This window comes from Centrocercus urophasianus, unplaced genomic scaffold (assembly GCF_019232065.1).
Source record: "Centrocercus urophasianus isolate 14NV4802_14NV808 unplaced genomic scaffold, USGS_Curo_1.0 seq_13, whole genome shotgun sequence".
Lineage (NCBI taxonomy): Eukaryota > Metazoa > Chordata > Aves > Galliformes > Phasianidae > Centrocercus > Centrocercus urophasianus.
This window is the reverse complement of record NW_024884475.1, coordinates 11,963,750-12,107,928: the sequence shown is the minus strand read 5'-3', so window position 1 is coordinate 12,107,928 and position 144,179 is coordinate 11,963,750. Positions and strand designations below refer to the sequence as shown.

Below are 144,179 nucleotides of genomic sequence, written 5' to 3'. Positions count from 1 at the left end.
ACTTACTGCAAGTTGCATAAATCAAAAAGTTAATATTACATGCAATGATACTGTGCGAATACAGCCCAATTTTTAGTTTCAGTTAAGGTTGTCATATTTGTTTTGCAGTAGCTTTTAGCATTCTTTGGATGCAAGGGATGCGGAATAGATAGAAAACTACCACTGCTATCTCATTCATCTGTTGGTTGTGAACGTGGTGTCTAGGGTTGCTAAGTAAGCTTTAATTTTAGGAATTAAAGAATTTGCTGACACAGCATTCTCCTGGGAATTTACATTTTTGTGTGAACTAGAACAGATGCCCTAGATTCCTGCTATTGCTGCTGTAGTTCTTATTCTGAACAATCAAGTGGCTGAAAAGTAAACTTTGTGTGTGAAAAGGCCATGGAAGTATTCTGGCTCAGCAGGCTAAGTAATAGGGATATTCACAGGGCTTATTTACTCCTTAAAGGGTGGTGCATGGAAAGAGCAACACTGCAGAGGTAAAAACAACTTCACTGTTAATTAGTGATTTGTATTCTGGATGATCTTGAATGCTTATAAATAAGATTGTTACTTTCTAAGTAACTTGTAATTCTTCTCAAATAGATTTGTTGTTTATAAATGTTAAAATGAAAAATTGCTCATGAATAATTATTTTTTGTGTCCCTTTCACAGGGTCATAGTAAATCAATTCAGTGTCTTACGGTGCATAAAAATGGTGGAAAGTCCTATATTTATTCTGGCAGTAACGATGGTCATATTAATATCCTTTGAATGATAAAGCCATACTTGTTCTGGTCTGAAAGTCTGAGAGAATGTATTAGGAAGGGATGAAAAAAAAAGTTTGCCAAAAACCAAGAATTATCTTTATTGAACACAAGTCAACACTTTATGTCTGTTGAAGAAATTTAACTGTCCTGTTTTAATGTTTTCTTTAAACTTTCCTGCTAAATACATGTACATCTTCATTTCCAGTTATCACTGAGGATGTAGGAATAAGTAAATATATGTGTAAAGTTAGAGTTTAATTTATGTTTGATTATACATGCTAAATATGTATTGCTGCTGCTTGCTGTTACATCTATTTGTTATCTATATTTTTAACATGCGCTGGAAGAAATCTGTGAGGTTTCTTAGATATTCAGGACAAGGAAGATAAATTCTTGTTGAGCCCTTCGACCCAGTAACAAATATTTGTCTAGAGTTGTTTTTCCTACCTGTACTATTTTTTTTTTTCCTTTATGTTCTCTCTCTATTTGGCATTCCAAATGCCACCAGGCTTTCTCACTGATCAAGAACTCTTAAGACTCAGTTTCAGTCCTCTTGATTTATAAACCAAAATATTGGAAATACAGATTGATTCCTGAGGGGCATTGATTATGGATGAGACTGTGATGTGTTTAGCTAAAATACTGTTCAACATTCTGAAGCTGATAAATAAAACTGCAGACCTTCATCCTGCATTCCATGATGCATTAAAATGGCAGGAGTCAAAAAACAAAGGACTTGTCAGCCAATCTCCATACGAAACTGGCTTTAATGGATGTTCAGACTGGTGTTAGCGTCCCTCATGAGGGGAAAGCCAATCCTGCAGGACTTCTAATTCTTTTGGGAAGTATTTTGTATTCTCAGACCTAATCCTAGTTGTTCCAGTGTTACTGTTGTAGCAGGTCATCTAGCTCATTACAAAACATCAGAATTTCAGTTAACTGTGAGGATAAGAGGCTTCTTAAAACACAAGTGCAGAGTTGCCAGTGTGTGGAGTCAGTCTCCATTGTTGGAGATGCTCAAAACCAAATTAAAGGGGCAATCTGCTGAGTAAGGATTTCAACTAAATCTCCAGAGGTTCCATCCAACCTCAGTTAGTCTGGTTATGTAAAACTTTTTAAATTCAGATATGGTTCTATATCTGAGTGCAGTGGCATCTTCAAATGTTCCTTAATTCTGCTGTGTACATTATTGGGATTCTGACACTGGAGAGAATGATGGCTTTTCTGGGAAAGGCCATACAAACCAGGTTTCTAGAATGGCAGTGGATGAAATGGATCAGCTTGTCACCTGCAGTATGGATGACACTGTGCGTTATACCAACCTTAGCAAGAGAGACTACAGGTTAGTTAAACTGTTGCCTTTTATTATATTATTACAGCCTTTTATTTTATAGCAAGTTTTGTTGATTTAAGTGGTAAATAATGTTATGCTACAACTTGATCAGGTTGAAGTTACCATGGAAACTGTAGAAATGATTGCTGTATCAACCTTGCTTTTTTCTGTGACAAAGAGAAATGCCTTATAGACGTTTCTCACTTTGTCTCATGCCTTCCACAGGTTAGATGGATATCGGTCATGTATCAGGTAGCTTAGTTGAATTGGTGGAAACGGTGTCAGTTTCTTTCTAGTTCATTAATACACAGGAATGTTGTTAATAAACATCTGGTTATTAGGAGGAGTGGAACACAACTGTTTCTTCATTAAGAGCTGTAGTTGAAGCAAAAAAAACAACAACCAAACTTCTTCAAAAACCTATTAAGATGGCCTAGTTAAATCTGAAATCTAGACTCTAAAGCAGCTGCACTGACTTCCATTTAGAAGGCTGGCTACCTGATAGAGATACTGATGTTCTAAACAGTAAACAGAAAGAAATGTTGTAAATAAATTAAAAAAAAAAAAAAAAAGTTATGCATGTCCTTGAGGATCATTAGTAGATGATTACTTAAATAATTTTTTAAATAGTAAGTGTGAAATACTTTTTTTTTTTTTTTTTTTTTTTTTTTTTTTGTGTGTGTGTGTGTTTCTGCTTCTCCACCTTACCGCGCCTTCCTGTAGTGGCCAGGATGCTGTGAAAATGGACGTTCAACCAAAATGCTTAGCTGTGGGTCCTGGTGGCTATACTGTAGTTTTATGCATTGGACAAGTAAGTATTAATAATATTAGTATTAATATTCTGCTAAATTCTGTTGATATGTGACAGAGGGGCAGTCTGACAGAGTGGTGCCTGACATGCAAGTGTGCATGAAACAAAGATGGGTCATTGAATTCTTCTCTGTGGAAAAATGGCACCCATTGACATTTGTTGATGCTTGCTGAATGCTGATGGAGACCAAACAGTGGATTGTGAGTGCAGTGATGCACATGGTGGGTGGTGCATTTCAGTAGTGGTGACAGCAGTGTGAAAGACAAGCTACGTTCTGGACCACCGTACAGATTTTGACAAGAGCAGCATGCAGGCTATTTTTCTTTGATGGTGAAAATGCGTAGTTGGTGGTGACTGTATTGAAAAATAGTATTCCATAGCTGAGAACTTGCTCTATCAAATAGTGTTATTGTGCTGTTTGTATCTGCTGCAGTTTCCTTGGAAATAAATAGGCATTACTTTTGCAGTAATTTGTGTAGAGCTGCATTGCACTATTAGCTTGCTGCTAATTTGATCCTACATCCCCTCCTTTAATAGTGAACCAGACAGGCAGTAAGTATTGCTAAAAATACTGCTCTTTCCATGTTTCTTTTGTATTCTGACCAAATGAGGTAAAGCTGAACGCAGGAGAGCATGCCCTGTGCTCCCTAATGTAGAGCACTCCAGTACAGCAGATTAGTCATCATGCATAGGCATATTTTACTTTTTTTTTTTTTTAAAGGAGATATTCCCTCAGGATTAGGAGTTCCCTTAGGATCAGGGCATAGTAAGCTTCTGAGCAGTCAGAGCGGATCTGATGACTAAGCAGCATGACTTAGTCATAGTTGTGTATTAGGCTCTTGGAAGAAGGAACTGAGCTTCTGGTTTTCCATTTGCAGATTGTCTTGATGAAAGATAAGAAAAAATGTTTTGCAATTGATGACCTTGGCTATGAGCCAGAAGCTGTGGCTGTTCACCCTGGAGGAGGTTCAGTAGCAGTGGGAGGAACGGTAAGGTCGTGCTTCTTAAAGCTGTACTTTGAACATTTGCACTAGTAACAGAAGCACTTAACAATAGTATGTCTGATCTATTGAGAAGATAACCTATAAGTAATTGGTATTCTTGGGCTTTCGTTCTCCTGGTTCTCCCACCATTGTGACCAATGTCTTTTTCATATTTTTCTCTCCAGTTCACTGTCGTTGTTTTCACCCAGTGTAAACTTAGACAAATCTTCATTGCTGACTTAGTGGAGTGTTGCCAGTACAAATGACAGGTTCTTTAGACTGTTTCTCAGTAGTTCTCAATGTAAGCAGTACCAGAGGGAGCTGATGAAAATGTTCCAGAAGCTCAGCAAGCCTTCCTGTTTCTACTGTACAGTGATTTTTTTTTTTTTTTTTTTTTTTTTTTTTTTGTAATTCCCCTGTTACTTTTATCTTACAGGATGGGAATGTCCGTTTGTATTCAATCCAAGGAACCTCTTTGAAAAGTGATGATAAGACTTTGGAAGCTAAAGGTCCTGTTACTGACCTGGCATATTCTCACGATGGTGCCTTTCTTGCAGTTTGTGATGCAAACAAAGTTGTCACTGTCTTTAGTGTCCCTGATGGCTATGCGGTAAGAAATATTGCATCAGGTTTTTTTATTTGTTTATAGAAACTGACTGGCATCTCACGTATAAATCTATGTGGCTGATGGGCTTTAATTGCTAAATAATTTGTGTATTTGTTCCTTTGACTGTTTTCATGGCATCTTGGGGTAGCTTTCTACCGTAGCTTATATTAAGCCTCCAGGCTGTAAGAATAGGTGAAGGAAATGTAGAGCCTAGATTGACTACCAGAAAAATTCTCAAATTCTAATATCAGACATTTAGGTAAATGGGGTGAGGAAGAGGATCGGGTTTCCACAGGATAGAGTAATTAGGTATGCAGTATTACAAAATATACAGGTACCTTATTTGGATCAGCTGAATCAATAGCATGAGGTTTTTTTTAAAAGAAAAGTAATTAAACAAATTATATGCTTGTCAATAAGAGAATGTGTGCATTTTTGTAAAATAGAGATGAATGCAGGCTCGGTTTGATAAGATTTCAGTAGTGTATGATAAAAATGAATGAAGTAAATACAGCAGACTTGGCAATATAATATTGCTGTCTGTAGCAAACAGGTCTCTGATAAGGACTAAGCAATTAAAAGGGATACTACAGTAAAGCAGGGAACCTTGTCTCATTCTTCAATCTACTGTCCTTTAACCAAAATCCAAGTACGGGCCAACTTCTGCTTTTCGTCTGAGCAGCCAGTATGTGAATCAGCCTTTAAAGTCTTAAGCTTTTACTGAAACTGTACAGTAGAAAAAAGTTTCGTATTCTAAATAAAAATGAAAAGAATTACAAAAATGAAAAGAGCTTTTGAAAAATGTGAAGTTACTTTAAAGCTGTTTAAACAAGAAGTGACTTGCTGTATGTGCACTTTGCAGATCTGCATGTAATAGAGTCTTTGCATTGTCTAAGAACTGCATTTTATTCACCTGATTAAAGTTTAAATAGATGGCATAAAATGAAGTCAGTACTTGATTTAGGACATCCATTTATACCTTCAATACACATTAAAATTATCATTGCTTTGTGATTCTGTGCATTAAAAGCTGGTAGATTTCTGAAATGGCTTAAACTAATAACACTATCATTAATTACTTTTAAACAGGAACATAATGTTTTTTATGGACATCATGCAAAAGTTGTTTGTATTGCCTGGTCACCAGACAATGAACACTTTGCTTCTGGAGGCATGGATATGATGGTATATGTTTGGACTGTAAGTGATCCTGAGACCAGAGTCAAGATACCAGGTATGTTTGCTTCCGAATTTTTCTGAAAGTTGCCAGTCTGTCTTACAATCTGATTCCGTGCTTCTTTTCTAAAACTAAGACTGGAAGCAGGCATGTTGCTGTATATGTTCCAAACTAACTTAGCTTTCACGTTAATCTCTTTTATCTAGCTAAAACAGGCAGCTATAAGTTGTTCTGTTACGTTCTATTGTGTAGTCACTTATAAAATGCAGTTCTAGTATTGAATGTGGATGAAAATCATTTTCAGAATAGTGCTGAAATTTTGCCAACCTCACCTTCCTAACTATTTTCTTATGTTTTGCACTGCCATACAGATGCTCACAGACTACATCATGTAAGTGGCTTGGCGTGGTTGGATGAACATACTCTGGTAACAACATCCCATGATGCTTCTGTCAAAGAATGGTCTATTTCCTACAATTGAAATAAGCTGTTTCTTTGGAAGGACCTAATCAGGGACTAGAACTACTGCAGCGGAACATAGCATTTCTCTTAAAGAATCTGTATTGGCCTCTGGGTCTGCTATCATATCCTCATATCTTTACAGGGTGTTCATATCTGTAATTAAATGTACTTTGAAAGCTTTAGCCAGTAACAGTTTGCACATGAAAAGCACTTAAATTATGTCTGGAGCTTAACCTTTGTGCTGAACATTCCAGGGGCAACAGCCTAGCAAGTTGGTGTGAAAGATTCAAACTCAATCACTTGTTCTTTTCTAACCAAGAAACATGAGACTGTACAGCATGAGAGTAATACTTCTCATTTTTTCTAATTACAGAACATTTCTGTACTAACGGTCATAGTAAGAATATTTAGTTGTGATCTGAAACCAATCAAGCTGTGTGCAGCTACTGTATATTGCTTCTCTGTACTGCACCAAACTGTTGCCTCAGATTTTTCCTCCAGATAACAAAATGGGGTACATACATAATAAACTTTTTATGTATTTCATGTCAAAGCTTTTTGATTTATTTTAGGATGGAAGTGTGGGGTTTTGGTGTACTTACTGTTGTGGGTATAATGTTTACGAATAACTGTTGTGGCAATTTCTTGCTTCAGAAACACGTGTTACTTTCATGGATTAAGAATGTCTGGTCATTTCAATGTCAGAAAAAAACAATTGTTTCAAATATTAAAGATATTTTCTGTTTGAAGGAGGAGAAGCATGTTATTGTTTTAAAAATGCAGTACTTCTACCCTCTTTTGAAAGTACAGGAATTAAACTAAGTAAAACATTGTTGCGACTTGAAGTGCTTTTTGAGGAGATAGCGTTTGCTGAGTAAGGTCCTGCATCTGCATGTACAGAAGTTGCATGTAAGCCATTATCTAATACGCATTCAGATCATGCTCTTGTGTTCTTAATCTACACTCTACAACACGTTTAAGTGATTTGAAAAAGTCCAGCCAGGTTGGAGGAGGATACTGGTGCAAAGCAGTAGGAAAACTTGTTGCCATCTCTGATGGCCAAAAGTTGGTGATGGCGTCCAGAAAACCTTGAAAGACTTGGATGGAGTTTTTTTTGTTGCTTTTATTTTAAACAAAAATCTTTTTTCTGCTTAAGTCTTCATCATCACCACCCCTCCAGTCGTGTTTGGTTTTTTATTAAGCTTTCCTTTCTGTATGGATTAGTGTTGTTTTTCTTACCAATCATATTTCTAATGACACTAATTATACAGCAAATAAAACACTTTTGCTGCTGCTTATACTGTGGACCATTGCTCAATTGCTTAAAAAAAATTGACTTTCAAAAATGTTGTAATGAAACAACTTTCAAAAGGAACTGATTTAAAATCCAAACAATTCCTGTCAAACTGTGTTGTTCTTCTATTGCTTATTGTGCTGTTCCTTGTGTGCTTCATGCGTTGTTCGCCAAATCTCATCTGGAAGCATTGCTACTGAATCTGCGCAGTGGATTCCGTCAGTTATTCAATCCCTGTCACACAGGTAATGTTGAAAGCAAAGAGTTATGTAGGTGTTTATGGACAAACTACAGATTTCAGTGCCAATTTGTTTTGTTTTTGTAAGGAATAATTCTGCTAGTGAAATGGTTGTGGGGTGTTTAGGGTGGTTCTTTGGGGTTTTCTGTGGGGATTTTTTTCTTGAGGGGAATGAGAGTTTCCTCAAGTCCCCTGTCACTTCAGTTACGTTCTCTTCTGTACGTGAGAAACTGTACACAATGTCTGCAAAATGGTGTGTAGGATGTGGTGTTTTCTGATTTCTGAAAGACTTTGTAGTCATAAATTGTATTACTGCCCATGCTGAACACCTGTTAAACTTGAAACCCTGTGTTACGATTCATGTTTGGATGCCTGCCCTAAGGGGGTGGTTGCTTGTGCTTCAGCTTCCATTGGATTTGCTTGTTGGCACATGATTTCAGTTTCTAAATCCTTACAGGCTAACATGGTCTTCGTAGTTGGAAGCAAATCTGACTACAACTGCTTCTGCTAGACCAAATGTCAGAGCACAGGCTCTTTTTTGGCCTAGATTAGGTTAGGTCACAAATGTTGGATTACTTCTGTTTGTCCCAAACTGAACAACTAATGCCTCAATTTAAACGTAGAGGTCAAGAAACAGTGATGGGGTGTGAGCATCCAGCTACAGCATGACATGCTTTCTAATTTCAATTCCACACGTGTATATGTGTGCACAAAAAGTTGAGGTTTATTTAACTGAGCTTTCCACTGCTAACTTGTCAGGTATGTCTTTTTTTTTTTCCTGTTAATTTTTGTTGTCACAATAAAGAGAACACTGATTATTTGGTTGTATAAAGCAAATTAACTTTTCTTCCAAAGAAAGTGCTGACCTCCATTTCTGAAATAGTTCAGTGGAAATAAAGCCTTCACTGTCATCTTGACTATATGATGTATGCGTAGTAACTGAAACTGTTAGCTTGAATGGACAAATTGTTTTTTCAGCTGCATGTTTTCTTTTTCCCCATTCTTGTTCTTTGAGGGTCCCATTCTGCCTTTGTTGGCTGGTGGCAGGCTGCTCTGGAGGCAAACTGTCAGCTCCTTGATCACTGCTGCAAGAAACATGAGAATAGTGTGGATTGGATTGTCATGAGGTTCTGCTTTCTATGAGCCCTGAGTTATTTCTTTAGACAGTAGTGCACAGATGGTAATGACCTCAAAAGGAAATACGTGAGATATTTACATCTTACTTGACAAGTATCAAACTAGGAATGCAATGAGAAGAAGGGGGAGAGGAGGGAAGGGAGAACAAAACAAACACCATAGGTGTTACTATATTAACATACTTTTGTGTTTTTATGCTAGTTCAAGCCCTGACCAAAACATCTTTCCTTGAGCCCATGGGGGAGTGAAGGTTTCTGTTTGTCCTTTAAACTGCAGCTGACGATTACCTGAAAGCAGTTTTCACTTTGCTGTGATTGTCAGCTTGCCTGCTTTACTGTGAAAATGCAGGTTAATTAGGCCAGAGATAGATTTAGAGAGTTAAATGTGACCAGTAATTCCTCACGAGGCTGTATTGTGTGGATTCCCCTTCCCACTTTTAACTTTGTGATTTAATCCCATTTGCCTGTTCCATTTCTGTTTCTCTGGTACAGAACATTGGCCTTCCAAGAAGCTGATCTATACTCAGCCAGAAACTAACAGCAGCTGTTCTGTGGAGTATCAGCAAATCCCAAATGACATCTTCAGTTGGTAATGGGTAAATAGGGAGGTAAAGGACATTGCAAATAATTGGGACATGGAAGTGTTTGCAGAAAGTTGGGCACATTGTGATAAAAATTGAGTATAGACTTGCATTAGATGGTGTGTCTGATCATCTCCTAAATGCTTTTGGTTTTGAATGTTAAAACCTATTCTCAGAGTGAGGGTAACTGTCTGAAAATCTTAAGTGAAGCCATGGGGTCCTTCAGCCTGGAACTGAATTTTTGAAGCTCTGTTCCTAAGCAGAAAATCTAAGAATTTTTCCTACTTCATGTCAGTACATCACTGCAGATACTGCTTCAGAGTTGCTGCACAAACGTGGATTTGCTGATTGAATCTTTTCCCAGTGATCAACTTAGCCATGGCTATCTCTGCTATGAGAGTGCTGTGGAGGAGGAGGTCCCTTCCTTATGCCCAGGAGCTTAAATGGCTGGAGTGAGAATGAGCGCCAGGTTCTTGATTATTCGGGAAATGCTCACGCTAAAAGAGCAAAGCTCCTTGGAGAGGCTTGAACATTAAGCTAATCAGTGGAAGAATAAACGGTGTGTATCTTGCATGCCATTGGAAGCTCACTTGAAATTTGTGCTGACAGGAATTAAATCAGTTACACTTATTAATAGAAATATTCATGAAAATGGCACTGAAGGTCCTCTTTGTTCCTCCATCTTGCACATAAAGTGGGGCAGTAAGCGGTGCTAGATCAGGTCAAGTGTGTGCTGGTTTGGTTTTGTTTCCCTAGCCAAAGCATAAAAAAACTTACAAGGATGGAGTTCATGTGATCTCCTTGAGTTATCTGCTCTAGTTAAGCTTTTCCTGATCCTCAACCTGAAACTCCCAAGTTGTACTACGTGCTTACTGTCTACTGCTATATTTTCTGCTGTTAGCAGGAGGAGGCTATGTTGCTTCAGTATTGCCCTCTGGAATACTTTGTTACCTGCTGACAAAATCAGTTGGATTTTGAGTTGTTTGCTACTCCCTGACCCCAGTGATCCATTCTTCCAGCTCACACTTCCCTCTTTTTAAGTGAAACTGCAGAGAGAGGAGGTGTCTGAATGGGAATGTACTGCATTTACATCCTGATGGTAAACTGTGCAGTAGTCAAGTGTGATTTGCCCATGGCAAGTCTGTGTAGACTATTTTTTTGTTTTGTAAATATTTAGGATTGAATTTTAATAGAATGCTCTTCCTGGGAGGGCAGTGGTTACAAACTAGCCACTAGTTCTCTGGATCTTCCTTCTAAGTAGCAGCAGTTTGGTGGGTACGGCAGCCTTTTTCCAATTATCTGGGCCTTCCCAGGGAAACATGTTTTGGTGGTTTTGTTTGGCTTTTCCTTCCATGAATGATAAATAACCCCCTAATTTCATCAGCCAACTGCCTCAGCATCAGTGAGTCACATCACATAGAATCACAGAATTGTAGGGGTTGGAAGGAACCTCCAGAGATCATCGAGTCCAACCCTATGGACTTGAGGATTTTGTTTTGATTTCCCCTAACAAAAGATAAAAGTTGTAAAGTATGGCTTATCCTTGATACCAAAAGGAATTTCCTCATGGATACCCAGAAATACTTATCATTCCAGATTGCCTGGTCTGCGTGATTTACAGCAAGTCTGTTCCACATGAACAGTTGAGTCATCTGTATTTAGCAACCCCTGAAAACGTGGCTTATCAACCTTGTTCAGGCTGAGTTATCGGAAGATCTGACTACCTGAGAGCTGCTCAATGTGTCAGCTGGAGCTCAGTGCTCAACTGTGGATTTGCTGTACTTCATAAATCTTGTGCAGCATTATATGGGGATGGGATAGGTGTCCTCAGAGTGACAGTACTTAGAAGCACTCATAGTGCCAATTTCAACGGGAGTCTGTGCTATGATTCACGTGTTCACAAGACAGAAGTGATTTTGGGGTTGGTATAGTGAACCTTTGTTTCCTGTACCTTGGTGTTTATATGCAGCCTGTTGCCTCTGTGTGGCTCAGACAGCAGTGAATTGGCTTAGTGTGCAGTGCTTCCTCTGAAGGTCTCGCACACAGCACACTGAGCTGCCAGGGGGCAGCGTTGGGTTGCTGCTGCTCTGCAAAGCTCTCAGCATCAGTCAGTGATGGCAGTGGTGACAGCACCGGGGTGTTACCTGAAAGCGGTTTTAGGATGGGGAAGTGGTGTGGAGCGGTAGCTGCCCGCAAGTGGGCTGGTGTAAGGTACTAAGAGAGTCGTTCTACAGATTTCCCAACAGCATTTATATGGAGGGAAACTTTCTGCTGAGGATTCTTTATAATCTTCATAGAAAATCTGCTTCTAAGAGGTTAAAAACATCTTCAGTGCACTCAGCAGAGTAAGCCATGCTTCAGCTTGCAACCACAGATATATCTGCATCATAGAAAAGGGTAAAATCAAAGCATCAAGGTAAGGAAGGGGTTAAGGTACACATCATCTGATCATACATGTACTTGTCACTTTTTAGATTTGCACATAAAGCCAAAAATTATAAGAAAAATAAAACTGATGAAAACGATGATCATAAATGCTGAATAAAAATGCTGTTAGTAGTTACATCTGTGCAAGTAGCTATTGTGTTCTAAGAGGTGTGACTTAGTCTTCAGAGGTGCCCTGTTGCAAAAGGGAATTAGATTTATTATTATTTAAAGTGATAGAGGGTCAAATAATTTCTTGATAGTTAACTTTGGCAATGTGGTGTGTGTACTCTGTGAACTGCTAGAGTTAATCCTGGTAGCACCCAGGGCAGAGGCTCTTGCTGTGTCAGTCCTCTCCCAGGAGTGACGTGCCAGAAGGATAGGTGCAGTGACTGCCTAGGACATGGCTCCAGCACCAGGTGGCAGAGCAGCACTTGCAATTGCGTTTCCTATTTCTGCTTTTCCACTTGTTTTCAGCTGATCATGATATCCCAACTGAAACTTTGCAGTTGCTTCTGCTTTGAAAATTTACTTATTCTCATGTGTGATTTCAGTCATCAATAAGGACAGTTCACACCTCTGGATAAAACGTAGCATTCCTGTTACGTTTGTGTGCACTGCACCCAGCTTTCTGCTGTCGCCATTCACTTGTACAGAGCTATCAGTGGGCAGAGTACCATAGAAGCTGTCATTATGCCTCAATGGGAACAGTTCTCTTTGACAAGGAGGCAGTAGTGTTCCATGTAACATAGGTATGTCAGCAAAGAAGGTCCTTTCTGTTAGGAGTTCTGGAGAACGATACAAAAACTCCTAAAGAGGCTGTAACTAAGGCAGGCAAAACCTGTTTAAGAGATGAAAAAGGTAGATAGTAACAGACATATGAACTTGTAAGTTATACTATATTTATATGGTATTTACTTGTTTAATGGCAAGTCTGTTGCAATATTGTCTTATGAAGGCAGAGAAAGCGATGCCAGATCAAATTAGAATCAAAGAGAAGGTGAGGCAGTGTGGGAGAGAGGAGTGCTGGGAGAAGCAAACGAGGGAGATGGTGGGAGGAGTTGGATGCGTTGGAGCTTTAGCGCTTATAACTGTAAGGACTGAGCAGTACTAAGAGAGCCGGTGACATCAATTAAGAGGAAGCTGTAAGCAGTGATGCTTCCTACAGTCACTTTGATACTGAGACAAAATATCAGCCAGTAAGGCTGTTTATCAGGGGACATCATTGTCTGTGACTTACCAACGCAATCAGTTATTGTCTGCAGAACTTAATTTATTAATGTCTAAATTATAGAATCAGTGAGACTGGAAGTAAAAATCTACGGTATGAAACAAGGCAGAGAAATCAATTGTACAAGGAACTGGAGCTTCCTTCTCTTTCCATAGAGAGCTACTGACTTTACCTTGATAACTGTGAATGGACAGAAAATGTCACAGCTGGACTGTGTAGCAGTCAATGACCAGCTGAGCCAACGAAGATATGAGTCTGATATGAAAGAAAGGTCTTTCAAGGTGGATAGATTACAGTCCTGGGCACAGCAAAATGGGTGTGATTTGGTTCTGTGGGCAGCCTGCTGCAGGTGTGACTGGCTCGGTTGTGCTGCAGAGCAGTAGTGATGGGATGTGCCCATAGGACAGGGATGTGCCACAAGCAGCTTGCTCCGAGGGCATTAACCCAGAAAAGAATCCCTGAACTGACTCAGGTCTCATGGCAGCACAGCTGTCTCCAGGCTACTTGAAGAAGCAAATACACTAGAAAAACTGTGGAGCACAACGTTCCTGCCCACGTGGGAGGTGTCTAACAAAATTGAGGTTTGCACTATGCTTGTCAAATGTTGAACTACCATTCAACCACTCTTATTTTCTTTCTCACTGATGGTCAGAACCACCAAAGAGGAAGCATTTCCATACAGTAGACTCTGAAGGTAATTTGGTTGCTTCACCCACTTACATGCAGCATTTCTGACAGGGAAGTAGAGAGAGGCTGATAGGCGTTGATGATTCCAGCCATTATCTCACCATCTTACTAGAACAGTTTATTGTGCTCTAAGAATAATAGATCTACAGGGCATCTCTAGCTGGAGGTCACCTCTCAGAATTGTAGTCTTTGATAAGACTCTTCTTATGTCTTATCAAGGGCCCTTCACGCTAGAGCTTATGACTCTGGGAAATCTCTTGTTTGTTCATCTCTGAAAGTGTTCAGGAGGACCTCTGTAGAAATTCCAGGGTGCCTAAAAGGAAATGAGACCATGGTCTACAATGGATATGAAGAAACTCAGTTAAGTTATTGCCAAGGTGAAGTTCAAGAAAGCAAATATAGCTGTTTGATTTGTGGGTCTAGTGTGAATGAGGCTCAGTGTCATGGAGGTTGGCTGGACAGGGGGAGAGAACTTGGATGTGCCCTGTCAACCCCATGGCACCTTGGGATGTGATGAAAGTGTGCAAATGGGCTGGGAGTTTCTCCAGGAGTACTGGCAACTGCAGAGTGTTCACCTGGGGGCAAATCAATTATAGAGTAATTAAAGTTGAAAAAGATCTTTAAAATCATCTAGTCCAAAGATCACATACCCTCCCCTTTGCCATTAGTGATCTTTTAAGGAAGAAGCTTGTTTACAGTTTCAAGTCACATTCCTGTCAGTCAGCTGTGATTGGAGTACAGGTTTGTATGATCTGAACATCTGTTACCTAATGCTTCTGCTTTTACAGAAAAAAGAACGATAACCTGGGGGGGCCTGTATCAACAACAAGCGTCAGTTCCCACTACCTTGAAGGTCTTGAGATTTTTTTCACTAAATTTTTCTTAGCAGTAGTCCTCTCACAGAGATAGGCATCATGGCTTATCCATAATGAACAAGCAGATGAAAAATAATAATTAGCAGTAATTAGTAAGTAGCAGTAACCCTGCAGTTCAGCTAGACTTGGCAAATGAGCCTACTGCTGACCCAGATTCTGCAATCTGCAGTGGCATCTTCAGGTCCTTCCCAGCCATGCAGCCATGCTCTGGCTTCCTCAGGATGTTCTTAGAATTTGTTTTGATCAGGTTTCTATTGCCAACATTATTGCCAACAAACCTACTACCTTTTTCTGGGCCCAGCCACATCTTGACTTTTCATTAGTGCATCTTTGTAGATGATCATTCTCCAGACTGAAAAATCAGTCCTCTGCTTCTTAAGTATTCTTACCAGATAGGTGCCTGTTTTATCTCTCATTCAGAACAGCTGGATGTCTACATGGCTGCTTTCATTATTTATGCTCTACCAGGAGCATTGAAATGCTACCTGACTTTGGAAATTTGCTTAATTTAAGCAGCTTAGGTCATTGTATCTCTTTCTTGTTCCTTGAAGTAGCATCTGAACAGCTTGACCAAAGGCCAAATGGCCTGACTTCTATAAGGTAGAGGATGAACAGCACGGATTATTGATCTCTATTCCAAAGATCAAGAACTGCTGCTACAGTTGTAAAAAGAGTGGCTTTTGAGTGATTATTTACAGAATGGTGAGTTTGTTTTCCCAGGTATCTTTCAGTTCAAGCTACTCTATCATCTTGACATTAAATGAATGTAAATATTAACCTCTGGAACACCTGCATCGTACAGTAAGCAACAATGCTGCAATACTTGGGTTTAGGATATCACATTCCAATTGTTCACCAAAATGAATAAGCTCTGCAAGTATTGTTAACTTTGTGGATATTTTTAAGGGAAAAAAATGGACATTTGGGCAATGGGAAGTGAAGTGTTAAGGGTAACATCTAAGAGTATTTTTTAAATGGTGCCAGATTCTGATAAGTATAATAGATACTCTTCTTGGATGAATATGCCTATTTGGTTTGGCACCAGGTTATAAAGTTCGTATTAAATTGTTACACTTTAGATTATTAGATTATGACAGGAGCACAAGAAATGGCATGTGAATACTTCCAGGAGAAATTAATATATGTCACAATTGTCCTAATTCAGCTCATTGTGGTTTAATTTCTCCATAGAAACTAGCCTACTAAGGGGATAAACTAAGTTAAATGTTGATTACTCTTTCAGGCAGATGCCAGTAGGATGAAGTTGTTGGATTCTCCAGGCAACTTTACTGGTTTGTACACTGTAACAGAACTTGGTTTTAAATCTGAATTCTGTACCTAAATATTTAATTCCTCTGTTTTTTATGGATTTTTCCATTATTGATTAATACATAATTTACTAAATATCCAAGCTTTTCATGACCAGCAGGATGCATTATACATTATACATTACTAAAAGTGTGTAGAACTGGTTAGTACTATTATTCATCCATTTAACTTCTTGTTTTGCTTTATTGTCTGGCTCATTCCTTATGATTACTTGCCCTTCCATAAGGAAAAGGACCCCCAGGAAGTGTCAGCTACCACATTATAAGTATTTTTAGGAGTTTCCTTTTAGATACATGTTGACAATGCACCCAGCTCCCATACGCAGCACAAAGGATCTGACTTCTTGTGGTGCAAGAGGAACCTAGAGGTATTCAACACCAATATATTTTTATGCTGACTCATATAAACTTGTCCCAGGAGCACAGCAGGGCTGGTACTCTGCCGGTGTTATGCTTTGCCAAAACTGTGTTCTGTGTAGTACATGTGGCCACTCATCAAATGCATCTGATAATTTCCTTATGATTTAGTCAGATTTATCATATTGTGAAAGATTATTTTCTTTGAGTGACGTAAGTGGAACAATTTCCTCTTTCCTACTCAACATAATCACATGATTTTCCTGTCTCTTTTGCAATCCATCATGTTATACCTAAGGTTAACTTCTACATCATATATGGCAGTAGATGTTATGAGAAAACTGTACTTGATTTTATACTATTATTACCATATCCGTCACAGTGCTGTCTTACCATTTCTTAGAAAAGAAGTACTATGGTTTCTTTTCTTAGGCAAAAGGATTTTTCTGTCATTCATTACTGAAAAAATGGTATGCTGTCATGCTAAAATAATTGCTACAGGAATAATTCAGGCCACAATTCTGTGGGCTATAGCTTGCTTCAAACTGATCTCTAGTGAGGCCGCTCCCTGGGTGGCATATCTCACTGAAGTTAAGGTCAAAGGAACTACTAGGTCATCAAATTTAGCCTGATTAATATCAAAGGCATTTAAATTTCACTCAGTAAATTCTTACTAGTTACAGATTAAGTTTTCAGGTCATGAAACTACACCGTTTGGTGCTTAACAGAGACTGACCCCACCCTCTAACCCCAGCAGAAGTGCTGTTTCTTGCTCTCACCAGGTCCAACAAACCTTGAAGTCAAAGCCTGTATGGCTGCATGCATACTGCTAAGTAAAGGAGGCCCAACTGCACACTACAAGACAAAAACAGGGCCAAGCAGAACAGATTGGACAGGGCTACACCGGGTAGTGTTTAGATTTGCACCTCTCTTGAGCATCGATTTCTGGGCTTTGAAGACAAAATGTTGAGTTGAAAGTGAGGTAACGTGAGTGCTGTGTTGCAACCCATCGGGGACACAGTTTGATTGCATGACATGACCTGGGTGTGCTGCATGCCGTTGCTGAGGGGGCAAAGTTTGCTTGGATAAAGTTGAAGAGGTCATGGAAGGTGGAGGAAGCAAACCTGGCACTCTTTTATCCACAGTGCCTACTGGGAGTGCTCCTTACAGCCTGCTGCCTCCCTGACTAGGCCCTTCTTGCCTCATATGGGCTAACTGGCACAGACCAACGTCATGCCACAGACTGACAATCACTGTGGTATTCTAGGTTGCAGCTTATCCCTGTATTATTTAGCAGCATTGTAACTGCTTCAAGCAGCAGTTCTGATTTAGGGAGAATATTATTCTAACTCATGTTACACACCAGAGTGTAAATAGGACCAAGAACCCCAGATCATTATAAAGGCAGGCATGTTTCTTCATGCTGGACTCACAAACCAATGAAGTAAAGGAACTGGCTGGATAAAGAATGTCTCGGGATGCCAGAAAAAACCAATTTTGATCAAGTTATACTGACATTAAAAAATAAAGATATAAAAGTATGAAGATATAATCATTGAACAAGTGAAAATGTGAAGGTAGCATTTTGTTTATCTGTTTCTTCTCAGGTCCTTTTCACTGTGGGTGTGCCACAGCCATTAGAATTGCTTGGCTTTTTTTTTTTTTTTTTTTTTCCACACTTTTTTTTTTTAAGTTCATGTCTACCATGTAACACAAAGTTACATTACAAGGTGCAGTGGTTTTGTAACAGGATACTTTGTTACTTCAGCAATCCAAACAAATTTTAAATAGCATACTTGTCAAAGCCTGACTTTTGTAACTTCATGATCATCTCTTTGGAAGAGCCAGTCTGATTTGTTCGAGTGTCTTGGAGTATGGACCAGTCTTGAGAATCTGGTTTCATGTTAGAATCCAAACAGAATATTTGTCTATGTTAAGATTGTTAGTATTTAAATTATGTTCATGAAAATATATTTCATACTTTTATGTGGGTAAGCAATTTTGGAAATAGGGGCTAAATCTGAAATGGTCTAGATTAGTCTTCCTGAATTTCACAGTTCCTTGGAACACAAACTGTGAACTACCTTTTGAGACTGGTGATACAGTCTGCCATACTGTTTACTCTATTTGTGTGTGTGTGTGTGTGTGTGTGTGTGTGTGATAAAGGATGTGCTTGGCCAATGTTCTTGTATTCTCTTAGTTATATTCAGCTCCAGTTTGATTCATGTCAGCATGAAACTTGTGTAACCAAATCAAAGTTATGAACTAGCAACAAGTGAATAGACATTAATCTTTACACAACTAACTAGGGTGCTGCCTCTGATCACAGTTATTCATTAAAAAATGAGGGATTTTTCCCTGGGAAAAATATGGTACTATAAATTTCAGCCTTCCTAGTCTTTTCATGTACTCAAGGATTTTGTTTCAGTTCACTTTGCCCATGATTTCTCACCACAATCCTTGAATACCAGAAAAGAAGAAGCAGGGTGTCTCTTCCCCTCTGTAGCTCAGTTACTAGTCAGGGCATTTCACTGGTACCTGTTGCTCCACTCACTTCAGAAGGAATGAGCCTGTCCTCATCATAATTCCAGGTATCTTGTACGTTAATGCATTTCTAAATAGCTATTTGGAGTCTTCCTGTCAATATTACGAATGCTGTGCAGCCCTTGAGACAAAATGTCATCAAAAGATAACAAGAAATAATATCAAAAAATGAGTCCGCAAGGCAAACCAGACTCCTTGTGGAGTCCTGTGCATGCTGTTTGTTTTTCACTTGTTTCAAAGGTATACAGTTGGAGTACAATTTTAAGTTTAATGAGCAGGAACAGAAATTCAAAAAACAGAAAGCTGTGGCATCTTTATGCAACCACTGCATGGCAATGTTAAGACAAGAACTGAGACAAAAGATTTGGTGCAGTGTTAAATCAGGTTATGGGTTGGAAAGGCTTGTTTGTTTTCCACTCAGAGATATGCTGCATGTAGGTCAAGAGAGCACTTCTTACACTTCACACATCTCAATGTCAGTATCATGACTCTCAGCTGTAAGGTCCTCCTAACAACAATAGCTAGTTAAATAAAAGATATAACAGTAAGATCTACAATTTTAAGAACTTGAACTTCTTTATTAGTATACAATAATTATGATTCTTGCATGTTTTTGAGTATATCAATATAACATTTGTTGCCATGATCAGTCTAGGGCTTTTCAGTAAGTTGCATGACAAGATGCACAGGTTTGGAAGAAGCTACTTTATTACTTCTGCAATCAAATCACATCCATTATTGCACTTCGGTTCAAAAATTAGCTTTTCTTTAATCTAGATAAAACTAAGGAATATCTATTTCACTTCCTGTTTTCCTTTTATAAGAAAAATTAGCTCACAGCAGAACAAATTTTTTAACCTTTTGAAATAGCCACTGTATGCACCAAGCACACCAATCTACTTAAAAGAGAAATCACTGTAGCATGACTCAGAAGCATGACAGTTGGGCCCACATAAATTCTTTGTTGTTAGGAAACTCTCATTAAATATAATGAGTTTTATAAGTTCACTTGAGGTAAAACACAGAGTTATGAATGTTCCAGCTATTTTGGAGTCTGTGTGTAACAGAAGAAGAATGCTGCACTCCTCGTATCTTACAGCAAATCTGCCCAGAGTGATGCAGTGTCAAACATAGGTGATTGAACTTTAATAATAATAATAATAATAATAATAATAATAAAAGAAAAAGGAGGATAGCTGTTCTGGATCAGTTCTTCTCCAAAGGTGGAGAAGCAGGCCCATAGGCTGCCTGGCATGCTTTGGCCATATAGAAGTACCCAAGGGGCCATTAGTGCAATACAGGTCATGTAACTATTTTGTCCTGTCATGTCCTCTCTCATAGAGATTGCACTGGGATACTCCACAAGAAACTGTTCTAAAAGTTAAACTTGAAATTTAAGAATGAAAAAAGTCCTTCATTTAGAAAAAAGTACATAGTAATTAACAACAGACAGAAAGCCAAGCTGAACATTCAAACTTGCAAAAGTGAAGAGAATATTTCCTTGTGGAGCTCAGTTTTAGGCCACTTCACAAAGAGAAGAGAAAGGAAGCCCTACCATATGGTATTTGATGTGAGGATAGAATTATTCTTTAATAATGATTCAAAAAGGTTTTCACTGGAAGACTGTGCATGTGAGTGACGTGGTTTAGTGGGCATGGTGGTGATGGGCAGATGGTTGCACTAGATGATCTCAGTGATCTTTTCCAACCTTAATGATTTCGTGATTCAATATATGACACATTGAATTAATGTATTCCTAGCTTCACTACCCATTTTTCTAGCCAGCAGCACTAAGTTTTGAGGTCTTGTGATTGAATCTGGCCAGGCAATACTGTGGAAATTGCCAACCAGCATTATTGCTCCTCTGCTTGAGTGGTTTGTCTGTCAAAGCTGCCATCAAACAGAAGAGATGTTCCTCAATTGGTGCTTTTGGAGAGAAAATGCTGCACTTGATGTGGAATATGGACAGCCCTATATTAACATGTTCATATACTATTCTTTGTGTTCTTTTAACATTGTTTCTAATATTTCAAAGGTAATTTTCATTTAATGTGAATTAGGACATAGCGACTCATGAAAACAACCGTAAGTGAACTGATTAAAATTTCACCTTGCTGTGCAGCAAGATTTGAACACTGCGCAAGGTTTTCATTTCATGTTCACACACAGCCAAATCAGATTTTAAGCTTTAGCCTAATTTTTTTTTTTTTTTTTAATTTTAATTCTGTGTTCTCCTTAATCCAAAAATATTTAGCCTTACAGGATGACTTGTAGTGAATTTAATCCTGTGATGTGATGTGATAATTAGCTGGTAAGAAAAGCCTTAATCAGACCAAATTAAATGATCATATCTAGCTTATTTTACTTCTGTACTTTATGGTATTTATGTGATTTTTTAAGATATTCTGAAAATGAAAAAAATAGAGGAATCCATATTGAAAGTTCAGGGCACTGCAAATTTCATTAAGTTGATTGGAATTGTATCTGAACCCTAAGGAACATACATCTGAGCTAGTAAGGGGAAGAAAAACAAATGTAGGTGGGAAGCCACCTGCCACCTCTGCCTCTGGTAAGCTTGTGAAATGTACACTCAGCTGTCATAGCCATTTCAGCAAATTTCACTGCCCTAGTGCTAAAATCTCTTTTCTATATCAGAGAGATCAGTCACAACAGAGATAAATCAATATAGTGGTTACTGCTCGTTTTACAGATTCTGCGTTCGTTCGTTGCCTCTGGCTTTTACAGAAAACTTCTGTGTATGTCTTTTTCCTCTACTTTTGGAAAAAAAAATATAACCTGTTACAGTCTCTCTTGATTATTCTGGCCATTTATAAAGGAGTTTTTCAAATGCGGTTTTTCCTTTACTGTTGGTTCTGTCCCACAAAGGGAAGGTAGCATCACAGGGTGCTGCTGGGATGTGCAGGTTAAAAATTTAATCATTAACCAGAAGATTCACAAATAAAAAATGCATTTAATCATTCCTGGTTTCAGCAGGTAATTTTCAAATCCACTATTACATTCTGAAGCTAATGACAAAGAAAACATCTTAGATGACCATTTATAGAATGTAACAATACCAGTTATGTTGATATTGCACTGCTATGAATGGGGTTGATATCCACATCGTTTACAATAACTTAGGTCAATACAAGGAAAGGTATTGCTACCCTCTGACTGTCAAAGATAAAGATGGAATTGTCCAAGAAAAAGAGATGCAATCTATTATGTTTGATGTTTTTTACCCCCAGCATACAGCATTGAAGCTCCTCTTCTTGAGGTCTCATTTCAAAATTATTTAGAGCATTTTTCTTCAAATGACCATTCCAACTTAAATAGATAATGCCTCCTATTTATCTCTATGGAAACTGCAACAGATATGAAGAGCACAATAACACTGATTGGTAGAGCATATTCTCAGCTACAAAACACTATTTTTCAGCATAGTCACCACAATTAGCTGTACGTTTTCACCATTTTCACCAGCACTAAACAAGGATCTGCATGCTGCACTCATAAAAAATCTGCACTAGCATCACTGTCGCTGTTGTCACAGCTGAAACGTACCACCCACTGCCTCACTGTGCTCACATCCACTGTTTGCTCTCTATAGTTGTTCTGCAAGCATCAGTGAATGTCAATGGGTGCATTTTTTCCACGTGGAGGAGTTCAGTGACACACCTTTTCTTCATGTGCCTCTTCCATGTCAGACAAGGTTTTGTCAGACTGCCTCTCTGCTGCCATCTGTCACACAGCAACAAAATGTAGTGGAATATTGGGAAGGTTCAGTCTCTACTGTCATATCACCAACTCCCACTTCTGACTTCATGGACCAACATAATAAAATAGGAGGCATTACTTTCGGAGCAGCACTTGACAAAGGAAAAATTAACCCCGTTAAAAATGTCTTCTTGGGATGCTAAAAAAAAAAAAAGGATTACAGTACAAAAATGAAGAAAATGAGGAAAACCTTATCAGCACTCTTAGCAGTGTTTACTATTTTCATTGAAATGTGCTTTATTTTACATAAATTGCTCTTAATTCTACATAAATTTGAGGAGATACTTTAAGAAGCAAAAGCAAAAACTAAAAAGAAAAAAAAAAGAGTACTTAAAAATGAAACACAACCAACAAGCACACACCTTTCTGCATTAACTAAAACAATAACTACTTGGGTATTTAAAAAAGGAAAATCAAAATGGACCAGGTGAGAAGCCATGTAAACCAGTTCTTCACGTTATTATATATTATCTAAACTGTCTTGTTTTGTCTTGTTCTTATCAATGGTTAGTCTTCATCACACCTCCTTTATCAGGAGGAGTTTGCATTTCCTACTCACAGTTTATCTTTTGTAGTAAGTGTATAGAAAGGAGGATAAACACATATTGCCAACAATTCAGGAACCATTAACTAATAAAAAATGGTCTGGATTTGTAGATCAAAGCTGGTCTTGAACGTCATCAGGATATACAGCTGCAGGAAACTCAGGAATGTTCAAGGTAGAGAAATCATTTTCCCCAGGCAATTTTTTCCCTGAAGCTAATGTGTAAATCCTGTAAAAAGGAGTGGCTGCTTCTCATTTCTTTACATTTGTATTTTCTCTTTGTATCATTTGCTGAGTGTAAGAGGAAAGAAATTCAAGAAGTGGCAGTGGGAAAGTAGCAGAGATGAGGTCAGAGCTGAGTCATGCTCTACCTGTTCACCTTGGGTCTGTTACTGTTCCATGTGTCTCCAAAAAACAGTGCCACATAACTTGAAACACGACATCTTATAAATTCATTAATGTCTTATCTGCTTAGTGGGATTCATCAAAATACTCTAATGGTTTGCCTTTACAGTGGAAATGAAGCCATTTCTGAAAATAAATTGTTATGGACTGAACAAAATTAGCAGAGCAATATGATGGCAGCACTCTGCCTTGCCTCCAGAAGGCAAACGGCAGCACTGTCATGGAGCATTCTCTGGGATACAGGCAACCAGAAGGGCAGTTTCTTCTCACAGAAGAAAAGCAGGAGACAAAAAGGCATATTAATGGCAATTTCAGGAGAAAATCCTGTGGTTAAGGCTTATTCAGTGCTTTAATATCTTAACGTGTTTGTTTGTTTGTTTGTTTCCCGACAGTTTTGAAGTAAAGCATTCCTGATGCTATCATTCTGAGTAATGGATTCAGCAGCTGAAACAGAGGATGAGGAGTTTTCTTATTTTTACAGATACACTTTTTCACACCCTGATCCTATGTTAGTCTGTTAGGTATGCACCTGTGGGCCTTTTGCTGGCTGCAGCATTTCTGAATGTGCTTTTTAAATGTGGATGGAGAGAGAGTGAAAGAAAGTGTTCTTCCTCGGTCATCTATTGTGCAGCTTATTGCCATGTGTGTTCACACTTGTGAGCATGCATGTGCATGTACACTCTTCTCATTGGAACACTGAAACCTTTTAAACGCTCAACACGTAGCAATGATAATATTTCTTTCACTATGTAGTGAAGCTTCTGCCCTAGAAAATGTGGCTACTCTTGTCTTTTACAAGAAGTTATTCAACTACTAAGCTCTTGATTTTACACATTCAAGTCGGAGTGGGAGAGCTTAGATCAAGTTATATACTTTGCATAGAACTGAAGTATCGTGTTTCTGAATCTGATTTGAAAAGACTGTGATCTGTGATGATGGCAGATCCTAGAACAGCGGGTCTGAATCCAGTGAAGGGATGAAATGGCTTCTCCGGTTGGAGCTCTTGGCAGCTCCCACAGCCCTAGTCTGCGGCTGAGGACTGATTGTACTCACAAAGAGTCAGAGGAAAAGAACAGGAGCTCTCAGGGAAGAAAATTCCTAAGATTTTCCTAAAAGATAAAATATGGAGTTAGTTAAAGTCTCCCATAGATTGTGGGATGGCGCTGTTCCATAAACAGCCTGATTTACAGCAATGTCTGTTTGCTTTTCTCCATTTATATTCCCACACACTGTGGTCTCTTCCAAACACAGGACCCATACCAGTCACATTCAAGAGTGCTTCCTCAGTCATAGAGGGGCAGCGCTCCTGCTGTAGGAAAAGAAAGAGGTATTAACAATTGCACTGGGACAAATGAAGCCTCTGAATTGTCAGGAAATGACATAAATCAGAAAATACATTATTTTAACCCTCGAAAGATGTCTTGGAGCAATAGAATATTTCTAAGATGGTGTTAGAAGAGAAAGGAGTACAGCATGCACAGGGTGATTTTGGCAGGAAAAATTAAAAAAAATAACTGGGCGGTCTTGATCCTGAGCCAGACAAAAGTTCAGAGGAGGAACAGAGCTGCACTTAGAGCAGCCTGACAAAACTTGGCTTTGCTGGGCCTCAGGGAAGGAATCAGAGGTGAAGGATGTATTGCAAAGAAGGGCACTGCACTTTGTAAATAGAATGGTTTCTAAATGTCCCTTGCTTTCTTGTTGCTGTCCTGACAACAAAAACAAATAGAATATTAAAAGAAATAAATAAAGAAAGGGAGAAAGGAAGAAAGGAAGACTACCTCTCTTCATCCATTTATTTGTATCAATCATCTGTAAACCAGAGATCACTGGAAATCAGGAGGTTCAGACTTTAATGGGGACTGTGTCAGGATGAAGGATCAAGAAGCCTTGCCTCCCAAGTGGCTGCTGCAGGTAACTTGATAATAAAGACATTAACAGCTTTAAAGGCTTAAAGCTCCCTGAGATGGTTGTGTCTTCTCATAGCCTGTCATGGAGTATTCTGCATGGGAGTTCATCCAGACTGTTGAATTGGGACCCTGCAGATCTGATCTACCAGTAAGATCCTTGAATTATTTTCAGCCACTTAGGCAAAAGTTCCTCTGTATCATAATGATGGACAGATTAGCTAACTCCACTCCTAAATTCTTTTTGTTGTTGTTCTGATCTTCTTGGAAAAGAGCAAACTTGAAGTAGCAAGCAGAAAATCATAAGCCTCAGTAAATTGCAAGTTTGCAAATGGAAACTGAAGATTTACATAATACATATATTAAAATGCCTTATGTAAGGCAATATCATACTGAATTATGTATTTTAATATTGAATTTAATTTTAATACTTGATTGCAGTTATATATTAATATATCTACTGCATATTGTTTTCATATACAAAATGTACCAATGTAATAAGCAATAGAAGATAATGCACCTAAAGACTCTGACATGAGAAAAGCTGTACCAAGCTTTCATATATTGCAGGCTGCCCCATAAACAATCTTTTCAAAACCTGATAAAATTTCAGTGAAAAGGAATGAGATACTTCATTCGTCAGCATTTTGCAGAACCCAAATGGAAAGTATAATATCCACTATTGAACACATTCTCATTGATAATCATGGCCTAAAACCAGATGGTGTATGTTTTGAAACTGCTCAGATTTCACTATTATGATTTGAAAACAGCAGTTCTAAGATGTTCTCCACAGACAGCAAGTAAGATGTGGCTCCAAATGGATCGTGTTTCACTTGAATGATTATTTTAATTTTGAAGTCATTTGTTCCCGACAATAAGTTTTAAAAAATCTCCTGGTGTTCACAGAGTCCACTTGGAAATATGCTTGAAAGTCCCTGATTAATGTGACTGATTGGTATGTATCTACAGGTAATTTTACTGTTCAAATTTGTCATTCAGCAAATGCAGCATTTCATAAGACATTATGATCTAAGACATATTTTAACCGTTAGTACAAGGTCAAGGATAGTGGTAAGCTGATTCTCTCTATTGTAGAATTGAAAAGGAGTACTTGATTTTATAATTGTAGGCTCTATTGTAGTATTATATATATATATAAAATGAGGACTGGCACGATCAGCATTAAATAGTGCTTCTCTGAACATTTCAGTATTTTACTGCTCAAGCCTTTGATACAGATGAAGTGAGGAAGAAAGTTTTCCTTCCTTGTTATTGCATATCAGTAGATGTTATCCGTAGATATTTCTTCCAAACTTCTTTCACATTCATCTTGCAATAAAGAGTTAAAGGTCAGCATAGATTCCCTTGGGTCCTTGGCCTTCCATATATGTTGGCTGTTAGGACAAGTGAGTGCACTACTAACACTGCCAGCTTCAAGGTCAGCATATATAAGGTCAGCATATAAGTTTTAGAAAACTGTAGGTGTTGCCAGCCTGCTAACCACATTAACATGGTTTTATATTTTCTCAGCCAAATCAGGGAAAATGCACAATTATCCATAATAAAATGATCAGCAATAAAGAACAGTAGCTTTTCCAGTAAACGTTTCCTTATGCCTTTACAAATGCCAAGTCTGACTAAGTAATCCAGATCACAGTAGGAGGTGAATACCATGACCAAAGTGCTTACAAAGTGCCCTAATTTTCAGTGAATCACTTTTACAAATAGAGCAAAAGCAGCCATTATTACCTCCCAAATGTGGCTGATGAATAGCAAATCTCCATCTACAAACAAGAAACTGAAATAAAAAAAAAAAAGAACAACCACAATTTGATATGGAAGCAGCCTGCATCACCTCAAAATAGGACTGAAGGTGTTGTTGGAATCTTACAGATGTGTTCTGCCATCATCTTCAGTTTTCTTACTCCTTTCCAGAAGGGAAAATTCAGAAGTCTCAAGATCCTCTGCGTGCTTTGTGAGAAAGGATGGTACACTGGAAGAAGATTTCTCCCTGGGGCAGAAAAGAGCCCTTTTGTCTGGACAAGACCCTAGGCAACTTTCTCCTTGAACAGAGGAGATCAGGAGACCTCTCGGGGTCCCTTCCAACCTCAGCCATTTTGTGATATTGTGATTCTATGATTCATGGATTAAAGCAGAGGTGCACCTCTTTGAAAGGGAAACAAAGGAAGAAAATATCCACTGGCCACAGAAAAAGAAAAGAAAGAAAATGTCATAAGATTCCGAGGAAGAATGTCAAGGACTTCTCTAGAAGCTCAGATCTGTGCAGGCAGGAATGCTTCATGCCTTCCACTGAACCTCCAAAAATATAATTTTCAGATGAACCGAGATAAAGCCAGTACATAAACCAGAGGAAGAGGATTTGAAAAAAGCCCAAATGTGGACTCAGAATCTTTGGGTTAATTCAGTTACTTTTAAAAAGTTAATGCTGTTCTGTTACAGTGCCAGCTGCCTCTCCTCCCAAAATAAATATGCTGGAGTGGTGTTTATTGTGGCCTGTATGTCCGATTGGATCAGTAAGTTATTTCTTCATCTGAGAATTACATTTTTACCTTCTGTCTTTTCTAACATTTTGTTTCCTCATATTGCATTTCACATCTATTTCTTCAAGATATTCTGATTTTGAATTTGTAGCTAAATAGATTTTCTTTATCTGCACAAAAGAGACTCTTTAAGGCAGTCACACAATAGAGGTCAGGACTTGACAAGCCCTCACAACTTTTAAAAATCAGATGATCTCCAGTTATGTCTTTTGTATGACATGCTGGTGGATATAAAAATTGTGAAATTAACAATATCTTTGCCTCAGTTTCCTCATCTTTAAACAAAGATTGATTATAAAGGTAAAACTATTAATGTACTTCAATGATGTTTAAACCAAGTGTCTAATATTCTCTCAACCTGAATATTTTTTTTATTTAAGCAATACTTGAATATATACACAAGGTTCATTTCTATAAGTGGGAAAAATCTCCCCCACATTTCTGTGTTCTTCCACACAAATTCAAATATTCTGTGGTTTTACCTGTCTGCAAGCTGCTTTCTATAGACCAAACTGCTGAGATACCAGAAACCTCAACTACTGTGCAGCATGGAGCAGAAATGATCATTTGCATCTGATGGTAAGGGAGAGCTGGGCAGCAATGTGTAAGAAAGGAGGGGACTTCAGTGGATGAGGGCTCTTTCTGAGCACATGTGGTATGTGGGTGCACAACTGCAGAGAAGGGAGGAAAGGGTGATGTGTTAAATGTAGTTGGACAGGAAAGGAAAAAAGCTAAAACAGGAGTAGGAGTAAAAAAGAAATAAATACTGCTAATAGTAAGCCATATGATTGCAATGGAAGAAATCAGAAAAAGGTTAATCCTGTGATGGCAGAAGACCTTGATAATTAGGGGGCAAGCCTGCCTGTGTAATACTAAGGGGGCAAGCCTGCCTGTGTAACAATAAGGGGGCAAGCCTGCCTGTGTAACAGTAAGGTGGCAAGCCTGCCTGTGTGACAATCAGGGGGCAAGACTGTGTAATAATCAGGGGGCAAGCCTGCCTGTGTAACAATAAGGGGGCAAGCCTGCCTGCATAACAATAAGGGGGCAAGCATGTGTAACAGTAAGGGGGCAAGCCTGCCTGTGTAACAATAAGGGGGCAAGCCTGTCTGTCTAACAGTAAGGTGGCAAGCCTTTCTAACAATGAGGGGCAAACCTGCCCGTGTAACAAGAAGGGGGCCATTCTTTGAACTTCTCCATTTCTTCAGCTTCATAGCCTAAATAATTTCTAATGTGAAAACAATCTGAATTATTATCCGACCGTGGCTTCTAGGCCATTGTCTAAACTCTAATCTTAAGCCATGTTCAGACTGCAGCAATAGCTGGCTTTATCTGCTGTACAGCCAAGGAACAAAATGATGTGGAAGTAAAATATTCCTGATGGTCACGAGTCTGCATTACATTTATAATTTGGCAGAGTTCTCAAATACATCTTTGTCTTTCAGTTCCCTACATTCTAAAGGATTTACTAGTTTAGACCTATCAATTAACTCTAGAATAATTTTGTTTGTTGTCTGGAATTAATCACTCTAACTGCTAACTACTACAAACTAGTACTATGTTTTTGGAATTGTTAAAAGAGTTCCTGAATTTTCACTTACATGTAGCTTAAAAATTTAAAGAAATATGACTCATAGCACATCATAAGCACATCAAGTACGAAAATGGAAAATAAAATATGATGGAGAATATTTTGTGGAGAAATGATCTGGGGAAAGATAACAAATTAACTGTTCTTTGTAGATGTGGGAAGGGCCCACCACAGTGCTTTAGTTAAAAGTCCAACATTTCAAAATCCAATGCTGGATGAAGAGCTGCTTGAAATATTTTGTGACTAATAATGCGTTTTCTCAATTCACTTCCAGATTTAACCAGAAATTGTGAAGATTTGTATGCATATATTCCTCTTCCCAAATCCTGCTTAGATATTCAGACTGGATTTAAAATAGAAACTTATCAGCATGGCAGTGTTTTCAGTGGATCTATTAGTTTAACTGCTTTTGTAGTCTTTATACGCAGGAAGTGATCTAAAATGAAGTATGACAACTATAAAGTTCTTTGATTGGAATAATTCATTTCCTTAAGGGGATTTGCATAACTTATGTTACCAAACCTTGCCTGTTATCAAAATCATGAAATTGTAATTGTAAGCAAACATATGAATGCAGAGATTCAAAAAATACCTACAGTATTGAAACAGTGAAATAATTTTGATTGGAGGTGATCTTTGGAGCTCTCCTAGGCCATCTTCCTGCACTAACAATATGAGGCTAACTCTAGCCTTAACTTAGGTCACTCAGAAACCAGAAATTCTCCAGATGCCTCTTCCAGATTTTCCAGCTGTTGTGAATACTATTTTTTGTCATATTTACAATCAAGACTTCCCCCTCTGCATTTGGTGACCATTGCCTCTGAGAGGAGTTCAGATATGTCCTCTCTAGAACTCCCACCTTGCCATCAAGTGGAAGACGTAATTCATTTCACCCCTAGGGCTCCTGTTTTTCCACTAAAGAAGCTTGGAGATCCCTTAGGAACCCCCATAACAGGTTCACAACCCTCATCTGACCTCCCACCCATTTGCACATCTCTCTGAGATACCAGGAGACGCAAAGCTTGACACAACACTGCAGAAGTGCCATTGTAAACATCACCCATTATCACTTCTCTGGACTTGCAGCCAGTGTGCCATTAGTCTTTCTCCTGTAATCACATTTTAAGACCAGTGCATAAGAATATAGAAATCACTTTGAATATTAAAGAATTAACTAACAAATTATTGAAACTATCTCAAAGTTATACTTTTTCTCTGAGAATCCGGTTTAGGAATGTCTCTAAATTGTGAGAGTGTAAAGGTCTGTACTCTTTCCTCAGAGTAGTTTCATCCCTGTCAATAAACTAATGTTTAAATGTAAAATGAAAGTACTTCTGGAAGAATTCAGGGTTATCTCATCATATTTCTACAGAAATCACTGCATTTTTTCTTATGTTTATTTTGTTATTTTTTTGCTTTATTTTAAATCTGAGAATTTTAGAAATACTGAATAAGATGAAAATTTTTCTGTTGGCTTTATTTTAAATTGAATATATTTCATATTCTATTCTAAATTATTTTCATCAGCTTTATCCACAGGAAAAAAAAAAAAAAAAAAAGAGGAAATTAGTCTGTTTCATACCCACCAGGTATGAAACTTCTTCTCAGACTGAGGTTGAGTCCCTCCCTTTCAGGAACACCTGAGGGAATGCAGCTGAACTGCTTTGCTTAATTAGTCAGTATATCTGAATTTAGGATGGAGTAGCATGCTTAGGACAAGCAGTATAAAAGAGAGTTGGCATTGCTTAAACGGAAAGACGGACTTAATGGAAGATTGTGTAGGGGAATGAGTGAATAGGTAAGTATCAGCCTAAATCAAGGACACAGTAGGTAGAAGACTATATTTAATATTGTAGGTATTTTTTGAATCTCTGTATTTATATGTTTGCTTACAAGGTGAGGAATTGAACTGAGGCATACTGACTTAATCTGTTAAAGGTATACGTAGATGATTATTCTGTGCTCTTTTTCAGTCTCATAAGCATACAGCATGCTGGCATGGGTTGTGATCTATGTAGAGCTCAGATGACCAGACTTCTTCCATTCTGACTTATACTTTTTCCTTAGAATGGTTAAACTATCTCTACATATACATATGTTTGTTTTATAGTTCAGGCAAAGATTTAATGCATGTGATTCTTTTAAAACATATCTACTACAGTTGTCATGAATTACAACGGATTCTAGGATTTTTTTTTTTATTATTTGTGTGTTTAAGTAGACATATCTTAGTATCCAGTACTCAAATTCATCAGGATATGCTTTCTAGATTGGAAAAGAAGCATAGCTAAGAAACTATAAACACTTTAAAAGCTTATACATATAATATACACTACAGCTAGGAAATATTTATCATCCTTGATGTACCAACACTCCATTAAATTCTTCCTTATAGAGAATAAGTCTACACGACTGAACTGCATGTATACTTGAGTGTATACTAAAGCTTATACACTTTCTTTCATTATTTCAGTAGGTGAAACATCCAGGTTTTAGTCCCTGGATTAAAAACTCAAGCTATTCCTCAGAGAAGCCTTTCAGGTACAGGAGATATCAACACTGTCTCTTGTGGTCAAAGATTAACTGAATGCTTATATACTGTCTTCACCTGCAGCCTGCATCCTCCTAGCCTTTGTCTAACCTCAGTTTAACTTATTCAGGGTGGATTTAACAACTTGTTAAACTTAGCTTGTTATATTATCATAGTCAGTGTTTTGTCAGTGTTCACAGGAAAGATTTCCCTAAGATGTATTGTAGTGCCATCTATACATAGTCTATTTTTTCTTGACTGTGCATACTTCTATGGGGACTGCAGGAGCACAGCGCTGAGACTCCTGCACCAGTGTGGAAGGTGAGGTCTCAGGCTTGGCCTCTGTGCTGTCCCTTTCCCCCACTTGCAGCTCTACGGCCACTAAACTGATGTGCACTGATGTGGCTGAATCTACCTCATGTCCCTGAGCCTGTTTGGAGAACTCTCTGCCCTTATCTCCTATAAATCCAGCTCCAGGCTGGTGAAATGATCACTTGGCGACTGCAGGTTAGTGGGATTATATGAGGTTTATTTGGCCTGTTAGATTTAATTTACTGCAGGGTTTAGATGGAATTGGAGTATTCAAAACTGATCTTATGAAAGCAGAGCCTCTTTCATGTTTCAGAATAGCCCTTCAGCATAGTGGCTCAGAGTGTCCCACAGGATGAGGTTTAATTGTGTCTTGTGACTAAGTGGGACTTGTTCTCCCATTTGTTGTTCTCATCTTATGTTCTTGACTCAAATTGTCTTGCACTCCCTACCAAGAAACTACTTATCTTCTGGATAGAGAAGCAGAATTCTAATCCTGGGGTTTGTTGGCAGTACTACGTAAATATTTAATATCAATTATAATGGTTCTTTGGGGGAAAAGGGTGTATAATGTGTAAGACTTACTGGCACTGCTATTACTGTGCCCTGGACCCAAGCCAAAAGATAGGGTAGATGTTAGAGGAAGCACACTTAGACCCTTGCAACACTAATGTGAATACAGCATGTTCCCTATCAGTACCTCTTCAAGTAGTGTGTTGTCATTTTGTTTGGATTTCACCACTTCAGTGGAAGTTGTCAGTCTTTGGTCAAATCCAAGACTGAGCTGCAGGAAGGTGATTTGAAAGCAACTTGGAAGAGCCAACTGGATTCAGAAGTCAAATTTGATTTTTAATTTATTACCATCCACGTGACTGAAGCTATAAAATGCAAGATTACTTAGGTGAGCTTATTCTTCAGGTACTCAGCTTGTTTCTCCTGAAGAGCTCTCTGCAAGGTAAGGTCAAATTAAAAAAATTAAATAAATAAAATAAGAAGACAACTATGGAACAGGATATACATAGATAACAAAATTAAAAATATACATATATATTTTTATCAGTGTTTTAATGTCTGTCATGGGAAATTCTTCTATATTTACTAGCCCAAAGACCTTCTAAGACAAGTGCTGTTGTCTTTCTGAGGCTTTAATTGAAGTACAATTAATCTATTGACAGGAAAACTAATAAGCAAAGAAAATAAATGCATACTTTTTCTAAAGAATGATGTTTTTTTCTCTCATGTAATATACTACATTTAAGTAGTTAATATTAAGCCAGCTTAGGTGCTGTAAATTTCTCATTGCCTGCTGACTATGTTGTTTCTTAGTTAGCACTCAGCTCCTTCCGCTTCTTAGAAATTCAGTGCTAAAGGTTCATCCTCATGTGAGAGTTAAGTGGAAGTGCTGGAGAGAGGAAGACATTTCTTGAGGAACCAAGATGCATTTTATAGGGTATTTGGCTACTGTGCTTGAGGCCTTAGCATCTTTCAGCCAGTGGAGAAAGTTAGCACACATTCCCCACCTCCATCAGCAGTGCACTGACTGAAAGCTGACTTGCAGGCAGGGGTTGCTGTCTTTCCTGATCTCATCCTTTCTGCTGACTGGGAGGAAAGGAAGAGGCTCTTCATGTTTTCATTGCTTTCCTTGTGTGTCAGCGCAGCAGAAAGTGCTCAGCAACCACTCATCTGCTTACTGGTTCACCAAATGCTTGTTTTTAAGGGAAATCTGATTCTGAGAGAAAGCTATGCATGTAATACACCTTTTATCTTCAAAAGGCATTGTTCTGAAACCACTAAGCTTCTCAGAGACAGAAGAATCTAATGCTTTTTTAATTGCTGCAAACATAGATTAATCATATGCTAATTTGATAGGTGGTTCTGTTGCAAATTTCTTCTGTCTCCATGTAGAGCAAAATACTTTTTTTTTTTTTTTTTTTTTTTAAAAAAAAAGTCAGAGGAAGTGTCAAGTCTTTGGTATAAAATCTGAGACTTCATCTTGTTGTTTGGAATAAGCCTCCTAACCTTTATACAAAGAAATAATCTTACAAAAATAAAATCTGAAGAGGAGCCAGTACGGTGATTCCTTAACGTATGTAGTAATGTGTATAGAAATGCAACGCATGAACAACTCCTGTATCCTTTCTCTATTGTACTTAACAGTGATTTGTGTAAGTTAATGAGAATCTCTCCACTGGATCTTGTGGGGTATGGTTTAAGTCAAAATACATTCTTAAAGCTGAAAGATGTTTTCTCAACTGGGAGGCAGGGTTGAAAGTCTTGGTACAATGTAGCCCTGGCAAAGTAATTAAGACATGTCTTACAGAATTAGGCCCTGTGACTGAGTATATTTTATTGTACACATGATGAGACATTTCTTAGCCAATAGGCCCAGTTCTGTATTGCATATTCTACATACGTTGAGGCTAGAAGATGGCTTTCATAGAAGAAAGATTTTCTTGTAGATTTAAGCTGTTCTCCTTTTAGTTTAGTTTAAAAAAAAAAAAAAAAAAATCTACTGAAGAGTATTGAAGGCTTAAGGATCTGATCTTGTATTTCTTCTTATTTGCTATCTTTGAGTCCCACGATAGAAGAAAAACAAAGCTGCATAAAAGAGCCTTTTACCTATGTGTAAAGCAGGCAATGATCATTAACTGCTTGAAGTCTGCCAAGATCACAAAAACAAACCCATCTTCTCAATAAATTTTGTTAATTTGCAGTAAATTTTCATTTCAAGATTTTTAAGATGAACAGTACCCCTAGGCTATAAAATGCCTTACTTCTGCAAGGGCCCTTTGTCTTCAGAGGTAGGATGTAGTAACTGACTACTCCAGAAGAGACAGTAAGCTTGCCTATGGACTTATTTTCAACTTCTTCTGTATTTGTTTCTACATACCTGTTCATCTCCAGTGTTTTGGAGTTCTGCATAACAGCTTAATTCCCAAAATGTTTCACTTGGAATATGTAGAAATTCCATGTGCACTCAGTCATGAAGTGTAAAGAGAAGTTAGGCAGGTGAAGCCCCTTAATTTAGCAGTGAATACTTTTCCTTTCACGTTGCTAGACTCTCATAATAAGTGTAGTTATGTATAATGAAAAAAGTATGTGTAAAAATGTGTTTAAAATCCAAATATCTGCATTAGTCTTAACACCTGAGATGGTTGTTGCCTGCCTTGTTCTGTACCACTGAAGCGGGGACATCCAGCTTCTGCATGCAGCTCTGCTTGCTTCTTCATTAACAAGACCTGGTGCTTTCCAGCTACCTAGTCCAGATAGTGTTAGTTCTCTCTGTAACACCTATGTGAAGGCGATCTCATTCCTTATTCACCCCTTCCTTCTCTCCCTGAATTGAAGAACAATATTGGTCCTCAGGCTATGGATAACTTGTTCCATGTTGCCTGGCAGTGGAGGAGGAGAGAAGAAAAGGAAGAAGGTGGCTGTAAGGAGAAAACCAAAGAACTGGAAAATCTGCTGCTCAGTACTGATGATCTGGGTTGGTTTGTCTGACTTTTTTTTTTTTTTTTTTTTTTTTTTTTCTTCTCCCCAAAATCAAACCCCCACAAGCAGTGCTATGCAGAAGTACAAGATGGATGCTCCCATCCAATGCCAGAGGATTATACCTCAGGGGTGTGTGTTTCCCAGTGAGTCCTTGGAGGTTGATATCACTTCATAGTTTATAAAACTGTAAATCAAATTGCTGAATATAAATATTCAGTCCCTCCCTATTGTAAAAACAATGATAGATTTGAAATAGAAGTGAACTCCCTATTTCTGATTCCAGGCTGTATTTCACACTACTTGAAAAGAATGTATCATTACTGCTGGCTTTTAACTCAAACTGAGTTGGCCCATGAACAGGAGAGGAAAGTAACAAATCAGCAATGAATCATTTTGTCCCTTGTAGAGGGATCTTACCAAGGGGCACTGGTCCTTCTCATAGCTTTGTGTTAATAGCCAGGAGCTGTTCCTCATTCCTAACCCCAGTGCTAAAGTGTATGTGCCAATGAATCTTTTGACTCATCCTTGACTTTTACTGAGAATAAACTTTTCAAACAAACAATGCATACAATGAGAAGGAGGAAAAGTCGTAAAGATCTGTTTAGCTAGGGAGTAGTCAAATCCCCTTGCTATAATTGCAGACAGACTTTCAGTTGCACCATGGAGTATGAGGAAAAAGACATTTATTATTTAAATCCTGCTGCTTAATTTACAACTTGCCAAGGTAGAGGATTTGAGCTTTTTGTGGTCATAAAACTATTTTGTGTCACTAATTAAATTTTAAATGGAAACATAAATAGGAAATATGGGGTAACATCTGGATTTTTCAGCTGACAAAATCTTCATTCTATAATAGAAAGCTGCTGCAGTATAAACTTCAGCACATAGCAAGATGTTTTGCAGAAGAACAAAGAAGTAATCTATTGGAACTCCTGAGTAAATGAAGCAGATATAGTGAGATCATAATACAGAACATGTATTGCCAGAGTTTGGTATCAACTTTTACACTTAACAAAGGTTTTTGAGTAATCTCAGACTGTTACAGATATGGAGTGGTTCTATTTCATGCAAAAACACCTAACAGTAACCTTGAGGAGGAGAATAAACTATAGTTAAAAACATTTTGTCAGCTGAGCTGTTGGTGTTTCAAAGTAATTCCTGTAAATGTGAAAGAACAAGTAGAGAAAAAAATGTAAAAGGAAGTAACAGTCAGATTCCTCCCTCCTTAGCTACTGGAAGAAGAGGTGAAGCAGTATGTGATTAATAGCTGTAAGGTTTTTTCTCAATCTCTGTAGTTACTTGAAGCTGTTGCATTATGCTTTTCACTGCCCACATCTGCAGAGTCCCTACTATAATCACCAAGAATCTTTTAGGAATGACCTGTATTGCTAAGCAAGATAGCATCAGTTTAGAAATGGTAATGAATTAAGATGTGTTTGCATGTTTAGTATATAAATGCAGAGTTTTGTCTAAGTTTTTGCATGCAGCCAGCTGTGACAGAGAAGTGTTGATATGGGGAATAGCACCATATTTTATCTGCTGTCCTAGAAATCCACTGTCAGCCAAGAACTTGCATAATACAGACAAATCTTGATTTGGGCAGAGAGGGCTGTGGCTCATGTGGGACTGTGCGCAAGTGTGAGTCAGAACGAAGATGCGTATGTAAATGTGCTGCAATCTAACCTCATAACTGAGAGATTATCTTGTCCCTGCATCTCTTATCCCACAGAGGATCTTAAGCTTTAATCAATCATTGTAGGTCAGGATAGAGGTCACTTGATGAGGTTTGAATGCTGTAGAGTCTGATGTGATTAATAGTGTTTGGCATTAGTGTTTCCTGTTCTAGATTTTGGGGTGAAGTGTAAGCACAGGCGATGTCTCTAAAAAAAGAAATGTGAAGAATGGCACACTGTGTTCTTCACTACAACTAGGGCAGTATTACTTATACACAAAAAGGAGTTGAAGAATTAAAACTAGTTAAAGCTATGAGCAAAATCAAGTCTGCAACAATAGCATACTGTGGGATGTTGCACCTTTTCTTTGTATGTGAAGGAAAATAAGTATTAATCAAAATGACCAAATGACAAAGTCATGGGGATGTGGGGGCTGTGGGCAGAACTGAGCATCAGAACTGGGCAGGAGGCCTGTCGTGCAGAGAGGTAAGAGAAACTGAGACTGGGTTAGCAGCTTCAGGAATGAGCTGTGTGGTTTGAGTTAAATGATGTGAGAGGTTGAACTGGGAAAAGCAGTAACAGAATAGCAGCGGGAGACCAAATGGAAGAAATAACATCTTCCAAACTTCTGTTTCAAAAGAAGTATGAAATCTCTCAAATCTACAAGGCAGAGCATTTAAGCACTGAATTATGCCAGGGAGTTACGCTTATGCAGAATATTCCACATGAAGAACACACACACACACACACACACATATGGCATCTGGCATGTGTGCTCTCCTAAAGCATAAGCATTTATGATGGCAGGTAAAATTTTCTTTGACACAGTAAGAATTCATAGAGGTGCAACAGTGGCTACATTAAATTCTGTCCATGTTATTCTGGCATGCTAGATAGCTGTTCCTGGCAGGCTATCTAGAAGCTACGTGTCACTTGAAACAATGATTATTAGACAATTTGATTTTCTACTGTTCAGGCTTCCCTGGGTTATGCCTTATAGCCTAGTGAAATAGCCAATTTTCCTGCTGTTGTTAAGTGTTTGAGAATTGACCCAGGTTAGGATAGAATTTGGGGATAGAGAACACAGTTCATACTAAGTGGCAAAACATGATCTTCAAATTCAGTTTAGACAAATTAGTGCTGTTTCCTTCCTTTCTGTCTTTTCTCTCTACAGCTTTTAGGATTTTGAATACAAAGCTGGAAAATATGACTGCTGTGACATTAACATGTTTGCTTGTAGATTATCATCCTGTTCTGGCACAGCTGATAAAACAGTCTTTGATTCTGTTTAAATGTCATACTGTTTATTGGTAATCAGTAATTAAAACATGAAGTGGGTATTTGCTATTGGTCTTTCTTTGGAACACTGTTGCACATTTTACACTGTTTGTTTTGAAGTTTAAACGCCATGCAGACAACTCAGGGATAGGATTAATAAATTGTCTTCATCTCATCAGTTGATCCATAACATTATGGAAGATCACTAAGCAGTTTTACACTCACACGTCCACTGAGCTGATTTTTGTTATTTATCAGACTTGCTGGGAACGTGTTCTGAAATAAACTAACAGTGGAGTGGGGATGAGAAGGAGAAAATGTGCATAAGATCAGAGAAGCATTGACTGTATGTATTGCTTTAAAGTTTCAGAAGTTCCTCCAAGACATATTTTGCCATATTTGGCTGCTTACAATTCCCTGACTGGCTGAGCTGTTTTCAGACCAGACCTATTCTCACTAATTGAGACTTTTTATCATATATATATATATATATATATATATATATATATATGTATTGCTCTCTATAACTATATGAAGGGAGATAGCAGTGAGCTGGGGGTGGGCCTCTTCTCATGTGCAACCAGTGATAGGACAAGAGGGAATGACTTCAGTCTGCGCCAGGGGAGATTTGGGCTGGACATTAGGAAATACTACGTTTCTGAAAGAATGGCCAGGCAGTAGAATGGGCTGCCCAGGGAGGTGGTGGAGTCACCAACCCTGGAGGTGTTCAAAGAACGTTTGGATGTTGTGTTGAGGGATATGGTTTAGTGAGAACTATTGGTGACTGGTGGACGGTTGGACTGAGTGTGGGTCTTTTCCAACCTTGGTGATTCTATATGCGTATGCACTCTATGGTGCTCAGGAGCGTGCCTTACACACCTGATGTGCCAAAGCCATTGTTGAGCAACGTCAATAAACAAAATTACTCTGAAAGTCAACTGTACATTCAGTTCTCTCAAAGGTTTTGTCTGGGGAGTAAAACAAAGCAGGCATGATGGACGCATGATGGACACATGATATTTAACACCCCGGGTGGTATTACTCTACTACAAAAACAGGGTCATAAAAGAATCTATAGACTTTCACATATTTAAAATACTTCCCGTTCCCAGACTTCAAGTATAGATAGCCAAGAACTGCCAAACTCCACCCATAGCTGTTGATGAACTGCTATATCTCAACTGAAGGAGAAACAGTGTAAGAAACTGTCAAACAAAATGGGAGTGAGAAGACAAGAATTTCAATTAAAACTGTTCTGAAAAGGAAGTAAACACTTAAACAAGAATTGTGATTCCAGCAATTTTGGGAAGCTGGAGGTAAAGGTGAGGAAAAATAAAGGGATTTAGATCTACTTCCTATAATGTGGAGGTTGGTGGCCCTGCATGAGGCAGGGCAGTTGGAGTTTAATGATTCTTGATGTCCCTTCCAACCCAAGCCATTATGATTCTGTGAGAGGAAATATCTAGAGTAAGACGTATTTCTTACTGCAATCTGGATCTGTAACAGCACAGAGGCTCTTAACATTTACTCTAATGCTCTGCTTTTCTCTTCTGCTTCAGGGAACCAAAGTGATCCACAATAGATTCAATGTCTTCCCAAATTAAAATTTCTACTGGTCAGTTTGTTACAGTGTAAATGCTGAGATTTACTTTTCTACGTTTATTTGTCTACATGAACAAATGGGCTCATCTACCACATAAAGCAGAAAGTGTATTTCTACAACTGTCTGCAATCAGTATTAGGTTTGACTACTCAAAGGAGTCTGTTAAGCAAAAGCTGTTCTCACAACTGCTCTGCTTTTCAAAGTAACTCCGATTAGATTGAGCAATACATGTTGCAAATGGTGGCATTGTGCACTGCTTTAACATGTGTTGAAATTAACTTTGCAGAAGTAACAAAAGTCAATAATATGACCAATGCCTGGCGTTTTAGCACTTGTGTAACTTGTTTGTTGCTATACCTTCTCTTGGTCTGGAAGTTCAAATTATGCTTCACAGATCTGGTCGCATAAGAACCTTGGCTTTCATTACAGCCATCAGTTGAGGGAATCTATACTAAAAACTCAATTAACAATTGCGTATTTCAGTACTTGGGAAATAAGTCCATAACTGCGTACATTCTTCCTTAAGGTCTAGTGTCTACTACTTGTAGGTTCCTGTTTCTGTTCTCAGGTTTATTTTATTAATTAAAAATGTAAGTCTTATCATGAAAGTAATGTTCCTGGAAACAACAGTATGCAGTATACTAGACTTCTTCCTGGATTTTCAAAATATATGGCTTCAGTCATAAGATATAAGTCAGATATAAGTCAGTCACTGTCACATCATTTTGGTATACTTGGCAATAAAACTTGAATCTTGTGAAATAATCTAGGTCCTTCTGATAATCTAGTGAAGAACACTGATATCAGATGAGGAAAATCATTAAGTAAAATTGTTCTTTCATATATTAGATTACACATTTTATTAGATAAAAATACTGTAGCTTGCTCAAATTGCAAATCTTCTGCAGCAAGGGTGGGCAGAAATCAAGTCTCATTGAACTTAGAAGCCAGTATTTGAAGTCAATAGCCACTGTGGGAAATATTCGAGCATGAGTGAGACAGAAGAGACAAAAGGAATCTGATAGCTGTCAGCATCAAGCCAAAAGAAAGCTGTGGGACTATCACAGGGTGCTGTGCAGGTGATAACTTGATGATTTATGTTATCTGAGAAGCTGTACATACATTTGCTTGGAAGTTTATTCCATTAAAAGCCAAATAATTTTCTCTCTGAAAGAGATCCATTTGCCAAATGCATTAGATCTTTCAGTGGAATTTAAGTACCTTCTCTGGCATGCTTCCTTCAACATCAGTAATCAGTGTGTGTAACAGTGCAGTGTGAAAAGTCCTTGGGTAGGCTTTCTTTTTCTTTAATTTTCTTCCTCCCCTTAACTGTGAAGTTGTAATATGTCCACTGCAGTAAAGCAACACAACAGGGAGAGCAAAAGAAATAATATATAGGGACTATTTCATTGAGGATTTGAACTAATGAGAAGTTATTCATGAAAAGTTACACACAACCTTGTGTTCCACTGCTGCAGATATGCTCAGCTAAACCTTGTGTGAAGTAGAGCCTGCCACAGATTATACTTCTTCTCTGCAGGATAAGTATGGATGCAAAATAATGGACTTTAGTCAATGCTTTTTATTCCATAAGCTGAATACGAAGATGTCTTATTCATTTGAAGTCACTGTGAAATAAATTTCAAATGTCTTCCTGGAATATTTTGCCCTGTTTAGGTAATTGTTTGTACAAATTACACAAGAAGTTAAGTAAATTACTTAATGTTAAGAAGTATTACTTACCATTTTGATTGAAAATTGACATTTAAGTTTATTGCAGAAAAATTCCATTGCAACTTGCTTGCAAATAGAACAAAGCAAATCTTTTTATGGAGAATACTTTCTGCCCTTACTAGACTTAACCAGCCAATAGAATTCCACATATGACAAATAAAAACACTATTTTAAACATCTATATTGTCATCCACTTCCCTTTTTAGAGATCGCAGTTCAGTGACTCTGGAAATGAAAGCATGAAGTAAAAATATTTTTAGGCTCAAGATATTGCTTATGGGTAAAGAGCAAGAACAACTTAGATGTGTTAAGAATTTATTGTTACTACAGAATTTATGAACAATTGTTTATTGTTAGTATAACTGGGATTTTAAGATCCTTACCTTGTCCCCAACTCTTCTGGGTCCTAAGGTTGATGGTTTTACCCTGACTGGGAGGGTGGGGACAGCCATATGCGTCTCCAGTCCTTGGTTCTTTCTTTGTTGGTTTGCAGGTCTTCATGACATCTGAATTTACTATATATGGTGCCTTTGATGTATGTTAGGTAATAAAACTTTATTTTCATTGTTATCTTTAAAACAAGCTTTGTCCTGCTGCAGCCTGTGGATTTCAGTTAGCAGATGATAACTGCAGTGGAAGGCCTTATCCAGCCCAAACCATTCTACTGGTTCATTCACTGGTTTTGGATGGCATTTTTGGATTTAGGGAAGCAACTATGGAGAAAGGCGTTGTCAGGGTAGAAGGGGGTGAGGGCGCAGAATCATGGTCAGGAGGGCCAGTAGGTTAGACCGCAGCCGCCATGAGCTGCAGATGAAGGACAGCCAGGAGCAGAAGATACCTAGTGGCAGTGGCTAGGTTCAGACAAGAGCCCTGAACAGGAGACGCCTTCTGGTGAAGTGGCAGGCCTAAGAAACTGAAGTCAACAAGTCAGCAACGTGCTGATGATCCCAGGACCAGATACAGCCCCAGCGATCTATAGATGACTGCATAGTTACGAGGCTGTTCTGAACCACAGCTGCAAGGTTAAAACTTGCTAGTGAAGAGAGCTAGTGGGATCAGCTTATCCTGGACTGAGGACAACAGCTGAGAACATCACCATGCCATCAGGAATGAAGGTGGAAGGGGGAATCCCCTGTGTGGCTTCTCACAACAGATCAGATCTCAGAGGCTCTCCTCTGATGGGTGCCTGCAGTGCCTGCACCCATCAACCATGTTGGCCCTGAGCCCAGGACATATTATGTGCTCAGAGCCCTGACTGAGAATGTTTGGAAACAGTAATAGCTAACAGACTTTGACCCCACTTGCCTTTGAAATGCAAAGCAGGCACTTCATCCCTCAGTTTCTCCATAATTTCATAACACTTTGAAATGTAAGGGGCTTTCATATTCATGTAATTGAGACCTACTGAGTGTGACAAAATATTCGTGCAATATTTCTAAAGCCACAAAAAAGATGCTTAAATGCCTCTGGAAATCACAGTCAAAGATAGGAGGAGGGGTATAGGGAGGGGAGTAGGACCCAACTTATTCTATCACTCACTCATTCCTTAAAGTGAGACAAAAACACTATGTTCACAACGTACTGAGTTGTACTATATTTACACACAAAATTTTACTTACATAGAGGAGAGTAATGAATACTTCGAAGCCAATTCCTACAGCATGTTGTCCTCCTCTTTTAGAAGGAAGTATTTTAGTAATTGGTAGAGAGAACAAATGTTGAGCTGCTGCTTGCCAGGTTTCATGAATTTGTGCAGAGACTAACTCATTACACAAATATCCTTGTGTTATTTTTCGTCTCTAGACAAGGAAAAGCTAGATATCAGGCCTAAAACTACAGCTAAACAAGCTGAAAAGGTCTGACCACTTAAAGCCAAACTGAGGTTTGGGACTGTTTAAAATAACTGGGCAGATTGGATAGGGTGAAGGCTGGCAAAGTTTGTTTTCCTAGCTTGATTTCCAGGACTGACTTTCACACAAAAGCAACACAAGTAGATATTTCTACTCTGGGCTTGCTCTGCCTCCTTTTATGCACATTCAGCAGAGCAAGGAATTCTTGGACTCTGGGCTCAAGCAGTGGCCTGTGGCTCCCAGGGGGCTGAAGAATGAGTCCCACAACTCAAGTTCTGAACAAGCTGAAGACTGGCTGAGGATACAGTGCATGCAAAGACATTTTGCTTTATTTCCCCTTCCACAGAGATCATGAGTGATGTTTAAGGCTGGAAGAAGTCAATCAAAAACGATTATTTTTTTGTGTATGTCAGAACTCGGACCTTCATCTGGAAGGGCCTTGTGTTTTAGAATATTAGTAGTTTGAACAGTCTTTCAAAAAAGATTGTTAGCTCTGCTCCAAAGGTTTTAAGGGGAGCTGGAAACAATTCCTAAATGTAACAAGAATTTTTGCATTCCTGGTTGGAAAACTCTTTCACGTAGTTGATTGCCAGCTCTTGGGTGCCTAAAATGAGGCCTCAATCAAAAATGTGTGAAGTGTTCCCCTGCCTATTGGAGGCGTATGCTACTGCTTCTCAGAGAGGAGGGAAGCTCAAGCCTTCAGTGCTTTGCAGAGCAGAAGTTACCTCACTTACAGCACCAATAAAGGTAAAATAAGCTGATCAAACATTTCAGTTTTGGAAGTTTTGAAGATATTTTCTGAAATTTAATGGAAAAACCCTCAGATGAGGGCTACTCTGTCTTCTTCAGTACTGACCTCCGAATTCCCACCCTAGAAAGACTTTATTTTGGAGCATAGTCCTGATTTTTAGCAAGAGCTACATTTAGGATATTTCCTATTCACCTGGAAAGAACATACACCAAGGAGCAACTCTGGTCTTAACTCAGGGTGTGACCTTACAGTAGAAAAGCTTCTACTTGTCAATATTTAATTTAACATTTACTAAATGGCGGGTGGACGCCAGGCTGACCTCATTGGAAATAACTTGGCAAAGATTTAACTAGCTTTCATTTGCATGGAAGGTAATGCTGGAAATAACCCTAATGTAACAATAACATTAAACCCACAGTTCATTAGATTTTTTTCCTAAATGATGCCATAAGAGATCTGCATGTGTGAATAAGAGAAAACTGTTAAAACAATGCTAATGACCAACACAGCAAAAGGAAATTATTAACCCCATTTTCCTTCAAAGAACTGAGAAATTGCTGTAGCTGATCCAAGTCAGTAATATGGAATGATTAGTTCAGAATTTTTCAAAATACTCTGTACGTTTATGTATTTATTGTTGATTTGTTGTTCTTGCAGTTGCTGTTGTTTAGCTACACTGTGTTCTATTCTTTAACACATCAAGGAGTTTTTGAAGAACAGAAATCTGAGCATAGGTTTGGTTTCCTAATTTGAGACTGAATTTGTGAATAGGCTCACCTGCATGGAAATGAATCACATTTTTAAGTGTGAACAAGTATTCACATGCAGCTACAAATATGGTATATTCTCTATTTATTTATTTTTGACATTTCTATTTCTAAGTTCATAAAATTGAAAAAATTCTTTTTGAATGTGAAATTAAATTTCACTGACTTCTCCCAGAATATTCAGTTGGTGAGCTTCTCACTTAAGCTTGCTTGTAAAGATGTCCTTTTTTTTTTTTTTTTGTTTTGTTTTGTTTATAATTTCAATTTAAAACTAGCATGCTTATTTCTTGTGTGCTATCTAACAAAGGAATTCTTCTTTATTTGTCCTGTTTCTTGGTTCTATCTGTGTAAATTGTCCTTGAGTTGGTTTCTCTGTATTCTTACTCGAGTAGACATATTCATAAATAGGCCAAATTCATAAACTTGGACCTAAAACTTGGGAAAACTTGGATCAAGTGAGTAGTTTTGTTTAGTCTGACAGGATTAGTTCTAGCACAGTGGGCTGCTCTTCTATCATAATAAAGCTCATGTTTTGTCGACTGGCACGCCTTTCCAAAGCTTATAAAGCCACATGAACTGCTTTTGTAACATAGCAGTGCCAGCTTTTTGGCCTCCTCTTACTTATTTTACTGTCCTTGTGTGAATCATGGGACATGCTGAGCAACGCGACCTTGCCACAAATGAGGGGTGCTATTAAGAAGTAGCACATCTGCACTGTATATTGTTAAATTGCTACAGCTTAACCACTTCAGATTAGTTTAAAAATTATGAAGATTTCAGTTAAAATATAGGCAGCATAAGCGGTTAATTAGGTGTGCATAAACCTGGATGGTATATTCTGTCACTCATATCTAAGATACAAGAGTCATTCAAACATCATTTGCTTCCTCATCTTCATTCCAGACACTGACAAGAAGAATCTCCTATTTCCTCATAATCATCATAACATGTATGTTACAAAAGGTTCAGTGATAAGACTTTTTTTTCTCTTAAAATTAAAATACTGAATGCCAAGTTTAATGATACTTTTAGATAAAATTTGCTAGGAAATACTTCAAAGAATTTCTTTCCTGACCCAAAAAAGTGATGTTTTCACAGCAGCATCTTGTGGCTGGAGAAGGACATCCATGCTTATCTGAAGCAAAATGAATGGCACTATCTTTTGAGAAAATGTTTTTGTTCCTTTTATTGAGATTTACTCAACAGGGTCAAAAGAGATCTATGAACACAGCCAGAATAATGATAGCCTGAAATAGAAACCAGGTACCACCAATAACAAATTGAACAATGTTACTTCCAGTACCACCCAGAGTTCAGAATGTCAGCCAACTGGTGCCTCTCTGCCTGTTGCATCTTGGATAGTTTAGCATCTGCAAGCATACTGATAATCCAATTAAACTAGCTATCAACGTCCTTGAGGAAATGCTGATGAGCCTAACGTAATGTGTAATGTGCATAGGATTTTCAGAGTAAGCAATACACATGCTAACATGGAAAAGCCAAAACTGAGGACACCTTCTCATACCTAACAGTGTTCTTATCTACACTTATCTTGGGCATATGCGGATGTGACAGCAAAGAGCAAACTGTTACAGCCTTGTTCTCACCCATGTTTTGTTTAGCACCTAAACCAACATTGATACAAAGTTCCTGTCTGTGGCACAAAGCCAGAACAACAACAAAGATAAATCTTTTTACAAGCTACTGTATTTTTTGTTACTGTACAGTATGTTTTGTCTCCAACCTTTGAAAACCCTGTAAAGAGATGACTCCCAGCCAGTACTGTGCACTCCTAGATACGTAAGTACTGGCCCAACAAATCACTATTAAAAGCCATTTAGGGCGCATGGAATGCTGTGGGTGTTCCTAAACCAGGATACGTAAATAAGCAAGAGTACACAAATGCAGGTCCTAGCCTCAGGCACTTGCATTTCAAATATCTATTGGTTCAAATGTGGGAAGTAAAGCTTTTTAACATTATGTGGCAGCAGAAACAAAGACCTCTTGTGTAGTATTGCAGCCATAAAAGGCAGCTCATTTTCTACTGGTTAGAAAAGATTTATTGCACAAATTCCAGCCTAAGCATTTTACTATTTTTTTCCTAATTACTGTTAATTATTTATTCATTCTGAAAAGGTATATAAAAGCTAAAGCTGGCACTATGTTTTGTTCAATAATTTAAGTGTTCTTATTTCAGAGAGGAGGACTGCTGTAACAACCTTCTGAACGAGCTGAACGCTGGAGAGCACTGAGTGAAGAGTACTTTGGATAAGTGGTAAGTAATGCCTAGACATTGAAGTGGATAACTTGGAGCAACTTCTCCAGTTTGGCAACGGGTTTGATGTGGGCACTTTATCTGCATGCAAACCAATTTCTTGACATTTCTAAACAAATGGTTTCCGGTGTTAGACAAGTACTTCGCATCTGAATGAGCAGTCATTAACTCCACAATCTGTCCTCTTCTCCTTGGTAATAGATTTCTGCAGATCATAGCTTTAAATGTTCCATGAATTTATATATTAAAAAGCTAAATTTAATTTGAAATAGAAATTAAGTTGTTGATTTTCTCAATAAGGATCATCTTATATATTATTAATATAACTCCGTGATAGTCTGGAATGCTGAAACCCAGATACAGAAATAACCACATTGTAAACACTTCAGGACTGACACGGATATTGGGGATGAAAGAGCTGCAAGAGCTCTGTAACACTGTATCAATTAATTACTTAAGAGAACAAGTATTTCTGGAAGCTGGTGTGTCTACAGTATCTGTCCTGCAGATTAACTCTTGCTAAATGTTTCAGTACCATAGGAATGCGCTGTGCCACGTTGAAGTCATGCCACGCCTGACTCCAGACGACATTAATATTGAGACCATTTGACCTTTTATGCAAACAGTACAAGAAGCACAATCTCAGTTGCACAAGGATCTATCTTAACAACACTACTTGAGGAGAAAATAAACCCTTGTTATGAATGAAATTCCATAAACACATTTTATTCAGATAGTTGGCAGTTATGAGAATCTAATACATAAATTGGTCCTGATTTGGGTGTCAAAACCACCCTTTACCCTTGTTACTCTCTGCAGTATTCAATCAACATTTTTGATAATCAGTGGTGGATTTCTTTTGTATGAGTATGTATGTGCAATTTTCAGTAGAAAAGGAGCAGACTTGTAGAAGCAGATGTCATAGACCAGTTTCAGATATGCATAGCTGGGAGCACAGGGAAGTGCTGAGTTTAAGTCCAATAGCTTGTAGGGATGGCTCCTTTCTTGAAAGGGAGAGTGCTCAGCCATAGAGGATTTTGGCTGTAAGTTGCATGGAAAAATTAGCAGCAGTAGCTCTAAAGCACACAAGGCAGGTGAAGGAGTGAGATTTATGCTTCTCCCCTCCATGCTCTTTTACAAGAGTTTTAGATCTGAACTAAATAATAATAATAATTAAAAAATTAGTCTTCTGAATCCTCCTCTTATATTCAGTAGAGGGCATAGGAAACAAAAGCACTCAAGTTGGGAAATTTTACCTTTCAAGTAAGAGAACAAGAGAGGGGGGAAGAAGCACCCTCACAAAAAGAGATGTCTGCAAAGTGAGATACAATCATTAGGCATAGTCTATCATAGAATGGCTGAGACTGGAGGGCACCTAAAAGATCTAGTTCCCACAACTGGGATTGTTCATGGTACAATAGGAGTCAATTAGTATTACTTTTATACCAACATTTTATACCAAACCTTTATGATTGGCACTGCATTTCAGTGTTCTCTCTCTGAGAGAGCTTGTTCTCCCCATTTTTAAAAGAAACCAAGATATTCAGTTCTATACCTCAAAAAGGCTTACTCTGGGAAGTGTAAAAATTCATCAGCTGTAAGCAGCTCTTCTGACTTCCACATTTTCTCTGTGTGGCACTACAGTGTTGATTCACACATAATATTTTAATAGAGGTTGTGTATTTCGTGCTCAGGAGACAGATGTGGAAGTGATGCATGGCCATCAAGAGGAATTTTGTTACCATAACTTTCTAACTTGCAGATGAACTGCCTGAAGCTTGCTTCTGTTGTGCCTGAAACCTAGATTAGAGTAAGCTTATTCATACCTCTGTCTGTTAAGTTTGCTCTGCCATCCATAATGCTCCCACTCTGTGAGCTGCTGAGACATCCTAGGGTCTCAGCATCCAAGGCTAACAATCACAGAAATCAGGTGGATTCAATATACTTTTAATGAACTCAACATAGACGTTGGTAAATAAATTGCTGGACACATAGGCAAACAAAATATAGCTCTGAAGGAGCTGCAAGACCTGATGTAAGTGCACTGTTCTGATTTTTTGGTCACCTCTCAACTAACTACGCAAACTGGGGGAAAGAGAGACCTGTTGTTTCATACTCTACAAAAAAAAAAAAATAAGACAATGTTTCTGGATATATATCTTAACTAATTTCTCCTGCACTAGCAACAAATGAACTGCCAGGGACAGAATGCACTTTTCACCCCATCTGTTAAAGCATTTCAGTGAATGTCAATTGGCAGCAGCAGTGCAAACTCCAGATATTCACTTTCCCAAGCAGGATGTCACTCCTATAGATGTTGTGAGATGCTGCTGTCAGAAAATCTTGTTTCTACTTGCTCTTATCTCACAACTCTCCCCTGCAATCAAATCAGTGAGACTGCAGAAGGAACACTGGCAAACCCACAAAAGGTTTCAGTGATCTGTATACTCCCTCTCCAGTCCAGATTTCTTAATTTCTGTATCACATCGGATGTGTCACAGTCCACTGGGTATTTATGAAAAGTTGTGTAACTAGAATTACATAAAGTACAGGAGGGATAGTTTGATCTGAACACCTCTGCAGATGGGGCACAGTCAGCTATTGCTGGCTTTCTGACAAGCCAGAAATGTTATAAATGTGTTTTAAAGACTGCTCAGAGAGCAAGAGATTAAGATAATTCAGCCATATAAATATGTGGCCATGAAAGGGAGACATGAGTTTTCTATCTTTGCTGGTGGTGTAGCTGTGAGGTTAACATTTCTCTTTAGATGTTTACCCGACAGCTTATGACTGAGCCCATGCTGTTCCTGTTTCAGTGTTATGCCCCATATACTCTCTGTCCAGTAAGCTCTTAATTTCCAGTTAGATGATGCTCTGTTGGCAGTCTGTCAGAAGCGTAACATTTAACACATCGTCAACTTAATTATCTGCCTTAAATCTGAAAAAAATAAATAGCATGAGGGTGCTGCAGAGAGGAATACTGATGGATTACTTTTGATATTCTTGTTAAACATGGCATGGAACAGGTGAAATATCCAGTGGTAAGATTAACTGTATCTTTTATAAAGTGAAAAGTTTTCACCTTGAAAACTCTCTTTAAAAAACAAATTTAGCAGCAACTAACTAAAGCCCTTTGCAGCAGAGGGGAAAGTTTTGTTTGTAGGCTTTCAGTACTGAAACTGCACTGGGAAGTGAAGAAGGAAGACAGTAATTTTTCTGGCTTCAGTGATTAGACAATGAAGATGCTTTCCTAGTTCCTCTTACCTTAAAACTCGGCCTGATTTCTCGGAACCATTCAGAAATAATGGCCCCAGCACTGCCTATGGTATTTCTTCTGTTAGACTGGATTTCTTCTTAGAAAACCTCCTGTATGCATGAGGATCCGAACATAACTTCTGCTCCAACCTGCTCTTTCTCTAAATTGACTGTTAGTCCTTGCGTATCATAGCTCACTGTCTTTTAAAAACTCCTGTCTAACAGACACCTTGCATTCAAGACAGGATCTATCATTATCATTTATATATACATTAATATTTGAAGATCAAAGATATCCTTGAGATGCTGAAGCAGAAGTATTCGTAATCCATATTCGGGACAAACTGAACAGATTAATGAACTGCCCAAGACCGTGACATGAAGCACAGTGTAAATAACAGATAATCCACCCTACCTGAAACTATAGAAATCAGATTTGTTTATTAATAAGTGATTATTAAAATGCCTTTTAATGCTGTTGAAGCACATGTGGTGATGATTAGAGAGGAATTTTCTTGACAGGGCACTGAATAAATAGACCCATCCTTTGCAGAAGCATTCATGCAGTGGCACAGCTAATGTAAAGAGGTGAGGCTGACCCAACATTTAGACAAATGCTAATATAGCCCTACAGGTGGATGACTTCAGCACAGTTGTCGTGCATTTTTTGGTTGTTTTTAACTGCGTTTTTGATGCTGCTGTGCCTACCTGGCAGTCTTGCTGCATGCTGCTACAATTTTCCCTCTTTTCCTTCTCAGCTATCAATTTACAAAGTAACGGAATGGAGAACAAGCAACAAAGCAATGGGGGGGTGACAAAAAATAAGGAGATGAAGAAAAAAATGGTAAGTGAATGCCTCAACTCTTCTATCAGTGTATTTGCTGTTATGTCAGCACGTTAAGGCGAGAAATAATGTATGTGCTACCCACATACAGCCATATTACTGGCTTTTGTGTGTCAACAGCAGTGAGCTGCTCCCACTGTGTTATGTTAAATGAAACTAAATAAAACACAGATACTGATTCATCTCAAATGCGCTCCATGCATTTTAGAGGCTCAATTCTCCTAGTTTGCCCCTTGTACTGTTGGGGACCATTCAAAAAGATTAGAAGTGTTGTTTGGGTTATCTATCTGTGCAGATGTTTCTCAATATGAATGATGACTTCACATGTTAATAAGGACCACATGGCTTTCTGTTCAAGTGCTGCTTTGCTCAACGTGTGGTGAGGACACAGGTTGCACAAAGACTCAGGTCATATATTTGGAACAATTTCGTCTCAGAAATTGGTGGTGCATTGGCACAGGCTGCCCAGGGATGTGGAGGAGTTACTGTCCCTGGTGATGTTCAAGAACTGTGTAGGTGTGGCACTGAGGGACATGGATAGTGGGCATGGTGAGGATGGGATGGTGGTTGGAGCAGGTGCTCTTAGTGGTCTTTTCCAGATTTAATGATTTTATGACACCTCCAAGTTTCTACATTACAGTCTGCCTTCAAACCTGCTGTGCTTTATGGCTTAACTTCTGTGTCTTTGGGAACTGCAAGGTAGTTGTGAGGTATGTGGCACGTTAGCGGTGGAAAGAGTGCAGATTTACACCACTATGGATTGCAGACATCTGGGAATAGTTCCCAGATGTACTTAGGACTGGTCTGAGGCACATGCGTTGCCAACTGAAAGGCGCAGCTTAACTCTCAGCGTTTTGATGCGTGTTTGCAAATAGGCACCTGCGGAACGAAGAGGTGGAAGCGCTGACCACCGCCCCCCAAGCAGCGCGGAAACCCTCCGCCTCCCCGGGGCTCACGGCTATTTGTTTAAGTTATTCAGCAGCGCTCTGGACCACCCCATCCCTCCCTCCGCGCAGGCCAATCTCTGTGGTGGCGGAGCGGAGCTCGGGCACGGCCGCGCTGCCCCTCGCTCACCCCCCGCCTCCCACGGCCGCGCCCCGCGCGCTGCCCGGCGGAGATGCGCGACTGCTGCGCACGTGCGGAGGCGGCGGCATGGAGCCTGCGGCGGCGCCCGAGGCGGATACGCTGGTGGCGCGGGAAGCGGGCGGCCGCCGCGCGGGGAGAAGCGCAAGTAGCGTAAGGAGCCCGAGGGGAGCGGGGTCGGCGGCGGAGGGGTGCTGACTGGGGGGAGAAGGGGAGGATTTGTGACCTTTCTCAGCTGGGTAGGGGGGAGGAGAAGCGGGCTCGGGCACGGCGGCCGCGGGAGCCGGAGTAAGTCCCCGAGTGAGAACGGGCTCAGGTTGCAGTGCGGAGCGGTCCCCGCTCGGTGCCGGCTGGGCTGAGCTAAAAATACCGTGGCCGCCCGAGCCGGGAGCGGAGGGGGGCAGCGGGGACGGGGCAGAGCCGACCACGCGGTGGGAGAGAGCCCGCTGGGCGAGCAGCTCCTGCAAACAGGGCGAGGAGAGCGGGGCTGCACTGCGCTCAGCTGGGGAGGGCAGGGAGCAGCCCGGGGGCCACGGGTGGGCACGCACCTGTCTGCCTGGAGCCGTCCCAGCAGCGGTGTGCAGGGTCGGGTGCGTGAAAATCAGGTGCCTATTGTCGATAAGAAGCCTTAGCAGCGTCTATTGAAAGATCCTAAAACTTCCTTCTGTGCCTGTGCGGTGTTTACTGCTTGCAACTGTGTTTGATTTTAACCTGGAAAGGGGGCTATCACCCACTAACCAGAAAAGCAAAATCATGAATAGTGCTTGGAAAACTGAAATGCAAACCAGTGTACTTTTAAAACAAAAGCAACTGAAGGTTCATAGTACGCGAGCATTGCACCCTGTGCTGAAAGAAGAAGTTGAGTTGGTAAAAACATTTCCAAAGGCTATCGGAGCTCTGTGATCTGTGATAAGAGCAAAAAAATATGAACTCTTACAAGTAAGCAGCTCTCTCATGCCTGGGGGTCTTTGCTTTGGTCCAGTATGAAACTTCCTTACTGCACCTTTATGCAGGGTGACAGCCTGTGCTAAGAGCAGCACACTGATAGTGGTAAAGGAAAGTAGCACCGCTGGGGAAAGTGTGACCACTTCTTGTTTCCCAGCCACTATCGAACAGATTGCTGGAGGCTTAGCTTGCTTTGATCACTTATTTGTTTAAAATACTGCCACAGACTTAATTTTATTTTGAGTAATTTTTTTCTTTCTTTTTTCTTTTTCCCTTCTTGTTTCATTTTGCTTTTATTTGGCGTTGCTGAAACTTGAGCAAATATTTGAAGTAGTGCACGAGGAGAGACAGGTCATGGAGAAATTGAAGCTCATGTTCCAAGATCTGTAAAGCTTTGCATGAGGCTCAGTGTGCCTTCTGCAGCAGGTCATATATGAGAAAACTTCAGGGTGCTGAAGTGTGCTCTAAACCTTGCTGTCTGCAGCACTTGAAAATAGAGTGGGCATTGGGTTTTCTAATTTGACAGCACTCGCATCATTTGTACTGCCTTATTTGTTACTTAACCCTGTGTGCATTTAATTTGTTTGCGCTGAAATTTTCAGGTGTTCACTGGAGTTTTTAATAAGCATAGATTACGTGGTCCAAATCACCTTGTTTGCAGGATTTTTCCAAGGTGTTTAATGTTGTTGGAGCAGATCTTATGTGGTAATATTGCTAAAAGGACTTGCACTTATCATTTATAAAACCTTTGGGAACACTCCTGTGTATCTCCTTAGTGTTCTAAATTCACAGAATCATAGAATCATTTGAGTTGGAAGAGACCCCAAAAGGCCATCTAGCCCAATTTCCCTGCAGTGAACAGGGATGCCTACAGCTCCGTCAGGTTGTTCAGAGTCCCACCCAACCTGAGCTTGAGTGTCTGCAGGGATGGGGCATCCACCACCTCTCTGGGCAACCTGTTCCTGTGCTTTGCTACCCTTATAAAAATGTCTTTTATATCCAATCTAAACCTCCTCTCTTTTAGTTTAAAACCATTTATCCTTGTCCTGTCACAATAGACTCTGCTAAAGAGTCTGTTCCCTTCTTTCTCCCATTGCAGATATTGAAAGGCCATTCGGGTTTCTCCGGAGCCTTCTTTTTTCATGGGCCCCACTGCTAGAGCCTGTCTAGGTCTCTTTGAATGGCTTCTTTCCCTTGAGTACATCAACTGCATCACACAGTGTGGTGTCATCTGCAAACTTGCTGAGGGTGTGCACAATCCCACTGTCGATGTCACTGATGAAGATAACAAAGAGCTTTGGACCCAGTACTGACCCCTGAGGGACACCACTGGTCCCTCATTCAGAGTAGCAGTGACTCCTAGAAGTGAAGGAGTGGCTGTTCAACTCAGAGAAAAAATGGGCAAGGTGTTATCAACACCTAAATAAAGCCTTATGTTGAAATTTCTGCTTCTTATTTCTGGAATAATGCTGCAAAGCTGCATGTGTGGCAGGTTCATTTTGAGAAGCTGGCTAATAATAATAAATTGTACTTGGCTTATTTAATGAACTCCATGGGATATATTTCTTATGCAAGATTTTCTTCTTCTGCTGTACACTTCCTCCTGACCTGACTGAAAATAGAGCAGTTAATGAACTGTGTAATCTCTTCAAAGACTACCACGCCCTGTGGAAGAAGTTAACCACGCTGGGCTGTACCACAGGGCATGTTTGAGCCCTTCAGACCTGCAGCTGCAGAGCACAGCAGACCCCATGGGTGCTGAGTTGTGTGCTGCAGCCCCTGCCCTATCAGTGGATATCCCATAATTTCTTCATGAACCCAAGTGACAGTGACTGTGTGGTGGCAACGTGACCCCCAGCATGTCAAAAGCCACACTGCAGCCACTTCCCCTACTGTACTTGTCCTGGAGGAACTTGCTCCTGTTCATCATCACTGCTGTCATGCAATATGCTACCTGCTCAAATGTAGTTGGTGCTTCAGATCTTCATTTCCCAAAGGAAATGTACAGCTTTGTGCCACTGACAAAATGTATAGATTCATTAACCTGTCGTCTGCTCTTTGTGATGTAGATGAAGCTGAAGTTACAAGGCCTACTTACACAGCTTTTTCTCCTTTCCAAAGCCATTTCCAAAGTTCAGGCTTCAATGAGCAATCAGACTGAACATAAACCAGTAGTCACTGCTCCTGAAATTTGAGATTCTTAGCAGAGTTTTTAAAAATAATTAAAAAAAAAGATGCTTTAAAATGTCATCCACTATAATGAAATATATAATGAATGAATGAATAATTATAAATATATAATGAAATTATGAAAAATTATAAATATATAATGAATGAATTAAATAATATATAATGAACTATAATGAAAGTCAAGAAAGGTGAGCTGTCTTCTATAATGTACAAAACAATAGCCAAGCAGCCACCAAAACACAGATTTCTCTTAGGAAATCTTTTGAGAATTAAATTAGGACTGGCATTGGTCACGTGTGCAGCACTCCAAAATCCAGAAGCAGAACTGAGTGTCAGAAAGTGATGCTGGATGAAATGGAAAGGACCCTTAAGTCTGGAAGCTTCAAATCAACTGACTGTTACTCCATTATCTGAGCAACGTTGCTTTTTGTATGGATGAAGAAATTAGTAGTAGAGGTTGGGGCTATCAGCTAAATGCAGGAGGAGGGATGGGGGTGGAAGGAGGAAAGTTGTAGAGGGTGAATTACTGGTACAATGCTGGGGGAAAAGAGCAGATGGAATCTCTGTCTGAGAGTGTGTGTGCGAATGGCAGCAAGTTGCTGTTGGTGAGGTACATCTGGGTTAGAATATCTAGTTTTTGGCACCAGTTTGTTTGTTTGCTTGTTTGTTTATTTAATGCTCAGAATTTCACTAATCCTTATGCTTATTGGGCTGGGTGGGGAGTACACCAACTTCTTAGGCTACCCCCTAAGTCAGGTCTACCCCAAGTCATGTTGCACCAATAATGTGTTACTGTGTGCTTTGTGGTGTTATTGTGCATTGCCAAAGGTTTCTTTGATGAGATATGCTTCTGTAAGATTTTGCTTTTTATTTTTTATTTTTTATTTTTTATTATTTATTTATTTATTTTTGTGTGTGTTGGGGGCAGATGGGGAGATTGAAGCAAGAATTTGTGAGGTTGAAAGAAGTTTGAATGTTTACTTATGCCTTGGTAAATGTTAACTGAGATGCTGTCACTTCAGATTTACTGTTTCTTGGTCTGCAGAAATGGGGAGTGCTGCAGGCCATTACTCTGCATGAAGGAGGTCTGCCTGCAGGAGCTACACAAGACAGTACAAGCAGTGTTAAAGACTGCAGCTTTTCTATTTAGAGTATACTAACAATGGCTAATTCTTTTCCTTGTTTTTCAGAATTGGTCTGGAAGTCTAATTTTAGCATCTTTAACTGGTGCTTTTGGGTCATCTTTTCTTTATGGTTACAATCTCTCTGTGGTGAACGCGCCTGCAGTGGTAAGTTACTGACACAACTGGCACTAAATATCAGTAGAGGGCAGCCTTGTCTATCTAATGTGCTCTCTCCAGCATCCTGCTCTTACCATCCTGCTGATAACGGTGGAAGAGGTTAAATCTTCTATGTTAACCTTTCTGTACTTGAATGACTGTTTCTGGTGTCTGTTTTCAACTAAATTCAGTATTGGTCAGGAAAACAAATGCTGCTGTCGAGATGAGGAGTTGTGCAGGGTTTCTTTTACAAAAAAACTTCCCAAAATACAGAATAATGCTAAATCTTGCTCAGTTTTGAGTGATAAAGCATTTTTAAGAGCCTGTCTTTCTGACTAGAGAATATTTGGTAGCTGCAGGCGCATATTCAGCAACTTTTGTTCATTCAGTTCTGGAGGCTGACACATTTCATTCCCACAGTTGCGCTGCTATAAATGTCTCTTGCTGCCTCTTAAATCATGGGCCACTTCTGCATTTCTTTGGTTCTGATTTTGAAACTGCTGTGTTGACAGTTTGCTGCAATGTATGGATTATGTCTGATGAGAAGAGTATTGTAGAATCAGTGTACAATTTTTGAGGGATTTCATTAAAATATCAGCTATCACATGGAAATCTGAATGACTTGTTTTCATACTGATGGCCTACAGAGGCACTTAATTCAACCAAGCAGCACATTAAGCAATTCAGTAGAGCTGCAAGAAACACTTTTTTTTTAAAAAATAGGTAACTGGTAAATTTTTTCAGTGAGTTGTCGATACTCTGTTTTTAAAAAGTTCCTTTCCAAAGTTCAGCTCCTCCTTTTATGGAAATCTGTTATTAGAATGTGTGGCTAAGCTTCACCTGAGCAGCTCAGTCACATGAAGAATGGATACAATATTCATTCAAGTAATGGAAAAAGAAATTTTGAATTCATATTGTATTTAATAAAGCAACGATGTGAAGGATTAGAAATTGACTCACCCTGTAGGAAGCTTTCGTTGTTCACTTGACAGCTTCTGGGAATTTTCCTGAAGCTCCTGGTACCATTTGTACCAATAACACCGGTTTAGACAGATTGGATGTTTATTCTAGTATGGCATGTCTGTGCATCACCTCAGCCTGCAATCTTCAGGAGATAAGTATGGCTTAGACAGAATCAGCAGGAAGCTGAAATTCTGGGAACAATGGTATTGATTGTAGCGGTGATAGGCATCTTTCCTGCACTGAGTCAGTGCTGTCAGAGGTGAAGCATGAATAGTCTGGCTTCTAAACTTCTAAGTGCGATATGAAAAATGGACCACCTGGTAATCAAAGCTCTCCTGCCGCTTTCTGCATGGGTAAAAGAAAGAAAGAGTGATCAGAAATGTTATTTGCCAGTGCCCAGATTGTTAGATTTGAGCCATGTTATTGATTATAGTGGTGATCAGAGAAGAATGAAGTTGGGGAGACTGGAATTGCAACTATATCATGAAGAAGGTTAAATTTCAAGTGTCATGGATAGTAGTACTTCCAGCATTGTCTGTTTTTGCTTGAAATCTTTATTTGTGGCTATTGGACAGAAAGTTTGGCACCGTGTTGGTGGTTCTGGTTGTGCTGTTGACAGGTGTGCATGAAGTCTGCCCTCTTCCAGAGTGGTGTTGCAGTATTTGAGAATTTAGTATCTTCCTTATTTGTGTTAGGCTATACAGTAGGTAGGGCCTAAGAATAGTCCTGTTCATACTCCAACGGAAAAGAGTATGTAGTTGTGTTGTTCAAGAGCAGAATACTACTAGTGTGGCCCCTGGTCCTCTCTGTAACTCCCAGGTCAAGCTGTGTCATCCATTTGTCTGGGACAGGCCACTTTCCCGTCTCTATCCTGCACTGGCCAGGCTGGAGAGAAGAGTCTGGGAGCTGCTCATAGCCAAGGTGAGGAGGAATGAGCCGTACCAACACTGATTCCTGCAGCACAAAATCAGAACGTTTGCTCCATATGTCTTCTCCTGTGTGGCTGTGTGTCACCAAATGAAGTGAAGTTGAGAATGATGTGAGGTAACTGAGGGGAATGGCTTTTGCCTGTAAATAAATAGCGCTCTTACAAGAGGTCATAGTGGGAGTACATTAACTCCTAAAAGCTGTAAGTTGAGTTTAATTTATAAACTTGGTGAATCAAGCAACGTGATTTGGTTGTGTGCACCTTACAGCCAACATTGTGGTGGGCATCTCTGTGTAGGATGCTGAGTATCTTTTGCTCCTATTTACTTCAGTACAATTCCTGTTGACCAACTTTAGAGAAATTGCTATATAATGCTTTAAGGGGTATTTAGAAAGTGCTTGATAATGACTGTTGACAAAAGTATGAGATGTTTCCAGGAGACAGGATTTGAACACTGAATTGTACAGGGGAAGTTCATTTAAGGCTGAAACTATGAACTCTGTGTGCAATTGTGTATGTCTTCTTTCTGTGCTGAAAGTTGTGCCAGCTCATCAAACCACAGGGAAATGCCCCCGCAGTTCTCAGCTGGGAGCTTTACAACAAGCCATTTCATAAGGTTCGGTCCTTGATCTGACTTACTGCAATGGGGAAACAAACTGCATCAGATCTGCCCAGTGCAGATTTGTCTGTACTGACTACTCAGTCCCCCACCTTCCTGTGGGAAGGAGCAATAACCCATTGCAGGTGTGCTTTTCCCCTGCCAAGCACTTCTTGTCTTCTTCCTGCTGGAAGCTGTGTTTCTGCAATCTTTTTAGAGCTGGCACTGGGGTAGCTGCAGAAATGTATAGCTCACTGTCAGCCAGTTGGGTAAGTGTGAGTGGCCCTCAAAACTGTGGGCCAGGGCATTTTTCTTCTCAAAAGACCACCTCTTATCTCCCCTTGATGTAAGTTATTTAAAGTTAGACAAGAAAAATCACCTTATATGTGTGCGTGTATATATGTGCTTATATATGCTTTAACTCTGTTCTGGCGTGGCCTTACCTTCAGTACTGTGTGCAGGTTTTGGCATTATGATATAAAAAGGACATAAAATTATTAGATAGAATCCAAAGGAGGGCTACCATGATGGGAAAAGTTCTAGAGGTCAAGACATGCAAGGAGAGGTTGAAGTCCCTCAGTTTGTTCAGAGCAGAGCAGCTGCAGAGGGAATGGCATGGAGCTGTGTCAGGGGAGAGGCAGCTGGGGGTTAGGGAAAGGGTCTGCACCAGAGGGTGGCTGGGCACTGGCAAAGGGTATGCATAATGGATTTGTTGAATCAGATTTGTTTTTTGCTTTTGGTTTTCATTTCCATGTGCAATACCTCCAAACCTGTATGTGTTAATACTTTCCCATTTAGTGTCAGTAGAAATCTAGGCAAAAAAAAAGAAAGAACAAAAAAACAAACAAACAAAAAAAACCAACGTGATGGCATGTTTGTCTCTTATTCTTAAATGCTGTAGTTCGTACTTTATTTTCTTGAATATTTAAACTTGCCTAATGTCTCATTATGAATAAGAATGTAGTGCTGAGAAAATTAGTCATGACAAGGGGAAAAAATTTACATACTATTTTTAGTTATTAGAATTAGCAAGAAATGCTAATAGTGTTCTAAAAATGCTTTCTCTTAGTATTCATCACTATCAAAAATGAATCTCAAATAAACTAGATATCAAAATCTAAATATAATCTGAGTACTGATATTAGAGATAAGATTTATTACTTGATTTAGTGATGAATTTATTTGGATATTCACAATGAAATATAGTTTGCTGCAAAGTTAACCAAGTGCAATTGGACATTTTTCATGTAATAATTTGTTTCTGTTTGTATGGGAACTATAAAATAGAGTGGAAATAATGAGGTATGATTGTCTTTCTTTTAAAAGTCAGGGCACAATAATCTAGCCAGAAATTTAATAGAATGAAGACACTGTGAACACCGCATGTTCTACCCCCACTTCTCTAATGTACTTGGCATGTGCAGAGATTGTGTTTCAAGCTAAATAAAGCCCTCAGGTTGAATAGCTCGTGCATAGCAGGCTCGAATACCTATGGTTGGAAGTTCCTAGCCTAAACAGGGAGAGCTTGGTGGAAGTCTTATCCTTCTGAGTGCTACCCCAAGATACTTTAGAGGCTGTGTCATGCCTGATGAAATCTGAGAGGAGCCTGACGAGACTTTGAGATACTGTAGAGCTTGTGAGGGATCGTATCACACAGGTGTGCAGAACTGTTCTGCAGGAGTGATCATGTGGTACCTCATGCTTTCTGGAATACCATAACCCCCAGTGGCATCAGATCTTTTCTTGGTTTCTAAATGAGAGAGGAATAAAAGTGAAGAAGTTTGATGAAAAAGAAATCAAATACACGTCTTTGCAGGTGATACAAAGATTGTGTAAGAAATGTCCTACTGGAGATATGAAGCCTTTACATTTTAGAAAGATGAGAAAATTAGGCATAACTGAACATTAGAGTAAGAGTAGTTGTTAAAGCCATCTTGCAGAAAATTACAATTGTGCTCATATAGGGAAAGCAGAAAAATAATATGAACTCTGGCATCCTGATTACTAAAACTGTGAGCTGGTCATGGGATCTGAGTATTTTCAGGAGGGAGAAAAGAATTCCAGAGAGCTGAAGCTATAAGGCTGATAGATCAAGCAGAAAAATGATGTTCCAGAAATACAAGGACAGAGCAAGAAAACTGAATTTATGTTTTGGAATGGAAAAGTCTCTGAAGGTTCCATGCCAGAAGGCTTTTTACAGGGATGTATTGGATACATTTTAAAATCAGTAGAAATGTGGAATAAAATTAGTCATAATTTTCTATCTCACTGACAAAATGCCATACATAAGACTGAAAAAAATACCCAAAAATACTGGCTACATGTCACTTCTTACAAATAACATAAATAATAGAGAAATTGAATGAATTAATGTGACTTGAAGGAAAAAAGTAATTTTGAGGGACAGGCTGGGAAGATAAAGGTTAAGAATTAGATATTTGCACTTGACAAACTTGCGGAAACTATAATACAAAAGTGAGAATCTGGGAAAGATCAGACATGGCTTTTGTGAAGGGCAACGATCCCTTAAGGGTCTGGAGTTTTCCACAGAATCAAGAGGCTCTCGGACTTTCAAAAAATATTCTGGAAGGATACTTATGCAAGTCTTTTAGGAGGAACTAAGCTGTCATGGGGGAGTAAGTGTAGGCTTTGGGATAGATGAGTTGTTAAAATACAAGAAGATAGGAGAAGCCAGGTTTCAGGTTTTTGTTTCTTTAAGAGAAATCAGTTGACTGGAAGATAGATTTATTTCTGCATCTTAGGTATCTGATTTCATGTTTGATACTTCTTTCATTACTGAAAATAAAATGCTTGTTTAGCTGCCTGAACTTCATTCAAAAAACATCTTATGTAAATGTGAAGGTAAGAAGCTATTATTTATTTATAGAAGCAATTTGTCATTCTTAACAGTGTCAAAAAAGCTAGCTCTTTTTTTTTTTTATGTTACTGTGGCTTTTTTTTTCCCCTGTAGTATCAAACCAACATCTAAAATTTCTTATCTTCCTCCTCCAGCAATTATTTATCTTGGCTGTGAATTTCTGGGAAGAAAAATGTTAACTTTTGTTGCTTGGCTTAACATGTCCTTTATTTTGTATGGCTGACTGGTTCTGTGTTATCATAAATGAGTCATAAAAGTGGAGCAGGCTCCCTTCTTCCATCAGTCCATGAATACCAGTTCATATTGGAAAGATCCAACCAGTGATCAGAGTCATGATCTGGTGCCACTAAAAGAAGGTGAAGGGTCTTAATAATCGGAGACTCTTTGCTGAGAGGCACTGAGGTGCCCATCTGCCTCCCGGATAATCTCTAGAAAGGTTTGCTGCCTGTTGGGGGCTTGCATTCAGGACGTCAAGAAGAGAATATCTGGCATGATAAAGCCAGACAACCACTATCACCTCCTAGTCTTTCAAATTGAGTTGCATGAGGCTGCAACCAGGAAATTTAAAAACATCACAGAGTTTGGAATGGACCTCAAAAGATCACTGAGTCCAACCCCCCTGCTAAAGAAGGTAACCTAAAATAGGTCACACAGGCAGGCGTCCAACCAGGTCTTGAATTCTTCCATAGGAGACTTCATAATCTCTCTGCACAACTTATTCCAGTGCTCTGTCTCCCTTACCATAAAAAAGTCCTTACAATGTCAGTAAGGAACTTTCTATGCTGAAGTTTTAGGCCATTACTTCACGTCCTATCACTACACACCACTAAGAAGAGCCTGGCCTCATCCATTTGCCTTCCACCTCTCCTTAGATATTTATAAACGTTTTTCAGATCTCCTCTCAGACTTCTTTTCCCCAAGTTGAACAGACCCAGGTTACTCAGCTTTTCCGAAAAGACTCCATGTCCCTAGTGAAGATGTTGGAGGGATTGGGAACGCAGGTAGTGTTCTTCACAGTTCTCCCATTTGGGGACTGGGATCTGGGCAGAAGGAGGAGAACAGATCAGTTGAATGAATGGCTGCATGGGTGGTGTCACACCAAAGGCTGTGTGTTCTGAAAGCCCATCTGAAGGGCCTCTATACCAACACATGCAGCATGGGGAATAAGCAGGATGAGTTGGAAACCATGGTGCACTTGGAAAACTTATGATCTTATTGCTATCATGATGAGACTATGTAAACTTAATGAGGTTCAACCAAACAGAGTGCAAGGTTTTGCACTTGGTTCAAGGTAATCCCAGATATGCTTTCAGACAGCTAAAAGAACTCTGTGAGCATAGTCCTGCTGAGAAGAACTTAGGGATCCTGGGATGAGAAACTTAACATGAGCCAGAAGTGTGCACTTGTAGCCTGGAAGGCCAATGGTATTTTGGGCTGCATCAGAAAAGAGGTGAGCAGTGAGGGTGGTGATATTCCTCCTCTATTCTGCCCTCGTGTGGCCCTATCTGGAGTACTGTGTCCAGGTCTGGGGCCTACAACACAGGAAAGATGTGGAGCTTTTGGAGAAGATCCAGAGGAGGGCAACAAACATGATCAGAGGGCTGGAGCACCTCTCCTTCCAGTACTGAAAAGGAGATTATAAACAGAAGGGAAATCAACTTTTTACATGGATAGATAGTGATAGGACAAGGGGGAATAGTTTTAAAGTGAAGGAAGGAAGAGTAAGATTAGATGTCAGGGGGAAGTTTTTCACTGAGAGAGTAGTGAGGTGCTGGAGTGGGTTGCCTAGAGAGTTTGTGGATGTGCCATCCATGGAGGTGTTCAAGGCCGGGTTGGATGGGACCTGGGCAACTTGATTTACTACTTGGTACAGCAGTTGGCAACTCTGCCTGTGGCAGCGGGGTTGGAACTTGACCCTTGTGGTACCTTCCAACACAAGCTGTTCTATGATTCTATGACCAATTTTTTCCACAGAATCATAGAATCACAGAATCGCAGAGTTTGGAAGGGACCTCAAAAGATCGAGTCCAACTCCCCTACCAAAGCAGGTAGCCCCCCTTCCCAAAGCAGGTTTCAATTCAGTCCATCTTTTTCCTGAAATTATGCTAAAGAAATTGCTATGAAGGCACTCATTTTTACAATACTGCATCTTCATAGAAAAGACAAGTGAAATAGCATTTCCTTTTGTGCAAATCTGAGCTTGCGTTTTAGGTCTGAAATACAAAGCATCAATGATAAGTACTGTTTCATAGTAAGCACAGTGCAAGCTTTGACCAATGGGATTCCTATTATATATCTTCTAAAGTATCTTTAATTTTTTCCCCATTAAGTTTCATAATTAAATGTAAAAAAAAAAATGGGCAACCAATGTAGTAGAAATTCCAGGAAAATTTCTTTATAATCAGGAAGACAGGTTTTGGACATGCCATTTGGGAAGTGGGACTGAGGTGGGCGTGTTGAACCCAGTGTTTCAGTACCCACAAACAGGCTGATGCCCTTTAGAGCTGTTGCTTACAAATGTCCTAATCTTCTTCTATTTCTTCTATATCTTTTAACAAATATTCAGCAATTCAACAAATTTTGAAATCTTCCATGAAATGTTGTGTTCTCTGTGGTAGCTTATCAGCTAGAGTGTTTTCTGTGCATGTGCGTTCATGCAGGCTTCTGGAAGAAGCACAAGGGTGGTGAGGCAAATAAGAGGAAATGGGGAAAGCAAAGAAAGAAGTTACCACAGTTGTGATATGTGTGTGCAGATGCATGGACAGTCTTCATTTAATTCCTCCCACTCCATACCCAATCTGTCAACATTCAGCTTTTGGTGCTGTACCACGGAAAACAAGCTGAACTTGTTTCTTGATGTCAGTCATGTTGTCCTCTGGCAGGTATCAGTTGTGATTCCCACCCTCTTTACTCCTGCATTTCTGCCTACTTACCAGTCTCTTCAAGACATTTTCACCTCTGTCCCCTCCCTTCCTCAATCCCTTCTTTCCTTCCTTATTTTTTTACCCAAGGTTATTGTCATGATAGAACCATGAGAAAGCAACGAAACGACTTGCTCTTAGTACAAGATTGTTTCATGATCAGTGACTCAACAAGAGATTCCACTATTCAAACATTTATGGTTGTTCTTTATTTTTGTTTATTTATTATTATTTTCAAGATGTCATGGCAGATGATAGACAGTACAGTTTTGTTTAGCTTGTCCAGAAACTGTTATTCTAGGATGCGATACCTCACTTGCTTGAGGTTAATGGTATATATGTGAGCTATCAGCAGATCTCAGTGATGTGCAGAAATGTGCCAAGTGTTCTGTTGTTAATTTTGTACTGGCAACTTAAATCATATCATGCCTTCTTTAGAGAAGTTTTTCTTTTATGTCTCTCCTCTTTTCCTCTTGTCTGCTAATGTTTTCTTTCCACAATGCCCTTAAAAGCATGTATACTTTGATGGTTCAGTTAGTCTGTAACACAGTTGCATCTATAGGTGGGTACCCATTTTTTGGAGGAGGAAGATAGGAATACAAAAGTGGTTCCTGCAAGCAAGCTGCTGTTTGTTCATCCAATTGCTGTGAGCTGCGTACTTAAAGACGGATTTTCGTATGTACAATGCTGTATTTTCTTTCAGTATATCAAGAAGTTCTACAATGAAACTTGGGAACGAAGATACGGCTTCTCAGTGGATGAAAGCACCCTGACTCTCCTCTGGTCTGTAACTGTTTCCATTTTTGCCATCGGTGGCCTTGTGGGCGCTATTATTGTTACCCCAATTGTGAAGTTCTTTGGACGGTAAGTGCATTGGAGAACTAGTGACTTCTAAAGCAGTTCCTAACCCAGCTTATCTAGAGATCTTTACTTGTATTTTATTTTTTAAAACCCTATTCATCTCTACCAGAATGTGAAGTTACAAAATCTCATTTCTAAGAGTTGTGAATTTCAAAGAATAAAATTAATACCTTTTCATCTGACCATACTCTGCTACATTTGAGTTAATAGAAAAGTTTGCCCAGAATTGATATCTTGTTGAGGTGTCAAAAATGTTGAATAAACAAGTGTGCAAAAGGAAAAAAAAAACATAAAATAGGAAATATTTTAGAAAAGATTGACAGATTCTTGTCCCACAAGTCTCCTAGGCATCTTAAAGTTACACAAATAAAACATGTTTCATTTATGTCTCAACAACTTTCGTTATTACACAATAGAAAAACTTTGCTCCTTTTTTTTCATCTCCTTGTGTGGACTTAAAATATGGTTTGAAGACACAGACTACCGTGAAGTTTTTATTTCTTCTTCCACTTTCTTGGTGACACATTCACCATTCTGTTCAACAAATTATTTGATCAAATCTTGACCATAGAAAATATTAATATTTTACAAATGTTCATGGTAGTGTACTTTGCATTTTTGCAGTAGGTGATAGCTAGATATTTCTCTTACATGCCATCTTCTAAAGAGTTCTAAAATTGATTAGTAATTTCTCTATATTTGGAAGGAGTTGGATAAAAAAAACTATAACATGCATCTTAGCTACTAATTTGGCTTTTCCTTAATTATAAAATTTCAATTAATTAATTCTCAAATAAGAAATTACAAATTATAAATGATTAAAAATCATTTTATAATCTCTGCTTGATTGAATTACCAAAGAAATTCATCCAAGAGTGTCATATATAAGTCTTCATCTTCACTGTTCTTACTTGCATTCCACATTTTCACTATTTCTACCACATACTTTGCATGGTACTCTGATCCTATATATCATCTCTCTAAACTCCCCCACTCTCAAATCGTCTGCTTAGATTTTTTTTCTTGGTTGCCTCTACATTTTTTTCCTACTCTTCTACATTCTTTTTCTTCTTTTTACTCCAAACAATGCCATTTCACATTGTTCCATTTTGTGCTTACAAGAAGTCACTATACTCTACTTTGTAAATCTATTATATGCTTTTCATTAACATATTTTGTCCTGTCAATTCAACATTTGATTTTGTGTTCTTTTTTTCATAGCCACTTTTTTTTTTTTTTCTTTTTTTTCTGATTGTTTGCAATTCCTATTGCCTATCCATCAATTTGCCTTTTAACACATTTATTGAATATATGAATGTCTCCTTGTGTCAGACTGTTTAATTTTTTGGAATTGCCACTGAATCATCTTTGCTTTAGTGAATTATATAAGAAATGAATTCAAAGAAGTCTCCTTTTTTAGTGTGGAGTAGAACAGGTTTGTGTGAAATTTTGTTGAGGTGGTGGCTGATGCCAATCATAAGCATACCTCTTTGATGAGAGCACATTGTATTTCCAGGGTAGAGTTCTAAATCTTTGGAAGCTCTATCCCTGTTTATGATGTTTATCCCTGTTTAGTCATGAAAACAGTGCTCTTGTCGATACAAGTAATAGTACTTGATTGGAGATTGGAAGGAACTGTATCTGTCAAAGAGATTGGATTGGCTGCTCATCAAAATGTAGTTCTTGAGTTTGCTGTTCACATTGCAGTGTACTTGTCTGGTTTAGGAAGCCAGACTGACGTATCAGTACAGTAATTGAAGAGCACACTGTGAAGTGTTGACACAACAATAAAATACTTACGTTGTTAAATGGTTCAAGTGTAGGTTGAAGAATTTTGTGCATGATGAAAGTGTGCTCTATTTATACTGACATCGAATAATGTACTAAGGGGATCAAAAGCATTAGTCAGAAATAATGTGAGACTTTTAAAAGAGAACTCTTGCCTCATGTAGCTGTAAGATTAATAACATAATTTTCAGAATACTGGATTTCTAAGCACTGCTATATTTCAAGAGATTTTCAGGGCAAGGTTTTCAAAGGGCCTTCATTCACATAAGGAGAAGTCCTATGTTCAAACAAAGCAATTAAAGTAATTTATCTAGATTATCATGGTAACTAGAATAGTGATCAGTATTCATTCTGTTACTGGCATCGACTGTTATTTAAACACAGAGTTCTTCCTATATTTTTTATACAATGTACCACATCCCCTAAGATGAGCTTCTAGAATTTTATTGCTAATGAATTTTGAGATAGTGATACTTTTTTGAGGACACTTGAATTCAATAATTTTTATAGTTGTGAGTTTCATGCAAAAAGGTTATTAATTCAAATCCCTAATTAAAAAAAAAACACAACGTGATTAATTTTTACAGCAGTGGAGGTCATGTCGTTGGTTGGATTTTGTTCTGGCTTCTGGATTTCTCCATTATCATGAGGGAAATGACAACTTTGAAATCACAAGAGACATGAAATTTTGGAAAAAAAGAACAAATTCTGATGCGGAGATTCTCAAGTCTTTTATATATATATATATATATACACATATATATATATATATATATAATCTGATGAACACATGGCTCATCTTTTATTAATATTTCCAACTAGGTATAAAACTGGAAATTCTATTTCTACAGCAGAACAGATATTTAATCTTAAGAGAGAGGCAAATTTTAGTACAAGGTTGTAAAACATATTGTTTCTCTTAGAATATAGCTGCTGCTGGAAAAAATGCTTTGTGCTCAGACAACCAAACATTTTTTGGTTGCTTCTTCCTTTTGTAATGCTCTAGACTGGAAAAAGCTCTGAATTATTTGAACAAAAAGGGGAACAAAGACATTTACATTTAAGTGAACGCTTGTCTACTATTTGTAGTGCAATATGTCACACAGAGACAGCTTATCATGAATGTGATAAATATATTTAAAAACCCAAATTATTATTTATTTAGTTATTTTTTGTCTCATTTGGGTCATTTTAACAAACAATGACTGTCTGCATTCCTGTACGTCAGGATAATGCAGTACATGGCTCACACCAGCCCAGGTTCCCTTTCCTAGATCTGACACTGCTTTGCAAGTTAGCTTTAGATTGAGTTCAGTTTGCTCCCTATTTGCCTGCTTACCTCATTACAAAAATAGGGATACTAAAATCTTCAGCAAGACTGAAATGAAGTGTGCTATGTGAGAGCTTGGTGGGCAATTTACACTTCACCAAGTTTCATGTACCATTTGAGAATTGCTTCATCAGTTTGTTGCTTTGGATGCAAAATGTATGAGTAGGTTGACCAATGAATCAGTGTGTCTTTTCTCATCATGAGTTAGCATGTTAGTGTATGAAGTTTGTGCACTTGCACTATGTAAGCGTTGTGAGCGTCTGTCTGACCAGATTGGCTGGAGTTTCCCAAGTGGAAGTGTCTGGTACAGTGTTCTATGAAGTATGGTATCATTATATTGCTTATGTTAGAGTTATATAAGCAGTATAAACAAGGGATTTGATGTATTCCCTTTTTTTGTGCCTTGTTTCTAGGGTAATACAGTTTTGCCCTATGTGATTGGGAGAGCGTGGCTAATTTATGATCATAGCAATTCTGAATATAACATGACCTGATTGAAACTAAATCAGGACAGTATGTGAAATCTGGAGAGTTTTGCTGTGTTCTTTTTCCTAGGAGATATGATGAGTGGTTACCACTGTTGGTGGCTGTGGTGGGCTGGCCCCAAGCAGCCGCTAAGGGCCCCTGAGTTGCTCCATCACAACCCAACTTGCAAACAGGGGAACAGAAGTGAGAATACACACAAGTTATATACAGGAAGGGAAATGACTTTCAAGTTACTAACATGGGCAAGCCAGACTTGAGGAGTTTAACTTAATCTGTTGATTAAAATAAATAATTAATTACTGATCAAGTAGTAGGGAAAGAAGGAAGGCAAAAATTGAAAAACCTTTCCTCCTACTGTCCCAGACTGGATGTCACTCCAGAATCCACTCCTCACCTTTGACATCACCATGGGTCACTTCAATGATCAGGGAGTCAGGGTCTATGCAGACAAGCTTAATTTTGCCCATCCTTGCTTTTTTTCTATGCTTCAGCATGCTGCTCAGAATAAATGGTCATTGGCTAACTGCTTAGAGAAGGATGCATGTTTTGTAAGCTTTTTTATTTGTTTTTATTTTATTTTTTGTTGAAAAAATAACAATAATAAGTTCAGATAAATGTATAGCACTTGTTTGACTTGACTCATTTCCATTTTTGACAGTATTTATTATCATACAAATTATATTACCCTCTAAGTTTATATCCATTTAAATGTAACAACAAAACCAGCACTCTTGACATCTGCATTATATAAACACAAATTTAAAATTAACTGTTTTTATTTCATTGTTTGAGTTCAAACAATCTTATTCAAGCAACGTTCGAACAGTCTTAAAAGAAAAAAATTATGGGAAATTTGGAAAAGTAATTTAAATATAAGTATTCAAAATACTTCCTCTTAAAAATGTATTAATCTATTGTAACCAATTGGGTGATTGGTTCAGTGGCGGAGATGATTCTGTTTGTTGCCTGTGTGCTGAATTCAAGATGGATGTTAACCTCTGTGTTACTTTTTTTCTTTTTTTTTGTCACATTTGAAAAGAAAGGGAAGATAGCTTTTCTGATAATTTCTGTTATTTTGCATAGAAATCACATTATGTATAGGCTGCAAATCCCTTGAAGATACTTAAAAATGTAATACCACTTCAGTTCTTCAGTGAAAATGGCATATTGTCAGCCTACGTAATTTACTGTCAAAATCAATGGATTTCTCATAATTAACATAATCACTGATGTTTTTCTCCACGTTAATTTTGTTGCCAAATCAGTTGTTTCCTTCATAGACTGTTGTGGATGGGACTGTAGGTTTCTGTATTGAACCATAATTCAAGACAAAAACAAAACTGCTCTTAATTAAGTGACTGCAAAACCTGGTAAAGACAGAGCTCTGTTGCTTTACTGCATAGAATCATGTAATTGTTTGACTTGGAAGAGACCTTTAAAGGTCACCTTGTCCAACTCCTCTGCAATGAACAGGGACACCTACAGCTTGATCAGGTTGCTCAGCACTCCGTCCAGCCTGACCTTGAAGGTCTCCAGAGACAGGGTTCCCACCACCTCTCTGGGCAACTTGTGCCAGTAACTCACCACCCTGATAGTAATAAACTTTTCCCTCATATCCAGTCTAAATCTCCTCTCTTTTAGTTTGAAACCATGCCCCGTCACAACAGACTCAGCTAAAGAATCCGTCCCCTTCTTTCTTATTGCCCCCCTCCAGATACTGAAAGGCCAGTATACCACACCTATGGTTCTGCTTGGGAATTTCAATCTCTGAGGCGGGGTAGATTTTCTACTTCATCTCTCAGCTGAAGATAGTTACAACAGAGCTACTGACCTTGTATCTTTAACCACACTTCTTCCATAAGTTCTGAAAGAGACCCTGCATGTCAGTGCTCAGATCTGACTGTCTGAAATGTTGAAATGCTACGTATTTTCTTTAATAAAGTGTTTTGTTCTGCAGAAGTTAAGAGACTCATGAGTCACTGCTGTATGAATGAGTCCTCAAATTTGAGCAGAAGATTCAGTAAAATGAAAACTCCAGGAAATCCATTGGCAGAGTGTAAATGAGAAAGGATTTTCTGGAATTTTTAAAATATATTTTCATGAGAAAGGATTTTCTGGAATTTTTTAAAATATATTTTCATGTATTTCTTTTTGTTTTCTTTTTTTTCATTTAATAAAGCATATATTTTTTCATAAAGAACAGCTTTGAATTTTTTTTTTTTCAGTTTGGCTATTATACAGTGAAATAATTCAAAATCTGGGGAAAAAAAAAAAGGAGATTTAAATAATTTGGTTAACTTCTAGACTTTGGGAAGAGATTGATATTTTTTCACCACTGTTGAGCCCAAGTGTCTTTTTCTAGCACTACAAGTAGTGATTTTTCTTTGTGTGTATTTGTAATTTCATTGGTTTAAATCTGAAAGTTCTCAAAATGGCAAAACTTATATGTAAAATAAAAATGCTTAAAGTTAAATTAACTTGTTGTAATTGGAAGTATATTCACTGGTTCCTACACACACAGAAATCCAGGACACATTTATTTCTGCTCATAATGCAGAGTCCCAAGCATGGCACTTGGGTTCTTAGTGTGTGTACCTTTGAAGCACAGCCCTGTTGCTGACAATGATATTGTTTATTTTAAAGCTATGCTATAGATTTGGAACTATATACATTTACATATAATATTGCGCTTTGGAACTCCACACAGTGTGTACAAAGCACCATTTATTAGGCCCTTTTTGGATTCACTTATAGCTATTTAAGTGTAATAGCCTCATATGCTTGGAATGTGACAAGATCTGTCTGTAATGGTGCTGATACCTACGTAAAGTATCTTCTCTTCTTAGGAAATGTACGCTGTTGCTTAACAACGTCTTTGCAGTGACAGCTGCAATACTGATGTCACTCTCTCAGCTGGCAGGATCATTTGAAATGCTCATACTGGGCCGCATTATAATGGGAGTTGATGCAGGTAAGCTTTTATCAACTGTACTAACTGTATCTATCAACTTTACTAACTGTAATGCCTGTACTGCATATAACCTTTCTCACCTCCATCAGTTAGATATTTCTTTGCATTAAAGAGGCATCTTGGGAACTAGGCTCACTGGGACAAAACATTAGAGCAAGGGTTGAAGTAGCTGGCATTCAGTGAAGACACTGTAATTGCCCCCAGCTGCTGGTGTCCATCTGGAGTGTTTTTCCCAATTTCCTTCCTCAACTCCCACAGCATATGCAATAAAAATCCTTTTGCGGTGAGGATGTAGCCTATTTATTAAAGCTTCTTGTTCCTGTGTGTTTGGAAGCTGTTGGATCTGATTCTAGTAGCAGAAGGAGTAAGAAGAAGGTTTAGACATTGTCATTGACTCAGTGATTCTAAGATGGTTTCACCCTATCTGTATAACTACATGAACCTAAGCAATGGAAAGTGTTTTTCTTTTGTATCATTAAACCTCAGTTCTAGCAAACTTTGGCTATGCTGTCCATAAGCATAAACTACAGTTGTTTAAATGTGGATGTGTGTTTAACTTAAATGTGCAAATTATGGGTAATACTGATGCTAGCTGTTGACCTTCGTCTCATATTTCCAGCAGATGATTGAATGTTTGGAGCATTTTCAGTATGAGACAGTATGCATAACCAGGGTCATGCATTTGTTTTCTCCTGGTTTTGAGAAGCATGCTCATCCTTGTTTCATGCCTGCTATTAAAACTTCTTTGCAGCAGTAACCATGCATTAAGAGGAACATCTGGTGACACTTTTTGTGGTAAAAACACTTCATTTGACACTGTCTGCTCTCTGGGCCTGATGTTTTTTCTTCCTTACCTGCACCAGTGTAAACTGGAATTTCCTTCTTGCTCCTCAGAAATCTTTGCTACTTCTCTTCAAATATTGGCCTGTAGAGATAATCATTCCCATGGCTGCTAAACGGTGCAAGAGTAGTTACACTCCTTTCAGTAGATGTTCATTTTGTACTTAGTATACTGAAAAGGTGGTATGACAATTTATGCTTTTTTTCTCCCCCTTCATTTGTAGGCATTTCCTTGAGTGCCCTTCCCATGTATTTGAGTGAAATATCTCCTAAGGAAATCCGTGGTTCATTGGGTCAGGTTACAGCAATTTTCATCTGTGTCGGTGTTTTCATGGGGCAAGTCTTAGGACTGCCAGAGATATTTGGGACAGTAAGTATTCAGCAGACTTCTTATCTCCACGTATTCTTTGAAAATGCAAAATACTCTGTGAGAGAATGCAAGTGTACGTAAAGAGTGATATTTTGATATTTTGACAGAGTTCCTTTTAAAAGGAGAAAACAGCTCAGTTGCTTTTTTGTTCAGAAGCACTTTGGAAAGTGGTTTCTTCTGTGCCTTAAAAGACATAGTGCGTGTGTAACTGAGTTTGGTAAATATGGCAAAAAATTTGAACAGCTCGTATGTACATATGCATGTTTTCCATGACTAGGGGAAATGGATCGAAGTTGAAGGAGGGAAGATTTAGGTTGGATGTTAGGGGGAAGTTCTATACAAGGAGAGTGGTTAGGCCCTGGAACGGGCTGCCCAGGGAGGTTGTGGATGCCCCGTCCTTGGATGTGTTTAAGGCCAGATTGGACGGGGTCCTGGGCAACCTGATCTGAATGTGTGTGTTTGGTGGCCCTGCTAGGCAGGGGGGTTGGAACTACATGATCCTTGAGGTCCCTTCCAACCCGGGTGATTCTGTGATTCTGTGATTCTGTGATTTTCCAACCCCATGCTCTTACTTGATATACATTTATTAATGCTTATTTCTGGATTCTCTCAATATCCTGGAAATGTTTGGGAGCTTTTGCATATTTTATTTACAATTCTTCAAAGTAATAACTGAAACTATTTGATTAGAAGTTGTACAAAAACCTGTCTTGCCCAGTGATTACAGCACTTCTTTAATGCACTCATACTTAGGAAATGAAGGAGAAGAATTAACATATACGTAAAGAGGATATCTGATACAGAAGGATAGCCTTGCTCACATAGGCTGAAATTAAATTAGTGGCCACTGGATGTCATCATTACTCTGAAAACAAAGTCAAGATTTATTCAGGGTGGCACTGGGAATACTTTTGGACCAGAGAAGAGTTTTCAAGACAAGGTGGAGGAAATGTCTGCAGCAATCAACTTACAATGGAACCTGAAAAAAGAATTCCTTCTGACAGCCGGCAAAAGTAGTAAATAGTTGAAAAGTGAGGAGAGTTTTTCCTCCCATCTCCACTCAAATTCATCTGCTTTGCAAACGCACCATAGCATCCTCCCTGATTTTTTTTTTTTTTGGTCTGATCAGTTCTCCAATTCTGTCTTCTTATCCTTGGACTCATTTCTCCTGTTGAGCACTCCTGAAGGGAATGTTTTGATTCAGCTTACCTTTTCAGTACACATTATTTTCTTCTCTGCTCCTTTAAGGCATCAGATCTTAGGTAAGAACTTTAGCTGGCTTTCATTTCCTTGCCTGTCTTCTACAATGTTCTTCTTGCTTTGAAAGCCAAAGTTTTACAAAAGAGTATTAAAAATGCCAAGATGCTGATTCAGCTGCTTATTGTCAGTTCTTAAGTGGTAAATTTTATTTAAAAACTAATCAAACAAACAAACCATGAATACACTTCTAAAGTTAAGGTATTGTGTGAAAATTCGTACTTCCTTGATAGATCGTTGGGATATTTTGAATAGAATTTACCTATTCCTTGTTTTCATATCACTCTTGCTTTTTTTGTTTAGGCTATCCTCTTCTCTCTCTCTCTTTATCCCTTCCAAATTAAGAAGATTGCAATTCTGCTTCTGCAAACTGGTTCGGTATACTAGTAGTTAGTATTACATCGTTGAAGTTAACAATTAGTTTCTGTAAGAGGAAATATACTTTATCTGTAAAATCATTCCTTTTCAGGATTAGTAACATCGATCTGTGAAAGGAGCTAAGTTTTGGCCTGTTTGAATTAGCATTGTTCCAATGAAATTATGGCAGTTAGCTTGAATTATCTAGTTGGGTTTGTGGGTGTATTTTCCTTTTAATAGATTAATAAAATTTAGCACTGGAGGTAGGGAACCTCGAGCTGTTTGAAATCATTTCCAAGTAGTCTTATCCTACCTTGAAGGCTCTATCTAATTTTCTGCTGGTTTCAGCCAAGCCAGGATTTTGTTCCATAGCTTTTTGTCTCCCTTGATATCAGTAAGATAGGAAAAAGCATTTGCCAGACACTTCTGTTGAAGGTGGAAGGAATCAAACACGGTATCCTTTTCAGGATTCTTCAGCTCTTGCAATACTTTCCTCCTTCTCTCCATGGCAATTGCTCTCAAACTTCTGTCACTGTATTTAATTATATTTAAAGGTACAATCAAGACTTACTGGCTGCTTTCTAGATATCAGCTTCTTGCTGATTAATATTGTGGCTTCTCTTCAGTAATGATGTGAGAGCTTATGGAATTGTTTCCAGATCACTATATTTTTCTCTCCTCTTTCTCTTGTTGGAGCAATCTCTTATACATTTGAAGTGAAGACAGTATTTTAGATCCACAGCCACTGTATTTCAGAGAGAGCTACATGTTCACAGTGTCTTAATGATTTCAGTTGTCAGTGTAGAACAAACTCCTCCTTTCCTCAGAATTCTGAAATGATTTTCATTACAACTTAGGCCAAGGCTGTAATGTGACATTCTGTGGTATAATTCTGTGCTTCTGAAATTTGTACATTTTTAAAGCAACTAGAGATGGAAGCTCCAATCTGTTGGAGCGTGTCATCAGTGATAACTTTAAGTACAACTGCTGACATTAGTATCCAGAAAAATACCTTGGTTAAGTCTGTCTAGCAATGACCTAATTTTTAATCTTGTTTTAAAACTTCACATAAACTTTTGCTGTTTTTATGGTTGTGGTATTGATGTTATTAATTATAGTATCTAAGCTGTGATGCTTTTGATGAAAGGAGGGATAAAGGAGGGATCTGGACATCTTGTTGGAAGAGGCTGTCTGGAATAGGAATTGATGTGAGAAGGGCTGCAAAAATGGCCAACTTTCCCTCTTACAAGAGAAGGTGATAAGAACATCACATGCCTGTGTGAGGAAATAAAGGAAGAGGAACTGACTGCACCTTGTTAATTTAGAAGGAAGAGCTGGAGAGGTTTGCTTAATCTCAGGGATAACACTGCTAACAAGAAGTGTTCTCTGTGAGAAACTGCTCGCTGAAATTCGCCAGAATGATGTTTGGAACAGACTCCTGGCTGAAGTAGCTTGAGCAGAAAATTTAACTTTTAAATTGGAGCTTAATGCATTTATCTGGATTATATGTGATTGTTGCCTTCAGTAGTTCTATAGAAGTCTTTCTACAGAAAAGGATTTACACAGGCTTTGGGGCATAGCCTTACCAGGTTTTATTAACTACCTAATTGGTAACTTCCTCACTTACTGAATGAAACTGTTCATTTAAATGTGGAAAAGTGATGAAAATAGATCTGAAGCTCTGAGTATTACTTGAGGCAATTCAGAAAGTGCTTACTGGTCATTGTGTCAAGTAGATTAAGCAACCCATAGTGATTTTTAACAAACTTTTGTTTATAAAACTAGTACAGGTGATGCAGGAGGCATGTCCACAGGTCCAGACTTGGTGCTGGGGTAAATGGCCTTGTTACTGCAGTCCATGAATGCAACTCTGATCTCTGTTTTTGGTCTGATCTCTGTTTCCAAGATAATGACGAAAATGTCTGAAGCACTGGAGTTAAAAAGTGAGGAAGTGCTGCCCTGTGCCACACAGTCCAATTTCCTACTTTCTACACAATTCATATCATGATTTCTCCTTCAGAAAGATTATTAAGATTTGTATTAATTTCTTTTTTCCTATTACAGCAGCCTTCCTAAGTGTTTTACTGGAAGTGCTAACGGTTGAGAATCTTCTCATTTCCTTCTTTTTACATAACCAATTCTGTCAGTTTATTTTCATTGCTCTTTTGGTCAAATATTATTAATCCTTCATATCTTTGTTTTTTTCCTCACCTGTAGAAATGGTCCCCCCTCATCACTACTAATCTTTATGTTCTTAAAATATCCCAAATATCCCAAGTGGGAAGAAACCCACAAGCATCACTGAGTCCAACACCTGGCTCCATGCAGGACCCATTCGCCAAAATTGCAGCAATGCTTCTCATTCAAGGCTTTGATTCCAATATATTATAGCCTATGTTAAACCACAACAACAGAATCTCTGTAGAGACTTGGGAAATTGTACTGTAGTAAAGCTGTCTGGTGATCAGAATACAGAGTGCAGCTACAACCAAAAAACACAAGAAAAAACAGCAACTTATTTGATGACTATTTAGGACACTTAGACGGAATTACTCATCATTCTCATGATTGAGTATGGTCCTCTAATTAATTAAAGGAGCTATATTCTTCTTGGTCTGGGTTCTTTCATTGGCTTAAACAAGAAAATAGAACTTTTTAGAGCACAGATCACATATTATTCTCCTTTAATTGTAAAACAGCTTAAGAAGTTTTTTTAAAATTTCACTCAAGTTCACACTTGACTGATTTCCAGACTGCACGGACATAGAACTATACTAAGTCCTTGAGACTCTATCTGGATGTTTGGCCCCATTCAATTCTTTAGCAACACTTAACAACAGTTGTGTCTGTCTTCTGAAGAGGCCACGTCTGGGCAGTACAAACAAGTACACTGAGATCCTCCTTGGAGAAATTTCATAATCAATTGTTATAGGGAAGGAAAGCTGATATTTGCAGTTCTTGTTGAGCTATGTGACGACCATGAAGCATGGATATCAGGAAAGGTTCTTCACCTGAGGGTGGTCAGGCACAGGAACTGGCTCCCCAGGGCAATGGTTGTGGTACCAAGCTGCCAGAGTTCCAGAAGCACGTGGACAACATTCTCAGAGAGAGGGTCTCATTTTGAGTGGTCCTGTGTGGTGCCAGGAGTTGGACTCGATGAGCTTTGTTCGTCCCTTCCACCTTGGGATACTCTATGATTCCACTGTGAGGATAATATACTCGTTTTTATTTGCCAGCATCTCATTTTAGCCTTCTGTATTCTAGAGCTGTTAATTCATCAGGAAGCCATGGCAACTGCAGATGACAACCTGATGTTGGCCCACAGGAATGGAATCATGTTATCTGCCGTAACATGAGAGCTGAATTTCTGCTACTGGCTACAAGATTATTTAATCTAGGACATTTTTGCTTATATAGCGTGTGCAGCTTTCTGCATATTGAAGGAGAAAACAGGCTTGTCATTTGTTAAAACACTGCCCTTCAGGTGTTCCCTCTTTCTTTCTGTGATTCTGAAATTAAATCAGCCAGAGAATTTTTTTGACAGATTGTTCCCTACAGATCCCTTGCCAGTGCATTGTCAGCCTCAGTTCTAAAAGTTCAAATGTGCACTTATGATCTTGAGGGAATATTCTCTGGCCTAATTCTGGCATATTCCACATATTTTCAGGTATTTCTGTAGCTATGTTTCTCCTGCATGTAAGTCTGTTTCACTCCAAAGCTTTCCCATAGTGTGTTAACATCTTTTAAATGCTGTAGATGTAGATTCTGTGTCATTTCCATTTTTGTATAGCTATAAGAAAGCTATATAAAATTATATGCATGAAATCAGGATAGGTAAAACTGGAATTGTTGCTGCAATTTCCCCTGTGGCTGCCTGGGTCCGGCTGCTTCTCAGACCAGAACAGATGTCTGCTGTAGGTAGGCCAGTGGAAAAGTAGGTTTTGTTTAATTTACAAACTCCTTTTTATACATTTCAAGTCTTTATAGATCATACTTGTCTAGATAGATTACACTGTTTCATAGCAGGTAGCATGTCATACTAAGCACATTGCTTTGCTCATCTCCTAAGGCCTATTAGGGCAGCACCTTCTGAGCAATTTCTATTGCTCCTGTAGGTGTTTCCAGGGGGGAAATAGTTAAGCAAACAGGAAAATTCCTGATGTGTCCATCTCTTGAATGAAGCTAGTTTTGGTCATCCAAGAGAATACAAGGTGCAGGAGAGAGCAGCAGTGAACAAAGGTAGGAAGTGTCTTGCTGAGGAGAAAAAGCTGTGTGAAGATAATGGCTCTTATTGGCAATTCCATATTGGGTAAGCAGAGTTAAACAGAGTTTGCCTTCTGAATAGACTTGAGTGGCACACTGTCTTCTTCCAGATTTTTCTTTGCCTCCACTAGAAACATTCAGAATTTTCTAAATTTTACTGAATTTTATCTATACTGCAGCTGTACTATGTGTCTGGTAAGGAAAGATTACTACAATGAGTTCCTTTCAAATCAGTTCTTCATGCAACTTGGAAAGGTGATTTTTTTCAAATCAGCTCTAAGAACTTTTGTAGGTCCCTGGTCAAACTGTAATGAATTACAAGACGCCTTGGAAATCACATATTTGAAGTGATGGACAGCTGTGTACTTAGGAAAGTTTGTTTAGGAATCTTTCATGCTGTTTTACCAAGTTCTTTCAAAAGTACTCCTTTGTTTGCACTAAAAAAGTGATGCAATCAATAGTTTTACAGGCTGCGTTGCTGAAGGCTGCTCTTTGCCTTTACCTGTTGAAATTCCTTTAAATATTCTTATTTCCTTGTTAGACTCTGGATTCAGGTTCAAGGATTCCTTAAAAACAGTCTGTATGTCACAAACGAGAAACAAATGCAATTCAGAATTGCTCTGATGCCCACAGTCTGCAGATGGACACCAATGAAAAAATTTTGAGATTCTTTTCAGATAGATCTTGCACATTATAACACAAAGTATGAGTCAATCAGTCTTCCTCATACTGTTCTGAGTTCTTTTATTCTATACCTCTATCTTCCAAGACAAAAACTATGGTTAAAAATATTTATCTTTCAAGGTTGGATTGATAATCTAGACATTATTAAAATGTAGAATAAAGAACTCTTGTAGCAAAGAGAGAGAGAGGAGAACTTATGTCAGTAAACTCTTGCAATTCTGTGATGCATCATGGAAATGAAAGTAGCTTATGCCTCATGGATGCATGCTTTTTGTAGAATAAGAAATCATGGCTTTGTTGCTTCCATTGCAGCAGAAAAGGGTCATATACTAATGTTTTCCAGGGTCCTTCTCTAATTCCCAGCATGTTCTATCTGTGATTTCAAATATCTAACTGTGTAAAATGGAAAAGTATAACACTTTCATTACATCTAGTGATTTGCCAGAAGTAAAGTGGAGTAAAATCTTATTGGATGCTAGTAGTGGTATACTCCAGTGGAAAAGTACCTTAGGTATCCCCATGGGGCTAGCAGATGCACAAAACCCAGGAGATCTCCATCCCTCTGGGGCTGCAGCAGGATGCTTCAAGGCATCTAGAAATTACAGTAGATGTGATTCTTTTTGCATATGTGTGATTATATTTTGCCAAAATAAAGTTACAGAAGTTCCTGTGAGGTGGCTGTTATGCTTTTAAAACTATGATTTTAAAATAAATTTTAAAATTATTTGTCTATTGAGATAACAGAACCTATAGAAATTATATATTTCCTCACTCAATTTTTTTGTTCCTATTATGCATCTTGTATTAGGAGACTTAACTGGCCTGACAATTTTTTTGCCAAAATGAGTAGCTATTTATAGGGCAATACAGCCCATCTTCCCTCTTCTACTATATGACAGACAACAATTCAATTATCTCTTTTTTAATTGTTATATGTATGTGTATAATTTTAGCCTTTCCTGTGGTGAAAATGTCTTATCACTTTATCAATAAATATTTTCTAATTAACGAATATTAAACATAACCAATAATTAAACAGGCCATTGAACTGCATACAGTCCAATAGTGCAACAGTCAGCAGGGCTTATTGACGTTTTCTGCATCCTAGTTTGTTTTCCATCTCTTAACTTGTTCCATTTTCTACATTTTTAGCCAATAATTCTCTGACATAATAACATTTGCTTTACTGTATTCTAATATAGTTTTATCTTGTTTAATTGACAAATCGTAGGCATGATTTACACACACACATATATATATTTACCACCACATAATTCTGCAGATTTGCTCTTTATTATATCAGCCTTTGAGTATGTGGTTGTCAAACTTGCTCCTCTACTTAGCTGTCTTTTGTAAATAGATCAAAGCTGGGTTTTTCCTGTCTCAGCCTAAGCAAATATTCACAATGTGACAGTTCAAAATTGAAATCGTACCATCCTGACATGTTATTTGTACCAGTTCTAAGCAGGTGACGAGTCAAGTCCTCTGTAATTAAAATATTTAATGCTCTTCTAAGTTTTTTGTGAAATAAAATGTGATGGGGTTGTTTTCTTTCCTTTCAGTAATGCCCCTATTCTTCTCCTTAGTGACAACTGAAGCAAAGCACTGAAGTAGCTTTCAAGTCATGCTTAAAATGTCTTGTGTCTTCATTTAATTATTGCTTCCGAGAATTGTCCCAGAACAGGTTCTGTTCCTACTTAAAAACATCAGGGTACCTTTCCTTTCCCTTCTTTCTTTATTTCCTTTTATAATGTCTAATTCAGCTTGATTTTCTGCAGTTCATATTTATGCTTTCATCCCAACAAATGTAGTTCTTCTAAACTCCGTTTAGTCTCAATATTTCTTTTCTGTATAGAGATGAAGAATATGAATGTAGATAATGTAAATTAACAGAAAAACAATTAGAACCAAAATTCTATAGAAGAATTGAACAGGCTCCATCTGAAACCTTTTGAAATGGATGGAAACGTTTCCACTGATTTTAGTTGCTTACCAGTGTGAGTTTTTTTTCTATAATATGGTTAAAAATAAAATAAACTTCTTAACTTTTCCTATCAAAATGAAATGTTTACCCCATATCTAAAGGGCGAAACAGCAGTGTCATCACAGTCATACGAGTTCAATTAAATTACAAAATTCAGGGATGATCCAGCTTCCTTTCAGAATGTGAAAGTATATTTGATTGTTTTATCTCAAATTCTTTTTTGAAGTTAGCATAACAAAAAGTAAATCAAAAATCCTTCATAGAGGAAATAAAGGAAGCTCAGTGTTTTATGAGGAGAAAATTCTATTATATTGTCAGAGTGTGTTATTTACTGTGGAGTGTAGGTTCAGAAGTTCAATCTTTTTCCTATTTATTTCAAAATAGCACTTTCAGGAAGAGTTACCTGAGAGAAAAGTGAAGTAGAAAACCATACGGTCTGGGAGAATTTAAAAAGGTAGAGATATTATTCCAAGCAAGTCCCAGTAGGGTGGCAGAATAGTCATCGTAATAATACATACCTTAAAAAGTGGCCTTGGTATTGTGGAAAGAAAGCCTACAGGAAATAAGATGTGACAACAAAGAGCTAATTTTTGATTATTATTATTATTATTATTATTGAGGTATTGAAAAAAGTTCTTAAGCCTTATAAACCTACATAGTATGTAGTAAGAGTATTTATATTATAGGAAACAATGATAGAGATTAAACTGGATTTTTTTTTTATAACTGTGTAAAATGTCTGTTTACAGGCAGATTTAGAATACAACTTTAAAAAACGTTGCATGTTTTCTTAAGTTTCTTAACATCAGGAGCCCATTTTGCATATGTGATTTATTAACAATTCTTAAAGTTTTAATTTTCTCATTTTTAAAATAAGACTGATAATCGTTCAGTCTTGACGCTTGTATACTGGGTAGAGTTCTACACTCTACTGAATCTAAAATAATAAATAAATTCAGAATGAAGGAACGGGATCTTGAAGTCCTCATGGTAACAAAGGCTTTGAGAAGTACTGGTAAGATCGATGCTTGAATGCTTTGAAAAATTCCTTTCTCCAGTTTTTTTTACTCTCATCAGAGATTTAAACAAAAATAACCTGTCACTGAAAGGACAACAGAAATCAGCAATTAGGAAATACCCCTGTCATTCTGCCTGCAGTTGTTAAACTACCCCATATCCCAGCTCAGGTTTTCATGGTGTGCTGTGTGTTCTGTTTGAGAAGATGTACTGCTGAAGTGGGAAAACATAAGATAAAAACTGTCAACAGAAATTAGCTGGAGGACTTCTGAATTTTGATTTGACTGTGGAAAATTATATTGAAATAAAATGTAGCCAGGTCTGTTTAGGGAAAATTTGGGGTCTGAATGGACAGATTCATTTTGAGAGGGAGAGTGGATCCAAACTCCCTGTGCCTTTCAGAGTTCAATCAGAGAGGATGTGGTGCAATCTGCTTTTGATCTAGCCAAGCTTTTGAAAATGTGCTAGACATTATGCCTGAGCAGTAGGTGCACTGAAGTCTCAGCAGGCTTTTCAATTAAGGACCAATTCTCAGATTAGAAAGAATTGAGTTAAATAGATGAATGTTGAACTTTAAGGGGAAAACTACTAAAGAAAAATGCATCTTGGTATTAGATAACTGGAAGAAAAGGTATCATAAGAGCATGGACTGATAGCAGGCCACTTTGCTGCAGAAAGTTATACTTCAGGCAACTTTCTTCTCCAGCCACTCTCTGTTTTCTTGATGAATGTGTGATATTGGTGCAAATGAGGATGACTTGTAGAATATATATTTGAGTATATTTAAATATTTTTTGTGTGTATGGTTGTTAATGCCGAAGGAAAGGAAAAACGTGTGAAGTAATGCTGTTTTCTAGTTCCCCTGCCTCTCTTTCCATGCTCAGTCAGTTGATGACCTAAATTCTGTCTTCCTCGTCCCTTGAGGAAGGAGATCTAAGATAAAAGTGTTCAGACTTCCTACTGAGCTCAGGAAGAAGATGTTACCTGGTTCACTGGCACAATATGTCAAATGATGAACTTACAGCACTTTCCATCAAAGCTATTTTTGTTCCTAGTTTCACTATGAGAAAATACTACTGACTATCATATTTGCTTCTGTCTGCAGGAATCTCGGTGGCCTTTTTTGTTTGGAGTGATCGTTGTTCCTGCATTGGTACAAATTGTGATTCTACCTTTTCTTCCTGAAAGTCCTCGTTACCTCCTACTTGAAAAACATAATACCAGTAAGGCAGAAAAAGGTATGATGTGTTACTTGAATTCTTGTAATAAAGCTTTTTTTTTTTTTTTTTTTTTTTTTGTAGGGATGCAGTCTGGAAAGGAATTTTTATATTAGTGAAATCAGAATATTCCAACTGTAAAGATGCTCCTGGCAATTATTTTCCCCTTGCCTTTTCCATTTGTTTCTGTATGTCACTAAAAATCACTGTTGCTTTGGGATTTTTTTTCTATACATGAATTTCTCCAGCAAGCTAACTTATATAATGTTATGCTTGGTGATAGAAACTTAAATCATCCTCTTGCTATGTGTCAGACACTACATGCAATGTTCATTGGGGAGTGAAAGAAGATTTCAGTGTTTATTGACTGTCCTTTATGTAAAGTCTTTGCCATTTTCTTAATGAAAGCACTTTTTTTTTTCTTTTGCTCCATAGTGGCTTTGTTTATCGCATGTTCTGTGACTCAACAACCTCTGTTAGTTTGATAAAAATAGCACACATCTATTTATCTGAAAATGTTCAGTGCTCCCATATTTCTTGCTTCAGTTTCACAGACACCAACCAGAATATTTTGCTCTTAACTTACATTCTATGCATAAACTTTTTTTGATGTTAGAGATTTTGCATACTCTGCCCTTTGAAATAACCATGGCCAGTTACGGTTGCCAGTACACCATCACACTAAGTTTATTTTTGCTTATTGTAGTGATAATTTAAAAAGAGGACTGTACATAGAAGGGAAGAGCCTGTTTCTAATATATTTGGTTTCCACAAATGTTCAGCAAGTGTCAGTGAATGTCAGTGGGAGCCATTTCTTCCCCAGGGAGGAATTCAATGACACACCTTTGCTTCATATGCATTTTTATGTCAGACACCCTTTTGTCAGACTGCTCCTCTGCTGCTATCTGTTGTATGGCAACAAAATACAATGGAATATTGGCAGGAAGATTAGGATCAGATAGTTTGCTTGTTTGTTTGTTTGTTTGTTTAACTGTAAAAGAAACTTGTCTTTGAGAAGAATTCTGAGCTTTGCAGAGACTTCAGGAGGCAGACAACAGCTTTTCCAGAGGGAAACCATGGCAGGCAGCTTAGGGCAGGCAGTTGAGTAGCTCAGTTCTGTAGCACTATGCCTGGGCTTGGAGAAAATGTCTTTTGGTGCCAAACTTAAACTGTCTCTGTTCAACCTGATAAAATTGTAAATGTATTTGCTATGTATGGCAAAGAGCCTGCATCTGCAATCATGTTGCATAATGTTAGACTTGCTTTAAAGATCTATTCACAATACTTTCACAGTGCTTGGGAACCTCACTAGTAAACGTAGAGCTGCGTCTCTTGCATGTAGAGCTTAGAAACTGCCATAATTTCTCATGAAAATAACCCCACCTGCTTGGAAATTCACACCACTTACTGTTGGTAACAGGCCAATTGCAGTCCGGGATGTTTTCAGAACACACGTGTTCTAAAAATGTTTGAAAATGAATCTAGAAGCATCGGAGGTGGATTTTGAAGTAGAAGACGTCAGAATAGCAAAGTTACCCACACCTTATTTCCAGTGATATGGTAATTGAGATGGGAGGGTCTTCAGCCAGTAGCTTAATAAGGTTTCCTGCAGATGAGAAGATGGATTTCAGGAGCCACTCTGACAAGTAAAGCTGTAAAATTAGGCACCAAAAGGCAAAGGAGTCTGATATCAATAAATTTTTAAAGTTGATGGATATGAATAGAAGCCTTTGGGCCTGATTAATTCCAAAATCAAGATTTAACCCTGATATGCAGTGTAGTATGTATAGAAACTCTTTTTGAATGTAATCTGCAGAGATTTAAATACAGCTGGTAACTGGTGAATATAGATAGATATGTGTTAAGAGTCTAGGACAGTAATGTTGATATATTCCAATCAATTTTCTTCCCTTTCTTTACCTACTAACAAGTCATTCACCCAAGATTAGACCACTTGCTTCCCAGGCAAGGCAACCTGTTAGGATATCAGATGCAGAATAGGTACGAATCGTTGTTAGGTAGGATTTAGCTGTTCACTCTCCATAAAATCCCCTCTGTAAGTCAGTATAGATCATATCGTATTTCTCTGTTGTAAAGTATCTACATGGCTTATTGTAAATCACATTAGGGAAATAAGCATTTTTTTTCTTACCATTGCACATCCTTTATAATCTCACTTCTCCTAACATAGATTTGCAAATGAAAGTATCTTTGTATGCTGAGTCACCATCCCTGGAAGTGCTTAAAAATCGTTTGGATGTGGTGCTCAGGGACAAGATTTAGTAGAGGGTTGTTAGAGTTGGGGTAGTATGGTTAGGTTGCAGTTGGACTTGATGATCTCAAAGGTTTTTTCCAACCTGAGCAATTCTATGATTCTATGTGTGTTTAGTACACAGATAGGTGGGGAAGATGCCTGTGTGATTCATGGAGTGCCTGGGTGAAAAATGACCAGAGAGACCTGCACTTTCAGCCTGATGGGTGGGATTTGGAGATTTCCTCCCCACCAGGGCACACAGAGAAATCTAGATGAGACAAGAGCTGAGCCTCTGTAATGCAGCAAAATAATGAAAGCTAGTGGGAGGGATTCACAGAATAGGAATGCGAATAACTGAATCAACAATCAAGAAAAATGGTCTGCATTTTAGTTTTATCTGTAGAAATGTGTAAGGAAAAGCCTGTGTATTAGGGAGACTAGAGAATCATGAAAAAAACTACTGATCTAAGCCATTAATGAGAATGCAGTATTCTCCATTATAATGATGACTACAGTAATGCTCTGGAATTATTTGTCTTAGGTTGGATCTGCATATTAATATGAGAAATGTGCAAGCCTGTTTTGTGACTAAATCCTTTTCTCTTTCCCCTAACGGAAGAAGGCTACTTGTGCAAATTTTGTGCATTTCATTGTGGATTATGTCTTTTTGGAGAAATATAAAACCATTATTTGCAAAAGGTCCACTGTATTTAAGGCAAATGACTACAGTACATCTTTTTATAACATACTCTATGTAAAAGCTTCTAAAATGGAAATGATAATGTTAATCTTCCTAATTATTTTAGAGCAATAAAAATCCAGTGGTATAATGTAGGTCACTGAGTTTCCACAGAGTTCTGCGCCTGCTTTAATCTCTCCATTTTTTTTTTTCTGCCCTCAGGAGATTAACCACATTATAACTACCAAATTACAAGTGGCCTCATTCTCTTTTTTGGCAGCAGGGTAAAAGAGCATGATACCCTTAAGTGGCAAACAAGAGACACAACGAGGAAAATAGAGCAAAGTGACAAAAAAGAGAAATGAGGCAAGAGTAGGCAGGTGTCTTGTCTGAGGATAAAACACACCTGTATGAGGCAAACTATTTCATGAGCACAGGGATAAACAGGGTCCAGATAACTTTTGTCCTTGTGGATACTATGCTAAAAGCAGTGCTAGGAGCTGAGCACTGCTGGTCTTTCTGGAGTCAATATCCTGCATCTGGCTCCCTGAGACTACCACCAGTCGAAACCAATCCTGTATTCCTATTTCACTGCTGAATGTTGGAGAACTATCTGGGGGCAGAATGATTGACTGGACTCAACAGCACAATCTATAATCCTGCTTCACTCAGTAAGTTAGAAGTCTGGTAATGGAGAGAGGGAAGAACCATCCCAAGTCCCCTCTCTTTGGAATAAAAGAAAGGAGAAAAATACCTGACATTTATCTTGTATCATCTTAATGCTCACCAGATGATGGAGGAGAAGTAGATATTCAAGTGATTGGAAGACTCTGGAAAGAGATCACCATTAAATTGTTAGGAAGCTGTGGGAGCAAAGGATAACAGGGTAGGATCAGGAAGAAAAAGAAATCAGTGGTTGTAATTGTATCCAATTTATTCTCTTCATTTAAGACTCAAACTCTATGGTGGTGAAACAGGAATTTGGTATTTGTTGAGTATTTGTTGTATGCCAAATGAATCCCTGATCTGTGACTGTGACTAGTAGATATGTAGCAATGCAAACAAGACCAACAGTAGTACTGTGATAAAACAGAATGATGTTGTGACTTACAGCAGTGTTTACAAATATTTGGGGAGCTGATACATTTCTTCTAAATAATGCTGTTGCAAAGAAAAAATCTGTATTTTCAATGCAGCTACAGTAACATGTCATGTAAACCAATAATGGAAGCCATTTGGCACCCTAGCTTCCCAGAAAACCATAACATTATTATGTCTTAAGGGTCAAATAACTTGGATATAATGTCACAGTAACATCTGCTGGTGACATACAAAATCTGTTCATTTGCTGTGTTCAGTCACACATTTACATTCCCATGGTTATTGAAGAAGCATTGCACCTGGTGTAAAAATAATGTAGTTTTAAAACTCTAAAGGATGTGGTTTGAGTTGATAGCTCTTGATGTGATAAAAGAGCAGGGCCATTTCTGATTTTAAAAAGTAAGTCGTTATTTTTATTACAAAGCCCCTCATGGAGTCTACGTGCACAGGAGGCATTAAAATCAGAGTTACTGCAGGAAACAAAAAAATGCTGCAGATCTAGTGATTTAGATGGAGTGTCAGGAAGGTCACCTATGATTTATTTCTGTTTATGTGTGCTTTTTGCGTATGTCTCTAAGCATTATAAGCTATACTTGCTCGTTCATGGTATAGGCTCTACCACAATGGAGCTGACTGCCAAAAGCTGGAATTACTACAGTGTGTCTGCCAAGTTTTTCCTAAACCTCGTGTCTTTTAGAAAATTTACTTGGTTTAATGGACTTTGGTGCAGTTTGGTTTATCAATTATTGTGCTTATTGAATGTAGTATGTTGTTATTTTGTTTCCTCTGAACATCTTGGCTAGTTTCAGTGTGAGAACAGAAATGGACGTAATGCCAAACTAGATGCTAATTCACAGATCTGTGAGCAAGTCTTTTGCTTGCAGCTGTATTTACTGAGTTGGAATATCAACTTTGGAGTTTACTATTAAATGTCACTGTCCTACATGGTTGTAGTTAATTAATATTTTACTACGTTTAAAAAGCTGTTTAAATCTCTCTTAGCAAAATACTTCCAAATTGTTCTTCTGGCTATTCAGTACTTTGATAAAATCAGTGGTATGAGGAAACACTGTTTTTTTCATTTTATCAAATATTTTTACAATGTAAAGTTACTGTGAGGAAATTACTGCACATCTGATTCAAAAACACTGAAGTCAGGTGGTTTTTCTGTAAGCACTGAGGCAGTGAAGCTCCCTGTATGTCCACCATTACCCAGAACAGAAGCCAGTGTTAATGGAAGATGCTTCACTGGGTCCATCCAGACCAGTGCTCTGTCTCTGTAGCCAAAGAAGATGCTGTTTGAGGAGAGTTTAGACAAAGCTTAGTGTTACAGACCCCAGTTTTAGGGTACTTTATTATCAGTGAAAATGAACATATCACTGGGTAACACAGGGCAATTTTATTGAATTATTCAAAACAGCTTTGTATTGCTTCGTTTTTCAAATTTTCAAAGGTGTAAGAAATATTACCCCAGCTACTAGCAGTTACCACACCTGTTTTTGTTTCATCATACAGGGGGCTGGCTCTGTTCTGTAAGCCACAAAAAAGCATTTTGGTCTTTTGAAATATCTTGAAGTCTGTATGGTAATTTGGTATCCTTTGCACAATCTTGGAAGTACTGCAGTGGAAAAAGGATTAGGAATCCACATATAGCTGAGTCCCTCTTATGCAGCTTCAATTAAAGTTTTAAAGAAGTCAGTTTTAAAGAAGAGACATATTGATTTTATTCAGACCCTTTAACCACTTTCAAATGTTTCATCTTCACATAGCTGAGATGAATGGAAACTAGTTGTGTAAATGGTAAAGGTTCCTATTTCCTTTTCCCTAGACTGGAAACATTCACTTCTTTTGCTGTTTTTAAAGGTAATGTATCTTAGTCTGCTGAATATCTAGATCTTCTGGTCTAAGAAAATTAAAAAGAAATCTGGAGAAGATCTAAAGATTGCTAGAACTGTTACAAGCAGGGTACAGATGTGAATGCAAGGTATCCCTATGGAGAGAAGCAGGAAATAAGCCATTGCAGTGGGAGGTAGGAATGACTGCTGTGATTTTCAGTGCCAGTAATGCAGGAGTATAAAATGCAAAATGAATAGAATTGAAAATAACAAATTAAAAGACTTGATTTTTGTGCAGAGTGTATTTTCACATTAATTATGTATAAAAGTGTGATTCTTACTGTACTAAAAAAGTGCTAATGAAAGAACTTTAAAGATGTGTTGAGTAGCTGGAAAATTTGTTAATTACTGTTGTTTACTGAAAACTATGTGTGAGTAGCATAGCATTTTCCTAACATTTTTTGACTTGTTAATTTTATGCATCTGTCAAAGTTTCCTCTTGACTTTTACATCTCTGGTCCTAATACCAGGGAGGGAAGAAAAAGAAAGCAGGTGTCTATATTTTTTTCCTGCCTTGTGCTTTGTAATTTTTGGTAATTGCTGTTTTGTGTTTTTTTTTAACTTCCTGGTCCCTGTCAAAATGCAGCAAGATCCCTTGTGCAGAACAGACAGATTGCTTCCATTTTACTTGACTGCACCTATATTTTTTAACTTGTGTGCCCTACAGGAATGCAGAGAACTCAAAGGACAGGAAAAAAATCAAGAAAATTGTGCACTGACCTAATTTAGACCAATAAACTGGATGCTTAAAAATCTATAAGAATCATTTCAAAAAGAATATTGTAATATATGCCTGGTTATTCTCACAGTTATCTGAATTTTCTTTGTCAGTGCTCTAGCAGTACTGACAGAAGTGTAATTTAAGCACAAGACATTGACTGTAGCATGCTACAGGTTGTTCCAATACTACACATCTTTTCAACTTTACATTTCCTATCATAGCCTTTAAATACATCACACTCATTCTAACTAGTGCTTTGCAAGTCATTTAATAATTAGTGAGAAGTGGCACGCCAATAAAACTCAGCAGCTTAAATTCTTGATTCTAAGCTCTGAATTTGTTATTTCATTTCTAATTTATAAGAGCGATGTGAAAGGACAGTGCACATGCAGTCTTAGAGAATTTAAAAATTCTGATTTCTCCTTTCCCTAAAGAGAAACTGAATATCAGAATAAACAAATGTTATGAATCAAATCAGTACACAGAGGTGCTAAGCATTCATCCTTTGAAAAATGGTGCCTTCTGTTAACTAAGGTCTGCCTGGCAGAGTGTGCAGTGCTGCACACTTACCAAAGTGATGGAGAATAACACATTGGTTGAGGCCAGCTTGTACATGTGGCCAACCCCTCCCAGCATCAAATGGCCATTACTTGGCCTTTTTATCTACTGAGTGAAGTTAAAATTCTGTTAACTTCAAAACCTAAATGGAGGCCAGGTGTTTTACTCTTGACTAGTCAATGTTCTTTGCTTTCTTGACCATCTAAGTCCTTTTTGTGATCCAAAAGAATAGGCAGAAAATGTGAAGGTTACTGATTTACATGCAGTGCTGTACAAAGCAATGGATAAAACAAAAATGAGTTGGGCTCTTAGGATAAGTAATTCAACTTAATCATTTAATAAAAATAACTCATTTCCTTTAACAGGAGCAATATTAAGTGACCTGCTGTGTAAAGGATTGTTTTTAGAGTAAGCATCCTACTGGGTCACAAAGTCTTATTACAGGAATATGTTTAATGTAATTGTTTCTCTGCAGTCATTCCAAGATGAACATTTTAAATATCTCTTAAAAAGCCAACCCCTGGGTTATGTTCATAAAATTATGGTGAAATAATCATTAATTTATACCGTATCTGTATTACAAGGTTGGTGGAGATGCACCACCTCCACCAGGAGGTATTCACTTGTAGTACCTTTTGGAGGAGATGTGAGAGGAAAAGCTTTTATCATTCAAACTGGAAGGGCATCTCAGTGAGTCAACAACATGCAATAATATAATACAAAGTTGTTTTTTTTGCAGGAATATACAGGGTTGTTTGCTTATATTTATCAGGTAAATTCACTCCTAAATGTAAATTGTCAATAGATAGAAAGTTTTTAACCTCTTTGGATAATTCTTTCTAGTAATAAATATATTGAAGAAGTTAATTCTTATCTATATACCATTGAAAATTATATATTATGAAGACAAATAGCTGTTCCTTTCAAATGTTTGCCTTTCTTGTTTCATCAGGCACATGAACATTTTTTCATATTATTACTTCTCTATCCAATCTATCTGTAACAATAAAATCTGCTATACAATTTGGTCACAAAAGTAGCTAATTTAAATAACATTAAGAACTGCTTTTATATTAAACTTTTCTTTCTCAGCATATGCAGGGTTTTGACTCTGACTTTATGCGGTATTATATATGAAATAATATAGGGAGAGGTTTGATATGGTGCTAAATTATTTATATTCTTATTGCCATTTCAGAAATAAGTTGCAAGGATTATACCCAGAATAGAATCATATTTTTGGAAGAATAATTATTTTGGAGCCCATGAATGTCTCCGGCTTGTCTCACGTGTCATGCAACAAGTCTGTTACAAATGATTAGTGTCTAGCTTAAAGTTTGTTCTCTGTTTGTAGCATTTCAGACCTTCCTTGGGAAAGACGACGTGTCTCAAGAAGTAGAAGAAGTTCTGGCAGAGAGTCGAGTCCAAAGAAACACCAAATTAGTGTCAGTGCTTCAGCTCCTTAGAACCCGTGCTGTACGGTGGCAAGTCATCACTGTGGTCGTCACCATGGGATGCTACCAGCTTTGTGGGCTAAATGCAGTAAGTGTCCTTCAGACTGTTGCATCTTATTGCATATGGTTGCTGCTGAAATAAACTGCAAATGTGACTCCTCACTGTCATTTTGTGCATTAAGTGATAATTCAGTTTTCACGCTGTAAAGTGAACTATAAAAACATTTGTATAGGTAAGGTATGTTTGTTTTGTTCGGTTTCCCTAATTATGAGATTTCATTGCTAATAAGATGTTTTGTTCCTTGTCGTGGATACTTTTTTGTGAAGAGAACTGAAATTAACTTCTGGAGAACAGGCGTCTCAGGGAAGACCTTTCATTCTCTACAGCTTTCTGGGTTGAGTCACTGTACCTGGGAGTGTCCAATAAACAGATAGATATGGAATTGAGATACATGGTTTAGTGGGCATGGTATGGGTGGCTGGTCATTGGACTCAATGATCTTAGTGGTCTTTTCTAGCCTTAATTATTCTATGATTTTAATCCAGAGTCTCTAATATTATTGATGACATAAGTGAAATAAAATAACACAGCTAAACTTCCAGGAGAAGAAGGGCTTGGGGCCTTTATGGATATTAAATAAGTGACTGAAATTGTCCAGTATTCCATGGCAGAGCAGAACCACACTCTCATATCTTGTGCGTGTGTGTGTCAGAGATCCAGGCCAAAATGAAAGGTGGAGTTGTTTTAAAGTATAATTTAATGCCTCAAGAAAAATTTTTGTTTTGACCTGTGTGTTGAGTCAGCTATTTCAAGCCTTACCTTTGTTTTATTTCTACTTTATTTCTCCAACCATGTTACACGTTATAATATTATTCACATCAAATTTACATTCTGAAATTAATAAACTGATTCATCCAGAAACAAAAAATGAAGAGCACAGAAGTGAATGATGAAAGCCATTAAGAGAAGTATTGGAACACTTAAATACAAGCTCAGGTTCCTTGTCTCTTCTGCCTGGCTTTCCTGACTGACCTTGACAAGTCACCCAAAGCTCAGAAAATGAGGAAGAGGTACAGATGTGTTAACCTGGTTCTCGGTTTATCTAGATGTGTCTGAAATCACTTGCTGGGTGTGAGTCATTGTCAACAAGGTTTCACTAACCGCAAAAGCATCTCTTAAGTCATAGCTCTCACCCTTCACTTTGTCTGTAGTGCCCTGTTACTCAGTCTGATCTTTTCAATAACCACCATCTGGGCAGGGCATATGGGAAAGCTGGACCTCTTTCAGGCAAGTCTCTCAGGTCCCTCTCAGGGGAAATTACCAAATGGCAGACCTCTGTAATAATCCTGCTGATATCTGTGTATATTTACTCAATTTTAAAGCTTTATTTTATAATTTAAAAAAAAAAGTTCAGAAACAGTACAATCGCCAGTTTCCATGTAGAATAGAAATCATGGTGAAGCCCTGATCGTATTAATCTATTTGATTATAACAGAATTTCAGACAACCCAACCTCAATTGACAACAGTAAATGAATTCATATTAGCATCTTTTCACCTGATAAAACGTATCTCTGATGCATAACATTCATGACAGTTAGATTCCACCATTATATCTTGGTTCTAAAGCAGAACAAAACCACAGAGAAGTTGTAATTCATTGGTAGACTTCTAATATTTTCATATAAAATAATACATTGTACTGCATGTTACTTTGACAGAGTATTCCCAAATGGGATCCTTAGGCTTCTGTGGGATCCCTCCTGCCACCAAGGGTCTTTATTTTCAACTCCAAGAAATCTTGCTAGGGATGCGGGCCAAGCAGCAATGTGTTTTCTGTAAGCAAAAGACCTACTGTAATGTGCTCTTCAAGCTTGCTATAGAGAAGACCTGGCATCAGGCAGCTGTAGGAAGAGATCTGTATGCATACAGCATGCAATGTAATATGCATTAGTGTTGTTGCATCAGTTGCCTTTTTGCTGCTTTCTTTTCACAGAATTATAGAATGTTTGACATGAAAGGGATCCGTAAAGGTCACCTTTCCTGAAAATGTCCAACTCCTTTTCAATGAACAGGGGCATCTACAGTTCAATCAGATGCTCAGAGCCCTGTCAGCCTGATCTTGAATGTCTCCAGGAACAGAGCAGCCACCACCTCTCTGGGCAACCTTTTGAAGGGAATTGTTGAAATTATTAGGAAGGAACGTGGCAGGTGTTTGCAATCCAGTTCATTTCATCCTAAAAACTATTGTTGACTCTTCATCAAACAAGTCTCAATCTAAGAGATACTTGAACTGAATGACAAAGGCTTGTATTCCAAACCACAGTGATTAATAACTCATTCTTTTCTCTCTCATATAGATCTGGTACTACACAAACAACATCTTTAGTGAAGCTGGAATCAATAGCAAAACAATCCCATATGTTACTCTAAGCACTGGTGCCGTTGAGACCCTTGCTGCTGTTTCTTCTGTAAGTAAGGTTAAAGAATTCATTAACATGCTTAATACTTAAATTACCGGTTTCATCTCCTTATATAGATTAAAACATGGCCAGAATAGTATATTGAAGATTAAGTGTAGTAATTAATAAAAACAATTGAAAATGCTATTTCTGGATTTAATTCTAAATCCAATTGTCCTCTGTATGAGTGAAGAGGAGGAAGGTCGGAAGTGCAAGGCCTAAAGCACCATAAGTGAAACACATTACTAACTTGACTACAACACTGGTTGCTGAAGGAAATTCGTTTCTGTTTACATTGCAATAAACAAGAAAAAAATAGGCAGGTCCTTGGAATGGAAGGTTGCAAAGGAGCAAATACTCTTTCCTTTCATTGTTAGATTTCTTTTTATTATCTTCACATATCTTACACCAAGTGTATTTGCAAAATATTGGGCACAGCAGACAAGCATTTTTAAATGTCAGATGGAAGGCATTGGCAAAAATCCTTTCCAGTGGCACAGCAATTGCTTATGACCTGCAAAATGTTAAACTAAATATATCTATCAAGTTTATTTTCTTGTAGTCACAAGGATCTTTTTATTCTCATTTTTGTGAATTTCCACTTTTTTTTTTCATAAACCATCACTTACTTATGTCTGTGTTTGTTTGTTTAAGGAACATACTTTTTAATATGGGGAGATAGTACAATCCCTGGAAATCCCTACCTCTCACAAGTTCATGATACTCTGCTTTAAGATATATGTAAAAATTATTATTATTCTTATGATGGCAGCTATTTGAGAGAAGAATACATCCATTCTGTGGAAAGAGATGATAATTGAATGGGAATGATTTCACAATATTAAGAGTGTTCTATTAATGGGGTCTATCATCTTTAGTTCCTCCTTGCTATCCATTTGTGGGGCTCAAGCAGAGCACAGAGCATGGCTCATTCAGAGAGGCTGTTGTGGCTACCTACTTTGTTTCATTGTATATTTAGTAACTTCTTTATGTATAAGAGTAATACATTCAGTACTTCTTTCTGTGCCTCTGGTAATGCTCATGTATTGGCATCTCTACCTTCTTAAAATTTACTCTTTCAGCTCAAGAGAAGTGTTGCTTTGAAGCCTTATCTTTATTCAGTAATCTTCATAAACGTTCCACTGCTGCTGTTTAAAAGAACAAGAGATGAATTCAGTGTTTTAACTGAAAGTTGTACTGCTTCTCATTTCTATGAATAAATTCCTTGTTTTCATGCCTAGAAGTAAGAATGGGATATTTCCTTCCTCTTGCAATGTCTCAACTACAATTTTTGCTTTTTTTAAAAAGTGTGTTTGGGAGTGTTAGATATGGATTCAGGTGCATACGCCTTACAGACCTTATTAAGGGTGAAAGGGGAAGAAGCAGAAAAAAGCAAGGGGAGAACTTAACTTTCTTTGTATTTTTTTGTGGTTCTTCTTAACAGAAACCAGACTTGTTAACAAATTCCAGGGTTTCAGTAAATACTCCTATAAGTAATAGAACCAGGTCTTTTTAGTAAGTGGTCCACAATACAATCAGTACCACCTCTGATCATTATACAGCTGCAAGATGTTCAAATGCATGGACTTTGAACCTCAGTGAGAATAACGGGGATTCATCTGTTGATGAACCTTTGTTGATATTTGATAGCCTTGATGGAATTTCTTTCTTTGAATTTGTCTAGATACCTTTTGACTTCTAAATGTTTTTAGAACCAACAGCATCCTAAAACAATACATTTCACAATTTAAAAAGACAGTGTAAGAGAAAGATTTTTGCACTGAGACTGTTGAATATAAGATACACCAGGTATGGGCTATAAGAAATGATAATAATTAATTGCAAAATTATTCTTAGAGAGATAGCTGTCCCTGTGGGATTCTGTGTCTGTTTGTCTGGAGTCCATTGGTCCTGAAAAGCTCATTAGGCAAGAATGATTCTTTTAATAATCACCTGTGTCATTGAATCTTATTAAAGTTCAGAAACTCAAAAATGTTTGCAGAAACTAAAGAAGATCTTAAAAAATAGGACTTGTGGCCTGAAATTTACAAGAATAAATTCAGTAATGAAAGGTTCCCAGTGCTGCACTTTAGGAACAAAAAGCTTCATATGCACAAATATAAAGTGTCATGTGGAACTCTGTCAAAAGGCTTACTGAAGTCACAATCCATCATGTTTTTCATTTTCTTTCTATCTGCTTAGCTTTCTCCCCGACAGCAAAAGGAGTCGTACTGATCTGCACTGAACAAATCTGTTTTGACTGCTCTTATCACCTTACTATCTTCTAGCTGTTGTCAGACTGATTGGTTAATAATTTATCCCAGTGTCTGGGGAGGACAAGGGATTCTGCCTCTCTTCTCCATGTGCAATAAAAGATAGGTGTTCTCTCTGCCTACATCCAGTGCTCTCAGAAATTACCATTGAGTCACAAGATTTTGGGGATTATTACGATTATGAAAGCCTAATTTTTATTAATGAATTTTATAGGAGGAAAAAGGTAGTCTCTAATCAGTATGCTGCTGCATGCAGATTCAAGGGGAAAAAAGTGACCTGGCAATGAAAATAGTTTTTTTTATCCAAGCAAAATATTTATATAGCTCATCATCTATAATTGTAGAAAGCCATAAATAGTTGCCTACATGAGCAAACTGTTGGCTTCTAAAATTGCCTACCATGCTAATTTGTTTTGTCTATGTAAAATTTCAATTGTGTGAATTTGCAAATGACTTACAAATGCTTTGCTCAGTCCCAAGAAGCCATGACTAAGCATTCTAAGAAGTGAAATAAAAAAAATACCTAGTGATTCATTTAGAATATCATATACTGAATTATTTTAGATGCAATGAGTCACTAATCACTTGTTACAAACTTCATCCTCATTTCACAGTTTCAAATGTAAATGTGTGCAATCTTTATAGAGCAAATCCATGAACTGAGACATGCTTAGATTTATATATTTGAGAAAAGTAATGAGAAAGAACAAGCAGTAGAAAAGAGATATTGACCAAAAAACTTCCAAGACATGCTGGAGTGCAAGTGGGCATATTTTCACTGCAGGGTGAATTGCAAATTGTGATCCTGTTAATGCATGCTGCCTTAATCCACGAATGGTCAATGTGATCATTTTTAGGCAAGGATATTATTCCTTCTAAATTGTTTTATTACAATAGAGCTTTAGGACAGACAAAATTACATGCAAGGAATTAATGATGTAATGCCTTCCAGGAAAAAATATCTCTTACGAAACACCACTCTGTAGATTTGAACGACAGTCTGTTAGAGACTGCATTTCCTTAGTACAAATCTTTCTGCAGGATATATTCAGAAAATGAAAGTTCTGTAGACACAACTCCATGCTTTCAAGCATTAAAAATATTTTTTGAGTTATTTGTGTTCCTTTTTTTTTCTTTTTTTTTTTTTTTTTTTTCAGTCTGTTCTATCTTCAGGGTATTCAAAAGCTAACATTAGAAAATAAAACTCCAGCCATGATAGTCTATCATAGATCAAGGCCAGTATCTAATCTATCTTTTATAATTGTGTGCCTGACACAAGACAGACATAGAATTTTTAATAAATAAATCATCATTAGTAGGAATTTTGCTTCAAAAATACCACAGCTTATTGAAGTCACACAACAGGAATTAGATAGTGGGTTTTTTGTGTGCTGCCCTAAGAGTTGATCCAGGCACTACCAAGATGAAGGCTGGAACAAATCTGTGTGTGGGCTGCATCTTGGTCAGGCTAGCCTAGCAGACATTCAGTGTGGAAACCATATTTATTGAGTAGAAAAGTTTCTCTGTCAGGTGAGATTGATTATGGATAGTTTACTGCAAAATAGGAACTTAGAAATAAATTTCTTTGCTGATAGTGATCCCTACACTGGTAGCTACCAAGGAGGAGGCTTGGCATTCAAACAGGTTCTTCAGGGCAGTAGTAAAGGGCTGCAGTTGAAGGAGTTTTTGGACTTGCCCGCAGAAATATGGTTTGAATTTTGGGCAGTTCTGTGAGAGCCAGGAATTGAATTTGATGATCTTTGTGGGTTGTTTCCAACTTGGGATATTCTGTGATTCTGTGATCTTATCCAGCCATGGCATTAACATGGATTCAGGTGAACTGATATGCCTGCGAAGACACTTTAGGCTTGTGCTTATGTGATCAAATGTGGCGCTGTACCTTTAAAGTCCAGTTTAGGTACTGTTTCTTTGTTTTGTGATTGTATAATTCATACTAGAAGCAAAAGGATATAAAAATAGAAATCAAAAATCCATTTGTAACTCACAGTCTTCTGTTACTCTACTTTTCTTGAATGAGTGATACTACACATTCTGTCATAAATAGACATGTCAGTGGTATAAATATGATTATCCACTCCAGCCCAGCTATTTAAAATGGAAATAACATGGACTTGGCATGTCACATTAAATCTGAATCCAGACTTAAAGTATTTCTCATATCTACTTGCGAAATACATGGAAAAGAAAGTATAGTTACTCTCAATGTTAACATATAGATCAGACTTCCGTATAGAGCTGAGAAATGAAAAAAAAATCTAATAAGGTTATTAGTATGATTTTGGGGCCAGGAAGTGAGTAGGGAATAGTATTCATTGCCCTCCCTCCCATTTGGGCTGCAGAACTTGCTTACATATTCATCTTTCTCCCTGTCTTGTCTGATCTTTTATAACGTGATCTGCTTTCAACATGTCAGTCCCCCAAAATCAGCAGCTGACTCAAGTGAAAAGATCAGCATTTGCTTTTTAAGCTTTATTGACAGGTGTTTCCTGTCAGACAAAAGAAAGTATCAGTTGCCTTATTATCAACAAACATTTTGGTTGGAAGGATTTTGGTTGCAATTTTTTTTTTTTTTAAACACATTTTCAGTAATTTAAGCTATGTTAATCACAATGATTCCAGGGATAGGTTTCTACAAATGTCTGTTTATGATCACACGTTAAGTATCAACCTACTCAATTTGGCAAATAACTCAGTATGCTATCACTTGTAAAGTTCTTTTTATGACTTTACTACAGCATATGCTGAATTCCTTATTATTTCATTTATTCTGCCAAACAGTATATTTTTTGTTACAAGTCTTTAATAGGTAAGAATTGCCAGTGGGGCATGCAGACTTATAAATACTTGAAAACTAGTGAATCATTTTCAACTTCCTATGAGTCATGGGCCTCTTGGTGAGTTTTGCAAGTTAACAAGTTTTGGAGTTGTATAGTCATAACCAAAAATGAAATTATGGTCAGTTTACAGTCCTCTTTATGGCATGCTTTACTTTTTTTGGTTGTTTCTTTTTTTAACCAAGGAAACTTCAGATTTCATCTGAGGTTTTTTTTTTTTCCATCAAGAAAATGAGAATAGACAGCAGAGAAATTTGAAATATTGATGCTTTATCAGAAGTTTCCTTAAGAAATCCTAGAAGATAAATTAGTTTATTAATTACAATTTAGTGAAAAATGCTTGACGGAATGGCTGTTGAATCATCTGTGTACTTAATTTAAGCAATATTTTAAGCCCCAGTAAAAAAAAAGGCCCTCTGAGAGGCTTTTCTGATGCAGATTGGTTTTTCATGTTTGAACAACTGTGACCTGTTAATATTTCGCGGGGTGGTTCTGCACCTGTCTGCCTGCTTCCCCACAAAGACATTGCTTCCCAAGCACACATGCTGCCTGTTACCACAGTCTCGTAGTTTTTTGACCAGATAAGGAGCATGCATTAAATTGTTGCTCTTGCCTTTCACGAGCTTGATTCAGTCTAGTATCCCATTTCAATTGAGACTGCTATGCCTCATTTGGATCTGTTCCACAAGTAGTTGTGTTTTGATGGGTTGTATTTTGTTGGGTTAGAACTACTGATTCAAAAAGTATGACATGCATTTGAGAGAAGTAGAGGAGTTTTTATCTTTAAACTGAAAATAGAGTGCTTCTGCCCATAATTGTTCAGGTTGATCATGTCTAACGGAGAAGCTTCTGAGTCAGTGTGCACCAAGGTTTTGTAATGCTGTCAGTGTGATTTACTTAGTATCACCTTTGGAAATGAGTTAACAATTCCCAGCAAGCTGGGTACATCGTAGTGTCCCAGTGAGTAAGTACAAAAATTGCTTTTAATATTCTCTAGAAGATCAAGTTGGTCCATTCCATAAATCACAAGATATGCCACCAAGAATCGTAATGATAAATTCTTTGAGGCAAAAACTGTAGGAAGCGTCCAGAAGTTGAGACATTCAAGTTCCTAAGAGCCATTGTATTAAATAAATGACAGTGACTCTGAGCGTGATGAGTGCTTGAGAAGCTTGGCTTCAGCTTGGGGAAAATTACGTCTGAATGAAAAAAAAAAATTAGAATACATCAGAAAGTATTGTTCTCTTCTGCAGATAGCACATGGGGCCTGCTATAACGTTGTCTGCACTTGGCTGCTCACAGTTAAAACTGGGAGTTCCTCAGACCCACCTAGATTTGCCTAAATGTACCCAAAATACTTACTTCAACTTATGCAGTCATGAGTGTATGTACAAAACTGTTTGGAGTCTTCCATTCCTGGGATTTGCTTTTCTTTGAGCTTGATTTTTTTTCTGCATTTTGCTTTGTACATGAATCCTCTGTGAACCAATTTTCCTCTGAGAGAAATGTTCAGCACTCACTCCTTTTTAATACAAAACTCCACCAGCTGGTGTAACACCAAGATTTTTTAATAGCAAACACCAATCTATAATTGAAAAAGGGAATGTCATTTTTATGCCAAATTATCTGTGCATCATCCATTGCGGCACACGCTGCAGAAGTCTCCATCTTCTAAAGAACTCATCAGACCATTTCACATCCTTCATTTTTATAAAAACTTTCTCTTGGTTACGTTTATACGTGGCCACATGTATTTTCAGGATGGATTCATTAGTCATAGTTGAAAATACTTGGCATCTTCTAGGGTTTTGGCAGTGCAGCAGTTGCAGTTTCAGAACATTTGGACTCTGTGAGTGCAATGTAAAGCCTTAATAACATCAGAGGGAGTCTATTTTAAACACTGCTCTGAAATAAATTCTATTACAGAATCTGTGGAAACTGTCAAAATGAGTATATTTCCTCATTTAAGGAAATAATGCTAGAGCTGGCTGGCTGCTCACTGCATTCTGCAGCATCACAATGCTCTGCGGTGTGGAAGACCACCTCTACGGGGTGAGGGGGTGCCAAGTCCTAAAGCCTTTTCTATCAGCTGCTGCTAAGGCCGGCATTGTGAGAGGAATTTCTTCCCTGATTGGCTGTGCTTCCCTATACTATGTTTCTTCTAGATATTCACAGTGTAGTGGTCTGCGTTGTTGCAATAAATAAGCAAACAAACAAACAAACAAATAAATGGGTGTTGCTCCAGATTTCGTTTTATTTACTCAATTTATCTTCTGCTTGAGAGATGTCTGAAAGGGGGTTTTCAGTCCCCAGTACATAACTGTGACAAACAGTTGTGAAATTCTAACTCTAAGTTATTTGAAGTGAGAAATATTGGGCTTCATCAAATCATTTTATCATTTTCATTTTGTAATTTGTAATTATAGTAGTTGTCAGTGAAAGCAGTATATTAGAAAAATGTTATGATAGATATTAGTCTAATGACTCAGACTAGCAAAAAAGTTTCATGTTGCAGCTTTTCAAAAATTTCTTCTCTGTTTTCATCTCTAACAGAAAAGTATTCAGATTTTGTGGCTTTTTACAAAGGCGATTTATTTTCAGGTGTTAAATTTAAATTCAGAATTTGAATAAATGCCTCTTCTATAACCCATTTTCCCTTCTTTTATCTGGCTATTCGAATTAAAACTTCATCATGGCTAACTTCTGTTTTTAATTCAGACAAGCCAGAAATTAAAAAACAAATTGCAGATGAAGGAAAAATGATTTAATCTGTGTTTATGAATATGTTATGCTGAAGACACATTTTAATACATAATTTTTAAACCATTAAAGTTCATTTTGAAAGATATACTGAATTCGCCATTGAAATTAATAAATATTTGTTATACAGTTGAGATGTATTTTGTTTCAACCTTTTGATGTTTAAAAAACATTAATAACATTATTGTATGAATTTGGTGCAAATCTGTAGCTGATTCCATCAAAGCAGAATGAATTTTCCCCTAAAAAAGTGAGTGGTAAGATGAAATTGAGCTTGAGATCTTTACCATCATATTATTTATATGGCTAAGGTGCAGCCTTCTTTATTAAGAAACTGGGGATAGTAGTAACTTTGAAATATGCCAAACTAATAACACTAATGTGGAATTAACCTGTTGCATATTTTTCCATCTATGTGGTTACATTTGCTCAGTAGGAGAAATGCATACATAAAACCATATCAAGTAATGTTTTTGGTGGTTTCACTGTTTTTTTTCCGAGCTCTTAAAAAATGCCATGCTGATTTGTTTTTCCAAACAGGTAGGACTATGTAAACACAATTATGAAGACAATTATGAATACAGCAGAGCTGATATATACAAAATATTCTCTATTGCTTGTATTTTTCATCTTCATATTTACCAGAAGAGTACATTACATTCTCTGATTTCTTCAGTGGCTCATCAAGAAACCCATATGCCTCTTGTTGTTTTGCAGGGCTTAGTTATTGAACGGCTTGGACGCAGGCCTCTTCTCATCGGGGGTTTTGGGTTGATGATCATCTTCTTTGCAGTTCTTACTGTGTCTCTGACTTTGCAGGTATAGTTCCTATGTATTTTGTGCTCTCTTTTGTCTGTTTTAAACAGTATTCTTACATAAGCATATCATTTTGATGTAAAGATGTCTGTCTTTCACTTGGCTATAAATTTGGTGGTTTCAACATGCTGTGATCAGCTGTACCAGCTTTTGCATCAATTTTTATAATTCATTTCATGGCACAACACGAGCTACTCTGAAGACAGTTTTACCCATAGTTGGGAAATGTTATGTTCTGTTTTATTTTTATCTTGTAAAGCAATCTACTTCAAGTTTTCTTTCATGCTGTGTATTCTAACCTTATTCTTCTGCTTGGATGTTTTTGTTTTTGTTTTTTGTTTTTTCCAATTGTGAAAAGTTTCTACATTTAATCTTTTTATCAAGTTACATTTCTGATATTTTCATTGAAAACCTGAAGACCTAAGAGCAGATGTTCTGCAAAGGCTAAGTTTTCAGATGCTATTAGAAGTCATGTCCCTAAATATTTCAGATGGTCAAAGGAGGATAGATAAACCAATCTAAAGACATTTTCCATTGTTTATTCTTCAGTTTTCATTGTTGTGCTGTTTCCCTCAGTTTTTGAGTGCTTTTGGGATTTAGAAGTGACAGTCTGGAGCAGCATGTTTTTGAGTGGTCTTCTATCAAGCTGTTCCTTGCCTGATGTTGTTTCTGTGTCTTAACATTAATCTGACTTTCAAATGTTACTTTTTGGTTGAAGAAAAGCAGACGCATGCAGCAACATGGTAGAGTTTTATTTGACTTACCTGTATGTGTAGCACAAGAAAGTTTTACTTCACATACCTGTCATGACAGTAAGACTGCTCTCCAGAGGAGAGCTTTTATTGCAAGGTTTGTAAATTGACTAAGAATTGCTAAATGGTTTAAAACACCGTTTGATGGATGAAGAGATTCAGCTATTGGAGATCCCTGAAGTTTGAGTCCTATTTCACTTCTTTTCAGAAATGTCTTGGTCTGTTATAGATTAGAGATTGGGAATTGCTCTGAACAAAGGACTCAGGGTTGATCTCACGGCAGTCTGTATCTTCTCTGTATTTGCACCTTCACTTTCTCAGTGCCTTAAGGGACCTTGGTTGTGAGTTCAGATGGGAACTCCAGAATGTCTCATTTTGGCAGGTATACAAATCATTTGCTCTATATTAATGCCCAGGAGGCTGTAATCATGTTTTCTGCATAAAGGAATAAGCCAGACTGTAAGAGAAATCTGTCAGAAAATTAAAGTCATTATTTAATACTAAAATAAATAATAACCTATTTTAGCAAATGTATTTTACAGTGACTCTCAGGATGATATGTAACTTAAGCAACTTTGAAAAAAACAGTTAAATTATAATAGAAGGAGTATTCACATTTGCTGATGGAAAAAGAAATTGATAGATAAAGGAGTGGGGATCTGTGAATTTCTGCTAACATAATAGCATTCTTACCAAGCATTAATGGAGATAGTTAAAAACAGTGTCCTGAAATCTCAGTAGGAATCATGTACCACGAATCATTTCCAGTTCCCACTGTTCGGAGATCTGAATCAAGAAATATATTTTTTATAGTAAAATTAACACAAATTGCCTTGTGAGGAAAATAGATGATTTCATTTATAAGTCTGTTAAGGAACCATTTATATCTTGTTTCCTTGTCCCAATAGCTGGTTCTTGCACACATGACCCTGCTTGTTGTCAAAAAAAGGTTATGACTAAAAATGCCTGTGTTTTTCGTGTGCTTTGTGCAGACTCAGATAGTGCTGTCCTACTCAAAGGCAGCCTGTTGTATCTAGACATCTGCCCAGTCCTTGGCTGGAGAAGCTCTGTGGATCATCGTTGCTGCTCTTTTACACATCCAAAATATGTTAGAATAGAAGTGCAAAATCTGTGTAGCAGAAGGAAAAACTCTTTTCTGGATTGGCTTGAGCTTTAGAATAAGAACTGTGACTTCGGTGGTGCAGGAGATAGGCTAGTATTTCTCTATGGGATATGACAGAAAGCAAGACCTTCAGTACAAATAATCTAATAAAATTCTACAGAAATGCTGTGATTTTCTAAAATAGTCCTAGTCTAAATTCCGAAATAGGGAAGCATTTTGGAGAACACTATCAATTGTTTGTTTTGTTTTGTTTCAATGTTGATGGTGAGTACGATGCACTTAATATTAATGTCTTTTTTTCTACCAGAATAATGTGACTTGGCTTCCTTACCTCAGTATATTTTGCATTCTTGCAATTATTGCATCATTCTGCATTGGACCAGGTATGTGCATATTCTTTTGTGTTAATTTGTATATCAAAGCCCAGGTATTCTTGCACTGGTAGTTAGGTTTATATACAGCTTTCTGGAAACAGCAATTTATTCTTGTCTAAAAACATTAAGAAAAGGTAATAGCAATACAGAGTGATAGTAACATTCTTATAAAAACCCATGCACATGTACTTCTACTTAGCTTTCAGCTGTCAGAAATAATCTGATGATCAGTCTGCAATCAGTACCAAATTAAAATGTTGACTATTACTGATCACCACTATTTTCTATTTTTCTGTTTTCTGTAGAAAAACACTCAAACTAGAAGCTAGGCATTTCATTTAAGGATGCTTTGATTAACAGATCAGTGCCAGTAGGACACTGGGACACTGGGGAGGGTTGGGGGAGGCAGTTCCTCTCCTTTCTGCTTTTCCACAGATGTGCAAGGGGATTTCCATAGATGTGCAAAGGATTTTCCACATAGCTTCTTCAGTACGATGATGGAAAAGTTCTGATGATGGAGCTGCCTTTTGTTTGGCAGTTCTCTAGTAATTATACCCACTTCAAATCTGAGGCCCTTAGGTGACTGTTTCTATAAGTTATCATGAGTTTATCAAAGGTTTGTCCCTAGTCCATTTTGCTTTCATAGAAGGGTTGAATACCAATTTAGACAATCCAGTGTTCCCAGGCAGTAATATTTGTACTTTGTTTTCTTTAAAAAGAACATGTTTAAGGAATAAAAGAGTAATAAAACCAAACCATTCTCAGAAGTGGAGAATGAAAGGATAAGAGCAGCAGACACAAGGGTCAGCAGGAGCATTTTTTACTGGATAGAAGATTAAAAAACTTACACAGAGCATGATGATTATTATCTAAGTGTAATAGTGCCTTATATGATGTTGCTCTGGAATTCAGTTACTTGATCAGATTTGGATCCTGCAATTAACAAATAATGAAATGTTAACAGAAGTATTTTGCAGACAAATAGATAGAAGAAGAATTTAATCCAAATTCAGTTCACAGAATGTCAAAATATGATTACATTTTCAAATTCTCCCTTACAGACTGTTCTCTACAAAAAGGGATTAAAACACCCCTGTTCATACAACTTTTTTTGCATCTTCTGCTGTAAACCTGAAAGACTTCTGTTCCTCTGAAATCTTGTTTTCTTGAACAGTTCTATCTCTTCCTTATAAAGAATGTGACATTAAACATTAATCAACTTCTTGTACATCTTCACCCCTGAAGTTATCTAATTAATTGATTATGGTTTATTCGAGGGAAGAAAATAGTTGCTGATATTTGTTGTAATTTTAATGAAAGATAGCTGTAATATTTTGGATCCTCATTTGGAAAAGCTGAGGAAAAATTATGCTACATTAGAAGAAAATATGGAAAATACTGGAATATTTCTGGGAAAATGGTTTGCTACTAATCTCTCTGTTTATTCCTCTGCATATGATAGCTGGCTGGGAAAGGGAGGGTGCCTAACAGGCTTAACTAGGAATGCACAGTCTTCCTCTTCTTGATCATTAATGCTCCCACTGTAGGGGCAAAGTAATGCTTCCTCCTTCCTTACCTCCAACTCTTCTCATAAGGCAAAGAGCACAAGCAATCTTGCAATCCCCTTTTCCTACACTATTAAAATCCCAGGTTCAGCTAGACCTCTTGTATAACTGGTGCGTGATTTTTAGACTGAGAGCTTTTTAAAAAGAAGAATTCTGTGGAACAAAGCTGCTCTTGCTGTTTCAGTACCTAATGGAAATCAAATATTGACTTCAAATTTCTTGGATACTTCCCTTTCAGAGTTTTAAGTTGCTTAAATAAATTAAGTGCAGCTACTTGAAGCACCTTCTTTTGTTCCTCCTAGAAAACTCTGTTGAAACAAACTGCAATTTGTTCCATACTACAAACCAATTTTTAGAACTTGCACATCAAGACATTCTTATATGTTGTTGTAATAAAGGCTTTGTGTGATGCCCTCTAGCTCTTCCATTGGAAGCAATGGAACAAATGACCTTTCTTCCTCCTCAGGTTTCTTGTGGTCTAGTAGACTTTCAACCTTTTCCAGATGAAATACCTTTTTCTTACTCTTTCCTCTCAATAATATTTTAAGACAACACCTTTGCAAGAAAATTTAAAATAAAATATCTGATAATCTTCTGTAGTACTTTGGTATGTTTAATGAAACAAGACTAAGACTCAGAAATAAAATTTCCACCTTTTTGCTCAGTAAGTTTTTTTCACCCAGAAAATTAATTTATTTTTATTTATTAAGTTGCAAATTTTTAATACTTTAGCCTTTTGTAGAAGGCTGAGCATCCTTTGTTTGTATTGGTTAAACAGGTAATATTATCATGGTATTGTTCATGCTTAGTGTCTTACGAAATCCATCTGTAGTTATTTAGGGTGTTTCAGCATTCTTCAGATTAACTCCCATATGGTTTGTAACGATTCTGCAGATACAGATCCTCATCAAGGGTGAATTCTTTTTACAGTCAAGTTATTGACTGTATAACTGTACAATATTGGTAGTTGGAAGAATTATCACATCTGAAAAAAGTAAATAATGTAGAGAACTGAGCTCAGAAAACACTCCTAGAACTTTCTAGATAATAAAATTGCCTTTCAAATTCAGTATTTTCTCTCTTGTTAGAACATCTGATACTTGCTTAATAGCTTATATATTGTGTGGTCTCCTACTTTCAGAATAGCATATGGATGAGTACCATCTGCTCCTAACAGCTAGAATCAACTGTTACTATAAACTGCATTTTTTATTTGTTTCAATTTTCTGAACTCAAGTTTTCAGCTTACAGATGTTCTCTAGGCTTATTGCTTAGCAGTAAAGCATTAATGCTAACAGCAGGTACGTTCAGGCACGAGAGAGATTTTGTATTTCATCATTTTTATCAGAAGATGATTAACAGAAGGCAATCTTTCATGTATTTGATCAAAAATTAAAGGGGGTCTTGTGTTCAAAATAGACTATCTATGATCTGAAAGAGAAAAAAAAAACCTGCAAAAGTTGCTTAGCTCTACAAATTAGGGAACTGTGCTTTTTCAGACATTTGGTTAATTATACACAAGTGAAGGCACTTGATTAAAGAGAAACATATTGCTTTCCAGTATTATTTTTGGTTTTGTGGGCAAAACTGGTAAGTAGTTTTACAGTTTTCATCTCAAAATGTGGAAGCTTCATGGAAATGTTTTTCTTGGCCACGTATTCAACCTGCCAGAAATATATGTTTCATTTGAGGAAGTGTCATCCAATAAAGAGTAAACAGAAAGGGACTGATCATAGGGTCATAGAATCCTTAGAGTCGGAAGGGATCTCTGACGGCTGTCTTATCCAGCTTCTCTGCAATGAACAGGGAAACTACAGATAGATCAGATTATCAAGGGCCTGATCCAGCCTCACCTTGAAAGTCTCCAGGGACAGGGCATCAACTACATCACGGGGCAACCTGCTCCAGTGCCTCAACACCCTCACTGTAAAAGACTTTTTCCTTATATCTAACCTAAATCTATGAATCCTAAGTAGATAACAAGTAAAAACAAATAAAGAAAAATTAAAAACATAATTCGAAGAAATTTAATAAGAGTATGTATTCAAAGCATTCATGCCCTTGTTCAGGTTCAATGTCATGAACAAATGCACTGATTAGAAATATTTTGACTGAGTAAATAGCGTGCAACTTGTTGGAAATTTAGTTAGTGATAGATTAGTTTAGGTAATCGCAAAGCATCTTCCTTCTTTGACCTTGTATTTGAGTGATTAAGGAACTGAAAATGCTAAAGCCAGTTATCCTCGTGTTCTCAATTAGCAGCTGCTTCTTCACAGATACAGAATTAACATGTTGAACTATGCCTGCAGAATCTATGTAACTTTCAGAAGATCCACACTAAAATCTGAGTCAAACAGAAAAAGTGTAGGTTCTTCTTATTTGTATCTGTTTTGGTGAATTCCCAATCCACCCACTGTGCCTTTGCAACAGTTGTGCAAGAAAATGATTTTTTATTTTGCTGGGTGAACTGAATATTTATATGGTTGTGCATGCAGGGGGAATTTGAATTTTATATAATGCTAAAAATTGAGCCCTTTTACCTGCTAGCCAAGTAGTTAGAAAAAAAAGGCAAGAAACCCTACAAAATAAACCCAAACAAACAACAACAAATGGAGTGTCCCAGGATGCGTCCAATTCAGACAGTTTCCTGCAGATGTGTAGCACCACCTGTCAGGGAGGTTGTCAGGTAAGCTGGGGTAAGGATCTTTCACTGCTTGTTTTTAATGCTGATTCAGTATGTAACAAATGCTTAAATATTCATTCTCTGAAGCAGAGAATGACTCTTGTGCCATGTGTCAAGAGATTCACCCCAGATGGTGGGACATGTGGTGCAAAAGAAAACCAACGGATTAATTGAGGGTTACAGCAATGCTGGCGTGGACTTCCAGGCAACTTTCCTAATAGAAATAAGCATAACAAACTATAAGAACTTTGGTGTTAAGCATTTCCATGCATCTTTGTATGAAGAGATTTATTAATATTTTTTCTTTAGAATACTGTTTTAAGTGTGGCATCCTCCGTTCCAGTTTCGACCAATGGAGGAGGTAATGCTGCACTGGGATGTTGGTCTTAAGACCCATCTTTAAAAACTAAAGAAAAGAGTGGGAGGTGGATTGTTTAAAAATATTGCTAGCTTTGATGCAATCCTTCCATTATAACATTCTTTCAGAAACTGAGGAAGTATCGGCTCTTTCATATCAAACCTTTGCAAGTTCAGTGATATTGGAAGCACAGTAAACTGAAACACTGGATTTATTTTAACCTTTGGTAATAGGTATAAATAACCCAAGACAATATTGTTCCAGTAAGACCTGTAAAAAGGTGTTTGTGTTGCTCTTCCTTTGACATCCAGCTCACAGGGAAGTTAGTCACCTGTGTGCAGTAACATCTTTTCTTCCTTGGGACGTTCCTCAAGAGTTCCTTGGAGTGCTCTCCCAGGGAAAAAATCAGCTTTTATTACCACAAGCACTAGGGGAAGGTTCCTATATCTGAATAGTCTTTTTTATATCCACTGCTCAAGCTATCTTTGTTCAGGAAATTTATGTTGGTTTGGTAGCCCTTCAAGTATACTGATATGGTTGAAGTCTCACTTCATCATCTTCATTTCTTGTAACAGATGATGCATAAGTGTAGGCAGTTAGAGTGAAAAAGAGACTTAGAAACTAAGGAGCAAATTTAAGGATACCTGAAAATGTCCATAAGAATGATATCTCTAAATGTCACATGGAAAGCTTCTCTGTAACAGATCCTATTTTATATGTAAGTCATTTGAAAGGCAGTATTATATTAACATAGTATATGCATGTTCTTTTACATCTTTTCCTAGAGACCTAATGCATCATATTGCTACATATAATCTCTCTGTACTGCAATGTGAAAAATACTCACTGTACTGTCAAGTGTGACATCATCATTGTTGTGATGAAGGCTTAGAGCAGACTGTTAGAATACAACAGTGCTCATTCAGCAGTTTGCACAGGAAGGCTGCAAAGAAGGGCTGCTGTCAAGGTGAAGTAGAGTTTTACGAGAAAAACTGCAGAGCAACTTCTTAATGCCTAACAAAAGAGAAGGTTGAGGGTATGTTTTCTGTTTCTAAATACATGTTCAAAAGGGAAAATAACACTGAGAAGAGGGAACAAGTTGACAGCAAATGTTGCTGCAGAAAATAACAACAAATCCCAAGTCTAGGTGCTAGGTAGCCTGGAATGAATTCAGAGTCAAAATTGGAAGTCAGCTCCTAATCACTGGAGTTCAGTTCCATATTAGCTTCTCAGTGGAAACAGTGAAAGGAGAAACTAAGCAAACAACTCTTATAAATTTATGAAAGGGCTGTATGAAATACTGCCTGAAAGAGCTGAGTATGGGATTTGACCCAGATTCAGTCTAACTCTGTCCTCCCTTATGTCCAAGTCCTGTGTTCTCCCTTCGTCTCCAAGTGAGATGCTGGATCTAAATATTTTGTACAGTCTTTGCTTCCATTTGTCAAAAAGTTCATGTGCCTGAAAAGACAAACATGTTCTTAGAGAGGATTTTCTAGCTGTCATTACATGTAGCATGTAGCCCATGACTTAAATTTAACTTACAACAATAGTACATCCGACGTTATTGTTTCATATTCTGTAACACCTCAGAAGTGTTTATCTGGCCCTAAATCATTTAGGTATTTCTGCGGGTGAGTAACACTCCTCTTGAGAAGAAATCCTGAGCTTGGTTGTATTTGTGTAAGGTTGAATTTAGCATGAATAGGATCAGAAGTGAATCAGTGTCAGTTTGCATCTATTCCTATTTTCAAAACTAGTTCCTATTCAGTATGAATAAGGATGGCAATATCATATCAGCAGTATGTTTCCAGGCACAAACTCATCACAGAAAATGGAAATAAAAATCACTCTTTGATGGAATTTGAAAAAAAAAATAATATTATGGCTGTGAGATCTTCCATTTGTTGCTTTTAATACTGATTGCATTTTCAGGCATGGATAAGAAACAATAGCAAACCAGACCATTTTAGAAAAATGTTTCATTCAATTTTTGTCTTTGTTTTGAGGGTTTTGTCTTTATAATATAAACTTGTCATGGTTTATTGACTGCAAGTAATCTTTCCTAACACAGCTGAGTATGGATATAGTGGAAACATGGTAATGGTATATTCAGTATATGTTAAACTGACATTACAGAGTAAACAAAAGAGAACTTGGAGGAAATAAATGCTGTGCCCTGAGGTGTATCAAAGACATTTTGGTATTTAAAGTTTAAAACAGTCTGTGCTCTTATTCTGAATGCCAGCATACAGCTGTAGTGACAGCAGAGCAGTTGTGATAGAAGGGTCACTGTGAAAGCCATGGGTTTGTTCAGTCTGAAATGTCATCAGAGAAGAAAAAAAATCTCAGATGTGAAACAGAAAGAAAGGTGTGATAGCACGCATGTAGACATAAAAGTACTGAAATAAATTGTCATTATTATCACCTGAAATAGGCATTTGCTGAAGCTCTGTGTGATTTCTCTAGCTTCTCCACTTAGATTGGGATGTAAGACTTTCTAATGCTCATGGTGTCCCACAGAGCCATTCTTTCAGTGCAGTTCAGGAAAGTGTTTGGAGTTTGCTCAAGTGGAAAAACATTCTTTTTTACTAGAAAAATACATTGTGTTAAAAAGAAGCAAAAAAAATCAGTGTTGTTGTATATCTAATTAAAAAATGGTAGATTTGAAAGTTTAGGTTAATTCTCAAAGGATCTTTTATTCTGTAACTATAAGCTTTTGCAGTCATTCCAGCAGGTGAGCATCCTTTGATAAAGTTGAATAGTTCCTGCATCAGGTGTGCAACAATAACCTTTAGTTTTCCTGGTTATTTAATAAGTTCTGGTTTGTTAACAATTATAAAGCCTTTGGGGACACAACAGTAGATTTTAAACGCTTCCCTAAGAGAAGCTAAATGTCCCGAACATGAGCTGCAATTGCATTCAGGGATAACTCATCTCTGACCCAGAGATATATAAGTACAGTGTAACATGTACCTTAAATTGTCTCAGTTGAAGATTTTCTGAGGGATCTCTGGCCCCATCCCCTGCCCCATTGTGCCTCTCCATTGCAGCAGACAGCCATCCATCCAACACAAGTTGCCCTATGGGTGCCATTTCAGCCACCCAGCTGCCAGCAATCAGAGCCTGCCATATTAATGCAGAGTGCCATTTCTTTAATTTATGTGGGCTGTGAAACACAGCAACAGGAGATCTGATTTACCAATCCTTCTCCATTTAGCAATGGAAAAAGCTACTGCCTACACTTGAGGAAGGAGAATTTTCAACTTACTGCTAGTAAATCAAGGGGATAAAAGAATGAGAAGTTGAAGGGCTTCACGTAATAACTTGTCTTTTCGTTGCCTTTCAGAAAACAGAGTTTTGGAGCTGTTAAGGAAAAGATATAACAGAATTGCTTTCAGCATGGTTGCATCACCACTGAATTTTGGAGAGGGTAAAATTACTTGTCCCTTGATTATATTAAAGACAGTGTCTTTCAACACATATTTGGGATATTTGTTTTGCTTGAATACTTCTTTCTATAGAGATCAGTGTAAAGTAAGCATGTACTTTTTAACAGTTCTATTACATAAGTAATTTAAATCTTTACAATTAGTGGAAGTTCTGAAGTAAAATGATCCTCTAGTATTCTTAAGGTATCTATCTGTTGGAATTGCTGGAGATGACGCATGGAGTTCTTAGCAGCAGGCAAACTTATTAACTTCCTCCCTTTAACAATAGATTTAAAAATCATTTTAATTGAAGCTTTCAAAAAATGAACACTTTGACACTTGAGAGCACTCCTTTTACCTGAGCTATCAGGTTTGCCTGAATGATAGCTAATTATATGCTGATGGCTCACAACTCCAAAACTTAAGTTTACTGCTGAAAAAATGCACCATGTGCTCTAGGACTTCATAAAAAAAACTGATTTATTCAAATGTTACGTAAGTAATTTATGTACATGATTCAGATTAGTGGGGAGTAGAAATGGAAAGCCTAGTAAAAAATACTGAAGGCTTTAAAATTCGTGCTTTACAAGCTATATAGGTATTTAATCAAAAAGCCTTTTTCTTCTGTGAATTAAGTATAAAATATTTATATTTACAAAAGTGAAAACTAATAAATATGTAGAACAGCACATGTAGAACTAATAAATTAGAACTAGTAACTGCAAGACAATAAAAATATTTTATTTTCCTTGTGAGCAGATGCAATGCACACAAAAGGAAAGTACTTAGTTCATTTCATCTACTTTCTGCTAAGCTCCAGGGCCAACAGTTAAATGCAAATGTTCACGAGTTTTGTATAACAATGAGAAGTTGCTCTACGGATCAGACAGTGGGTCTTAGTAGCCAGACCAAAATACTGAAGGTTACAGCAGTGGGAATCTTTCAGGGGAAAAAATAGTTCAGAAGGTCAAATGCATGATCAAGGATTATATCAAACATAGCTTGATAGTATGTGCTTGAAAAAGCAAGCAGCTTTTTCTTTGGAATCTCCAGATGCTATCTATCTATCCTGCATCGGAAACTCCACTTTTGTGGGGAACATTCAGTTGTGCTGAAAACAGCTATCTTGGCTTTGACAACTGGGAGGTGTTTCCTGTCCAGTCACCAAACTGTCTCCTAAGTATTTGTCAAAGCTAGCACTAAATGTACTGCATTATTCATCCCCTTGCTTCCCCTGTAAGGGGAATTCAAGCCTAAGGTTTGAGGTTTGGGAAGGTTTAATGAAGGTTTGGATGAAAGGAAACTTTTAGTTCTGCTGATGTTCTTCCATTCTGTTGAAAAAAAAAATAATCATACTCTAATGTATGTATACAAGTAAATGTTGGGGCTCATATGAACACATAAACTGCTACACAGCGTTAGACCACAGCCTTATGTGCATTGCTGCCTTGTAATGCCAGCTGTAGATGCTTCGAGGGAAACATAAGAAGTCTCTTCTTTCTCTTCTTTCTCTGTTGGAATGCATCCAACACAGCTTCTGGCAATCTGCTTGTTGGGAGTTTTCTTGGGGACAAGGGTGAATCTGGATCCACATCTTTAGGATCTAGATACTAATTTGCTTTGTAGGGCTTACACTCAACTTGTTAAAATAAGAAGGTTATTATTTACCCTGAATACAAAAAGTGTAGATATCATTGATAATATGATGTACTGCTTCAGCAGTACAAAGAAGTATGTGAACATTTATCACGTCTTAAAGACGTGTTATTTATACCTCAGTTGTTTTATCACACCTGGAACTATCTTGAACTTTTTTTGCATTTATTTGGTCTCATCCTGCAGTCCAAGTGGTACAGCAGTTGAGATTGCCTGTGTAGTTCTGCTGTTCACCTGTATTACCACTAATATTAGCATCATAAAGCTATAGTCAACTGCTGCATAATTTCAAAAGTAGAGTTTTAAGTGTTCTAGGGATATTAGCTGGTCTCACATTAGGCTAGCAATGCGAGGCACTGGCTGAAAAAGGTGAAGGTTTTGTCCAGATCTTTTCAGCTTTTAAGACTCTCTTCTTTCTGAACGATTCCACTTAATCAGACAGCCTCAAATCTCTCACTGCAACAAAACTGTTACTGTCATTTTTCGAGTCAATACTTGTAAAGAAAAGACATCTTTAGGCTCTATTCATTTGACTTTCTGTATGGTTGAAAACAGATAATGCTATTTGCTACTGGGCACAGTAACTACATGTCTACTACTCTTCATAAACTTTCTACAGTCAGAAACAGTAGCAGCTGCAGCAACAGCTGAATTATTTAATTGGTGGTGTCTGAGACACCACATTCTAATAACTTCAAAATTTCTCAGAAAATATAAACAGTGAAAACAGTCTGTTACTCATCTTAAACAGGTGGGACAAGGAGAGACTCTTCTGCCCCAACTTCTCTGATCATGTACAGCATTCTAACTCTTGGGATCCTTCAGGAGGAACACAGCTTTGCAATGACATAATTGTCTACTTCTATTATGATTAATCTGTTTGTTAAAACATTTCGTGAGAAAAGCCTGACATACCATACTGAGTTTTTGAGTTTGTTTTAGCTTGCACAGGCTCACAACAAGCAGCATTTTGTGCTAATGGGCCATTATCTTGAATTCATCACAGAGAAATCATACCTGATGTCTCTTTTTTTTTCTTCTTTTTTCCCCCCAGTAGATTATTACAGAAGCCAAAAGCCTCAACTTGACAGGGCTTTTGTCTTTTTTGTCCTGTATCTAGAACTGATCACACTTATGAGGCTTTATTTCAGGCATTACCTTGATACTACTGTCCCTACAGTGAACGAAAACATGACAGTTCTCTACACTCCTTAAAGTAAAAACTCCTTTTCTAAAGATCATTTTTAAAAAATAAATTTATATTAACAGAAGTAATTTTAATCAGGATCTGATTATCATTTTAATGATACTGAGAATAATTATAGAATGAATAATATCATAAAGACTCTTAGTCATAGCTCAATAAAGAATTTTTTTTCTTCATGTTCAAACAGAAGAATAGGAAGTCAGGCTATAATTAAGATTCTGATATGATAAACGTGTCTGAAAATACAACAAATGTTTAAAAGACTATTTACAGGCAGCTTAAAGTTGAGTGTATTTTTGAATTGTATTTTTTTTAATAGTTATGGAGAATTATTATGGTGAAGAAAAAAGAAATGTTGCTAGTACTGCAGTAGAAATGTAATGTTGATCTTCATTTTCCAAGTATTTCATGATAAATACTGCACTAAGTTCTAGGCTTTCACATCATGAAACAAAATAACACAAGAAAACCAATATATATGTGCAAAAATGGCCCTAAGCAAAATAAAAGTATAAGCAAAACACTAAAAAAATTATATATTCTTTGGATGTGTGCATCAGTTGGCAGAATGGCTCATGTCTGGACTGTCAGTTCTATTACAATAAAAAAGCAAAGATTGGCTCTACAAAAACAAGAAACAAAGAAACAAACAAAACCCATCAACTACTGCTTAATAGAAATTAAGATCAAGAAGACTATATGATCATCTAGCCTGTTTTCATGTGTGTTACCACTCACTACTTTTCATTCAGTCTCTAAAGCTTTTCCAGTAGAACAGGAACATCAATTTGTTCAAAGTGCTCAAGACCAAAGTAACAACAAATAATTGATTTGAAAGAGGTATCTTCAGATAACACTAAAATATAAACCCACAAAAGGAGCAGGAAAAAATGTGTAAAGATGCTCTACTCAGTGTTGAAAATGAGGTGCACTTGGGTCAGTACAGGCAGATAGGGCTTCATGACTGATTTTACAGTCTTTCTCACCATGGTGCAATAATATGCAGTGAAAAATGGCTTGTATTGAGCATATTCAGAAGTCTTCAGATTAGGAAGACCTGAATCTAATAAACCAGAATAGTAGAGAAATTGTCTAGTTTAATCATTTTGGTAAATGACCATATGACAAAGCACTGATTTTTGGTGTCTACTTGGACTTGCATAGTTCTGGGTTGCATTATTTATAGATTGCTTTGTTTTAATTTTCACCAGGCACTTGTTTAAATTGGTGGGAGATTTTCCAAGATGTGTTGCTCTGCATCAGTTTCAAATACAGTTCATCTTTGCAGACTGGAGACTTCATTTAGGACTAAACAGTTGTTAGAAACAATGTGGGTAAGGGATGAGCGTAAAATGGAGTAGATAATCAATCATGAGCAAATCTGTGAAAAGCAAGATGCAGAAGTTAAGTTTTGATGCTGTGACAAAGCTGGATTGAGTGGACTGTGCTAAAAAGGGGTGGTAAAATTACTGATTGATGAGGAAGATGGCCATAGGAGTGGTATTGGGATTTATGAAGTTGAATGCAGTGGTAAGGCACACCAGGTAAAAATAGCTAAGGATAATGGAAACAAGGTGTGATGACTTGCATATAACTGAAACATTTATGAATGAACTAATAACAGATAGTGGACATTTTGTGCTGGAAGAGCAAGCAGACTCAAAGGTGAGTGTTAGGCTTAAATGAGGTAGAGATCAGTGTAAAAAACTGCATTCTGCTCTTGGTTTTCAGATCTAGGTTTCATTAAAAGATCATACTGTTAAAACTGGCTGAGTTCATAGTATTTGGGAAATAGGGAAAAGGAAAAGCTATGAAAAATTAGTACTTGGGCTTCCAAGAGCAGAGCTGCATTTGAAAGAAGATATAACTCAAGTAGAAGAAACTGTCTTAAAAAGAGTGAGTTTACTTGGGCTCTTCAATTATGTAGTATGCATTTTGCCTTCATTAAACAGTTTTTTGAGATAAAAATGATTCAGTCAGTAAATGGGCGCTCATAAAATTCTGCTTAAGAACAGTGCCTTACAGAATTAAAAAATTAAGAGAAAATGCATTAATTATTATTCAAGAGGGGAAGAACTTCACTGAAGAAGAAATTATCAGATGGTTCAGATAAGGGAATACTTAGGTCATTTGCACTGAAATTACATGAATTAAAAATAATTACTGAACTGAACATAGAAGGAATATTATGTCGTTTCTCTTTGTCAATGGCCTTACTGCTGTATGTCATACATATTAGTGTCAATAATTGAGATCTGAGATTTTTTTAAAACCAGTGATGTTGCAGCAGAGTATATCAGTATGTTTTCGTGTTGTACTTGGTTGCTTTGTTACTTTAATTGATCGAAAGTGATGTGGTTTACCTTGCACCAGCAAAGACCCAAATGCCTGCCAGACTGATTTTTTATAGGCTGTTGGAATAGCAGACTTATAGATGCTAAACCAAACATTACTTATTAAATGCAAAAGCCTTTTCCACACAGCATTATATTACAAGCAAGAATGTTAATAACTGTGAGGTACTTGTTACTATATTATTAGTTTTTGCCAGATTCTGTATTTTTTATGTTTTCTAATTTGGTTCTATGGTTTGCACTGCTGATTTGTCTTAGACTGATGAAGCTTTAAACATCCTTTGTTCACGTGGCCTTTAATCCAAACTCCAGCTCTTCAGATGGTACAAATTAACGTTGTTAACCAACTGTACTGTTTTATACAATCCAAGTGCCTGTTTTCCTTAACTCTGTAGATCAACAGTTCTCCTGTGGAGAGCTGGGGACATTTAAGAGAGACTGTGGCATGACGATATGAGTCAGCCCACCTCTATCACACATTCTGCTCCCAGTTCTCTAATCAGGATTAGCTAGCAAGGCAGTTGTCCTGCCTGAAAATGTAACACCTTTATTGGAAAGGAGGAGTATATTGTTCCACCAAGTAGAACGTGCAACAATTTTAAGTAGAATGTGCAACTTAAAATAATCTGGCAGCCACACAGAATCTCTGTAAAAATCAATATGTTCTATCTATAGGCTCACAGGGACAGAAAGCACTTGCTGGTTGTGCTGGGTTCCTCACCAGCAGATCTCCTGTGGTATATCTTTCAGGTGCATCTGTTTGAGTTTTTAGTTTTTTGGCAGCTAAGGCTTGGGTGCAGGCTAACATCCTTTTGCTGTCTTTCTGAAGAATATTGGGTTTCTTTGCCAGCGGCTTTCCTCCAGGAGGTTTGTCTCACTTCCTTTGCCTCTCCCACATGGCTGTCCTCCAGAATTGTCTTCTCCCTGTTGAACTGCACACACTGAAGCCTGTCATTGAGCTATTATTCTGTTTTCCAGCCCTATTAGGTTATACCAGTCCTTGCCTTGTGGTAAAAAGCTATTTGGCTTGATCTGATCTAGAGCTACACAGACATCTTTTAGCAAAACAGAACATTGTTGCAAAATGCTTGCCTGTTCTGTCAAAACATCTCATCTTGAAGACTCCTTATCTCACAGCGCAGGGCTGGAAGATCTGGCAGGTCTTGCCCTAATCAGGCTTTCCAGGATTTCAAGCCCTGGGAAGGCATTCAGCTGCCTCTTGAGTTGTGGAGCTGGAAACCCCACAGTTTTTGTGGAGCTGCCAGCTGGGACTGAACACATGGAACTGTGCCTTGAGCCTGTGCTAAGAGATGAGCAGAGAACTTGGAGTTCCTTTCTCTTCCCTGCCTTGAGGGATGCAGTTTCCATTGCTTCTAGAGGCAGTTTACCAATCTAATAAGTCTCCCTGTCCTGTACTAGGCAGTTATTCTCTCAACAGTCTTATTTCATAAATCATGTATATAACTAGGACCAAGTATCAGTTAGGTACTGCATAGAGACAACATTAGGATCTCTGTATTTCCTTCAGTTTTCACATTTTCTGTGTTTAGACTTTTGTGTTGAAACAAATAACTCTCGCTAATCAGTATTTTTTTTTGTAACTGCAGTCAATATGTGCTTTTTATATTTTGAAAGGAAAGCGTATTGATACTCATGCAAATGTAAATATATATTTGAAAATCTTTAGCTGGTACAGCAAGAATATTATTTCTGTTCTATCATTCCAATTTCATATGCAATAGTCTATTTGGTTGAGACTCTGGATGTTTGCCATCAAGTGGCATTGAATCTATGTGTAACTGCACTAATAATGGAAGAAAATGAGTAAAATGCACAGATATAAGTGTTTTGGTGCATATCAAATTCTGTCATATAGGCTTAGTCTAGTTTCATTAAGCAGATCATTGGTATACAAGGCTTGCAATAGCAATGTGCAATTTCCAATAGAAGTATCATGTTAACAGGTGGAAAAATCTTTAGTGGCACTGTAATATGTCAAGAGCTTCTTCCATTGTGTTCGCTGTAATGCTGAAAACAGGAATGTATAAGAAATGAATTGCTGTAAGTATTGTGGTCAATGCATTACTCCTCTAAGTTAATGTTCAGAACCTATTTTGCTGAAGTTTTATGGGAAGTCATAATATGTGTTTTCATTTTTTGATCAGTGCTAAAATAATGCTGTTCCACTGAAAAATGCTTGGAAATTCTCCTAATGGAAACACTATTTCCAGATTCATCACCCATGAGGAAGAATACCATTTAGCTTTATGATGAAGCCGTTTAACCAAATTTAAGCTTATGAGGCTGCAAAACTCATGACAAAACATTTTAAGACTGTTTCAAAAAGGCAGTGGATTGGTTAGCCTGCTTTTAGCTCTGGTTTCCAAGCAACCATTGAACAGCAGCCAGCACGGATCAATTAATTCATTGGGTATCTTACACTGAAACTAACTGTAAGGAGCGGTTGGTAAGATGACATATTGTTGTGATGACTAAACCACTCAAAAAACAGTGTGGAAAATCCTGAGATTCTGTAAAGATAGAGAATGAGGATCAAACCTGCATCAGAGACAGTAGTGATACATTCTACAAAATGGCTTGACCAGTTCAAAGCATATTGCAGCTTTCTTCCCAGTCACGCGCTTGAATTTTTTTCTCAAAGAGAAAAAGGGGAAAAAAGATCTTTGAGTAGCTCTGCACCTTGAAATGGCTGGTGATGGGTGGATGCTTGGGGTTATGAATTTAGCTGATTTCAGGTGCCTTCACTGTTGGCATTTTAAGGATTTACATTTTTCCTTCAGCTTATCATAATTTCTCTATTCATTTCACTCCACTAAGGAGTGAAATGGTTCTTGGTAGGCTTTCGTATCCCCTGCTCTACATCCTAGTAAGGTCAAGTTTCTGCTCTTCCTGGCATGTAGCAATATACAGCTACGATCTACTTTCATCCACTTTTTCATTTGTCTTTAGGCCTGTCCTGTTTTTCAGTTAATTCACCAATTACTTTTCAGGCTCCTTGATTGTTTCATATATTTCTCTTAAGTCATCCTTCTATATAACCTGGCTTTCTCTGCTTTGTGATGCTGTGGAATTCTTGTCTATGCCATGAGAAAGTCTGAGGATTTGCTCTGCCTGAGGGTTGTGCACCTTTCCTCTTTTTATGCTGTAGACATTTGAGAGCTCCAAGGAACTGCTAAATTTTTTTTTTTTTTTTTTTTTTTTAGACTTTTCAATATGCTGTTTTTACCATCACGAGATTAATTGATTAATTTTCAAATTAGATTGAAGAGCTTTTGTGATAAGCAGGACTAATAATAATCTGCAGTGATTATTAATATGTATCCAAATACTACTATCTGAATTTCAAGGAACCTTTTTTTACTAACAATGCTTATGCATTTTTATTTCCACAACATTTATTCTTTCTGATATGTTTCTGTCCTGAACGTTTTTTTTTTTTTTTTCATTTTTGCCTCTGGCTTTTTTTCTCTCTTGTACAATGTGTATTTTCTCAAATGGATCCAGAACAGCATTTTTATTATACTGACAAGAACGGTAACACCTCTGGAGACTATCCTACAGCAAAGGCACGCCAGAATAAATGATCATAAATGAATAACTTCCATGGTTTCTATGTATCCAGTCATTCAGTTCTTCACTGTGAGAGGCTGGTGCACTGGCAAACCACTCCCTCGTGTGACATTTGAGACCTAAACCAGGTACTGGCAGGACAGATGTGATTGTTATTTTGCCTGCCATAGTATAGGATTTGAACCCCAATCACAAGTACATGACAAAATAGGCACTGTAAACCACAGAGGACTGATACATCATTTCAGTGAGTCATGCCTGTTTGGCTATTTGTTCTACACAGTCAAAGTACTATTGGCAGTGGTCACTTTTTTGGTCGAAGAATTTGGATACCACTTGTGACTTGTGGAAAGACTTTTAAACTGGGGCACGGATGACCCAAACACTTAGTGTTTCTGTTTCCTACGTATAAAATAGGAATAAATATTTATTTGCTCTGTACTTCTGTATGTGTAATTTATACTGACAGTCTTTGGAACAAAAAGTTGAATTTGCTACAGTTGTAAATATATTCTCACAAAAAGTCAAAGTTGATAATGGGGCACTGCCTATACTGTATAATCTAACTTTTTTCTGCATTACTTTGCCTTCCTTTTATGCACATGATCATGGTCTCTGAGTATGAAAGATCTGAAATGGAGGACAGGGAGGTGATTGTCCCTCTCTACTCGGCTCTTGTGAGGCCCCATCTGGAGTACTGTGTCCAGGTGTGGAGCCCTCAGTACAAGAAAGACATTGAGATTTTGGAAAGGGTCCAGAGAAGGGCGACTAAGATGATCAGGGGGCTGGAGCACCTCCCCTATGAGGACAGGCTGAGGGAGTTGGGCTTGTTCAGCCTGGAGAAGAGAAGGCTGCGGGGTGACCTCATTGCAGCCTATCAATACCTGAAGGGAACCTACACCCACGAGGGGAGTAAACTCTTCAAAAGGGCTGACAACAGCAGGACTAGGGGAAATGGATCGAAGTTGAAGGAGGGAAGATTTAGGTTGGATGTTAGGGGGAAGTTCTATACAAGGAGAGTGGTTAGGCCCTGGAACGGGCTGCCCAGGGAGGTTGTGGATGCCCCGTCCTTGGACGTGTTCAAGGCCAGGTTGGACGGGGTCCTGGGCAACCTGATCTGAATGTGTGTGTTTGGTGGCCCTGCTAGGCAGGGGGGTTGGAACTACATGATCCTTGAGGTCCCTTCCAACCCGGGTGATTCTGTGATTCTGTGATTCTGTGAATATCTGAGAATGTGTCAACTGCATATCCTGTTCTGTATTTACAAGTCACTATCTGAAACAGTTTCTAGTGCACGTGTTTAAGTGCAGTGGCTCTGAGCACAAGGGGCTGTATGACAATGCATCACCATACAGCACTTCCATGTGTTCACAGCTGTCCTTTGGGAAGGGAATATGCAGTCTGAATTCAAAGAGTAGAACAAAAAATAAGCACACAGATGAAACAAAAACATGTAAGAGGAAGATCCAGTGTGTGTACAGAGTCTTCTATGATGTTTTCACCTTAAATTATGTGTATTTTGGAAAGAGGATTGTCATAGGGGTTTTTGAGAGAAAATGTGTCCCTATCAACCCGATTTTCCTGAAATTCACCTGATTTTGATTGTTCATATTAGCTGGTTAAAATGCCTAAAACAGCTAAAGGAATTACATAAGGGATGAGTAGTGGATCTTAGGGGACAGATTCTTTAACAGGGTCTGTGGTGACAGAACAAGGGGAAACGGTTTCAAAGTCTAAGAGAGGAGATTTAGGTCAGATATAAGGAAAAGATATTTCACAATGAGGGTGGTGAGGCACTGGAGCAGGTTGCCTAGGGAGATGTGGTTGATGCTCCATCCCTGGAGATTTTGAAAGCGAGGCCGGATAAAGCCCTGGTGACCTAATCTGGCTGCGATGTCCCTGTTCATTGCAGGGGAGTCAAACTACATGGCCTTCAGAGGTCCTTTCCAACTCTAAGGATTCTCTGATCTTACCTGATAAGCTAAGTGGTAATGCAGAAAATGAGGCATAATAACAAAGGCAGACATGAGGTTCTTGAGTTAGGAATTGGTTGCAACAGATTACTGAAAACATGACTAATGTAATGAGATTAACTTTTTTCCAAACTGCTACAAAATAATCCTGCAAGCAGACGTGTCTAATTAACTGTAATAAGTATCCACTTAGCAATTAGAATTCATGTTTTATTCTATGAAAACAGTGATATTTCTATAGAAATATCCTACTAAAAATGAAAGAAGCCAAAGAAAAATCAGGACTTTCAGCACTAGACAGCTGTTCCCCAAGGGTTATTGTCAGGCCAACAGCATGCCAGTGCTGTACAAAATAGCCCACTGTCTAAGTGGAAGGAAACACGAGTGACAAGTGTACTATTCTGCAGAGCTTGGTATTGTGGAGGTCACAGTCCTTGGGTGATGGGAAGAATAGACCTTGCCAGAAGTGCCAACTAGTGAACGTGTTAAATAAACATCAATGAAAAATGTGCCTACAGAGCAGCAAATGCTTTGCTTTTTTATTACTAAAATTAAGTGGGCAATAACTATCCAAAAATATTATTTAATCTCTTCAGAGCCATCTTTCTAGTTTTAGTGCCTAAAAGTATTTTGGAATATTTCTCAAATTTCAGAATTTCAAGCATTTTAGTAGAAATGGTGATTCTTATTCTGATAACCAGCTCATCACGTGGCACTCTGGAAGTTGTGTGAATTCTCTGTTTCCTGTCACTAAGATGCAGTGGCATTAAACAACAAAACGTCACATTCCTCTCAAATATGGTTTTGATAAATCGTATTATCTGCTCAGAAATGCTTGCTGATGAAATGTGCAACACAAAGTGTGTTTGCCTCTGTTATTAAAGAAAGCGTTGGCAGAGGACGTTTACTAAAACCACCACCTTCTTGGACCCTGTTCCAGGTGGGATCCCGTTTGTCCTCACAGGAGAGTTTTTCCAGCAGTCTCAGAGGCCGGCTGCATTCATGGTAGCTGGGACAGTCAACTGGCTCTGCAACTTTGCAGTCGGACTGCTCTTCCCTTTCATTCAGGTACTTAACATGCTTGATCTTTGATGCGCTATAGTTCTTACGCTATAAGTAATTTTCTGGTAATAGTAAATGTCTTTTCATTGAAGCGAATGAAATTCCTACTATGTTATGATGCATTTTAATTGTGCTACCCATGTATCATCCGAATGTCTTAGGAAAAATTGTTCTCTGAAAAAATTAATAGCAGTATAGCAGTGAACAACCCTAAATGGCAAATTACCAACAAGAGTACTGTAGCAGTGCAATCTGATGTGATGGCTGTGTCCATAAGTCACACCGTCCTTGTCATCTGCAGCCATAATGATCCATCTTCAGCTTTATTGTATGCTTTGAGAATTCTTATTTGGTGAATAGTCTCATTGGTGAATAAATACAAAAAAGGTGTTACTGCTGTGTGTGACTTCTTAAAACTGAAAATTATATGATGCATTGTTATATGCAGTACTGTGCACCAGTATTTGCAGATACTGTAAAATTATATCTTACTCTAAGCCTGTGTAAGTTAACTATCATTTGAGAGTGAAACTGCTTTAATTAAGTAGTTCTGTTTGAAATTATCTGTCTGAAAGAATTTATGGGAGAACTTGAAAGAATTATAAAATCTGACCCTTGGTCTACATTTGACACAATTTAAAATTTCTTTTAAGAGGAAAATGGCTTTAATCATTTTGATGACTTGGATCACCTTCAAAAGTTAACATGAGTATAAATGCTGTCATCCTTCCAAACTGTGCTACTGTTAACATTAACTTCAGTTCCACCGCTCTGAGCTGTAAGTGTTTAGGTTTGTTTTAATGCTTAGTGAAATCTCTGAGTGTTCTCCATCAGTTTTTTTTAGCTCAGACAAAGGAGCTGGTTCAGACTTCTCAAGTGTGATATTCAAAAGCAGGTAGAGTTGTCATTAATTTCCAATTGAGGTCATTGGAACATCTACCAAATTCAGCAGAGAAACAATTAGACAAATCTGACATGTTTTTGAAAACTTCACCTTAGTCATCAGCATCAGCATGAATTCACTCAGCTCAGGATTCTCCCTCTACTGTAACCTTTTTGTTCTGCGAACTCCCTCAACAGGTCTTATATTTAAAAAGGACCTCAGTAAATACAAATATAAAGGCAAACTGCATTTTCTGTTTCTTTCACATGCACGTTAATGCTTTGTGAGTGTTTTAGTATGCATCCATACGAAGTTTGCTGTTGCCTTGGGAAATGTATGATTTTGCATCATAAAAAATTCCCTTTATGTGTTTACAGCATTACCAGTTTAGTTTTAATGAAGAAAATCATGTTTCCATATTACAGAGATTTTGGCTTTTAAAAAGTAATTTAAAAAAAACGCCTAAAGATGTTCAAATCTTCACACATCTGTGTGCCTGGCTTTCCATGAATTTATTGATGTTGAAGCCTCCTTAAGAGGAAGTGTCTCATTAATTGTACACAGCAAGTGGCTCAGAAGGCTCTTTTCAGCTTTTTTTTTTTTTGTGTTTCACATCAGTAGCCACTGCTGTAGTTTATGGTGACAGAATCCCAAATCCAAAGCAGTGAGCTGACAGCACCAATTGCTCCTTCCCTGCAAATTATGAGGGAATCATAGGAATAACATAATGATGCTTTGAGTTACATAATCTTGAAAAATGGAGAGAATTAGAAGAGAAAACAGGAAACACGGTGATTATGTGAAAGAAAGCAAAACTAAAATGATTCCACCTGGAAAAAAAATGTGAGGTAGGAAAGACTGACTGTGAATGATAGAAGACAGAGAAAAGATCGGTTATTTTTTTATGTCAAAAGGATTAGAAGGTGTTAAACTTCTCTGACTTACCAAAGGAAACTCTATGAATTTCATAACAACTTGAGCAGGAAAATTTGAGGGATCTCTAACCTGAAGGCCTTCAGGGTTATGTTAGTCATCCTTCTGAAAGCTTATTGCTGCTTAATATATTCTCTCTTTTATGGATAATAAAAGGAAACAGATCATTTTCCCTGTGGCAGTAGTGATTCATTGCGAAAAAAAAAAAACAAAAACCAAAAACCACCGACAAACCTGACCAGAGGAAGTCGTGCATTCCTTTTTGTCTTTAACTACCAGCATTCAAACTGACTGATTGACTTTTGCATCTCTGTTTTCTAATTGCACTGGTGTGTGTGTTTCGTGTTTGCAATTCTGAATTATCACTGAAGGTTTGATGTCACTTTCAAATTGATCAGTTAGTTATACAGTGATAAATATAAAATTGCATCTACTTCTGTATTAAATTTAACTGGTTTCACCCTCCACCTATCGGATGCTTTGTTGCAAACTGTTTAATCTTCTGCTGAACAGAAGAGAGTGAAGGTTTTGATAGGTATTTAACTGTTGACTGAAAAGCACAAGTAAATGTATTTCAGGTGTTGGCATTTCCGTAAGTTATTCATGAGCCATAAAGAGCTCATCCTTCTGTGTGATATTTATTCCAGTCCTTGAGTTAATGAATAACTTCTTAAACAGAGGAGTGATGGATGGCTAAATAATGTAATACAAACATGCTTGCCCATGAGTCTCCTGCTCTCTTTCTCACTGGCACATCTATAAACAGAAACTATTTCCCAGACACTCAGATGAATAAAACCCAACTCTTCTACACACACGAGTAGATACAGGCACAAACCTATTAATGTAACCAGACTCAAAATTATTACCTGTGGGCATTTTTTGGCATCACCTCTCTAAATCTGCAGTTCTACTTTACACTGCTGGACAGAAAATCTGAGACCTTTCCTGACTTCTCTGGAGACTGTTATTCAAGAATATGTTGTAAAGAGTGAGTGATAGCTGGTAGGAATAGCTATGCTAAGGAGGTCTGGATAGTGAAGGACAGGGCAACATAGTAAACAAGAAATACGAGTGTTTATGTGTGTGGAAATAGATGCAATGGGCTGAAGCTAGCAGATGGGACAACAAACCACAGCAGAAGAAAAATGCTTGAAAAGCTCTGGTGGTGTTCAGCAGGTGTTCAGCTGTTAGTCTTCAAAAAGGATTGCAGTAGCAGCCTTCTGTACCAAGATAGGTCAGCAGGACATTAAATCACATGTTATCTAGTGTTGTTTTTCTAAAGCATTGTAAAAATACGAAGAATTACTAAGAATTAGCAGTTAATTTTAGGACTGACTATGCTCTTTTCATAATATTCTGATGCAGATGCATTCTTATTTCATTTTTCAGTTTCTTCTCTTAGAATGTTATGGGGCATTTAAAGACTACATGGAAAGCAATATTCTGCTGCAGAAGTTTTCTGTCATAATAATTTCCCATTCTAGAAGGAAGACTGCAGAGTCAGGTGCTAAGGTCATGGTGTGTATGGAGTGCTAATTCAAAAGATACTTATTAAAATATCTCTGTATATTTTATTGAAATTGGAATCTTTCAATGGATATACTAATTTACACTGTAGAACACACTTTCCTTTCCCAGTAACACAGTGGAAACAGAAGTAAGCCAGAGAGGAATGAAAGAAAACAGTCGTTTTTATCTGCCATAAATGTACTTGATGTTTCCTACTTGATTCTTTTAATACCCCATGCTAACTGCTTTGTAATATGTATGGTAAAGGACTAAAGATAAGGAGATGGGGGAAGAGTAGTTACCAGGGATCACGGAGGAGTATTCAGGTGTGCTTACAGGTCCACTAGGTGCAAAGATGACTGCTCCTCAGTTGTGTTTGGCTTTTGCCTGTGGTACTGTGAGGTTGCATGCCTACAGCAAGGAAAGATAGAGTTTGAAATATTTAGAAGTGCTGGGGAAGCAACTGATGGAGGTCTTCAAATCTCTTCACATGGTTGTACTAGGAAATGATGTAGATCCCTGTCTAAATGTCAAAGAAGAACTTTGCTGCTGCTGCAGCTGCTTAGAAGAAAGAAAGAGAACTTGAATGGGATTCATTTATCATCTTTCCATCTTTCCAGTACTTGAGGACTGCAGTGATTTTTCCCCTTTTACTTCTGCCCCAAGAGAAGCTTGCATTGTCTCAAAATAGGTAACATTTCTCATTCTCTTGCAGCATTTTTGCAGCAACTCTGCGGCAATACTTCTACAAGCTGCATGGTGTTCTGCAGCCATTTGATTGAGCAATAGCATAGAATATCTCATTTTTGCAGGGGCTAATAAAATCAGTGTGCAGTTTGAGTGTTTTTCTGGTTATAAAAAACATTGTTTTTACGAAGTCATAATATTTGCATTTATCTACCATCATGTACTTTTTTTGTGCTGTTTCTTTGTAACTGTAGATTGAGGCACGTTGATAAGCAAATATATATTGTGTTGTAGATCTGAGAGATGAACGCTCACGCCTTATCAAAGGCTTGCATATAAGTCTTAAGTAATGGTTGAGTGCTTATACTTCAGGTTGGGGAAACAAGCAACTGTCAGATACTGTCAGAAACAACCTCTGCAGCTCCTTTCTGTCTCACTGGCAATGGAAAGGGCTGTGCTTTTTTACTGTGGATAAGTCACTAGATGTGGGGCAGGCTTCAATAATAAATGAGAAACTGATCATCTGGTGTAGGAGGTCAGGACTGGTGCTTCAGATACTGATGCTGAAAGGCAGAGGCAACTACTGAGGTGACAAGAGTAAAGCAAATGGCAGTGTGGAAGGTCATATTCCTGAAATAGTGAAAGTTTTTACTAGATGGCTTTTTAAGCACAGGACTCAAAGACAATACTGTTTAAATTTTCATATGTATTCTTCATATGTAAGCTTTTTACTTATATTATTATATTAGAAAAGAGAGATCTGAAAGAGGCAAAGTACAAATTATCACTAGCTTGAGACTGAGTAAACTTCAACTTTATTTTATTTTTACATTGAACCCAGTGTCTTGAAAAAATATCATGGCTTGATATGTGATCCAGATGGTGCTCAGTGTAATATGGAGTAGTGCTGTCACACAGCTTGTTCACATTGCTTTCTACTGTGATGCAAAGACTTATGTCTGTGCTTATTTTCCCCCTTTCAGAAGCTAATTTAAGTAATGCTTAATACAGAAGTAATACTGGTGAATTCTTACTGGAGGCTCTTCTGAACTTCTGCTCTTTTTCTTCCTTATTTTTACACTTGAGATTTCTATTCATTCATTTAGAAAGATTTTCCTAACTGTGTAATAATTTACATTGACTTTTTCTGTTAAGAAGTACAAAAATTTCAGTAACAAATGTATGCACAGGTAAGTCTATATGCAGGTTCTCTCTGTCAAGTTATTTTCAGCTGTTTTATATTTGACATGCAAACTACAGTGTATGTATCTATGGGGAAGTGGCTGAAGTACCCCTCAAAGACAAGAAAATGAAATGTAGGCTATCAGGAGGTTAATGAGAAAAAAAATGCTCTTAATTAGAAGCAAGCTGCTGCAAGCATAGAATACAAAGATCTGTTATCTTTATGAGGAGGTAATAAATGTATGAGAGTTTGGGATGAAATTGAAGTATATGACTTTGAAAACTGCTCTATTTTTTACTTAATGAAATACATTTCATGTAGGAGCTCTGACATTCTTCATTGTCCTGCACCTGCAGTGGAACTTTAAATTATGTCTGAATCTCAAGGACAAGGGGTAAAGGACACAAATTCTCTCATCCATTTGCTTTCATTCAAACATGAATTTGAACAAGAGCAAGTAAAGCCAAACATCCACATGAATAACTGTTTTGCTGGCAACTTTTTTAATAAGGCATCAAATCATTACTTTTGATATCATTACCTCAAATATTCAATTTGACTGCTACTGATTCTAATCTTCATAGAATTGGCATGGTAACCACCAAATGCAAGCATCCATTGCCAGTGCCAAACATGCAGTGACATTTCAAGTTGAGAATTTAGTGACTGGGAAGGTAAAGGGGTTTGTTTGCCTTCCACTTAAAGTTTTGATGGTACTGAAGGAATCTCTCCTGGTTTTTCAGCCTAGCAATTGAATTTTTAGGGCAGATATTATGTGTGTTTTCTTGAATTGCCCCCACTCTGCTATATTGAAAAATATTTTGTGATTGATGTCACTATTATGAAATGCAAAAGCAAATAGGAAAGCAAAAATGGAGAACAGGAAGTGCCTAGGTAAGACTCAGCAGCAATTGATGGAGAAATCAGGCAGAGTGCGTAAATAAAAACTCAAATGGAAATTGAGAGACATTGTCTAGATACACATTTGTTTGTTTCTGGATTATGTTTCCAAGACTAGTGAAAGACTATAAAGGTAGTTCAGTAGGAAGAAATCACATTGGTGTCATATTTGGAAAGAAAATCTGACATTTGCTGGGAGTCAGAACTTCTATTTTAAAAATGTTTGTTTGGTAAACTTGCTAAATCTGATTCATTTGTGGTAAATTTGTTCATTTGTGCATTTCTTTTCTGTGTACGCTCAGGAATGTAAATTTTCCAAATTTCAGTGTAGCAGTTGTGCCTTGAAATTGGTTTTTACTATAAAGTGAGTTAAATCAGTAAATAGCTATCTATTGCTTGAGGAGCAAATCTGGGGGAGTTTCTTTTGGGTTGCTTGTTGGTTTGTTTGTTTTATGAATCGTAGAGATCTTACAGTTTTAATTTAGGATTTCCATTTGCTTGTGTTCATCCATTCTGAGCATTTGAAGTCACAGTGGTAAAAGTAAGCATTCTTTAGCATTATGTTTAAAGAGAGATTGGGGAGAGATTGTTTAAGGAGAGACTGGGCCTATACATTTTGCATAATGCCAATAGCAGCCCTGTACAGTCTGAGAATATGTTAAACTTTATGTTTAAAAAGATGTTGCTGTGCTGCACTGCCTTATTCATACACCTCAATTACAGAGCTACAAGCCACTGTCTGAGTCAGGTCTGATTTGCCATGCTGGGGATCTGATTTGGCAGAATTGTTTAAGTGCTTTGACGTTAACTCCTTTTTGTGGTAATCAAATGCATGTCTTAAATGAATAGTTTCCTGATTTCCCACTTTTCAGAGAATACAGAGCCTTGATCAGCTGCAGAAATATAAAGAGGATAAAAAATGAGTAATTCAAGATTCAAGTGGCAGGACATTTATAGAAACATTGAGTTTAAATAGCCTCCTTAGAAAGCAGTACAAAAATGGAAGGTGATGAGTTTAAAAGTTTGTTCTTAACTTTAAAATATCTTGGGCATCCTTGAAAAATTCACTCTAAGTCAACTTTGAAGAAGATTTAGTAGCCTACTGACTATCTAGGAAACCAAGGTGCTCTCTTCAAGAGATGGCAGCAAAAATCTGGTCTGCGACTCTCATACCTTCTGCTGGGAGCCCAGGAAGGCAGACTTCCATAACCCATGGAAATCACGGTCCTTCAAGGACATTTGTGTATCTGACCTCGATTCTGAATGAATAACTATGAGCCTCAAGAGCCTTCAAAAGATGGGGCCCTGGTTATTCAGGAAAACACCTGAAATATTTGGTAACTTTGAACATCTGATGTTCATGCAAGAGGATACAATGAAGAAACAATGGAAAACAGATGGAAATACATGCTTCTATTCCATGTAATTAGTGAAATAATGTTCAAAAGTATAGAAAAATATTTAGCTTTTCAAATTTTATCATGTGTGTTATCATTAGTCATATGTCATTAAGAATGCACATATCAGTAGGGGATCTTGAGGCCCAATGGGCTAAGAGCACAGAATTGCAGAGTATCTGTACTTTGCGTGGCCCCAAAGGCTCTCATTGAAATTCTTCCTCAGTTTTTTATTCCCATTCCAGCCCAACAGACTTCCCTCTAAGAATGAGTGTGCAGTAACTCAGTGCTCACACTCTTCCCAGCGCACTACCCTACCTTCAGCATCTCTTGATGGGAACATCAGATATACTCATCCATCCATTGATTCCTCCCTCTGGCACCAATCGATTCAGAATACATCAGAAAAAGAAAAAAATGAATTAAAAATCTAGGCTGAGCTGTATCCCTTTCATACCCCATTAAAGGTTTCTCTTGAGTTAGGATTCAAGATTTGATATTTACCTTCTGCTTTATCCTGCACTTCTGTCCAAAATTCCTTTATCAGTGTGCAGTGCAGATAGATTTCATGCTTATAATGGGTAATGTAATTTATATTCTTCTGTTGCAGACACGGATTCAGAAGATATTAGCTGAACTCTGAGTTACAAAGGCTTGTGAACATGTTTGTCTTTTCTCTGTGTGTAAAATGATAACCTGCTTTAAAGAAATATTATGACTGAACGCTAGCTGATGAGAGAAGTTACAATCATTTTGTGATTGCCCTGTGGTGTTCCTCTCCAGGAATTAGGGCTCCATCCTGCTTCACGTGAGGAGTGCAAAGTAATGGTCTCTTGCTACAGAACTCATTTGCAGGATTTATAAGAAAAAAATACTTTTTATCTTGTTCTCTGTGAAATTTCATCTGGAGGCCTTTGGGGGCTATATGTAAAAGGAAAAGCAGAAATTAAGGACAGCAAGTTTATTACCAGTAATCGTAAACATATTATGTAAAATAATTGCAAATGAATTGTGAAGTAATGACAGTGTTCAGTGCAATTAGAAAAGGTTTCAGCACAAATCAAAGAAGTTAAAAAAAAAATATTCAAATAATGGTCAGCAAAGAAATAATCAGGAATGACAAAGTTGGGAGAAACCTGTGTGAGCATTACCAAGATGCACAGTGAACTGGTGGTCAGGCTAAGTAAAACTGGACATTAATGGTTTATTTGCATCAAGGAGAAAGTCTAGTTCAATGAACATCTCAAAATGGGAAAAACATAATTCTAGATTGGAATCGTACCATTGCAGTGAACAGTAATTACACATGCAGAGAAGCCAGATGCAAAATTTGGATTTTTTTAACATGACAGAATGAGTTACGAGGCACCGTGAAGTTATTTTTTCCTGTCTACTGAATTCATTTGCTTTTGCCTCTGTACAAGTTTGAAAGCCATATCAGTTTCCTTTCCAGAATATTTTTCCTCCTCATCATCCGTGCTCATTGGCTTGTGATTGTCAGGTTGTTCAGGAGCTTGTACTTCTAAAATTTAACAAAAAATGTATCAGTGATTTCAAGAGTCCATAGGCAGTGTTTCAGAGGATGCACTTTCAAGCCTTTCCTATTACAGTATGGAGCAGAGGGGCTGAACTAGGTAATGAATGATCCATGGAAAACATTGTGACCAGGCAGCCATGAAGCTGGAGAAGTTTATTTTTTTTCTTCTTCATTCCACAACGTGACTTCATATTCTTCTTCCATGCTATATTTTATGTATGCTGAGCAAGTGAAACATAAAACCAGTGCCAGGAATTGCATAACCCCTTAGGATTCCTTACCTACCCTGTAATATAGAAATGGTGGACATATAGCTTATAGGAAAGTTGGTGTTATGTCATGGTTTAGTGTTGTCATGATTATTTCATATACATATATTTAATGGCAATTGTAAATATGTCTGGGAACTCACAGCCACAAGTTTTAACCAGTGTAGATTTCTCCATTCAAACACCTCATATTGAGTCTGAGACATTAATTTCTCCCCATGCTCACTATTCATGACCTCACCCAAGGCCGTGGAAAGAGTGCCTTATTTGTGGATCTGGAGATACCACTTTTTGTTAATTTTGCCCTTGTTAATTAAAGCAAGTAAAAATGTTCATTAGACATTTGCTTTAAGAGCTCAAAGACAACTATAGGGATCCTGGACCTTTGAATTTCTTCAGGAATTAGGGATAGTTCTTACACTCCTCTCTAGCAAGAAAGAAGTATATTTTATGGAATTTTTTCTTCTTGAAGCTCTTGTAACCTTGGAAATGATAGAAATGTCTGCCTTTTTTCTCCTTGTTTATTTTGCAAATCTCAGAGCTGTAACATCTGTGACGCAGCTGCCTCTGGCTATAACAGGTTTCTCGTCTGTCATGTACAGCTGCAAGATATCACAAAAGCACGACTTCTTTTTGTACCTAGAAATTGAGAGGTTGTATTCAGAGCAGCCTGGTGAAAAACCTGCCTTATCTCCAGCAGTATTGCACAAGTGCAAGGCTGGGTCAAGCTGTGCAGGCAGCAGAAGCCCTGCTTCCCCCTGCTGCTAGTGCACACAGCCCCAACCTGGTGCCTTCCAGCACCTCTGCCTGCAGCCTGTTGCTCCGTCTTTGGGCCACTGGTGCTGGAAGAGCTGCAGATTCATGCATTTTTATGAACTTCTAAGGCACTCTGACTTGCAGTGAATGCCAGCACTCACAGTACTTGCTTAAAAATTGCTCCACACCGCCCACTTGGACTTTCACTCCATTTCTGATGTTAATTTTCTTACGACTTTTTTTCGCCTTGATGCATGCAATGACCATATCTCACTTGTTTTCTGTTCACAGAGCGGTTTACAGAACTACTGCTTCCTCGTGTTTGCTGCCATCTGCTTTGCAGGAGCAACCTACCTGTTTTTTGTCCTGCCTGAAACTAAGAACAAGACATTGAGTGAGATCAGCCATGCATTTGCCAAAAGAAATAAAGTCTCCTTGGAAATGCAAGAAATGAACCATTACCCAGAAGAGAGGAAATCAAGTGCTGAGCAAGAATCAAACTTCACTTCTTCAGTGGACAATGGGGAAACAAAACATGCAATTGTGTAAAACAGGGACGTTCTTTTGGGGTGGCTGGAGGGAAAATATGTTCTTTTCATTGAGTATGTTTATAGTAATTGTATTTTTAATGTGACAACATGAACTACTTCCTCCTCAAATATGTTTTAAAGTGAGTACAGGTGAACTCGTTAGCAGCTAGGGAGATGTAGGGGAACTTGGAGGCAGAGTAGCAGCAGCTGTTTAAATAAGAGCCAGAGTTTTCTTGGACACCTGCGAAGTAGTGGGGTGGAGGAATGTAGACCTGGGGAATGTAGCATACTGGCAGTGGGGAGCAGTAGTTGGCCAGGCACTGCTGTGTGTAGATGGTGAGGTGTGTGTGCACCTGGAAGGAGATGAATGGGAAGGAGTGCCAGTAAGGATAGGGTTGCTAGGAATCAACATGAGCCAACCTGAAATGGGACCAGCTTTCCTTGCTCTCAGTTGGTAAGCCTACACATGAGAAGTGAGGAAAAAGAAGACAGGTGATGCTCCTCCAACCTTCCAGTCCTTCTCCAGCTATTTTGGCTTTTCTCTGCTTCTTATGAAGACCTCCCAGCTATTCGTGACTGGGAAGCTACAGGGCCTGATGGGTTTCTTTATCTGATCTGCAAATCATGATCTATGATTTTCTTATAGTTTCTGAGTTTGCTTGGCACTGCATTTCTGTGAGATACATATACATATTTTTATAAGACTGTTTCTAGAATTTTTAGTATGAAAGGAAATCTAACCCTCATATTGAAGGGAAGGAACTTTGATAGTAGTTGTAGGGTGTAGCATTGAAAAGAAAACCAAATACCAAGTTTCCCAAGGGTGTTTTTTGTTGTTAATTTTTCTTTGGGTTTGGCTTTTTTTTAATTATTCTCTGTGTAAAATGATAACCAATTCCTCTCTTTCAAGTTCCTTTTAAAACAAGTCTTAGGAGCCAAAATTTCTCTAAGACCCAATAAACACCATTTCTTAACACTCAAATTTCCAAAGGAACTTGGAAATCTATTTCTTATTTAGACATTAATTTGGGCTCAATTCTTAAGCTCTGGACCTTCTCCATGTTTATATGCTTCTAAGCTACTTAATGCTCTCAAAACTGGACTTAAGATCTGCGTAATGTCATGATAGCAAGACTCAGCAGGTTGCCAAGTGGTAGGTGATCCATTGCCTTTCATTAGGTTATTTTTAACAAACTCTTATTTCCAGTTTGTAATTATGATAATGGTTTTTCTTTTCTCTTTAAGTAACTTGGATGCTAAGGGTGTAAATAAGCAATTGAATAGCTGTTGTTTCATATGAAAAGTCAGTAAGTCTTAGTGCTGTTCTCAGTGAGGAGTATGGCACAAGAAGCAAGCGCAGCATTTAGGTAGAGCCAGCTGCTTCCGTAAGTTACATTTACTAATGTCCAAATTCATAAATTTGGGATTAAATATATATATATATATACCCATATATATCCAAAATATAAATGTATATGACTACACATATATTCATATATAGAGCAAGAAATAAATGGATAATTGCTTTCTAGTATTTATTCTGTTCAGACTTCCCTGACTACTAAGCTGCTTATTGTTTTGTTTCATACTGTAAATTAAGATCAAAGATCCTGATAGCTATTACTTCTAAATGATGTATAGGGTATACTGTGATTTATTTATTTGTGATATATTTGCTGCACACACCATAAGCATAGATTACCTAATATAGGGCAATTTCACCGTTGGGTAACAAAAGAAAATTGTTCTAAGACTTTATGCCTGGATTTATCCTATTTTATCGGGCTAGAGATTCAGCAAAAAGTCAGACAGGAAAAAAAAGATACATGTAAGGAAGAGAGTTAAGAATGAAGATTCAGATTTATGATACTGGTGCTACTTTTAAGAAACTGAGTGTATCAGGGCTATACCAACTGATCATGAGATACAGAAGCTAATCAAATACTATGGAGAAAAATGAAGAAAGGTGTCTTCAATAACCCCTTCTAAAGTTGTATACCTAAGAAATGGATATGTCTTCTTTTGGTGGCTCTTGTTGCCTACCCACGTGTTACGTGAGGCTTTCTAAGTGGTGGCCAGGTAAAAAATGAATGCTATCCCTACAGACCATTTCCAGAAGAAATTCTTCTACTGCCTGTAGAGCAAGACTGGCAAGTTCAGACCCTCTCATTCAGGTTGAAAATTATTTTGCAATTAGGGCTACTGACATGAAATGATGTGATCTTACTGAGATGAGGTGGCTGGACTAGAATCCATTATTATTGTCAAAATTAGAAAAATGTGGCACTCAGTGCTATTCATTGATATGCATTACAGCAACATTATCAACAAATAATGCCTACCAGATAACTTCAATAAAATATCATGTTGGCCTTAATAGAGCAGTTCAGTTGGGCTTCTGCAACAGGATAAAATTATCTTACTATTGTTTAAAGTTGCACCTGGAGCCCAGCTATAAACATGTTGACCAAAGGATGTTCAATAGCATTTCATATCGCAGCTCGGGGGATTGTGCATTATTAACAGTAGGGGTTGTGTCCCCCTTGCCTCTCTCTTGCCATAGCCCAGATAGGCACACTCCATATGCACACTTTCTGCAGACGGTGACTGCAGACAAGGACAGCGGTTGCCTCTCCTCTGCCCTTTGCTCCAGCCCATGGCTCAGTTGCAAATCATTCCATCCTCCTGATGTACTCTGGTGCAGGTGCTCTGCTTGCTGGCTAAGGAAGTGGCTGCTGTCTCCTCTGCCTGGGGCTGTGGAAGTTTCTGAGGAAGCTGCAGATGTGTGGGTACTGTGTAACTTCTCATCTCTCACCCTGAAGAGAGTTTTGTGTTGCTAAATTTGTTTGGTAATTATTTTTTTTTTTAATTTCCAATGTTATGCTGCTATAGCTTCTCCAGCAACAAGAGGACAACATAGAAAATATCACCAACGTTGTTTGGTTTTCTGGTTGAATGTGTCATGTCTGTGGCCATGTGTTTGTCAGTGGTGCTACGTGGAGCCAGGTTCAGTTTTCCAGTTTCAGGGAGATACCATTACTTGGTTTTTCTTTGTACAAGCATTGCGGGTGGGTTGTGTGTGCTTGATCAGCCATGTCCACGCACAAAGACTGCAAAATAAATCTTTGGAATTAAATACATGATGGAAGTTTTCTTCTGACTAAATCTGAATCTCCTCAGCTGTCCATGTTCAGCTCTCTGGACGTTCTGTATGTCCCAGTACAGGGCTGTTTGTCCCTTCATATGAATGACTCAACTCAATTTGGACTCTGCCTTTGGCTAGTTGGAAGTTATGGGGAAGAAATATCAGCCCTGAAACTGCATATTTGATGGAGTATTACTTATATTCTGCTTCCCAAGACAGATTCCACACTTAATTCTTTCATATTTTCATTTGTGTAGGGAACCTGCTTTGGCAGGGGGTTGGACTCGATGATCTCTGGAGATCCCTTCCAACCCCTAGAATTCTGTGATTCTGTGATATGTTTATATTATTAGGCTGTGGAAATAAAAATAGAGGTATCAGTAAGGGGTATTAAAACCGGCTACTGGTAGAAATAAAGGTGTGTAAGAATTATTGAATCCAGGGGGCCTTTTTTGCAGAAAGCTGCAATTTGCTATCAGTGATTTTGATTTCCTAAATTTCTTTTTGATGTGGAATTCAGCCAAATGACTTTCTGGTACAGAGATATGCAAAACTTGAGATTTCAAATATGCATAAAACTTGAATTTCATACTTTGGGTTCTGAAGCCAATTTTCACTCCACAAGGATCTGCTCTCTAGAGGGGGAAGATGTATTTCAGCCATATGGGAGAATTTCCATCTTCAGGCTCAAATGCAAAAAAAAAAAACCAACACCAAAACAACAGAAATTTTCTTTCTTCCTTTTGACTATTTTTATGTGCTCTTCCTTACAGAGATCACCATGCCAACTATTACAGCTCCCATTGCCTCACACAACAGGAAGAACAAATCAGAGTAAAGCATGATTAGGAGACACCTGCCGTGTTTTTCTTTCAGCCCAAGTTCAAAAAACCATCTGAAATACAGTCTAAAAATCTGAACTATATAGACCCAAATGGTGAAGCAAGTTTGTAAATTCCAAGATTCCAGCTGTTACGTTAACTGAGCTCTTAGTTCCAATCTGGGCCCATACTTAGCCCTCTCTGGAAGTGATGTTATTACAGAGTGAACCCTGTGAAGAGGTGAATGTCATGGCAAAAGCTTGGTGCTTGGGTTCGTAATTGAGTTATCACAGCTCAGTAAGCAATCAAGCATAACCTGAGTCACTACAACCGTCTTCCTTGGTAAGCTAAGCTGCATTAACGTCACTTTTGCTGTGACCTAAGAGAAACACAGGGCTCAGAGGATAGTCAGGGCTCCTTTACATGTTTCTGCTACAATTCTGCTAAATTTCCTCCTACTCCAGTTAGTACAACAAAGCAATGCATGAGGTTATGGGAATTTGTGATTATCTTAAGATAATTCCAAAAAGTAAAAAGCAGAATATAACCCTGCTTGGCCCTCTGAAATACAACCTGTTAAGAGCATGAACAAGAATGAATTTGTCTGCTGTTTGTAAGCTGCCATTTGTAAGACATCATGATAAGATCTAAACTACAAAAGGGAAGATTTAGATTAGATGTTAGGATGACATCCTTTACTCATGAGGCACTGGCACAGGCTGCACAGAGAAGCTGTGGGTGCCCCATCCCAGTAGGCACTCAAGGCCAGGTTGGATGGAGCCCTGGGCAGCCTGAGCTGGTGGGGGCAGCCCTGCACATGGCAGGAGGTTGGTACTGGTTGAGCAGTACAACCCCAAATTTCATATGGATTCATCTCTTTGAACTAAACTTTACTTTCTTTTTATATGCATATGCGTGCAGAGAGAGGTTGGTTTATGTTATTCCATCATAAAAGACTGGCTGTTTTAATTCTCATATTAAAAAAAAAATAGGCCATTTGGATATTATTTTTCAGAGGAAGAATGGAGTTTTTTCTTAATTTTGTGGAACTATCTCTCTTAAACAAATGTGAGGTAAATACCCGTATAAGAAGTTATATTTACTTTAAAACAACACCACAATAAACCAAGGTTAGACAATTTATGTTCTGTCATTGACTTGCTAAAGCCTTATCATCCAAGCTAAAAATCTCTATGAGCTGTGATAGACCAATCATTTGCGTAACTAACAGTGAAGTTAGTTAGTTCAAGACTTCTCCTGAGCAGTGATGCTCAAATGACTGCTAATATACAGTAAGAGAACCAGTTTCCTTTTGTCAAATATGCTTAAAAATGAGCACACAAATATAAAAGTTATCCTTAATAGCAGCATTTGAGCTTTCTTTCAAGGCATCAAAAGTACTCTTAAGACTCTTTTTATCCAACTAGAGAACAGGTTTGTATTTAAGTCCTTCAGGCAGCAGGATGTATTTACATATGTTTAGCTTGGGTTAAGCCAAATAAAGTCTTCCAGCATGTAGTATAAAACATGCTGGAAGGAGTTTCAGGTATCACTCTGACTTGACAGTGAAACCACTGTTCAGTTTGCACCAGTAATCAAAAGAAAAAAAGGGACAAAGGAATGGCAATAGGAAACATGAGAAAAACGTAATATTACATGTCTGCTCTCCCCTATTTTAAAAAAGGCATAGAAGCATTTAGGTGATTAGGGTTGGTTTTTTTTTTTATGTTTTAGGAAGGTTAAGGAAAGTTAAATAGGTTAACAGGATGAAATATGGCTGAGGAAAAAAGAATACAAGACAGATGGCTTGTTTTTACAGTGAATGGCTCAGGAACGCGCAATTAAAAATAAATATAAAACTAATAGAAAAAAATTTAAATGCATAACTAAAATTTTAGAATTCATTGGAACAAACTAGAATTAATCAACGTTATTAGGATTAGATATTTAAATTTATGGTAACATTCCAATTGAAATTAGGCAAGAGAAAAAAGAAAAGCTACAACTAACAAGAGATAAGAAATTTCTCTAAGGAGCTCAGTAGTTTGTAATTGGCTGTTACATCCATCTTTCACCTTCTTTTGAGATGTGTACATAATTTGTGGAGGTAAGATGATATTCTATGTGGATCATTGTTCAGTCACACTGTACTAAATCTGCAGTGAGAACTATGAGCTGACCCAGAATCCAATAGAACTGGGGAAATCCCAACACTAATAGGAAAAAAATATCAGACATTCAGTTTTATATGTTTCCAGAAAAATACCAAAGCCCCTAAATTTTCTCCATACAAAGGAACTTTTCAAATGCAAATTGGAACATTGTGCTTAGTGATAAGCATTGGAAAACTGTGTACTGAAGTTTCTTTCTTTGCTCTTTCTAAGAGATCCTTCAGTCAATTTTGCAAAGATATTACAAAGGTACAAGACTTTTTTGGTTATTCACATTGGCTGATAAATATTAGAAATAGAAATGAGTATTAGTAAGAAAGAAAAAGATGG

General features: G+C 37.8%; 2 protein-coding genes across 4 annotated transcripts in view; both read left to right on the top strand.

The window, feature by feature from the left end:
• The window catches only part of WDR1 (WD repeat domain 1), a 19,859-nt gene extending 12,439 nt beyond the window's left edge, over positions 1 to 7,420 (top strand). Inside the window, exons 9-15 of the mRNA XM_042812156.1 lie at positions 655 to 742; positions 1,935 to 2,091; positions 2,806 to 2,893; positions 3,772 to 3,882; positions 4,313 to 4,486; positions 5,573 to 5,717; positions 6,032 to 7,420. Of these exons, the coding sequence (XP_042668090.1) occupies positions 655 to 742; positions 1,935 to 2,091; positions 2,806 to 2,893; positions 3,772 to 3,882; positions 4,313 to 4,486; positions 5,573 to 5,717; positions 6,032 to 6,141 (873 nt within the window). The 3' untranslated portion in view covers positions 6,142 to 7,420. The remainder of the gene's footprint in view (positions 1 to 654; positions 743 to 1,934; positions 2,092 to 2,805; positions 2,894 to 3,771; positions 3,883 to 4,312; positions 4,487 to 5,572; positions 5,718 to 6,031) is intronic.
• A 40,338-nt stretch (positions 7,421 to 47,758) lies between these two features.
• Positions 47,759 to 140,852, top strand: SLC2A9 (solute carrier family 2 member 9). 3 transcript variants are annotated; one of them, XM_042812864.1, is made up of 14 exons: positions 47,759 to 47,861; positions 51,875 to 51,960; positions 57,369 to 57,467; positions 66,450 to 66,610; positions 73,058 to 73,182; positions 74,247 to 74,392; positions 85,060 to 85,192; positions 93,734 to 93,921; positions 96,194 to 96,304; positions 104,901 to 105,002; positions 107,182 to 107,257; positions 115,201 to 115,284; positions 127,004 to 127,131; positions 137,474 to 140,852. In XM_042812864.1, exons 2-14 carry the CDS (start codon positions 51,898 to 51,900, stop codon positions 137,729 to 137,731), a joined length of 1,674 nt encoding a protein of 557 aa, XP_042668798.1. In that variant the 5' UTR covers positions 47,759 to 47,861; positions 51,875 to 51,897; the 3' UTR covers positions 137,732 to 140,852. The 3 variants fall into 3 exon arrangements, with proteins under 3 accessions (XP_042668798.1, XP_042668800.1, XP_042668799.1); XM_042812866.1 differs by lacking the exon at positions 115,201 to 115,284 and having other exon boundaries at positions 47,760 to 47,861; XM_042812865.1 differs by lacking the exons at positions 47,759 to 47,861; positions 51,875 to 51,960; positions 115,201 to 115,284 and adding an exon at positions 53,113 to 53,196.
• The last annotated feature ends 3,327 nt before the right edge of the window (positions 140,853 to 144,179 follow it).

Excerpts from the sequence above, each read along its gene's own strand:
- SLC2A9 (XM_042812864.1), top strand. The coding sequence starts at position 51,898 with ATGGAGAACAAGCAACAAAGCAATGGGGGGGTGACAAAAAATAAGGAG. Across the intron at positions 51,961-57,368 it reads AGGAGATGAAGAAAAAAATG|AATTGGTCTGGAAGTCTAAT; the intron begins GTAAGTGAATGC and ends CTTGTTTTTCAG. Across the intron at positions 57,468-66,449 it reads TGGTGAACGCGCCTGCAGTG|TATATCAAGAAGTTCTACAA; the intron begins GTAAGTTACTGA and ends ATTTTCTTTCAG.